The sequence below is a fragment of the Durio zibethinus genome, chromosome 9, assembly GCF_047325235.1.
Source record: "Durio zibethinus cultivar Kanyao isolate XHJ-2024 chromosome 9, ASM4732523v1, whole genome shotgun sequence".
Lineage (NCBI taxonomy): Eukaryota > Viridiplantae > Streptophyta > Magnoliopsida > Malvales > Malvaceae > Durio > Durio zibethinus.
In genome coordinates this window covers 26341242-26485420 of record NC_143170.1, presented here as the reverse complement: position 1 = coordinate 26485420, position 144179 = coordinate 26341242, and the positions used below count along the sequence as shown (strand labels likewise).

Sequence of the window (144179 nt, the reverse complement as noted above, 5' to 3'; positions counted from 1 at the left end):
TGTTCTATTGGCTTATCTAACTAGAATCATGTTGAGACTAAAAATCAATAATATTTAATTAATTTTTTTCAAATTTTTTTCTTTTGAGTATAGTTTAAATTTTCACATATTAATTATGATTTAAATAAATAAACACCATATGGCACTCAAATATTTGAGTTAATAATTGGTGTATACATGATCCTCTCTTCAAAAAAAAATAAGATTTGAAACTCCCCTTAAATAAGAAAAACAAATCAAGATGAATGTTTTAATTAGGTTGAAGATGGCAAAATGTGCACAAAAATAACACCATTTAGTTTGTTTCCCACTTTAAATTATCAAAGATTAAATTATGATCATCAAAATTAAAAGTACATTTTTAATTAATAAATTGCATAATTGTTAGTAACGCCGTACATTTTTCTCCTCATTTACTTAACATATTATGGAATAGTAAATTGTAGCTTTGCTTTTGTTTTTATTTGTTTTCTTACTATTTAGTATCTGTGTTGAATTGATGAACTTGGAAATGTCCAGTGAACTTCAACCCTAATCTTCAAAGAGATGGGCCTATTGGTTTACACGTGTCAAGTTTTTAGTAGAGGAACACTGTTGTGTCCGATATGTACCTTCCTTTTATAGGTAATGTGTAATAACCGCTGTTTTTATCCCTTTCCATTTGTGTTTTTTGTTTAATAAATATATTTTTATAATAATTTATACCAATTATTCTTTGCCTCCATCTTTTTGTTTGACATGCTTTCTTAAAAAAAGCTTTCGTTTTTACGTAAGATGTAAAAGTTTTGAAATTAAAAAAATAAAAAAAAGATTATAGTTGCTTGGATTCGAAATATAGATGTGATTTTTAAAAAGTAATTATATAAATTAATTAAATTAAATTTTGGATTCAAGTAATAGCTATTATTGACATTGGTTAACTTTTAACTAGGGATGTAAATGATATATTAACATTCATAAGTTATTTAGATTTGATTTAAATAAAATTTAAATTTGATTCGGTTATTATCGAGTCTAGCTCAAGTTCAAGTACATTAATTTATCGATCGAGTCGAGTTTGAGTATTCTTAAACTCGACTCGAGTAATTCATGAGCCAAATCGAACTTTTATATTTTATTATAATTTTATTATTTTAATTAATAAAGTATCTTGAACTTGAGTATGAGTTCAAGCACAAATAATTCAATTTTTGTCGAATATAAAAAATAAATTTATTTTTATATATTAATTGAACATAATCGAACGAGTTTGAGTAGTTTGATTTTTATATTGAGTCAAACTTGAGTTAAATTCAATCGAACTCAAACCGAGTTTCAAGTATTAAATTTGAAATCAAATTTTAGCTCAAGTTTAATACTGTATCGGCTTGGACTCGATCAATTATGTTCCTACCTTAACAGATGAAAATGGATAAATTTTATGCCTCAAATTTGTTATTTGTACAATTTTGTGGGAAAAAAGTGAAGATTAGATGATAAAAGAGTATAGGGAAAAACAAAGAAAAAGAAACGATGATAAAAAGTTAGAGTTAATGCATACGTGCTATCTATTAATAGAATTATTTAACTTGAAAATCAAGGTTGACTTTTTATGTTTAACATATCCTCTAGTCTTGTCACACACAACATTAATTTAAAAATGTGGACTGTATTTTAATGGAATGCTTATGTTCTAATTTAATTATCACATTCTTAGAATAAGATAGCTATTTTTTGGGTAGCTTGGAATTCAAATTTTTTGGATTTTTGTATTATGCCAAATAGTCTATCTTAAAATGATTTTTTGGTCAAAAATTATATATAACATATATATGAAAAAGAATTTACAAGGTTTTCAAATATGGATTGGTGGTAAGGATGTTTACATGGATAATCTATTTTTATGATGCAAAAAAATCTAATTTTTTGCTATTCGTCAAAAATTATATTCAATAAATTATTCAATTACCAAATCCTCCAAAAAAAATTGAAAGAATTTTTGGTCAAATAACATAGTAGAACGTAAAAAAATTAAAATATATAATAGAACACCAAATCAATCTAATTGCTAATTCAAAAGTCATCAATGTTTTGGTGTAGAAAATCATGCATCAATTGCTATCTTTCAAATGTTAAATTTTCCTTCTTTCCAAATAATTTCCTTGAGTTTAGAAATCATAGATATTATTTCAAATTAAATTAAGGATGGTAAGCCAACTATGTAAGCTTAATTAAGTAAATGTAATCAAATTCAAACATATTAAATAAATTTACTAATATAAAATCAAAACTTAATAATTTATGTATTCATAATGTGTTTATTTTTTATTAAATATATATAAAATATAAAAATTATTATATTAAAATTTATATTATTAATACATTAAATACGGAACATAAAATTTTCAATAAAAAAAAAACCATATTGCATCCATAAAAGAGTGAATATAAAATTAGTTAGCAAAGTATTATTATTTGGAGCTAAAAAAAGAACATAGCCATTAATTAATAACAATTAATTATTTTTGTGAAAAACCCTAATGGAGTGGAAGGTTAGCCAGGGTTGTGTACAGTAGATGTCATATTGAATAATGACATGTCAGCTTCTGAGTGGATGGTGTTTCAGTGCTGCCAAATGATTTACAGTGAAAAACCTTTTCACAGTTTTTAACAGTGCCGTACTGAATTAACGGCTGTGAGATTCCCAACAATTTACCATGTAAAAGGACACGTGTCGAGATGGGTCAAGCCTATTATTCTTCGGTAAAATCTCCAGATCCGGTATCGGTTGGCACTCGGCACTGATCGGAAGACATGAGAAGTTTTTATGGGGGACAAAGATTTACGAAGATGTAACTACGATAAAATTTTTAATTAAAAGTTTTAATTTTATATTTAAAATATTAATACGAATTATAATATATTAATTTTTTAATTTTATATTAATTAAATATGAAATAGACAAAAGTAAATTTATAAATTATTATGTCTAATTTTATAATTGACTTTGGCTTGTCTATTTTATCAATTGACTTTTATGTATGACATTCAAATATGATAGTAAAATTTTGTATTAGTATAAAATTATTTTATTAATTTTTAATATTAAAAAATATGAAATATAAATATCATAAAATTTTTAAAAATTTGATATAAAATACATTGAAATTTAATTTTTTTGTTTAAACTCTTTGAAAATGAAATAGAGATAAAAAAAAATGGATGAAGGGAGTACATTTTGAATCCTCAAATTTAGGTAATTTTTTTACTCAATCAAAAGTAAGCAAAATTTTAAGGATATTTTGCGAGAGTGTATTTTATTTTTGTTCTTGTTAGGAGACTTGTTGATTGGCCTTGAACACTTTTCACTTGAAATTTTTTTAAAAATTACAATAAAGATTTATTGAATTAAAAGAACATTAGAATTAAAATCTATATATGATATGCAAGATAAACGTAACCAACAAAGATTGAAGGTTTATTTAAATTGATGGTAAAATTAATTTTAGTCAGATTTAAAATAATAATAAAAATTAATGTATAATTAAAAAATTATTAAAAAATTTATATTAAATAAATTTTATTAAAATTATTATTTGAATTAAACTAATGATATAATAAGCTCAATTATATCATATTGAAGATACGGTGAAATTCAAATCTTCACTAAAACTACGTAAAACAAATAAAATAAAAGTATTTGAGAAATGCTGTGGGGACCGATGTCCAATAATTTTCCAATATGGAATAAACAGACAAGAAGTTCAAATTTATTACAATTCCTGCCATATTGATTCTATTGCCTATTATTTAGACAGTAATTTTCAAGATCCATTCATAAAAAAAAAACAACTTTTGATGCGATAAGAGCATTCCTACTGGGCGAATTGGCTGTTTAAACATTTAGAAAAACAAAAATATTAATAGGTTAGTCCAACGTTTGACATTAAATATTCTTTAAAGTGGTTAAAAGAGTATTAAACTTTTAATTTAGTATTAGGTCAGTATTCGATACTTATTATCCTTAGTTATATTAAAAAATGATAATCAAAGTTTCCCAAGTTAATCAATTTACATTTTTTTAAAATAAAAGAAGTCGTAACTAGACTCATTCAAGAATTGAGTTATCCGTTTAAATTTAAAAGTTCACTTAAAATTTAAGAAGATTTGCACATAAATTTTTTAGGTTTGTCGAATAATCTAAGGCTTAAATTTTAGATCTATTTAAAAAACGAATCGTGTCTTGAGCATAACATTTAAGACTTATGCTTGATCTGAATAATTTTTATATTTATAATTATATTATATAAAAATAAATATATAATTAAATAATCTGTGTTCACATTGATACCATATATTTCTTTGTACCAATTTCATCCAAATTTTAAATTAAATTAACAAAGTCATTTTTTAAGCTTTATTCTCTTGATTATTTAATTTTTTTATAGTTAATATTTATTACAAAAATTATTTTTATTTTTTAAATTAAAATATGAGCAAGCTCTTTTTATAAACGAGAAAGGCTTGGCAGTAAAATTATATTTGCATTTTAGATCTAAATTAAATATTAAAATTTAAATTTCAAATCTCTTAAATGACATGTAAACTAAACTAAACTTTAAATTTAATTTACCATTTTTGTCGTACGTTACTCTATCTTCGATCATCTCCCAACTTTTGGATGAGTGTATATTATTATGGGATTGAAGATGGTTCCCAAAAAAAAAAAACCTCCCTTGTTCCCTTTTTTTTTTCAGAATTCATTTTCTTGATGGATAGTTTCTTGCTAAAACGACAAAAATATTGTTAAAATCATCCAGTTGTGAGAGATTCAAGTTATGCTTTTGCAATAATGTTTAAAAAATAGAATTTTATTTTATTTCTATTTAAAAAAAATATTTTAAATGATTTTTATTTTCTATTGGTTATTGATTGAAGCGTGTAACTCCAATAAAGCAAAAAACACTCACACACAAAAAAAAAAAAAAAAGCTAATGCAAATCTGAGTTTGAACAAGATTCACTCAGTCGAATGCAAAGAAAAAACAAAGCCAGAAAAATGACCCAAAAAAAAAAAAATCCAACAAAATGTCAGAAACCCAACCACCAGGTACGTAGCCCCCTTTTCTTTTTTCGATAAGTCGTTGCCCCCTTTTCACGAACTCGCAATTCTTCGATTTCCTACTTCTTTTGCGGCCATGCAGGTAAAGTGATAATAAAAACAAATACAAAATAATAATAAACACACAAAATTAACAGTGATCTATTTTCAATGTGAGAGTAATGTATAATTTGCAATCGTTGTTAGAAGTGTAAATGATACATTAATACTCGTAAATTATTCGGATTCAACTTGAATACAACTTAAATTTAATTAGATTATTATCAAGTCGAGTTCAAGCTTGAATAATTCGATTTATCGATCAAGCCAAATTTGAATATCTTAATATCTGATTCGAGCGACTTACAAGCCTAGTCGAATTTTTTTATTTAAATATATATTTTATTATTTTAATTAAAATTTGTAATTTTATAACCCTAAACATTTTAACTCTTTCTTAGTCTCATTTGCTTCTCCTTTTCTCACTCTCATTCACTGACGTCTTTCTTCTCTCTTTCCCTATCTCATCTTAGCAGCCACCATTTTCCTTTCTAGTACTCTTCCTTCATGCCTCATTTCAACATAGCTATTTGCAAAATTAACAGGTTGTATCCACATGCCTACCTTTACCTTCAATCAACATTAGTTTATGGCCGAATTCAAGTAAAATTTTTTTTTTCTTTTTTTCTTCAACAAATTTGATGTATGCCGCAACCTTCAAACATTCACTAAACTTAAATTATTTGTAGTGATAGAGTTAATTGTTAAAGATTATTTGCTCTACAAGTATGAAGATTGAGTTAAAAAGCTTAAAAATGGAGAAAGGGTGCTATAAACTATGAAGAACAGATTTTTATTAGGTAATGAGATTTATTGAGCGAGCTTGAGCTTTATCTTGAGTCGAGTTCAAGCTAGATAAATAGAACTCAATTGAGCTCGAGCTGAGATTTGAATTTCAATTTTCAAGTTGAACTCGAGTTCAAGTATTAAAGTGTATTGAACTAGTTTGTCTCCATTACACTCTTAGTTATTGTAAAATTTTCATTATTAAAAAGAGAGATTACAAAGCGTGATAACTAATGATAAACCATTAAACTGACGGCCTTTAAATATAAATATAAATATAAATATAAATATAAATAGAGTAATTAAATTATAAGTAAACTTCATGTAAAAACCAATTTCATCCAGTTTTAATTTAAATGTAATTATTATTTTTCTTTTTTCTCTTTTTTGGTCTGTTTGCCCAAAAGTCTTGTTTCATTAAATGCATTAACCTCCAACTCTAATATCCTGACACTGTTAACTGTCAATAGCCACCCAAACAATTAGCCTAATTTTAGGCAACCAACTTTCAACAAAAATTTTAGATTTTTTAGCATTTTGATCTTCATTTGGATTTATAAATAGAGCCACACAATAAACAAAAAAAAAAATTGATCCAAGAAGGAAAACCTTACAAAACGAAAAAACCTAAAAAGAAGGAAAGATTTAGAGAAAGAAAAAAAAAGATAAGGAGAAGAATTCATAAAAAAAGGGGTCAAAACAAAAAAGAAAAAGGCAAGCAAAAACAACACAAAAAAACCCACAATCCCTAGAACGAGAATCAATAACTCCAAAAAAAATAAAAAATAAAAGTTTTAGCCTAAACATTCAGCCCTAATTTAGAATATTTAAGGCTATTCTTGCAAAAAAAGAGGTCAGATCGATACTTAGGAGGTCGAGAGGAGTTTTTTGTGAAATTTTAAAGTTTTTCGATGATCGACGATGGTGGCTAATAGAGACAAGGTGATAACTGACATGACGACAAGTCATCAGCATTTGGGCAAATAGACGATCGATGATGTTTTTTTCTAAGATGTATAAATGTAGCTGAAGTAAAAAAAATTCTTGAAGAAGTATATGATGGGATTTGTGGGGTATATGTGAATGGTCACATGATGGCTAGACAAATTATGAGGGCTGACTATTATTGTTTGATAATGGAGAGTGATTGTATTGATTATGCTAGAAGATGTCATAAGTGTCAGATTTATACTGATAAAATTTATACTCTTTTGTTAACTTTGCATGTTTTAGTACCTCTATAATCATTCTCTATGTCAGGCATGTATGTCATTGGTTTTATCACCCCAAAAGCTTTAAATGGGTATAGATCTATCTTTGTAATAATTGATTATTTCACGAAATAGATAAAAGCTACTTCTTATTCTAGTGTGACCCGATTAGTGGTATGCAAGTTCATAAAGAAAGAGATAATATACAAATATAGGCTTCCAAAAAAAATTATTTTTGACAATGCCAAAAACTTGAATAACAAAATGATGAAAAAAGTGTACATTCGGTTCAAGATCCATCGTCATAATTTGGTACCATATTATACGAAGATAAATGAGGTAGTAGATGTTGCAAATAAAAATATTAAAAGGATTTTAAAAAATATGACCGATACTTACAAAGATTAGCATGAGAAGTTATTTTTTACCTTAAATGCTTACAAAATATCAGTCCAAATATCTACTAAAGTCACCCTATTTTCGTTGATTTATGAAATGAAAGCTATGCTACCAATTGAAATAGAGATTCCCTCATTGAGAGTTTTAATGAAAGTTAAATAGGAAGAAGCTAAATGGGTCTGAAATAGCTATGAACATTTAAACCTTATTAAAGAAAAAAAACTTATAGCATTTTGCCAGGGTCAACTGTATCAAAAAAGGATTATGAGAGCTCATGATAAGGAATCCATCCTCATCACTTTTGAGAAGGAGATTTAGTGTTGAAGAGGATCCTTCGAAATTAACATAACAATAAAAAAAATAGACACCAAATTGGAAAGATTCGTATATGATAAAGAAAGCTTTTTCTGATAGGGTATTGATTTTGGCATCAATGATTTACCTAATCCAATAAACTCAGATGTTGTGAAAACATATTTTACTTAAAAAAAAAAGATATATCTAAGTTGAAAACCTAAAAAAAAAGTTTGATATAAATGAGAGACAGCATCATGAGATGACCTCATAACACAAGGGCAAATGTGGTTTGATGAACTTTGAAGGATCAGGTCATTTGGTTGATTTAAAAAAAAAAATTCGAGAATAACTTGTTCATGATTATCTTATAATCATTCTTTTGGGTGCTTTTGTTCCTACCCAAACACTTTTATTAATATGTTATCTGTTTAATATGTTCTCTCTTCTTTGAGAAATAAAGATAATATATCCATTCATTTATCTTATTTATTATCCTTGTCCACCCTACGAAATAAATAGAAAAAATGTGTGATGCATTTTATTTGTCTTGAACTTAAAATGATAAAAAAAAATAACATGAAAGATTCGAGCATTACTTTTTAAAAGTTGATAAAGGTAGGTAGAAAATGGTAAGAAAAACATGACAAGATAATGGTATTGTAGACTTCTAGAAAGAGAAAAGAATATTGTTGAAAAATTGCAATGATCAGATGTCAAGGATAAGTTGGTCTTATGGCAATTATTGAGAATTTTGATGACCAAAGAAAAAAATATAAAAGATTCTAAAAACCTTTTACAACAATTAGAAGTGAATAATTTGATTGCATTACATGCATTGCATTTAGTGTATTTGGTATATACATCCATGAAAGATTAAGATCACAAGTTTTAGCAAAAATAAAGATTTTTTATTCGTTAATGAAAAATAGATTTTTTGACCTTTATTTAAGGATAATGATCAAAGATAAGATTTCAATCCTTAAAAGAGAAAAATTTGCTTTTTCAAAGATGAGATTTCAATTTCAAGAAAAAATGAGTTTTGTAAACTTGTTGAACTTCTACTTAGAAGAATATTCATTATCAAGATTTGTAAGTCATTCGGACATAATATTTTAAATGTTTAAAAGTTATTGAGCATTTGTTTAGAAGAGCTTTTTAAAGTTGATTGAGCCTTTACTTAAAGGAACTTTTTAAAATTTTTAAAAGTGGTTGAACTTCTACTTAGAAGTGCTTTTTTTTTTTAATTTTTAAAAATCATGAAACCTCTGCTTAAAGGAGCATTTTAAATTTTCAAAAGTTATGAAGCTTTCACTTAGATGAGCTTTTTAAAGTTGTTAAGCATTTGCTTAAAGGAACTTTCATTATCAAGATTTGTAAGTTTTTTCAGGTAGAATATCTTAAATCTTTTAAAGTTGTTAAGCTTCTACTTAGAAAAGTTTTTTTAAAATTTTTAAAAGTTGTTGAGCTTCAGGCAGAATATCTTAAATATTTCAAAGTTGTTGAGCATCTACTTTGAATAGCTTTTTTAAATTTTGTAAAAGTTGTTGAGCCTTACTTAGAAGATCCTTTTAAATCTTTCAAATATTATTGAGCCTCTACTTAGAGGAATCTTTGTAAATTTTTTAAAAGTTATTGAGTCTCTATTTAAATGAGCATTTTAAATATTTTTAAAAATATTGAACCTTTATTTAAAAGAATTTTTAGATTTTTAAAAATTGTTAAGCTTCTACTTAAAGGAGCCTTTCAAATTCTTAAAAAAAAAAAACTTTGTACTCAACGTTTTTTTTTTCAAACAAAATGGTTGTCTATTTATTTTTTTCTTATTACTAATTCTCAGAAATAGACAAAAAAAGACAGCTATAAACATGTATTCTGTCTGGTTTTAACTTAAATGTAATTTTGCTTATTATTATTATTATTATTATTATTATATGTTTATTTTTATTTTTATTTTTATTTCTTTTTTTTTTCTTCTCTTTTTTGGTTTGTTTGCCCAAAAATTTTGGTGTGTTAAATGCATCCACCTTTAGGTCCAATATCTCGGCCACTACCAATTGTACGACAAATCGCTAGTAGCTACCTTAACAACTGGCCTAATACAAGCAATCAAATTTCAATAAAAATCTTAGATTTTTTAGGGTTTTTATTTTTATTTAGCTCTATAAATAGAGCCACACAATGAACACATAAAAAAAAAACCCATCCAAGAAAGAAAACCCTGTAAAACAAAAAAATCCAAAAAAAATGAGGGATCCAAAGATTAAAAAAAAACAATGAAAAAAACTCACCAAAAAAAAAAGAGAGTTCTATTAAAACAAAAAAAAAAAAAAGACTTGCAAAAATAACACAAAAAAACCCATAATCCTTGTAATAGGAACCAATAGCTCTAAACAAAAAACCAAAAAACAAAAGTTTTGGTTGAAACTTTCAGCCCCTATCTAGACCATTTAAAGCTATTTCTCGTAAAAAAGAGATTAGATCAGGACTTAAGAGGCATAGATGAGTTTTTTTTTTTTTTTTGCAAATTTAAAGTTTTTAAGTGATCGACAATGGTGGCTGGCAACGAAGAGGTGATAGCCAACATGGTGGTGAGTCACCATCATTTAGGTAAATAGGCGACTGACAAGGTTTTTTTTCTTTTAAGAGAAAGAAGGTCTCTTTCTTAGAGAGAGAAATCATAAATAAATGAAATAAAAATTTTTTTTGGCCTTTTATAGTGCTGCTAAAAAAATCAAAATGATATCATTTTGAGCTAGAGAAAACATGTGCATGACCTATGACCTGGACCTGGGGTCTGCACACCTGACCGAGCTCCAACTCCATTATTCAATCGTTGACTGATCTAGCTAAACTGTTGGTGAACCACTAGCCTGAAAAGCCAAAAAACTAGACTTAACCACCTTGGATCGTCAGAAAATCATCTTAAACCTATTGGACCAATGATCTGCCATTTCTAGTTTTTTTTTTTTAATTTTTTAATTTTATTTATGTTATATATATTTTAAATAATATGTATGTTTAAAATTTAAATTTGTTGAAATATAAAATATTTATAAAATAAAAATATTTAAATTAAAATTTATGTACATAATTTTACACTAAAATTTAACAAACTTTAAGAAAATAAGAAAATAATAAAAGGAATAAATAAAATAAAAACAAATATATAAACAAATAATAACAATAAATTTTCAAACAATTGTGAATGTGCAACTTATAAAAGAAATTTTTTAATTTTTATCATAATGACGGTAAATTTAATTCTAAAAATATTTATTTTAAAATAGAAAAAAAATATAAAATAAAATAATGATGAAAAATAAATAAACAAAAAAGTAACAATAAAAAAGTCTAAAAAATTACGAACAAGTAATTTTCTACAAATGATTATTTCTAAATTCTACTAGAATGATGAAAAATTTAGAAAAAAAAACAACAAAGGTCACAAAAAATAATAAATAAACACAATCATAGGATCATAATAAAATTATGAACAAGTAATTTTTTAAAAAATATAATATAATAAAATTAAAATGGATCTAAATTATTCTAGAATGATGGATAATTTAGGATTTAAACCATTTTTAAATATAATAAAAAATCTTCATGAAACTATAAAAATTATGAATGAGTGATCCTTAGAAGAAATTTTTTAATGATAAGATATTTCTAAATTTTGCTACAATAATGAAAAATTTAGAATAGAAAAAATTTTAATAAAATTATAAAAAGTTTTTAAATAAAATTATAAAATTTTTATCAATTCGACGACGGAGTATTTTCAAGGAAACATTTGGGTAATATTTGGTTTATAAAATAATTGATAGAATATGATAATCATTATTTTATATCATGTTTGATTTGTATTTAAATAAAAGGATAGAATTATAAGGATGATTAATCATTCTCTTGGTATAAAATGATTCAATCCTCTTAAAGTGAAAAAAATTATTTTTAATCCATGAAATTGAACTTATATATCTTATTTAATTGTTAAAAATTATATCAGTAATTTAAATTATATAAACATTGGAAAATGATAATTTTAACCAATAAATAAATGATCCTACCCTAATCATTGTATACATCAAACACAAGATAATATAACATTATTTAATTTAATAGTAATCATAATATCATCTTATCTTATCTTATCATAATCTTATATATCAAACACACTCTTTATACTTATAATTAAGTATTTCACCACTTGTAAAACGTTATGTTGGAATATTTCCATCAATTTTGTGGAAAGTTGGGGTCCCCTTACACAATGTTGAAAAAATGATCTGTAATTACCTTTTTCTTTATTCATCAATTGCTGCTTCTGCTGATTGATTGTCAGCTCAAAATTTCAAACCAAGAGATAAATATACGAAGCAATGATTGTCTCCTTCAGCTGCCGAACCCACTTCAAAGCTTTCTAACGTTGCTTTGTTTTTACTCTTATTGGTTGGTGAAACCCTTTCTCTAGCAGCTTATACCTTCAATCTGTCACAACTACATACCCACTTGGGCTTCAATAATATGTCACTGATTGGGGTTCTGCTGAATGTTGACAAATAGCTATTCTTCTAGAATTGCATAATTAACTTTCTGATATACATATATATATATATATATATATATGTTTAGCCATTCCAAGATGTTAGAATTAAAGCTCTATTTTTTTTCTTTTAAAATCGATAATAAAACAAGTAGAAAGAAAATTTGAACATGCAATATTTATTTATAATGATTTATTTTCAACGTGAGAATGACGTCTACTTTGAAGTCGTCGTAGGATTTTTCACAACGAAGAGTAGAGATATTACAAGCGTAATAATAAATTATTAAATTGATGACTTTTTTCATGTATTTATTATTCGTAAAAACAATCAACGTCAGGAAAATTTAACAGAAAACAAAATTAATAAAGCAAGAGACAAGTTGAAGCCACGCTGCAAGTCTAAAAATTTGATCAAAAAGTCATCTGAACATAATGTTAAAAAAAAAAAAAAAAGAATAATATCGGCGTTTGATTAGTGGAACCTCAGAAAATTAAAGTACTTTGTCTCACAAAAATCCATATAAATCCTAAATTTAGATAAACCAAAATTAGAAGCACGAAAATGCTCCTTTGGGACTTTGCATTGCATTTTTCTTAACCACAAAAGTTATGCCTAAATAACCAAATAAACCGAGTCTGCTTTTTTTTTTTTTTTGTCTGCAAGACTGCAACAGTTGAATAGCCCTGAATTACAAATAACAGGTAAAAGATATACAAATCATCAACAACCATTATCCAAAACATTTGTAAAATTTTTCATTTTATGACACAATGTTTTATTTTACTCAATTTAGGATTCCGAATTTTTCATTTTGATTAATCAAGGAAAATTGATAATTAACGGAACGGAAAATGTTTCTCATTCTAAATGAAACCTAAAAAATAGCTAAATCTACCTGAATAAAGGAAAAATGATAAACTTTAATTTTTCATGACAAGTTTTATTTTCTGTGATTAATTTTCCTAAGAACCATACATGGCACATCCGCTTTAGGATGGCCATCCACCAGGCACACATAGAAGATTCCAAGTTCTCTTTTTCTTATTCAGAAATTCGATAAATTTGTTTTTTCTTTTTGGGTACAAGACATCAAGTTAATTGCTACTTACTACACTTTTTAGCATTAATACTAGTTAATTTTCGTTCACCATTACCTTACCTTTTTTTTTTTTTGTTACAAAAGAGGTGTAATAAAGAGATAAGAAAATAAATTTCAAATATTGATATTTGAATTTTAAATTTGTTAATTACTTTTAAAAATAATTGTATAAATTAATTAAGTTAATATATGAATTTACGATTACCTTATCTTTGCTACTTGAATAAGCTTATTTATACATATCAAGCAAAGGATAGCATGTGTTTACCATATTGGTTTGAATGGTGAAAGTTGAGGTAGATTTTCTAATTTCGAATTGTAGGACTCCTATTTTTATACCAAAAATTCAAATAGGCAATAGCATATGTTAAAATGGTTTTTTTTTTTTTTTTTTTGCTTGAAGAACAAATTATATATCGACAAGCATACATATGAACTCTTCGTAAAAGTCTATGACTGTACTTTCGGACTATTGACAATAGCTTTCTAATAATGACATGTGAACCAATAACTTGGACTGCCCCTTCAAATTAAAGACTATGCGATGGAAGCTCATGCAATTACACTTTGAAAAGACAATAAAACTTTAAACAAGGTTCACCACATGATCCATAAACGAAAATACAAACGGATTTAAGATAATGCTACGAATATCTCCAACGGCTAACCAGTGCTTTAAGGACTTTTTTAAAAGTTAGTATAATAAATAATACTTTATTTTAATGCATTAAAATTTGTTAAATTAATTATTAATTATTATATTTAATATAAAAATATTATTACAAATAATAATTTAACTAATTTTAGTGAGAGCTTTAAAAATGCTTATTAACAAAATAAAAAATTGAATGGCTACTATATCTTTACGATTTATACATTGAATCAAAGGCGAAATCAAACATAAGAAGAAGAGGAGCCAATTAGTAAATTCAATGGGAGAATGAAGGTTAAAATAGTAAACTTCATAGGAAAAAGTACTACATTTATAAAGGTGTTAAATTTTTTTGGGGACCATTGCCCATGCTTGTCCCCTAGCTATACCTCTACATTGAATTTCATATTATTTTTTTTATTTAAAGTTGTCAAGATTTCGATCTCTTATTACTAAAATTAAAAATTTAATACTCTAATAAATCACATGATCTTTCACAACTTAATACTGTTAACAATATCTTAAATAAAATCAGTGGATATATAGCATCCATATTCAATAAGGAGAAAGAAAAAAAAAAAAAAAAAACAATTACAAGAGCAGATTTTGTCTTTATATAGTGCAGAGTATGAAAACATGCACATGAGTAGTAAGTAAATACATTAATGTATTATAAATACAAGTAATTATAATTAATGCTTAATATATAAAAATAATTATGACATTCATTACAATATATCAATCAACAAATTCAATGAATTCACAAACCGGCATAAAGTGATGATAAAAATTGGAATAAATGGTGATTTTGCCATTCTATTGTGGATCATCAATGACGAATTTTGCCATTATAATTTAATTAGTTAGAGTTTATCACTGTATTTTCAATTTTGATGATTTTTGGATAAAAATAAAATAATTGAAATATTTCATGAAATATTTACAAAAGGCAAATTTAGATACTATACTTTCGTCAATTACAATGATATTTAACAAAGGGTAACGAAATTTAAATATTTAAAAATATTTTCTTCATGAAAATGATAAATTTACATCAACTTCATTACTTTAAGTCAAAAACTCAACAAAATTGAAAATATATTGATAAAATTCAATGAAATCGAAACTACAATGAAAATTTTCAACCAAATTGAAGTATAAAGAAGAAAAAAAAATCAATATTGATCCGTGTTACAATGACAAAATTACCTTTTATCTCGAAAGAATTCAACATTTTAAATTGTAAAAAAATCGTAAATGATAAGAACTGAAACTGAGACTTGAAGCTTTTAGGACCTTGATAGCACAATTCTATAATCGCACATGGTCATATAATTGTCTTTATTATGGCCATGTGAACCACTCCAGTCCATTGTCTGGAACCTAATTCTTTCCTTGCAGCAATGCACAAAAACGACTGGTATATATTCCAGCCTTACTGGTCCCCGACTATATTGCTAAAAAACTCTCATGTTCTTTTCAATAACTTTCAGATAAAGCACGTCGCTCGATCGATGACTATAATTAACCAATTTCTGATGCTAAAATTTCGATGTGAGGGGAACCACATAGAAACAGTTAGACAGGCCAGTGCTTGGCTTTGTCCCTGGAAAACTACTTATCATTTTATGCAATGGTAATATATATTAAGTTGGGTAAAGCCTAATTATTATTCCAACGTACAACAAGTGGGAGGTTCAATTGTCAAGAATCACCTGTCTTGATATAAATATTTTAAGTTTGAGTTTAATCGATGGTTTCTTTTGTTGAAGTCACTTTTTGAATATATAATTTTTAATCATCTATCTTAAGTTATCAGATACGATAGATTTTATTTGAAGAATTGAACAATCTATTTATCTCAAATTTTTTTTTGTTTTTCTTATAAAAAAATTATTATTTCAACATTGATTATTTTTATGCAAATAATTACGTGGATCTCTTCAATTATGTTTATATATAAATTGCCGTCAGTTTGAGAGTTTATTGTATACGACTTGTAATCATTTTCTTTTTATCATAATAAAAAATTCTATTGCAGTTATAAAGTAACGTAATTCTGAGTGAAATGGTATAAATCTTAAGTATTCAATTTTTTTGCACTTATTTTATTATCGATTTCTAAAAAATAGGGTTTTAATTAATCATAACAAATTGCCTCAATCAGTGCAAATGAATATTATTACTGAATTCTGTTAATGCTTAGACTGACATAAGCATGCAGATGGATTAGAGAGTGAGGTTTATTTGCTGTCATATATTATAATTAGCTCCAAGAACACTGGAAACTCATGATGATAACCATGGCTTTGCTTGTTTAATATTTGCCCCCATAATTATTGGAGAAATGCGGTGTTGGCTCTGATCATCACAAAATAGTTTCCTCTGTATAGGATCTTCAGTTGCAATAGATGAGTTCCAATATATCAGTAAACCAGCACTAACTCCAATGATACTTATCGGCAGCCGGGTCAGGGCTGAGCACCAAGTTGGAGAAAAATTAGGATCCTGTCAATCGATCTAGGAGCCGATATGCCTTGAATACTAAATTGACTTGGTTTAGTACTTTGAACCGAATTTTTGTTGGGTGGGGAAGTGGGAAACGACTGTGCACTGAGTTATGTTGGCCACAATATTGATCACTTTTTTGTTCTTCATTTTTTGAGTTCATAACTTGATATAGATGAACATTAGACTTGAGTTGCATTTAGGTTTTGTTTGGTAGGTGGATATGGAAAGATAGAAAGTAGAAAAGTGAAATAAAAAAAAAAAGGAAAATATTTTTTATTAGGGTATGCTTGGTAGGAAAGATAAAAAATAAAAAATAAAAAAATTTCATCCCATGCATGAATGAGGTGGATATACAAGGAGACGAGAAATGAGGACATATTTCATGTTGGATTACATGCATAGGGTCGTTGATGATCACAACCCATGTCAACAGCTTTAGCTATCATTCATGATTTAATTTGTCAATTTTATCATTTTTTGTAATTAGTTTGTATCAATGATATGCTTTTTGCACTTAGGGCTTAATAGAGAAAGGATTCTATAAGAGGTATATAATTTAAATGATATCATCGATCTAGTCATGTTTTCTAAAAAAGTCACTTTTTTTTTTCAAAAATATTATTGATTAGGACAATTAAAATAAAAAAAATATATTTATCATTTAGTAATCACAAGTAATATGCAATAAATTACAAAAAAAAAAAAAAAATCAAGTTGAAGTCGTTTTGTAGTTTTTTCAATTGTTTTTATTTCAAGAATTAAAATAATATTTTCAATTTTTTATTTTTTTTGGGGGAAAGGAGTCATAAAACCAGCTTTTTAAGCAGTGAGGATATATGCAGTACCTATCATTTAGCAACATGTTAAGGTGCATTTTCTTCCTAAATTTTATAAACAATTAATTTATGTACAAAATATAAATTTAGCTCACAAAAACTTATATTCAAAAGGCAAAACTATATTATCTGATGAAAGGTAAGTTTAAATTTATATTACAAGCATTTCTTAATAGTAAAATGAAATTTTCAATATGGTTAATTAAAAGATAAAATTATTTTTAAAAATCATGATTTTATGGAATAGTTTAAAATGATTGTTTTAGCAGCCCCAAATAAAATACATAAATGCAAAATTTCAAAAGAATTTTCAAGTTGAGAACAGGGTTTATATTGTATATATAAAATGATTCCAACGCCTTTCATGTCTATATGTATTTTGCCTTTTTTTTTCCTTCATCTTAAAAAAAAAAATTAAAAATTTATTCGTTTAATTAATAAATTTTAAAATTTTATTCTTGTTCATTTGTTAATTTTAATAAACAAATACAAATTAAATTTATTCATAAATTATTCATCAAACATTTTATTCATTTATAATTTTATACTTAATTACTGCTTCATATTAATCAAAATATACTTATAGTTGTCTTCAACTTTTTGGCCTAATCGTCAAATAAGCCTTAAGAAACACCAAGGTTGAATTCGACTCCAGCCTCCCTCTCTCCCTTTGTTGTAGAGTTCTGCCACTTATCAAACTAAAAAAAAAAAAAATTATAGATGAAAAAAATTGACAAAAAAAAAAGAGAAAGAATTTATAACCGCATACAAGCTTTAATACTTCTATATTTTCTACAAAAATAATAATAAAAAAAGGTCATTGATTAATGGTTGATTATATAGTCGAAATTTCCAATCATCTTTCGTAGTTATGGAAATATATATATATATATATATATGTTTGTGCGTTAAAAAAAATCATCTTATATAGTGTAATTTTCTTTTAATTTTACATAATTTTTTTAATTATTGATTTAAATAAATTTAAAAAATGATATATACGAGAGAGTGTATATGAATTTTCAGACACATTATTGGCTGATGAGACCATTTCTGAAACCTTATAGATTTGGTCTTAAGCTAACACTACTTTTTGGCCCAAACTTGACCCATGGAACTTGGGCCATGTAATAATACATGTATTTTATCGTCTCAGATTTGGCTTTTTTTTTTTTACTATTATTATTCTTTCACCTTTTCCATATTAATTTAAGATATAAGTTCTATTTTTTTAATGTAATTATGTAAACCAAATTTCGAATTATTTCTAAGTTTCAAATGCTCTATCTCCGAAATATGTAAGAGTAAATAGAAAAATAAAAAATTTAAATTAAATAAAAGATAATTTATAATTTGATAAATCACTGAAATACAAAATAATAATAATAATAATGTGAGCAAGCAAAAAAAATTATATATTTCATGGGTATATTAAGTTGCTTTATTATAATTGTAATGTTTACTTATAAATGTAATTTCACAAGATTAAGTTTTTTATTTTTTTTCTTTAACTATGGCATGCGATTTGGAGTAAATCTTTTAATTTGTAGACAGGTCCCTCGGGGTTTGCAATCTTGGGACCATGCAATTTGGCCTAACCCCGTAATGTTAGCAACACCACCATGGAGAATCTAGAGCTATAATGGCGGATCTAAGATTTTTGTAGAGGTGTTTACTTATGATATATAAAGTATTTTTGATCATTTTATCAATTTTATTAAAGAAACTTGTGTTTAGAAAAAAAATTTTGGGATATTTAAGAAATTTTTTTATTTTTTTATTTTTTTATTTTTTTATTTTTGGAGTGTATCGAAAAATTTTTTTGAGAGAGTCTTGCACAAAATTTTTCTTTAAATTTCATTATTTTATAATTTTTGGACCATGTAAATCCATCACTGATAGAGGTGCTTATGAGCAAAATCAAAAATAGTTTTTGAGCTTTTGTATTTAAAAGAGAAATTATAAAATACATTAACAATGGAGTTTTTAAACTCCACAAGCAAGGTTAAAAAGGTAACACTTTTATTTACACCTTACGTAGTGTTTACATAAGGTAATCACTTCAAAAACTACGATAATTTATATATGTGTTGATTATTATATTTGATAAATATTCAGTAATTTTACATAGCGATAATTTTAGATCATTGAAAATGATCAAATTATTATTTTAGAAAGTGATTTAATTCCATATAAAAAGATAAAAAAAATTTATCAATGAAGTGAAGTAATATATAAAATTAATAATAGTCAATTTTATCCATTTAATATATGAATTTAAAATTTATCGCATCTTAAAATTGTAATTTTTTTATATTATAAACTTTTACATTTTCAATCTAATATTCATTGTAATAAATTCAAAATAATTTGTGTATTTTTTACTTTTTTAAAATTTTATATATAATATATTTTTTGTTTTTCTTTTATTATGAATTTAATAAATTAGTTTTATTTTCTAATTCAAATTTTTTACATAATTTATATTATAAAAATTAATTTACCTATTGATAAATATATTTATTATTTAATAATTTAATAATATTTTATTATAAAATAAATAAATATTACCAATATTTTATAAATTATTATCTTTAAACAGTCTTAAAATTATTAATTTATGTAATTATTAAATATGCATGGTTTGATTTTTAGTAATACAAAATGTAGTGATCTTTAATTCTTATAAATTAATCATTGTTAATCAAATAAAATGATTTTAAATTATATCACATTGATAATAAAATCACATTGGTAATTATATAATCATGGTGATATCATAAAAGATATCAAACGCTATCTTAGAGTATATTTAAAAAAATTAATTAAAAATAAAAATAAGATATATATTAATCTCTTAATCTCATTTGTAGAATAAAAATTTTGCATTAAACATATATCAAATGCTAATTTTATTTAAACACTAGCTCGATTGAATAATTTATAATATTTTATTATAAAATAAAATAAAATATTATTATTTTAAAATTTATTTTAAAAATAGAACTAAATAAATAAAATTTCCATTAATAAATAATCTAATTATACTAGTTACTCGAACTTAAAAAATCTATACCCAAATTCTACTTAGTTCAAGCGAGAGTTTTATTGCGCCCACATGTGGTTGCATGCAAGTAGTAATTGCAATTAAACACTCTCATCGATGCAATTAAACACTCTTCCTCCTTCCTATATCTAAAAAAGTAAGCTATAAATAAAACAAATTTCAGCGGGACAAGATACGGCCAAAATGTTGAATAGATATCGTATTGGATTGGTCTTGAAGGGATAAATTGGAAAGTGATTGGACCATCCAGTGCTTATCCGTATTGTAGTTGTATGTGACGAGAGGGACTTCTGCAAGTATTGGGTAACGGGTACTTGGTTTTGTCAGGTTTTGATCTTTGATTGTGCTTTCTAATTTGGTTGGTGGCATCCACCTTGTTGTCTCCTTTTCACCCAGCAGGCCCACCATGTTATCATCATTATTTACTTCATAAAAGCAAAAGATTAGTATTTTTTTAACTAATGTACTATGCTCTGAATGTTGATCTTCTCAATAAGCTGTCAAATTTGAGCTAATCAATTTGAATGAGGCCCTTCACCCAAATCAGCTGTCAGGTAATATAATGAAGTTTTTACCATTTGGCATTTTCACCTGTAATTCCTTCACCCAAACCCAGCAAGCCCTGACACCTCTACTCCAAACGACAAGCAGGGAGGCTGCTACAAAGGCACAAAAATAGACAACAGATTAATTACATCCTATTATTTGGCTTGTTATATTTGTCTTTGCTTTCACTTTATTTCTTTGTCTCTTTCCTTTTTTTTTTTTTTACCTGCTTTTCATTCTCTTTCTACAACTCCCGTCCCTTAGAAAAAAAACCCTACCTTTTAGTGGCAGAGAATTGAAGTCCAAAGAGAAAGAAAACTGAATAAAAGAAAATTGTGAAGGGAATCTTGCTATGTTACTGCTAAATTCAAACACAAAATTGTTAGAAATTTAATTTTAATTACAGAAATAAAAAATTAAATATTTTATCAACAAATTAACGATGCAAAATTGATTTTGGTGACCATTCATTCATTTTTTTTTATTCACATAAATGTCCTATTAAATGTAAATGAGGTCAATTCAAATTTTTCAAGAATTTTCACTAGGGTAAATTGCAAGTTTCCACAAAAATACTTGGTTGATAATTATGACATACAACCAACCATAACTCATCAATAAATATTCCTAATTTCGGTGATTTGGGGAACAAACGCAACAAAAACAGTGTGCAGGAGTTTGGAGATTGAAGGGGAACAACTTGACAGCTGATATCTAGCAACAAGTGGGATTTGATGGTCCAATGCCGTACAATTGAACTCAACTTGGCCCCAAGCTTTTGCCATTGCATCATCATTTTGATATGCAAGTGCTCCGACGATATGTTTTAATCATATAATGCCCCCAAGGGTTCTATATTGAGTATTGCTTGACCAAACTAAATAGCTCGGATTATATATATATATATATATGTAATATTCAAGGTTGATTTTGTTTTTTTGGTGCAAATGACATGCCAGACTAAATGCAAAAAAAAAATTATAAGTTTTAAAGATTCTAATTTTTACTAAATATTATTTTTTAATAATAAATTTATGAATTAATCGATCTAAATTTTAAATTTTATACATAGTTGAATTTGATATTTATCAAAACAAAAATAAAAAACCATTAATTAAACTCCAAACTCCGAAGCTGGATGCAAATTAATTACAAGTAATTAAGTGTTTTTGGTGGTGGGTGAGGAGGTTGATTGGGGTTGATTTTTTGTTGGATGTTAAGGAAACCGGAAACCAGAATTCCAAGAGACATGGAATTTGTTGTTCATTAATCAGCCATTTTTCAGGGCATGCGAAACCTCTGAACTATGAACTGTAAACTATAACATTAAATGAAGAGAGCTTAGGATCTCATTCCCAAGAGTTTTGCATTTCTGTTTCTTCTTTTTTTTTTTTTTTTTTCAATTTTGCCATGTTTGCTATGTAAAGTTGTTTCATGTGGTTCAAATTTCATCTGCAGCACTCGCCAAAACCATTATAAACAGAACATTGATTGGTTTTGTCTGTATTTAGTTGGCAATGGTCCTTCCCCATCTACCTGAAGGGTGCGCCATTAATCTTTTGCTGCAGAGAGCCAAGCCAACCTTACCATCTACTAATGGCCTTAACTGCTATCAAATCAATGAAGAAGGAATTTAATTTTTCTATAAATTGATAGGATTAAAGCTCTATTTTCAAAAAGCAATAATAAAATAATTACAAAGAAAATTTGATCGCAAAATTTATAGTCATTCACTGACTTTTACACGAGAGTTACGTCTATAAAATATTTAAATTCGAACTCTCACAATTTTTCATTAATAGATGATTTGTAAATTAAAAAAATTTTATTAAAAAAAATTATTGTTAGCTTTATAGGTGAGATGGTGATTCAAAATGAGAGAAAAATTAGATATCTTCAAATTCTTTTTAAATAATGATTTCAATATAATTGAATGAAAACTAAAACAATAAGTAACTTTAATAAAAATATAATGTAAACAATAGCAGTTAATGAACCTAAAATCAAATATAAACAATAATAAATTGTAAAGAGATAGGGATAGAGAAATCAAACATAATGATTTATAGAGATTCGATCCTTCTCCACAATGCACTAGGTCCTCTCTCTTGGTTATCCACACAAAGGCTTCAATCTACTAATTAAAAAAAAATTCTTACAAGATACAAACATATCTTGTTCTAAATCTCTATCTTTTTCTTAAGGCTTAGATAGCAACCTCTACCCTTACAAAATAAGAAGATACCTCACCTCTTGCTTACAAGATAACCAAATAATTTTTGCAAACTAAAATACCTCTCAACATTCGAGTGTTTGCCTAATAAAGTACAAAGAAAATGATAAATGAAAACACAACAATATTTTGGATACAAGAAAAACAAAGGATATTGAATTTAAGCTCTAAAAACTCTTGATTCTAAGAGAAAATGAAAATATAACTTGTTAGCACTTGCTCTCTTGCTTCATCAATTTTTTTGGTGTGTTGGAATGCCAAATTTATAGAAAAATTGAGGAAATAGCCGTTGTGAATGCTTAGGAAATTAAAAGTAGCCATTGAATGGTTGATAAAATAGCTGTTGGAGATGTATTTTTCCAGACCCAATCGATCCCTTCCATGAGGGGATCGACTGGTTCATGTTTTGAACCAACTTGCCTTTGAAAATCATGACCCGATCGATCCCTTCCATGAGGGGATCAATCCTGTCAATGGCTCTACTTACTAATTTGATCATATCTTGAGTTATATAAATTCAAATTACAAACCATTTAAAGATTTAGAAACTAGAGTTAAAGGACTTTTTATCTATATAAAATTCATCACCTAATTCATTAAGTACAAATTATAGTGAATTTTTAAATTTACCCCTTATGCAGTTTTTTTGATAATTGCAGAGTGTCTAGTAAAAATTCAAAATCTTTTCTTAGAAAATTTAGATTTTAATAGTGTTTGATCCATTAGAAATAGACTCAAAGAGCTTTCCAACCATATAAAATTAAAATATTAAAACATTGTGAATTAATACAGAAAAATAAAATAAGTTCAATGTTGAAAAACTTTATTCTTGTAAAACAATTTTCTTAGATTAATCTATTTTTCAAAATCAATATTGTCAAAATTGTATTAAGTCCAAAATGAATAAGTTCACTTTAAAAACAACAATTGAACTTTCATTTAAGCTCAAATAAATAATCTTTAAAGGTAGATTTAGTTTGAGAAATATGAAAACGAAGAAAAGTTTGTTTAAACTTTGAAATCATATTATTTATTTAGTATCAAATTATAAAACTTAAGAATATGTACTAAATAAATTTTTTTCAAAATCTTGATCAAGCTTATTTAGCTTAATGTTTTATTATTTCAAAATAATGATCAATTCAAGGCTAACAATTATAAATTTTTTTATAAGTTAATGATTTGCTCTGATCTTGAAGATGGGGTAATTTTTTTTACTCTTAAATGTTTTTCTACCAAAAAAAAAATCAAATACTCTTATTTGCTTGGATATTAGTTACAAAAAAATAGATATTTTTTGAAAATTAAACAAATTACAAATGCTAAAAGAGGAATTAATTAAACTTGAACCATTGACTAAATTTGATAAGTGATGCAATTAATTTTGGTAAAGTCAACAATTACTTTTACATTTGTTCTATTGGTTTTGGGAGCCTAAATCATTGTAGGATGTTTCAGAGGCTAGTAGGAGCTATAATGCCCTAAACAATATATCTACACCTTAGAATATAGCAAATTTTATTGAATATCAAAAGTAGTGAAAGTCTTCATCGGTTTTTATTAATGAAAAGAAATGTTAAATAAGATAACATGTCAACAATCAAATTGTTATTTTAGAAGCAAAATGAAAGAAAAAAAATTAGCAAACTCATGATATCTTGTAGCACATATTACATTTCCTTCTTACCAATGCGTTAAATAAAAATATATTCGATTAAAACTAAATCTAATAATTTTAAACATAATGCGATGATAAGATACGAAAATGATATGATAATAGATATGAAAATAATACAATTTAAAATTTTGACAAAAATCATATTTGAGTTTGGCAAAAATAAAAAAAAATTCATATAATGTGTCAACACAAATTTTAATAAAGTAATTTTCATATTTTAAACTTATTTTACACAAAATAGACACAATACAATTATATAAATTATCAAATCTAATTAAAATATATGATATATGGCATGGCACCTTGCTTAATTTCCATTAATTAAAGACTAAATTAAAGCAATTTTTGGTCCCCAATCTAAAAGTTTAAGTTATCAGGTGAGGGTTCAAGAATGTGTTTTACTTTAATGTTAATTTAACAACTTTTGGTGATATTAAGATGCTCACTAATTCAACACAGTTCCTATAAGCTAACTAATTTAGCATAACTCTAACTTTAAGTTAACACCAGTGTTCATTTTGCATATGCATAGGCGTGGGTTAATTAAATCATTTTGTCATTTTATTTAATAAGTTTTTTTCTCCATTTGGATCACATTTAGAAATATTTTCTCATCTAATTTTTTTAAAATTAATCATTAATAATTTTTTAAATTTTATTTTTGATTTTATTATTACTTTTTTAAAAGATCAAAATTTTAATTCCATAATTTATTTTATTATTTTTATAAATTTCTCACTTATTTTATTATAACTTGAAAGAAAATATGAATTATCATTATTGAAATATCCAAAATTTTCCGTCATTTGAATCAAATTTAGAAAAAAATTTTTATATAAAAATTTCTTAGAAAATCAATCATTTGTGATTTTTATGAATTTCATATTTGAAATAATTTTTTTTTGCAAAATTTTATTACATTTTATTTTTTGGCTCAAAAATTAATATCATTTATCATTATTGATTTGTTTTTTCTAAAATTTTCCATAATTTATGTAAAATTTTTTTAAAAATAACTCATATAGAATTTTCTTAGAAAATCAATGATTCGTGATTATTAAAATTTCATCATTGAAATATTTTTATTTATTTTCAAAATTTTTTATATTTTTTCAAATTTAAAAAATTATTATTTGTTAACTAATCGAAATCTATCCCGAATTAAATTTTAAATAAATAACACATTAAAATAAATACAAAAATAATTAAATAAAAACAAACAAATAAAGTAAAATAATTAAAAACAAAATTAAAAAAGGTTGCAATAGTAATTTAATAATATAGGATAGGCATCAACCACCTTTTTTATGTCAGAAATGTTATTTTTGTAATGTGTTCAAAGACTATGTTTTGAAAGAAAAAAACATGATCTTTGAATAATTACCCACCACATTTTGTATGTGAGAAAAGTAGTCTTTGCAATGTGTTCAAAGATTACGTTTTGAAAAAAAAAAAGTGGTTTTTAAATGATTATCCACCACGTTTTGTAGGTTAAAAACATTATTTTTGTAATGTGATCAAAGACTATGTTTTTTTATGTAAAAAAGTAGTTTTTATAGTTCAAAGATTACGTTTATGATATAACATAGTTAAAATAATTTTTCAAATTTAACTTTTTAATTTATTATCAACTAAGTTTTGAAACAAAAAAAAATGGTCTTTGATAGATTATTAATCTCATTTTGGAACTAATTAACATAGTTTTTGTTAGCAAAGACTACGTTTGTAAGTATTATACATATTTTCGTAATATTATAGCAATTACTATGTTTCCCACATAAGAAACGTCATTGATATGAAAATATCTATTTATTTTGTGTAACACCCACAAACCCACTCTGAAAGAATGTATGAATATGATATGATATATATGTAGAGATCTAATCTTAAAACCTGTGAGACATTTTTCGTGAGATAAAATTATGAGATCTTCAAATTAAAATAGATAATACATCGCAGGTTTGGTGTAATTATCTACAAATGATATTAGAGCTTAAGTTGCGATCTTTGAAAAATTTTTAAGAGTTAAATTATGATGAGATTTTTAAAAGGCCTAGATTATTTTTCTTGAAGATTTTCTAAAAGTTTCAATTATGATCTTTAAACTATGTAAAATGTTTAAAAGCTTATATTATGATCTTGAGGATTTTTTAATAACTACAATTATGATTTTTGGAGATTTCCTAAGAGGTTAAATTATAATAATTATATTAATGTGTGATTTTCTAAAAATGAAGGTTATAATCTTTAAAGTAAAAAAGACTTTCTAAGAGTATGAGTTATGATCTATATTCTATGTAAAGACTTTTAAAGACTTACATGATGATTTTTGGATTATGTGATAATTTTTTAAAGGCTTATGTTTGATCTATAGACTATATTCATGAGTATGAGCAAATGACTCGATGAATTTTGAAGTAGTTAAAGTTTTAACAAATTTTGAGGAATCAAAGATTCAATGAATTATTGGTGTAATTATTTTGATTGATATTTACATATTGCTTTTAAATATTGTAGTTATGAGAAAGTGTAATTACATTGATATAGTGCGAATTTATAAGTTCAAGAGATTTTTAATGCGACTTATAATGAGACATATTTTATGAGTTAAAGAATTATTTAAGAAAACGATTTGATCATTGGAGATCCTATGGGTTTGAGAAAAGACCTTCGACTTAAAAAGATATTGAAGTATTTGATAAGTGTAAAGTGAATCCTTAATCATGGATTAAGAATGGTATATGAGTGTACATTATTGAAATTAAAAGTATAGAATATTGGAGTTCAAATGAAATGATGTTTTGAAATTATGAAGTAATTAATTCTCGATTACAATGTTAGAAAATGTCTTGATTGATTTAGTTATGAATATTATAATTGTGGTAAATAGTTTTATATACGTGAAGAAAGATATTCACTTGATTTGATTCTATATTTTTTATTGAGAAAATATTTAAGATTTGATTATAAGAGTTGGATATTTGTGTAGTTAATTTGAAGTTTCTATTTGGAGTATAAAGAATTTTCTCAATTGTGAAAGTGATTATTTGTGGTTATAGTTTATAATTGAAGTATAATATTGGATTCCTTCAAATTTTATATTTATGAAAAACATAGTCTATTGTGGTATAATGCTATGTACTTAACAAGGAATTAAATTTGTGGATAAAAATTAAAGTTATGATTATCTAGATGATTTAGTAAGGAAGTTACTTTTGAAGAAGTAATTGATTTACAAAAAATATATATATGTTTTAGTTAATGATTGTTTGAAATCTTACAAGTGAAAAAAATTATTTATTTTATGATCAGGTCTTAATAATTAGTGTTAATTTTGTGTACTTGGTGATGCTGAGCATGTACTCGATTTTAGATAAATTTGAAAAAAAATTTTAAATAATGTGATGCATTTAGTTATTGTTCATAACTATATTTTTTGCATGAATTCAATTATTTGAAGTTTTTAGTATTTAAATTCTATAAGAAAATTTTATTTATGAGTTATGATACATAGGTTTTAACATAAACTAAGGGTTGATAGCAATATATTTGGTAAAAAAAAAATTTGAGACATTATGATATTGGTAAAGATTGTGGAGAATGAATTGTTATATGATAATTTATTTATTAAATTAGAAAGAATAATATTTGAAATTAGAGACAACTTGAGTAACTAAAGATTTATGTTTGAATTTACATAGTATAAATTTATGGATATTGTAGACACCCAATTTGGTTCAGGCCCAGATCAATTGGGCCTGGTCCAACTGCGTTGGTCTGCTTTGTTTTTTTTTTCTATTTTTCTATTTTTGTATTTTTATATTTTATTTTATATTTTATACATATATCTTTTTTTTCTTTTCTTTATCTTTTAAGTATTTATTATTTACTTATTTATTATTACTATTTATTAATATATATCTTTATTATTATTTTTTTCTTTTATGTTAATATTTATATATATATTTATCTGATTATATGTTATAATTTATCTAGTATTTATTTTTAGTTATCTGTTAATATTATTATTTATTTGATTTTTTTTTTAAATTATCTATTAATATTTTTTATTTTGTTTTTTCTTTTTTGGTTGAAATTTGGAGAATTCTACCGTGATTGGGGTTCAATCAGAGTCTATATTGGATTCAATGATTAAATCCCAATCCAAAGAGGAGTTGAGATTGATCAGAAACTCTTCTGGTCAATCCCTATAAAAGGACCCTCGGATCAAAGAAAAAAAACATAGAGAAAGAGTTATTGGCTGAGAGAAAAAGGCAGACAGAATAAATTTGAAAGCTGAAAAGGAGTTTGGAGGCGTTAGAATAGCTTTAAGAATTGTGGGAAATTTTTGGAGATTTTTCTGTGAATTTTTTTCTGGAAATTTTTGAAAAATTTTCAGATTTCGGTTGAATTTTTCGACAAAGGTTGAATTTTTCGGTGACTATTCTGATGAAGTTTGAAGTTTTCGACCAGCTACCCAGTTTTCAATGAGAATTCCCAGAAACCAACCAACTTACCGATGAACTTCTGGCAAAAAACTCAGATTCTGATGTAATTTCTAGAATCTGATGAATATTCAATTGGAGTTCTTCAGATTTTAGAGAGAAGAGAGAGAAGAAAGAAGGGAAGAGAGAGAAGAGAATAAGGGTTCTGCTGAAAAAATGAAGGAATCAACCTTATATACACTTTCAAAACGACGTCATTTCTGCGTTAAGTAACACAGAGGATCCGCACGTTTTGTCGAGATCCAACCGGACCCGAGCATCGATCGCGTGTGACCCGCTTTTTCGAGCCGTTAGCCGAGTTGAGCCGCGTCTTCGAGCCGTTTTTCTTCCTTGAGTCGAGCCGTTCCCAGGTTTCTTTTTTTTTTCGTTTCTTTTTGTTATTTATTTATTATTATATTAGGATTGTTTATTTTTTATTTTTATTTTTTTTTATTTTTTTATTTTTTTATTTTTATTTTTTATTTTTCTTATTTATTTTATTTTCTTTAAATAAAATTAAAAAAAATATTTTGGAGGAAAAATTGAAAGTATCAATTTTCTTTGAAATTAAAAATTCTAAAAAATATATATTTTTAGGAAAAAGTTGAAAGTATCAATTTTCCTTAAGAATAAATTTTCAAAAAAGTTTTTTTTTGAGGAAAAATTGAAAATATCAATTTTTCTCGAAATTAAAGTTTCCAAAAAATATTTTGGAGAAAAGTTGAAAGTATCAATTTTTCCTGCACAAAAATAGTCATTTTTTTTCTTTTTATTTTTTTTTTTAAATAATCCGATGATAGAGTCTCTACAAGTGAAACAGTAGTTTTCTTGCATACTCTTGAGGTGAGAAAATTTTCTTAATTTTCTGCTAAAAGTATTAGGGTCAATTGAGAATAATTTTCAATAGTTAATTACTTAGTAAAATTTTAAGGCTTATTGGATAATATAAAATTATGTTGGTACCATCTTTTGATAGGCGTTGTGAGAGTGCTAAAACCTTCATCACACGTAACCAAACTCCTGAACTTTATTCTGATTAGTAGATCCAAACTTATTCTTTTAGAGACCTTTAAACTTAGGTGTTCCCTGAAAGGATAGATTCTTTAGGTGGCCAATCGCACCTAGATAAAAAAAGATTAGTGGCGACTCCTTTAAGTCAATGTCTAGCGATAGATCTTTGGATCTAGACGTTAAGACAGCTTGGTGACTCCGTTGGGGAACTCTGAGAGTCAAGCCAGCAAATAATTTGTGTTATCCAAAAGCCTAATAAAATTGAACCTTTTTGTATATATGTGTTATTATTCATTCATGTTTATTTACTTTGTTAATTATGTCATTCATATGCATGTGCATAACATGAGCTCTATACCCGAGGTCCGTCCCTCTATGAGGGAGTAAAGTATCTATTGCTTTTGTGAGGTCTAATGCCTCCGTAGTGGCTAGCGAAATACTTCCATTCAAATTGAACCTTTTCCGCTTGTAGCCTGTAATGGGTGAAGATTAAGGTGCCTTACTAGTTTGTGATAGATAATGATGTAAGAAGCAATTTGAAAACCTTTAGATTTTAACCTTGAACCACATATAGTGAACCTTAAAGGTGCCTAAACCTAGGATAGAGCCTTTTCTATCCAATGATAGATATACCCTGAAATTAAAACACAAAAAGGGTGTTTATCTAATCATTTTGATTGTTTAACTTTATGCATCATTTTCATTATCATATGTAACATTATGCATCAGCATCACTTTCATTTCATCCATGGAACTAACTATGTTGTTTGTCTGATTGTATACATCTGCATTACTTTCATGATCGTGTTTTAACACAATCATTTGCATCCATTTCATATTAGATTTCATTCAGGAAAATGTACATTTCATTCGTGCATCAAAGCATCATACATAGCATAACATTTCTAATCATAATTGTGATGCTAAAGGTTCAAGGATAGCTCCATCTAACGAGAACCCTATCCATCGATACAACACAAGATCCAGAACTAGACAAATGGAGTAGAAAAATTCTCACAAATTTAAAAAGATAGAAAAAGCATAGAAAAATATGGAAAATAAGTTGAGCAAGATTCTAGATGCTTTCAATAAGATGAATAAGAGAAAAAGAGTTGAAAAAAATACAAGCCAACAAGTTCTTCAATTGCAAGAAGTGGTGGCTGATCCTTTGTATCCTCTAAGTTTTGACCCACCTCGAGCCCAGTCTGCACAAGAGGTTCCACCACAACACTTCGCATATTAAACATATCTTGGAATGCCATCAGCTTCCAACCCAGGGCATTATCATAGCTATGTAAATCTTATCTTTACTAAAAAGGCAGTAGAACCAATTCCTGACCTAGATGATTTGAAAGAGAAGAAGAAATAAAAGATAAGGGTGAAAACTCAAGAAAGCTCCAAGATTAGTATGCTAGAACAAAAGTTACGGGCTGTGGAAGGATTTGGTTTCTATGGTTCAGTTGATGCTGCTGGGTTCTGCTTAGTCCCTAATGTGGTCATTCCTCATAAGTTCAAAGTACCAGAATTTAAAAAATATGATGGTACAAAGTGCCCCAAAACCCATATCACCATGTATTACCAGAAAATGGTAGCTCATGCTCATGATGAAAAACTTTTGATGCATGTCTTTCAGGATAGCCTTACAGACTCAACGGTCAGGTGGTATGTTCAGCTGGACAGAACCAGCATTCGCTCTTGGAGCGATATGACCTATGATTTTATCAGTCAATATCAACATATCATGGATTTAGTCCCTGATCGTTTGTTTTTACAAAACTTAGAAAAAAAGGCTAATGAAACTTTTAAAGAGTATGCCCAGAGGTGGAGAGATATTACTTTTCAAGTACAACCTCCTCTGATTGAGAAAGAAATTACAGTGTTGTTTGTCAGCACTTTGAAGTCTCTCTATTATGAAAAGATTATAGGGAATGCAACAAAGAATTTCACCGACATGGTGATCTCTGGAGAAAATATTGAAAGTGCCATAACAAATGACAAGTTGAAAGGAGGAAAAACCAAGAAGGCATAAAAAAAAAAAAGAAGCTGAAGCTCAAGCTGTGAGCTTTGATAGACAACAATTCAGGGGTTATCAACCCTATCTACCCTAAGGTTACTCTCCATACTATCCTGTTGTGAATAATGCCTCATCTTACCCATACCAGCTAGCTCCACAACCACCTTATTCATCTATTTTTAGCCCTCAAGATCTTACATATAGCCTTAACATTCAAGCTCTTACAAGAACCCAAATTCGCCCTACTAACCCAGCAAGTGGTTCACGAGAACAACAGACTACTCAAGAAAAACTTGTATTTGATCCAATCTCTATGACTTATACAGAGTTATATCGAGAACTCTATAATAGCCATTTGATTATCCCCAGCCATATGGAGTCACTTAAGCCACCCTATCTTAGGTGGTATGATCTTACAGCCCACTGCGACTACCACTATGGAATTACTGACCATTCTACTAAAAATTACACTGCTTTAAAGCATAAGGTGAAACGGTTGATCAATGATGGAATAGTAAGTTTTGATCAAGAAAAAGCAATAACACCTAATGTTAGCGCTTTGAGTGAAAATCAAGAACAGAAAGGGTCCAGAGAGTCATAATGAATTGAGGGGCAAGATGTCAATAGAGATTCTTCACCTGATCGCATAGGAAGACAATTTTGAAGAATGGAGATAAGGCTAGTTGAAGGTTTTTTTTATCATTTTAAGATTTCTTTTCGAGTAATGTTAGATTTTTTTTTGCAATATGGCTTCACTTGTTATCATTTTAATAAAGGTAAGTTAATACATTTCATTACATTTTCTCTTTCACTCGACCATTACTCCATGCTCTGTTGCCTTTCATAAATTTACAAATTTAGACAATGATAACAATAATTTTGAGATTTAATTTTGAGAACTCATCCACATTAATATGAGGAGATGATTTGAGCAAAAAGTAAGCTGTTACTGAAAGTAAAATAGATGTCTTGAAGATGTGCAATCTTTTATACATATTCATGAGCTTTGTTCAATAGATGATATTCAAGAAAAATATTCACAATTGAGATGAAAAATGGTTATCTTTCTTTTACCATTCGAAAAACCATTTATTGCTATCCTTTTGAGTCTATTATGATTTTTTTTTTAAGAACCCTAACTACGGATCACCTTCTACATTGAAGGGAAATTTTTGAAAAAAAAAATCACAAAAGCTCTCAAAGATGGAAAGAGAAAAAAAAAGCAAAAGAAAAAAATAAATGTCACACATGATTTGGGGTAAAATAATGAGAATCCTTTGTCTGAGAAAAGAAAAAATTAGTGAAATGATGTGGGGTAAAATACCAAGTTACATCAAATGATCCTTGGTTTTGAACTTTTTTAATACATGTTTTGAGCCTATTATGTCTATTTCTTTTATAACCCTTCACTTTGACCTACATTACAACCTTGAAAAGTCCATTTAGATCAAATGTGAATGCTCAAATTGAATGATCATATATTGGGCAAAGACATGCTCATGATGAAATAATGAAATCATGCTACATTGCTCTAAAGTTTGATGTATGAAATATATCAATAATGGATGAAAAATGAGAAAAAAAAAAGAAGATGAAAAAAATAAATAAAAAAAAAGAAAAAAGAAAAAAAATGAGAAAATGAAAAAAATATATTCAAATTGAAAACCTAAAAGGGTGATTTTGGTAGAAAAAGATCCAGGTCAAATGGTTCACATGGATGAAAGATCAAAGACATCTGAAGACCCCTCGAAGATTGGGGCAAAGTTCGCCAAGCTCAAAATGACTCAACAATAAATAGAATGAGTTTTTGAAAAAGAATCCTAGATTAATGTTGAGAATTGTCTGAATCTTCATCGTTTGGACATACCATTTATCCCTATGACATGTATCCAATTTATTTCCTTTCCTATTTGTTTTGTACCAAAATAGTTCTTCATTGATTATCTTTACCATAATTCACCTTGCGTTCTCTTATTGTTACAACCCTATAATGAATTGAGAAAATATTTGATTGCATTATATTTGTCAAGAATTGAAATGATAATGAATGAATGAATATGTGTTTAAAAGAATCTTACATTTATTTGAAAAGAAATCTAAAATGATGGTGGTAACAAAATAAAGAAATGGTAGAAACCCAAAAGAGATGATTTGGAAGGATATATAATGCCACCAAATGGAGAATATGATGAGGCAAATCTTGAAAAATGGTATAACCAAGTGATGAGTACAATGATGAATTGGTCGATATGACTTGCAAGTTATGATTGAATGATGAAAACAATCAGTGGACAAAGTTTGTTTTGGAATGGTTAATGCTAAGACACCTATGAGTAATGATCCAGTGATGATGGATGAAACTTGTTTTGAAATTTGTTAGTGCTGAAAAGTTCATTGAATGATGGTCAAGTGATAATCGATTGATGAAACTTATTCCAAAGTATTGAAAAACTGAACAAGGGAGAATGTGAGATGATAGGGTCTTAAGGACCATATTCCATAATTATTTAAGATTTCATGACATTATTGACATTCGCATTACATGCATCATGGTGGCATCATTGCTTGAATAGTATATACACATAATTTGATGAATTAAATTTTGTTTAGACATGCATGGCACTATGAGAATATAGGTTGCCACATTTGCATCAATAAGAAAGCATTTGCATCTCTAGTCATAACATTCATTCATGCAAAATTTTGAGTCACTTGAAAAAGAAATTGTGAATATTTTGATGAAAATTTTTGAGAACTCAAATGAAAATCTCTGAGTTTCAAAATGAGAATCTTTGAGGAGTGAAACCCTAAAGTTCATCAAATGTGAATCTTGGAACAAATGAAAAGTTTTAAACTTTTGGATGTGAATCTCCAAAATACAAAGCTTCAACTTTTTGGATATAAATCTTTAAATTTTTTTAAATGAGAACCTTTGAACTTAGATGTGAAACTCTAAGTTTTATTGCTGAGCCTTTGAACTCAAATGAGAAGCTTTAAATTTTTGGATGTGAATCTTAAGCTTGCCAAATACGAACCTTTAAAAAGCCTTGAACTTTTGGATGTAGGCCTCCAAAATTCAAATGAGGATCTTTGATGCGAGTCTTACAAGTTGCAAATGCAAATCTTAAGATCTTGCAAATTTGAACGAAACTGAAATCTTGGGAATCAAATTTTAGTAAATTTTTACAAAGTTGAAAGGTTCTTGCGAATCTAAACCTATGAATGTTGAACTCAATTTGTGAATCTTTGAGTTCTCATTACAAAATTTCTTCGATCACGATCTATAACTCCTTTGGACATGATTGTCAAGGAGCAATTTACTTTTCAAAGTTTCGTTGCCTTTGTTTAGAGGAGCAATTTATTTTTCAAAGTTGTGGTGCCTATGTTTAGAGGAGCAATTTATTTTCCAAAGTTTCGTTACCTCTGTTTAGAGGAGCAATTTACTTTTCAAAGTCGTGGTACCTCTGTTTAGAAGAACAATTTATTTTTCCAAAGTCGTGGTGCCTCTGTTTAAAGGAGCAATTTATTTTCCAAAGTTTCGTTGCCTCTGTTTAGAGGAGCAATTTACTTTTCAAAGTCGTGGTTGCCTCTATTTAGAGGAGCAATTTACTTTCAAAAGTTGAGGTACCTCTGTTTAGAGGAACAATTTATTTTTCAAAGTCGTGGTGTCTTTGTTTAGAGGAGCAATTTATTTTCCAAAGTTTTGTTGCCTCTGTTTAGATGAGCAATTTGCTTTCCAAAGTCGTGGTTGCCTTTATTTAGAGGAGCACTTTACTTTCAAAAGTTGAGGTGCCTCTGTTTAGAAGAGCAATTTATTTTCCAAAGTCGTGGTGCCTCTGTTTAGAGGAGCAATTTACTTTTCAAAGTCGTGGTGCCTCTGATTAGAGGAGCAATTTATTTTTTCAAGGTCGTTGAGCCTCTGATTAGGGGAGCATTGTTTATTCATTTTCAAAATCGTTGAGCCTCTGCTTAGAGGAGCCTTGATCAAATCTTAAACACAAAAAAAAAAATGAAAAAAAGGGTCGAGTTGAGTTTAGAATGGTTGTTTACGTCTTTGCGTAATTTTTGTTTCACAAAAAATGTGCAAAGAGAGGGAGCCGTAGACACCTAATTTGGTCCAGGCCCGGATCAATTAGGCCTGGTCCAAATGGGTTGGTCTGCTTTGTTTTTTTTTTTGTATTTTTATATTTTATATTTTATTTTATATTTTATACATATATATATATTTTTCTTTTCTTTATCTTTTAAGTATTTATTATTTACTTATTTATTACTACTATTTATTAATATATATATCTTTAATATTTTTTTCTTTTCTGTTAATATTTATATATATATTTATCTGATTATATGTTATAATTTATCTAGTATTTATTTTTAGTTACCTGTTAATATTATTATTTATCTGATTGTTTTCTTTTTAAATTATCTATTAATATTTTTTATTTTGTTTTTTCTTTTTTGGTTGAAATTTGGAGAATTCTATCGTGATTGAGGTTCAATCAGAGTCCATATTGGATTCAATGATTGAATCCCAATCCAAAGAGGAGTTGGGATTGATCAGAAACTCTTCTGATCAATCCCTATAAAAAGACCTTCGGATCAAAGAAAAAAAACATAGAGAAAGAGTTACTGGCTGAGAGAAAAAGGCAGACATAATAAATTTAAAATCTGAAAAGGGGTTTGGAGGCGTTAGAATAGCTTTAGGAATCGTGGGAAATTTTTGGAGATTTTTCTGTGAATTTTTTTTCTGGAAATTTTTGGATAATTTTCATATTCCGGTTGAATTTTTCGATGAAGGTTGAATTTTCTGGTGACTATTCCGATGAAATTTGAAGTTTTCGGCCAGCCGCCCAGTTTCTGGTGAGAATTCCCAGAAACCAATCAACTTACCGATGAACTTCCAACGAAAAACTCAGATTTTGGCGCAATTTCTAAAATCTGATGAATATTCAACCAGAGTTCTTCAGATTCTAGAGAGAAAAAAAAGAAGAAAGAATGGAAGAGAGAGAAAAGAAGAAGGGTTCTGCTGAAAAAATGAAAGAATCAGCATTATATACCCTTCCAAAATGACGTCGTTTCTGTATTAAATAACCTAGAGGATCCACGCGTTTTACCGAGATCCAACCTGACCCAAGCGTCGACCCGCGTGTGACCCACCTTTTCGAGTCGTTAGCTGAGCCGACACCTCGAGTCGCGTCTCCGAATCATTTTTCTTCCTTGAGTCGAGCCGAGCCGAGCCGAACCGTTCCCAAGTTTCTTTTTTTTCATTTTTTTATTATTTTTTTATTTATTTTTTTATTTATTATTATATTAGGATTGTTTATTTTTTTTCTATTTTTATTTATTCTTTTATTTTTATTTTTTATTTTTCTTATTTATTTTATTTTCTTTAAATAAAATTCAAAAAAAAAATAAATATTTTGGAGGAAAAGTTGAAAGTATCAATTTTTCTCGAAATTAAAAATTTTAAAAAATATATATATTTTAGGAAAAAGTTGAAAGTATCAATTTTCCTTAAGAATAAATTTTCAAAAAAGGTTTTTTTTGAGGAAAAGTTGAAAATATCAATTTTTCTCGAAATTAAAGTTTCCAAAAAATATTTTTGAGGAAAAGTTGAAAGTATCAATTTTTCTCGAAATTAAAGTTTCTAAAAAATATTTTGGAGAAAAGTTGAAAGTATCAATTTTTCCTGCACAAAAACAGTCATTTTGTTTTTCTTTTTATTTTTTTTTAAATAATCCGACGATGGAGCCTCTGCAAATGAAACGATAGTTTTCTTGCATACTATTGAGGTGAGAGAATTTTTTCAATTTTCTACTAAAAGTATTAGAGTCAATTGAGAATAATTTCTAATAGTTAATTACTTGGTAAAATTTTAAGGCTTATTGGATAACAGAAAATTATGCTGGTACCATCTTTTGATGGGCATTGTGAGGGTGCTAAAACCTTCCTCACACGTAACCGAACTCCCGAACTCTATTCTGGTTAGTAGACCCGAACCTATTCTTTTAGGGACCCTTAAACTTAGGTGTTCACTAAAAGGATAGATTCCTTAGGTAGCCAATCGCACCTAGATAAAAAAAGATTGATGACGACTCTTTTAAGTCAATGTCTAGCGATAGATCTTTAGATCTAAACGTTATGACAGATATGATCTATTGCATTAATTTTATATGTTTTATAACGGCTAATTGATAGAAAATTTCATATTGTTGGTGGTGAAGAAAGGAAAATTAAAGTGCTATATGATTTGTTTTTATGACTAAAGGATTTGTTGATATTATTATTCAAATTTAAAGTTGTATATAATTATGAATACCTGGCATAAAGCAAATTATATGAAATTTTGTGAACATATATTTTTCTTGTCATGAAACAAAGCTATGAAAGTTAATTTGTTATTTTAGAGTTTTACTAGAAGGAAATATTAGAGTATGCAACGGAAGCTTGATTTGGTTTAAGTTATAAATTCTTGGGCTATTATTAGATGAGAAAGTGATGAATCTTTAATAAATAAAGAGTAATAGATTTTGGGGTATCAATATTTTAGATAAGAATATTTTGTGTTCCTTTTAGTTTTGGAGGTTTTATCGATGGTAGACATTCTTTTAAGCAATGTTTGAGTCACGACTTGAAGAAAAACTTTTTATAACAATAGTCATAAGATAAATATTCAATGATTCATTTTGAGGTTTTATATGGAAGTAAATCTAAATCTCAAACTTATTGAGATAATAACAAGTAAGAAAAAAGTTTTATTTTTTGAATTTATGGATCAAATGGTTGATAAATTTTAGTTCATTGACGAATGGTTTGCGGCTAAAGTTTAAGTTTCACAAGAATAGCACATTACGCTTTGGGAACAAGTTGTGTGTACTAAATGATTTTGAGCTGAAACAAGAGATTTTAGAAGAAGTATATAGGTCTCAATTCATTATAAATCCTGGAGGCACTAAGATGTATAAAGATTTGAAAAAAAGTTTTTGGTGGAATAACATAAAACCTGAAATAACTCAATTTATGTCCCAATGTCTAATGTGTCAACAAGTTAAGGCTAAACACGAAAGACCATTAGGGTTGTTGCAACCTTTAGAGATATCGGAATAGAAGTAAGGGCACATCTTTATGGATTTCATGATAGATTGCCTAGATCATTGAAAAAAAAATAATGCAGTGTAGGTAGTTATTGATAAACTCACTAAATTAGCTCATTTTCTACCTATCAAGTCGACCACTCCACTTGATAAACTAGCACAATTGTACATGGATGAAATTGTTCGATTGCATGGAGTTCCAGTAAGTATTGTTTCAAATAAAGATTCTAGATTTATCTCTAAATTTTGGGTAAGCTTGCAATAAGCTATGGGATAAATTTGAAATTGAGTGCAACCTTTCATCCTTAGACACATAGGCAAACTAAAAGAACAAATTAGATTCTAAAATATATGCTTTAAGCATGTGTGATTGATCTAAATGGTAGTTAGGATAATTACTTACTTTTAGTAGAGTTTGCTTATAATAACAATTACCAATCTAACATTATAGAGGCTCCTTTTAAAGCTTTGTATGGTAAGAAATGTAGATCCCCTTTTATGTTGGGATGATATTGGAAAGAGAAAACTTCTTGGGGGAAAATGGTGCAATTGACTGTAAAAAAGATCAATGGGATTAAGGAGAGACTTAAAGCAACACAAAATTGTCAAAAGAATTGGACAGACAAAAAAAAAAAGGAGTTAGAATTTCAATAAAATGATTATGTCTTTTTAAAGGTGTCACCTACAAAAAGTGTTATGTGGTTTGAGAAGCGAAGAAAGTTAAGCCTACTTTATATAAGACCGTTCGAAATTTTTGATAAAGTAGGAGAAGTTACATATAGGATAGCCTTGCCATCTCAATTATCTATTGTGCACAATGTGTTTCATGTGTCCATGTTAAGAAAATATGTCTCTGACCTAACCATTTGGTAAAGTAAGAACCTTTAGAAGTTTAAGAGGATTTAACATACTTGGAATATCCTATTCCAATAGTTGATAAAAAAAAAGTAAATTTTAAGGCACATAACTATTTCCTTTATAAAAGTTCAAATAAGCAATCATACCCAAGAGAAGCAACTTAGGAAATGGAAGATTATATAAAAAAATGACATCTTCAGTTATTTAAAAATAAAGGTAAATCAAGTTTTGAGGACAAAACTTTTTATAAGTTGGGGAGAATGTGATACCCATGAAACAAAAAGGAATATTTTAAGTATTTTATAAGTGAATGGAGTTTTTAATAAAAAGTTAGAAAGGCAAATGACTTATCAGTAAATAACCTAACTTTTAATAGGGTTAACTTATATTACTATTTTTGGTCAATAATTGATAGAAAGAAAATAAAGGGTTATTTCTCTCTTCTTTCTTATACAAAATAGATAAGTCCAAGGATTTCAAGTGAATGGTAAGAACAAAATCTACATGGACAGTGTTTTTTATAGATGAGTAGATAATTTCTTTCAATTTTAAAGAAATAATGTTGATTGTTACATCTTGAGGTTTAACTTATAATCGAAAAACCTTAAAATTTTAGGAAATCCATTTTTCCTCTTTAAGATTGGTTTGGGAAAATCATTTAAACTTTAATTAGGTTATAACAAAGGGTTTAGAAAATTTAGTAATGTAATTTTATTACTGTAAAAATAGAAAATATAAATTTGATGGGGTTAAAAAGGAAAATTTTTGTTTCATATAAACCCTGATGTTTGCAATGGTAAATGAAGATAATATTCTATATTAAAGGATAAAATATTGTTATGATTATTATATACCATTGGAAATCTTGCTGAATTTGCTGTCCAATGAAATAAATGGAAGTCAATTCCAAGTTTTTTATAAATAGTAGTTTAATTTTTACTTAAGGATATGTAGGCTATAAGGCAACATCATTAAGGTTGAATTACGAAAATTATCTTAAATTTTATACAAGGAATAAATAATTGAGTCATACATGTTTGAAAACTTATTGAGTTTACTTTCCAACGAAATAAACATAATTGAATTTGGAGTCTCCTATGAATAAATATGTAATTTTTATTAAAAGGTATACATGTTTTCTATCAGCAGCATATGATATGGATTGCAAAAATTATTATACTTAATCTACAAGAAATTACAAGATGGATCATATATGGTTAGAAAGCTTATTAAGTCTAGTTTCTAACACATTAAAAAGATTTTAATTTCAAGTTAGATATATTGAGATATAGCTATTTTAGTGAAAGGAGTTCAAGCTATTAATATTAATTAGTTGAGTTAACTATTGTTTAACTTTATTGTTTTTGGTATCATTGGTCTCGAAATGGGTTGATAATTTTTGTTATGTTGAAATTATCTTGAATAGGCCGTTAATTATTTTGGTAGAAAAACTAAATGGTGAAATTGAAAGAAGGTAAATAGAATCTCACACACTTTACTTGTTTTCGAACCTATGTATATATGTATATTTCTAAATGAGTAAATGTTTTATTTCTTTATTTTTGATATATGAAAATAGAATCAAGCATATGATTATTTCATGTTTTTGTTATGTAAATAATGGATCATGCTTATGAATGAAATGAGAAAATAATTTATGTTTAAGGAACGATTTTATAATAGCTACAATTTTACATCCCTGAGAAGTGAAATCATTGAAATCAAAACTAGTTCTATAGTCATGGCTTACAAGTTATAATAGTTAGCATGTATATGATCATACAGCCTCAACTAATAGGTTATAGTAGTTGGCATTTGGTTCTGGCTAACGAGTTATAATAGAGAGCAATAATTATAAGGATGAATTTATCGATACGACCAATATCATGGGTTATAGCAATGACCGTAGCTAATGATGAACTAATGGTTTATGATGAATTATAATAATTTTTATAAATTGATTCACGATTTGGTTTGATTACGATTTTGAATAACAACATATTTGAAATGATTTATGAATTAATATATTTGATATTGATTTATAATTTTAAGAAATTTTTGACAAAATGATGATCATATTGAATTGTTTTTGACATTATAATTTGATGAATGTTTTTTGCAATAATCTATATAGTATGTATAAAAACGATGTTTGATTAAGTAAGCTGTATGAGCTTGTACTTGCTAAGTTGTGGTTTGTTCATTCCTTATTTTTTCTTTTTTTTACATATGATATAAATGATAAGTATGATTAGTCTTGTGAAGAGCTAGAAGAATCTAAGTATTGGAAAACTATTTAGGGGATAAGATTTTATGAAGTATAATTTTTTTTTTTAGTTATAATGTTTGACATTGATGATTTAGAGACTTGTTATTTAGTTATTTAGTTATTTTATAGATATTAAAACTTCTTGAGTACCTTATTTTATTTGAGGATTTTTTTATGGTTATATAATATGCTTCGTATTGTTTTGGGTTTTTACTTCAAAGTAATATGACCGTATTATATTTCGATATCGAAGCATGATATTTTGTTATTATTTTAATTGATGTACTATATTTCAAATATAAAAACGTAATACTTTCTAAAATAAAAATAAAATTTAAAAACATAAAATTACATCATTCTACTACGTTTGTTCTTTTAAAAATATTTTTATTTTATGTAATATACGACATGCCTAATTGTATGCTAGGTGTCCAATGTGTAGTTAAGATTGCACCTTTGCCCAATTATATAGTTATGAATGCCCATTTTCATGTTAGAATGGATCTCCATTGATCATAAAATTATGTTGATTTTCAAGAGTAAAAGAGACAAAAAAAAAATTATTATTGAAGTTAAATGTGGGATAAAATTTAGTTTCCTCCCGAAATCTTAAAAAATTACAGGAATATGAGAATTTCTAATTATGACATATTTGAACACTGTTAGAAATCTTAAAATATCTTCAAAAATCAGACATTGTGAACCAAAACATAAGAGTTACTTTACGAAAAGTAAAATTTTGAGAATAATCTAACTTTCTTTCTAACCAAACGTACCCTTAGGGGATTGGATTTTTTTTTTTTTATCTTAGTGTAATATAGATTTAGTAGATGGGAATTAAAAAGCAAAACAATTGTGGCAAAGTCTGATACAATTTGGATGAAATCACACCATGGTGAGGTACGATTACACCCCTTAAAATCTTCTAAAGATGCCACACATTCATTTGGATGTTGAAGCTGCGTATCAGTTGGGGACTTTAACTTCCAATTTTCCATTGGTTAATTTTGGTCTAGTGAGGTAATGGCGCTCATTTTTTTTCTTTACCATTTTTTTTTTATTTTTTTCCTTTTTTACCCAAAAATGTCCTTACCATTTAACTTCTCTTTTTTATTTAAAAATTATGAAATAAATTTATTAATTTAATATAATAAATAGTTTTTATTATATAATAAATTAAATTTATTATTATATTATGATTTCATTATATATAATTTTTATTTAATATACTTAATGGTTATTTTTCTTTTCACTATAACTTATCTAATCTTATCATTGTATTTGCATCCAAATATATGTTTTCATCATTAATTTTAATTTTATCACTATAATAAATAATCAAATCTCCACCGTAATTTTTAATATCATAGAAACCGATCTTATCGTCCATCCAAATTGACCTTTACTCATATTAAACCCATGTATATATTATAAGGGAATTTGTGGTTGTGAAAACCTTTTATTATTATTATTATTATATATGATAGGGATTTTTTTTAGTACATGATAGGGAAAGAGATTATAAGGGTAATTATTTAAATTTTAAATTTATTAGATATTATCTAATAAAATTGATTACATGAACTGAGTTAAACTTTAAATTTTACTTTGTGATATTTCATTGTAATGGGAAAATTTGTTGACAGACATGGATTATGGAAGGGAAAAGAAAAGGGTAGAAATAAAAACATAAAACATGCACGAAATTTGAAATTAAAAGAGTTGGGGACATGTGAGCCCATGAGTTGTTGGCTGCTAAGACAAGTTTCTAAATTGGGGGACGGCTGGCTTTTGGTTGTTGCCCATTAATTTGTTATAATGGTGCTTTCATTACCCTCTTGATCATCAAAGATGGCTCATCTAATTGATGTAGGTTTGGCAATTCTCCCAACTCTAAAGCTATCTTAATAGTCTATTACAGCTCTCCCATTAGAAAAAAAAAAAAAAAAAGAAGAAGAAGAATTTACTATTTTACAGGGTAAAATGTGGAATTGAAATCCTAAATTCCTTTAAAAAAAAAAAGCATTTACTAGTTTTTTTTTGGATAAAAGGGAATTAAAATCTTAAATTTCTATTCCTTCTATCCTAATTAAATTGTCACAAATAATTTTTTAACTTTGACCGCAATTATTATAAACACTTTAATTAATTAAATTTTATAAAACATATATTTAGAAACTACTTTATTCCAAAAAAAGAAATACTTCATTTAAAGTTTTTTTAAATATATTTTTTATTTTTTTATCAAAAATAAATATAAAATAATAACAAGTCAAATATTGACAAAAAATCAAAATATGATAATTTAATTGGAGCAGAAAAACTGAAAAAGCATTAAAAGTTAAAAATTCTCTTTCTCTTTATCATCTGAGTTGTTATAACCCACAATTGACCACTAATTTTACCAATGGTCCAAAAAATGGCAACATTTGTTCACAGTTTGATGCTAATTAGGAGTCAAATTTCCAATATCAATTGAGCATTTCATCAACTTTTTTTAGGTCCCAATCAAACCAATTAAACAATACACACTGAAAAAAAAAAAAAAAAAGAAGATGTTTTAAATCTTATAAGTTATTCAAGGACCATCCTTTTTTTGAACTTGAGATGACTGAAGATCCATGTATGTGTGGAGCTGAACATGGCAATTTTCTAATGAAAAAGAGATGGAAAATGAAGATAAATATGCAATATTCATGGACAACAAATTTATTCCTTCAATTAACTTTTGTCAATATCTTTTTCATAAGATTTTTATTCTTGTAGCATGTGGCTACAAGAGTGTGGAGCTTGGCTTTCACCAAAATGCATCACATTTTCACTATCATAAAAGAGTGTATATCGAGAAAATTTTATCATCAATAATTATTGACGGAATACCGATACAATCCCGATAAACTAACACACATGACAACAAGATTTTTCTTATTAAAAAAAAAAAAAAAAGCTTGAATCAAGGTTAAAAGAAACACATACATCATTTGACTAAAAGAAATATCACCTTGTTATCTATACATTGAGAAAGGGAATTAAATGAAACATCTTTTGGTGTGTGTTTGATTAATTAAAATTTTTGGAGGAACAAAGGTGACCAAGTTGTAGTTAGAATGTTTGATCATCAAGATACATCTTATTCTTAAAAAAAAAATGTACTTAACCCTTCACTACAAACATTAAAAAAAAAAAAACTTGCACACACACAAAGAAAGAGAAATCAAAGAAAATTGACCCAAAAAAAAGGGCAAAAAGAAGAACAAAACAATGTTGGAAAAGTTGGATTGCAAATAAAGTTATTTTACATGATGATTTTTCCTAGTCATGCACATGCTATAATAAATAAAGCTACTTGGCTTGGAGATAAGGGCAACGAATATTCCTTTATTCTGTATTAAGAGAAGATAACTCATTGGGAGGCAACCTTTGGTTGGCGACAAAAGCAAATAAGTGCAACATGATAAAGATCAATCAATTTGATTTGGTCAAAATATGCAATTTTGTTGAATTGTTTTCAAAATAAATTTAAATTTAAATTATTTATATAATTATTTTAAAAATAATATTCAACAAATGATTTCATTTGTATCTTATTTTAATTAATATTTTAATTATCTTTAATTAATCTTTATAAATATTAGTTAATCAAACTTCGAGAAAAGTTAAAAAAAATCCATGTAAATACTTCTCTAATTTCATAGTTCAGTTTAGTCTCTGTGTCCTTCACTCTAATTAAAGGGATCCTTGTAAGGTTGATAATTTTGTTTCGGTATTAGTTATATCAGTCAATACATTTTAATAATATTAAAATATGGTATATTTAATAATAATTTTTTATTTTAAATTTGATATTAAATAATATTAATTATTTTTATAGATTTTAATTGATTTCGATGAATACTAATGAATTAATCATTTTCGATTATGAAATATGATTTGTAATTTTATAATTTATTTTTTATTTTTTTATTATTTTTAACCTAATAAAAATTAATAAACAAAATAAAACCCTTAAAAATTGACACTAGAACCCTTACAAATTGAAACTAGAGCCGCATCTCTTTATTTTTTATAACAACTTTCTTTTTACATTTTATTTTTTCAAATCAAAGGATTATACATATTTCAATTTCTTTTTTTTTTTAAAAAGAAAACAAATCTCTAAAATTTAAGATTATTTTCTTTTCCATCTCTTTATTTTTATGTTAATATATTTTTACATGAAAAATATTTATTTAAATATCATATAATCAGATTAAATATTTAAAAATATATTAATAAATTAATGATATTAGTTTTTATATTTTTAAAAATTTTTATTTAATATTTAAAAATATTATATATTTATTTACATATTGTTGACGTTATTATATAAAAGTTTAGCTATATTTATTAAATAAATAATTTAAAAATTATATTAAAATAATTGAAACCAATTATATTATTTTTTTAAAAATAAAAAATTATTCGCTCTGATATTATTAGCCTTTTTTTTTTTTAATTTATTAAAAGAGAATGAGTCTTACAACAAAAGGAAGGAGAAAAAGATTAAAGTCGACTCCAATCTTAACGCCTTCTTAAAGTTTTGTTTTTACCATTAGGTTAAGAAATTGAAGACAGATATTATTAACCTTGATCCCTTGTCAAAAGTGGATTAGTGTGGGGAACATTGACCCACACGCACTAAACGCGTGTAGGAACGCGCCTTGGGGAGTGGGGTTGACAAAGACAGAAAGGGTTGTTAGGTGTAGGAAGAAGTGTTAAATGCAAGGGTGGGACCTGTCTTCTAGATTCCAGCATGATTGAGCGTCTGGACACTACATTGAGACATTTTGCACATCACTCTCACTGAATTATTGCCTCTCATTGCTTTTCTTTCTTGCGTGGCTTGCCTATAGCTTTTCGATTTTGCTATCCCACGTGCTTTTAATTAGATTTAATAATTTTAAATATAATAATACGATATAATAAAATAAAAAATTATAATTTAAAATTTTAATAAAATTATATATAATTTTAATCGCTCGAGAGAACCCTTGTTTCAATGTTCATTTTTATTTTACATTTCACTCTCTTAGCAAAGTTATCGAGCAAAAAAAGCTAAAAGAAAAACAAATTACTTTAATGATGAAAGAAGATGGTAGTATGAAGTTCAATTTTTGGGAATAATGAAAGGAAAGAGTGGACATAGCAAATTTCAATGCTTACTAAACAAGTATTGGAATTTGGAAAACTGGAAAGTAGTTTAAGGAAAAAAAATAAAGCTTTTTTGTGCTCTCTTAAAATGGCAACCACAAAAGCTCCCTGCTTCCATGGAGTTTGGGACATAAACACATCATTTTCGCTGAGCTTCTTGTGTTGTATCTGCCTGACTGTCTCTCTCTCACCATTTCTTTGTACCATTACTTCACTCTAGACCGCTAAAGTACACCTCTTTCTCTCTTTTTTTCTTTCTTTCTTCATTTCTCATAATCCTTGAGCAACTTTTATTTAACTTTTTATATAGTATATTTTTTTTGTGAACTCAAGTAAAGAGCTTTTTCTTCTTCAAGTGTCTGGGCTATTTACTGTTGTTTTGCAGTTGTTTTCGTTCTGTGTTACTTGTTTGTACTCTTGCTCTTGCATTTAGCATTAGTTCTTTTGTTCCTGAGCTTTTACTTGATTGAATACAAGTGGGGTCGTCATATAATTCTTAGAGCTGTTTATTGTTTTGGGTTTTCTCTTTTGTTTTTGTGGTTAATGCATTTGGCTATCAAGACTTGAAATTTCCATAAATTTGGTGCTACAAAGGAGAATTTGATGGGTTTCTTTGCTTGTCTTGATCTTGATTCTTCAAGTGGACTTTCCTAGCTAATGTTGCAGCGTCCATGAAGAGTTGCTTTTGAGACTTACCTGAGGTTTTGGAGATCAACATGTTATAGTGAGAAGTTAAGAAAGATAGCTTTTTTGTGTTTTTTCTTGAATTCAACTAGGTTTAATCTGTACTTGGGTGCTTCTGTTACATGTAATGGAGTCCTGGAGTTATGTTTCAGGGGAGAAGGGGTCTGTAACTGATGCAGAAATTTCACCTTCTGATTCTTATGCAAGAAATAGAAGTGCCTTTATGAACTGGGAGTTAAAAGGTCCATATAGTTTTAGTAACAACATGCTAGTCTCCGGACAACAAGCCACTGAGAATCATGCTTTTGGGGAATTGGGGTATGGAGAATTCATGGGAAAACAGTTACCTAATGATTCAATTGGGGATGTTTTATGTAGCAAAGTTAGTGGGGGAGGAACTGTAAATCCAATAATGGCTACCCTCAATGCCTTTTCTGGGGATGATGAGTCTACTTCGAAGCTTTCAAGCTCTGTTGTGGACTCTAATAGTCGGGATTCTTCACTGATAGATTTAACGCTGGGAAGATTTCCTGATCATAGAGATGGCCAAAGTTCTAGTTTTTCTATAGGAGCCCCCATTTTATCTTCATCTGAGTCATCTACACCCCCCAAAGGAGTTCGAGCAGCAGGAGTAAATTCTCATCCCGCCTATTGCCAAGTTTATGGTTGTAACAAAGATCTGACTTCCTCAAAAGACTACCACAAGAGGCACAAAGTTTGTGAGGTTCATTCAAAAACTGGAAAAGTTATTGTTAATGGAATTGAACAACGGTTTTGTCAACAATGCAGCAGGTCAGTTTTGCTTATAGAAGTCCTTTTGTGCTCCTTCAATTAATACGAAATAACATAGAAAATAAAACCAAAAAGAAAAAACAAAACTCTTCTTGTCTATTTAAAAAATATAGTAATATTCACAGTTTTTTTATCCCTATTACCATATCATCTCATCAGTAAAACAGGGTGTCTGTGACCTTGGAATTGTTCCAGTTGGATATGTTGTTCTATCTTGAATACAGTTAATTTATATTGGATTTTTTCCTGGTCTTGCTTCTCATGTTGCCATTCATCTTTTTAGGGTGCGGGTGGGAAGGGGGGAAGGGAGTGTCTAATGTTCCGTCAATCTTTCTATGTCCTAATTTCTTGGGATGGATTGCCTGTATAAACGTTTTTGCATTGTTGCTTCATTTTAATTGTCAGGCTGGTGTATAGACATATTGTTTCTACTCTTTTTTTAAAACAAAATCTATATTTTATTGGGAATCCCAATAAATATTGTTGAAGGTCAACTTTGTTATCATAGAACTTGGCTTAGTTACCATGCTTGGGCCTCATTCCTGCTATAATATGTTCTACCTTTTGACCATCCAGGTTTCATTTGCTGGCTGAATTTGATCATGGTAAGCGCAGCTGTCGTAAACGCCTTGCTGGCCACAACGAGCGGCGGAGAAAACCTCAAGTTGGTATTCACTCAGGGAGAACTGGAAGGTTACTTGAGCAATATAATGGTATTAAACCCACATCATACATGATTTCATTCATTCATATTATCTGTGTGTGTAGAGTTGGGGGAAGATACACCTTGCTCATGCTTGATTGGGTATAACAAATAATGCGTATATACGTGTTTGACCTGCAATTTCATACTTCCTTGACACCTTGGCAGCATATTAACATAAAAACGTAGGTTTTGTTGCTAGGCTAAAACTGAGGAGATTATCTGGAACTACTAGGAAGATTGCTAAAGATATAATGGTTTGCTTATCTTGTTTTGTGAACATAAAAAATTGAATTGTTTTTAATTCTTTGATTGATATTTCGGTTGAAAAAACTTTCAAATTTTAGGTGTAGTCTAATAATTTGCCACTCTTATGGGTTTCCATGATGCTAAGCATATGAAATTATTTGTAAAGGATGACTTCTTTGTCCCTATTTTTGCATTTCTGTTGGTCTCATGAAATATCTGTGAATTTTATATATTATAAATGCTCCCAATATTATGCAGGCTTTGCAGGTGGCAGATTTCATGGGACTATGTTGTCAACTACGTCCTTTATTTGTAAAGGTTTACTACCTAGTGGCCGTTTGCATGCTGAGAAGTTTGTAACAAATGAATGGGCCAAGCAGGTAAAAGTCGAAGATGGGCCTGATTATATCCCTCTTTCTGCCATTCCCATCGTGAATGGCCATTTTCCTTCAAAATCCTCCTACTCTGCTAGTGGTATTGAGAAACTGTTTACCTCTTTTTATGATAATGGAGCTAATATAGCCACTGGAGGCATTTCGGGTGAGAACAATGCACGATATCCTCATGATTTTGGTGGTCCAAATTCTGGATCACACCCTTTATTCGAAGGCACCCCGTTAAGAAATGAAGACATGAGTGATTTTGATGCAACATCAACCATTCGAGGATTATCTGGGATTTCAGATTCTTCTTGTGCTCTCTCTCTTCTGTCATCTCAATCGCAGAACTCTTCAATCCACTCATCAGGAATTCCCATGGCTCGTTCCCTGGTCATTCCAGGCAGCCAGGCCCATTACAACATGAATCAAGTCTCAGAAAAGCTCATTGGAGTTAACTCACAGGCTTCGACTACTGGGGTGTCAAATAAGTTCTCTTCATCAGGGATGAATTCAACTGAAGGGAGTCACTTGGGTTCCCTACTAATATCTGATGGTAGTGAAGCTGCCAACTTTGGTATCTCTGATGGGATTTACCAAGGTTCAGAATTTATAAATACCAGGGATCGCCTATCATGTGAAGAGGGACCAACAATTGATTTGCTTCAGCTTTCATCACAGCTTCAGTGAGTGGAGCATCAAATACAATATATGCAGGTAAAGCAGGAAGATGAGGCTTTCTGCTGCCGCCGAATCACTTGAGTACAGATCAAATAAGGTACGTAAAGATGTTTAAATGTTCATTATCATGTATCTTTGTTGACATGATGCCTACATGAATATCTACTTGAAAATGAAAGTTGGAAAATATAAACAAGATGAAATGTGGATGCTCTAGGGTCTATTCTTTTTTTTTTTCCTAATTAAGATCATTGTCATATGATACTTCTAATAAATCATATACCTCATTGAAACTGGAGCAGAATCATTTGTCATAGGATACTTCTAATAAATCATATCCCTCATTGAAACTGGAACAGAATAGCTATAAAACAAATTTGGCTGAAAGTATGAGTGAGTTTATCAGTAGGACTTTGAACCACTATTCGGTATATAAATTGAAAATGACTTAAGCTGATGTGGTCTTCCCTGAAGCTAAAAGTGTCAATAATTGCTTAGAAGTGCCATTATTTTACTTGGTTGATGGTGGCTATAGGCAGTGAATTACTTAGCTAAAGCAAAAATTATATTGGCCATATAGAAAACAGCGTGAAAAGCAAAAAAGTTGTGGTGCCAAAGGTGATCTGAAATTGGTTGAGACCGTAATGATGGGCAACAAATTCTTGTCTGAAATAATGGAATTGGGATCATAAGGCATTGAAGCTGCAATATTGTGCAGCCAGATGGAATTTATTATGTGAACAAGGGATGTGGGGAAAAATAAGCGATGGAAAAAACAGAAACAGTGAAAGGCAAATCATAGAAACTTAATTAGGTAGCATGAAAAAAGGGAAAACAATGAAATAAATACTTTAAGTTTGTCCAAAACAATGAAATCGTAGGCATTCTTTTTCATGCCTTTTCCAGTGAACCAAACAGGCTGTTAATCTCCACCACACTCCTTTTTCCTTCTATGAAAAGAATGAGATAATTAGGAGCATGTATGGTAAGCAGTGATTTCAAACCCAGAGGTTAATCGTACTCTGGCAACTTTACGTAAGGCAGAGTTTGGTTTTTTGGGGGTGATAGTGGAAAAGTTGACAGATAAGTCACCCTTACTGCCACTCTACAGAACCGTACATGAGATTTTCACCTCATACGGCTCCTCGTTCAATTCTTTCGAAGTCATTGGGTCCTTTTCCTCGTTCGAGAATCTCCTCCCTTCTTCCACTCTGTCCCGAAGAGTAACTAGGACAAATTCAGTCACGTTTTCATGTTCCAATTGAACACTTTCCATTTTTGATTATTCTCAAAAGAGAAGATTTTTTTTACCAAACATCTGCGGATCCAATCACACGATCTTATAATAAGAACAAGAGATCTTTCTCGATCAATCCCTTTGCCCCTCATTCTTCGAGAATCAGAAAGATCCTTTTCAAGTTTGAATTTGTTCATTTGGAATCTGGGTTCTTCTACTTCATTTTTATTTACTTATTTTTTTTTTATTCTTTTTTTACATCAACTTCATCTCTACTTGAATATATCATTCATTTTTGTCATGCTAAATCCAGATATGACTCGCATACCCCATATCAAGTTAATGATTATTATGTATCTCAAAATGAGTTTTTTTTTTTAATCATTTTTGCTGGTCTCAGTGTTAATAATGCGAGCACATATTTATGCACCACTTCACGGATTTAAACTAACTGCTGCTTTATTTATCATTCTTCTACCTTCGAATTTGTTGGACGGTTGGACTTTCAATGACAGAGGAGCGCATTGTGCTAAAAGATGCGCTGTTCCGAAGCTCAAGAGTAATATAAATGGAAGCATTAGTGAGAGCAAACATGAGAAAGTTCAGATGCTAATCAAACTTTCTCAGCTGCTGCTAACAGTTTTCTATTTTTTTTTTTTTTTTTTTAAGATTCAGCTGGACTCTGTTTATATAACCATGAAGTCATTCCCTCCTCAGAAGTGAATAATAAATGACCCAAGGTCATATCCACATTCACTTATATGTCTCCTAAAATGCTTTTCCGTTCAATGTTATTTGGACAATATCATCAAGTCTGGCCTTTACATGTAATTTTCACTAATTAATAAGACACCTAACACTTGGATTCCAGTAATGTTTGTGGTTCTTCTTTACATGCTCTAGCAGTTGGATTCCTATTATTTTTTTATAATGCAGTCAGCCAGTTAGGCGTATTCACAGGCTATTCCTAAGCCTAATCCCCTCCTTGGGCAATCTTAACGGCGCACTCCCTCGTATCGGCTTGATGTATTTGGGATTTTACTCTCGAAGTAGTTCCCGTAATGACTGAACCCGAGTTAATGAGGGTACTTTCTTCTTACCAACTAGACTAACCCATGTGGGTGTTCTCATTAACTTGTTCCTCTTCAAATGCTCATAGCACTTGGAATTCTTACAATCCAAGTCATAAGTTTCATAGGAATTTGCTTGAGATTATAATTTTGTATTGCTTATGGATATTAAGATAAAAAAAAACTACAATGCAGGAAGCAATTCTAAATGCCAACTGAGTTACTCATATTAGTCAATTGTGTCCATTGTTGACTACCAGTAATTATGAGACCCTGCTGAAAGTGATGATGTCAGCAAGATTTCTAACATCAATATAACAAAAGTAAGGTTTTAATACTTATATCCTTCTATGGTGCCTAATTCCTACCAATTGATTTCACAAATATATCAGACAATTCAAAAAGATAAATATCTTAACAATTGTCATCTATGACATGAACTTAAGACATTCTACTCTCGATCTTACAGTTCCATATGAATTTTATCATGTTACTCGAACGTGGGTTCATTGTTGGATTTATATATATATATATATATATATATATTTAAAGGATTAATGGTCTGTTCATCAAATATGTAAATAATTCAAGAAAAATAAATAGTAAAAGCAACAGATTTTTTTATGCACGGAAATAATCTTTTAACCATTTGTTTTGGAGAAATATGGGCACGGCCTACTTCTAGTAAATTTGTCGGTGAGTGAAGAGATGCAAAGGCCAAAAGGCACAGAATTGATATAATGTCGGTGCTCCATGTTACTTTTGCCTTAAAAATTAAGATGAAACATTTTGGTTGTCATCCCCAGAAAGAGAAAATTAAAAAGAAAATGACAAGAAAATTTTTTCCTTTCTCTATCAGGAGACAACGGGACCAAAATCCAAATTAGCCGGATGATCACGATGGTTTCAATAAGTCAAGAACAAGGAGATCACAATTTTTTTTTTTTTTGTTTTTGTGTTTGTGGAAATCAAATGCTTTGCTGGAACATCATTGTCCATGCATTTCTCAAGGAAACAAGATGGGGTTGGTGGAAGCACATGGAACAAGCACATGAAAACACATGAAAAATCGAAATTTATGGGGGCAATGCATACGAGAACAAACAGCTTGTGACACTTCCAAGATGACTTTATGAGATTATGAAAAGATTCTGTGTAGCCTTCGCTCACATTTTATCTGCCGGCATAATTTACCGTCTCATTCTCACTGTCTGCAGGAAATTTGGCGGAAATATCGACATGAATTGGTGATTACGCTACTAATGCTGATCCCAAAAATGGTTGACAAATAATTTGTCTGTGCTATAGAAGATAAGACTTCGATGTGGCTGAGGTCGAGAAGGAAGCCCGAAAATAACAGCCGCTAAGCCTAAATTGTTGTTTATGCGTTCTTTTTTGCAGTTTAGTATCTCCATTGTAGCCTTCTGCTACATCTCATAACTTGCTATTTTATTGGGTTTACTATTGTCATCTCATCATAGCCGATAGCTGATAAAGATTGATTCCATAAAATTAAAATGATGACGATGATATTTGTTAAGATTGAATATTATAATGTTGATATTTAAATAAATAATTAAAATGTGCTTGAATACAAACATACCAGTAATGGTGAAATTATGGCAGTTGATTGTTTCATCGAAGACAATCAACTGTCATAATTAAAAAACGTACTCTAAAACAGTCGACTGCTCTAACATCCGGTAAACCAATTGTCCTAAGATCCAGTTGTTTACTGAACCCTTCTCCTCGTACCTGTAACTAGAGAGGAAGTCAAGCCAACTCCATCGCGAGATGTTACACCAATATGTGAGATTCCCAATTATATCTCACCATGCAATGCTGTACAAATGTACCTAATGATGGAGTTATCCTCCAAAAGAAGTTGCAGTGCGATGGACTCTTAATTGTTTCCTTCATTTGCTTTGGCAGGGAGTGAAGACAAATAAATACTTCAGGATTGCTGCACTATAATTAGGTATGGGTGGAATCACCATTTGTCTTGCTGACAAGTACAACCTGCGGTCCAAGTTAGATGAACCGAACAGGAATAATCAGTCAGAAACTTGTTAGACAAATCGGTTTCTGGTGTCAAGTTCCAACCACAATTTCCCCCGAAATTGAACAAAATTAACTTGATCCTTTCGGCTATCAAATGCCCATCTACCATGACTTCATCATTCAACAATGACTCTCACCTTACATTGACTCGTTGTAGAAGCCTAAAAAGGATAACAACGCCTTTACCCTTTCAACTTATCATTCAGAAGAAAGAAAACTTCATCAGAAACCAACAGAAGACAAGAAAGGAAAAACACTTTATCAAATAAATCTGTAACTAAAACTTTTCGAAAGGCAACAATCTCAATCATCACAAATCTAATACAATACATAAGCCACTAATTTCTTATTCTTCTAAACTCAGTGGTATTATAAATAAAATTATATCCCCCAACCTGCAAAATAAATATTCCAAGCTTTAATGCAAGAGCTCGGACAAAATCGATGATCACGGTACAAGCCTAGGGCTGCTAAACGAAAATGCTGGCAGTTTACTGAAGAAGTTTACTTCCCAGCAACATTGAACAACTCGGCAGATTTAGCAGCTGTTGGATTCAGCTCATCCCATGCTTCAATCCATGTCACCATAGCATCAGCGAGCTTGTTGAAGTACTCATCAACCTTGCCAAGTTTTTCCTTGACCTGCTTGGAGAGTTCAATGTAGCATTTCTGAACGGTGGAGCAATCCTTAGGAAGGGTAACAGACTGGAAGAATGGAATCAATTCTTCTTGCCAGTAAATTCCTTTGTATTCCTTCTTAAGATTCACAAAAGGGTTGCTGGCTTTGCTGTGCCAAATGTAAGGCAATCCAGACTTCACTCCCAACCCTAGGTGATCACATATAACCTGTGTGTGGACAGACGGGCTATTAACAGCTGCAGCTAAATACATTGCTTATCTATAGCCATAGACACTATAATAGCAGCAGATGGATAGCACAGAAGATGAGGGTAGAAGGTAGAAAGAAAGATAAGATACCTTGGTACACCAGCCTGCCCACATATCATCGTATCGTCCAATTGGTTGACCATCACCCATGAGTCCAAAGTACATTGCAGGGCCAATTAATTCACGGTTGAATGCCAGATTCATACCACACATGGGAAAGAGGGTTCCCTTTGTTATTGTCATAATAGCATCAACGTACCTGATAGAAATTAGAAATAGGACTTAGGCTTCATTTAAATGAGTACATATGTAGCGCACAATTTGAAGGTTTATATATACCTGGTGTTCCTCTCAAGAGGCTTGACAAGCTGAGTTGGTGCATCATAATCTGGGATGTTGAGCCAGAGGCCATGAGACACAGCAGTAGGTACACCCTCACGGAGACTGAATGGGTACCCACGAACAAAATCTGCACCAGCTCGGTATGGGTCATAGAGAGTGTTAAAGAAAAATGGAGTCGAAGGACTCAGAAGGTTCTTTATGTGCTGCTCCAATGCATTGATGTCCTTTCCAGATGGATCTTTAGCAACCTGTAAAACAAGCATCTTCAAACTTCAGATTTACATATATGTCAAGGAATAGAATAGACTACCAGAAAAGATAAGAACATTTCATTGTCAGATCTCATGAAACTGAATCCAAGAAGAATTGATAAAACAATTGCACAAGACGGATCCAATCACTTGTAAAACAACGAATGCAAAGAGAAAACTGCTGAATCTCAAGCACATTCTAAAATATCAGCTCCAGATAGTCAAAACTGATATCCCAAGCACCTAGAATGCATTTTGGTTACCTGTGAAATCAATCAAGCAAAAAAATTTCATCACTTCAAACCAGATGGATAATACGTAACACCAAATTTTGATCCGAAAACCGTCCCATATTTCAAATTTTACAATCAAACTTAAGAAAACAACAAAAGACCATTTTTCAATAAATTATTAGGAAAGGCTGCTAACAGTCTAACATAACATCAGGATCACCAAGCAAATGAGCAATGGCTGTGAAAAGCCAAAGAGGCACATGTGTCTCTCATTACATAAGGCTTAACATTAGTAAATGAGTAAATGTACGATCACTATCTCAACAACTTAAATCAAAGCAGAAATCTATTGAAAACGTATCAGGAAAAGCAGATCAATACATGTTATTTGCTACACTGTGGAAGCAGATGTGTAACTAACGGAATTATGATTTAGTAGGAATAAAACAAAAACAACAATTGCAGATCCAAATAGCAAATCAAGATGGGGAAGTACCACCAAATTACATTTTAAAAAAAAAGTGTTTTCAAAAAATTTTAAGTCACCAAAATACCAAACAAAATTCACAATTCCGAAATCACGTCAAGATCCAAAACTTAAAACCCACGTGCAAAACAGTTTAAATAAATAAACTCAGTTTCCAATTCAAAAAATTGACTCAAATCCAGATCTCCAAAACCAAAAACACCCACATAAATTAAAGAAAAAAAAAAGATAATATCAAGACTTTTCTTCAACAAAACCCAAAATTCAAAAAGAGGAAAGAGATGAGTGTTGAGCTTACAAAGCAGTCATCATCAATGGTATAGATGTACTTCTTCTTCGAAACCATGTAACCAAAGCACCTACAAGCAGAGTCCTTGAAAGAGATACAAGAAGCCTTAGGACCCAAAATCTTGTTGATATCGTTCCTGTTGTAAAGCTCATAGTCAAAGCCTGCAGGAACCTTGATGGTCTTTGAAGGATCACCATCTTGAACTATGATGAGATGGTAAGGCTGGAAAAAGGGTCTCCACATCTCCAAAAAGTCCAAGTTCCGAATGGTTGGAATCACGATGTCAAGCTCATCCTTCAACAGCGGGGTTGGTGAGATAGTCGCTGGCTGGGCCATTGGAGAAAGCTTGGACTTGCAGGCAGAGCAGAGCAAAGCAAGGCAACCAAGAGAGAGAACGGTGAGGATTTTGAGAGGTAAAACGAGAGGCGCTGGCGTTTATAATGGAGAGGGATTAGCATGTGTGGCACGTGCGAAGAAAAGAAGGTGACTTTGTTAAGCGCACAACTGGATTCAGGCTGCATGTTTCCCGTCTTCGTGGGACAATTACTAGTGTAGGAGATTGGGAGTATTTTTTTTTTCTACATATAAAAAAATTTATTATTTATTGCAAATTTCAGCTTTATTATTTTTTGACAATTACAATAATTTAAGAAAAACCAATTAAAATAGTAGTAATTAATTCTTGAGTTATTATAATAAGGTTTTTTTTTTAGTTAAAATTACCAAAAATTCAATACTAATCATAAGAATTAAAAATTTAATATTTTAATTGACTGATCTTTGTATCAATTTTTATGACATTTAAAAATTACGAATTATGTGTAATATCAATTTCAATTAAATAAATATTATCATAAAAGTTCAAAGATAAATTAAAATTTTCAAAAAAAAAAATCCTAACATTCTATATATATATATATATATATATATATATGTTTACTTGTTTATTATCAATCTTATTTTATTCGGAGTTTTATATGTTTGTTGTATTAATTAATAAGAATATTACTGTTTTTATACATTCATCATTTCATCAAAAAAATTTTAAAAATATATATGTATTAAAAATGTTAATTTTTTTAAAATTAATTATGAATATTGGTTTTTATGAAGTGTAAATTAGTGATATTAGTGAAAATGTATATAATTTTTTTTTACAATATCAATATAAAAATTTATTATTTTTAAAATAAAATATAAATCCACTAAATATTTTTTTAAATGGCAAATCTGTGATGGAGTGTTTTATTTTAATCTAGGGGTTCGATCAATGGAGCTTAACCTCCAAATAAAAATGAATTGTTTTATTTATATTTTTATAATTAAAATTATCCAAATTTAAATTTTAAAATTAAAATTTTAATATTTTATCGAATGATATATTCTAGTAACAAGTATAAATCACCATAAAAATTTCAAATTTTAATTCATTTAATTTATACAAACATTTTTTAATGACTATTTAATAAATTTAAAATTTAAATTATATTATTTTCCTATTTCACTTGCGATCTACTAAAATTATATTAAAAAAATTTATAAATGCATAGTACTAACTTTTATATTTGAACTGACGATCATTTAATCTAAGATTAATTAAGAAAGAATTAAAGTTATGAATTTTAAATTAGTAAAAATTTTAATATGATATTTAAATTATAAATATATAATTAATATGATATTTATTTTTAATATAAGCTAATTTTAAATGATAATTCATAGTAAATAATTTTTAAATATTATATTAATTAAATAGTAATAATTTAAATATTATATTAAAAACTTTTAAAATTAAAATATCATATTAAACGTTAATCAATCATTTAAGGAAAAAGTTAAAGTTAGGCCGATGAAGCACACGTGGCACAGCGGGAGAGGAAGGTCAACTTTGGCCTGGCCTGGCCTGGGTCTGATCTTCCAAAGCTGTGGAAACTGGGAAAAGTGTTGACTGGGGCAGGCTAGGGGCGGCCTTCCTTGCTGTCGGTTGTTTTCATTCGTTAATAAAAAAACGTTTGTTTTGTCTAAGTGAGTAGAGGAAAGAGACCAAACAAAGCTTGTAATTAGATTCGTTAGCTCATAAGTGAACGAAAGAGGGCGCATATTTTCGTTGGCAAACGTGGCCAGTTGTAGTACGGTGCCTACTCTTAGCTGTCCTTGACTTGCCGCCCTGCAGCATGGCAGCTCAGCTGCTTGAGGTCGTCAAGCCACCGTAACCCTTGATTGTCCTAAAATTAGGAGAGTTTATAATTCTGATTTTAATCGAATTAATTAATTATATTAATTTAATTTAATTAATCAATTAATTATTAAATTAATTTTGATTGATTAATAAAAATAATTATAAAAAATTTTAATTTTCAATTATTTTGATTCAAAAATTAAATTAATCGAAATATAATATAATTTAAATATAAATAAAAAAATACATGAATTAAATTATTTAATTTCATAAGTTGTTAAAATTTTAAACATAATATTTTAGTATTAGAATATTTTATTAGATAATTTTAGTTAATTTATTTAAAATATAAAAAATTTAAAATTTAAAATATAATTTAATTTAAATATATTTATTATTTAATTAATTAAAAAAATTAATCGAATCGATCAAATTAAATTTAATCAATTAATTTTTAAAATTCATAAAATTGATTTGTTTAATTAAAATAAAATAATATAATCTGATTAATTTAATGTTAAATAAAATTGATTTAAAATTAATTGAATCAATCAAATGAATATTCTTACTTAAAACTGAACAAAAATACAGTTCACAGAAACAAAACAAAAGCATTTATTTAACAAAAATGCATTAATTCTTGGACGGTCCTATTTATATTCCACAGACTAGAAACTTGAATATACTATGAACCAAATGCATTTGAATGTAGGCAACAGCTTTAAATTATAGAAAGCTTCCTTTATCAATCTCCCTGCAGATCCAAATTCCTCTGAATCATAAATTCCTGTTCCTTGTAAATTTAATGCATGTGATAATGATGTCTCGTGGAGCAACCGATTAGCTTCACCGACAAAGAATATATTATTACTCTTATATAGTTTTCGTTTCAAGTTTCCTATTAGCCAAACACCTCCTAGAATCTTTTCTTCTCTTGTGGACCTGAGAGATCACATTACAAACCTGAATACATAAAATAATACACCAAAATGCTATAGGAACAGGAGATTGTGAACCTGAACCCACTTGTAGCATGTAATGTTGCCGCACCGACATTGCTCCAATGCTATCAAGTGGATCATTGTAAGCTTCAGTTCTGCGAAAATATTACATCAGAATGGTTTATACAATAAATATAACATAACAATCATTTCCTTATAAATAATCAATGTTTTTACCTTTTATAAATAAATTACAATTCAAGTTGTAATTAAAATTTAATTTTCATTATTATTTATTTTAAATTGATCAAAATTAAATTTTATCATTAGCTTTTAACATTTAACATTGATACTACATAAGAATAGAAGTTTGCTTTGATGTATTACCATTTAATAATTAATATTTTAAAAAATTTAATTTAAATTATTATCAAAAGATCAAATTTCAATTTTATACATTATCTTTCTAATATTACAATACTACATTAAATAAAAGGTTTTCTTTCTATCTCATGAGAAAAGAATTTGTGTTACTTTCAATTAATTAATTCATATAAAAAAACATATTTTAAAAAATTATTATTTATCAATATCAAAATTTTTTATATATGATCGATTTCTTTTTGAGGTAGCAAACTCTCTATGGTTACATAATTTGATTTTCGTAGTAGCAAAAATTGATCAACATGTGAAACTTTCAACACCTTATGAAGTCTGAGATGTGTATTTAGAGTTTAAATATCAACAAATTCATGAATGGGTTAATGGATTAAAAGCTCATTGGAATGACTTGGGTGCTACTTTAATGTGTGATGGTTGGACCAATAGTTTCAATCAAATGCATATCATTAATTTCCTTATTTATTGTGTAAATGGACCATTTTTTGAAAATCTATAAATGTCTCGAGTGTTCATAGTAAAAACGCAAACTTTTACTACAGATTATTGGATGAAGCTATGAAAAAAATTGAAAAAAAATACATTGTTCAAATAGTTATTGATAATGAGGCAGTACTTAAGGCTGCAAGAAAAAGACTAATAGAGAAGAGACAACATTTGTAGTGAACAACATGTTCAAATCATTGTTTGACTTGTGCTATGAGGATATTGGTAAGAAAAAAATATGGCAAAGGTTTTGGATGATGCAAAAAAAAGTTATTTGTTTTATATACAATCACATTTGGACTATTAATTTGATAAAGAAATATGCACAATGGAAGCAAATACTTCATCTTGCTCTTATCTGATTTGTAACTCATTTTATACAATTAAAAGAAATAATAAGGCAAAAACAAGGTTTAAGAGAGATGTTTAATTGAAAGGTTAGTACTTAGTAATTGTACAACTATTTAAATTTAGCATCTTTTTATGATATCATTGTTTAAATTATTAATTTAAAATATATTACTCTAAAAATTTATTGATGAATATATATATGAATTAAAGAATCAAAATGAAAACAACAAAAATCAAGGCCTACTTATGAAGCCAACAAAATCATTTTGGGAAAAGATTTTTTAAAAAAAGTAAATGATACAACAAAAGCTTATGAGCCTTTAGTAAAAGTGTTGCGCTTTGATGAAGAAATACACATAAGGGAAGCAAATACTTCGTCTTGCTCTTATCCGATTTATAACTCATTTTATACAATTAAAAGAAATAATAAGGCAAAAGCAAGGTTTAAGAGAGATGTTCAATTTAAATGTTAGTACTTAGTAATTAGTACAACTATTTAAATTTAGTATCTTTTTATGATATCATTGTTTAAAATATTAATTTAAATTATATTACTCTAAAAATTTATTGATGAATATATATGAATTTAAAGAATCAAAATAGGAACAACAAAAATCAGGGCCTACTTATGAAGCCAAAAAAAACATTTTGGGAAAAGATTTTTCAAAAAAAGTAAGTGATACAACAAAAGCTTATGAGCCTTTAGTAAAAGTATTGTGCCTTGTGGATGGTGATGAAAAACCAACAATGAGATTTATTTACGAGGCTATGGATAGAGCTAAACAAACAATTCAGTAAAAATATCATTATTATGTTGAATATGAAAAGATTATTGATAATAGATGAAGTTTCATGCATTATGAGTTACATTTGGTAAGTAAATCGAGAATATAGATTGTATTTAAAAATATATGTTTATTTTTTATGTTTAAATTGCTTATATATTTATTTTTTATTACTTTAATATAATATTATTATGAATTATGTTTAGGTTACTATCTAAATCCACAATTTCAATTTGAAGTGGAGCATTTTATAAATGTATTTAAAGAAACATTAAACGGTGCAAGAGCAGTTATTGAAATATTAGAACCTTATATAGATACTCAAATCAGAATGATTAATTAGTTTAGTAGTTAATGTTATTTTAACTTTGACATTTATTTTATGTATTAAAAATAGAATTATTTTTTATTTATTCATTTATTATTGTAGTTTCAATTGATATAGTTGCTATTATTTCGAGACAAGCATGAAACATTTGGTACTCCACAGGCACAAAGAGCTTGAAACTAAATGAATCCAGTTAATTAGTAAATTAAATAATTATAATTTATTTATATTATTTAATTGAATAGCACATTCAAATTTAATTTAAATAATTTTATACAGTTGAGTGGTAGATGATATATGATACTTATGTTCCTAAATTACAAAAGCTAGCAATCAAAGTGCTTAATCAAACAATATCTGCAAACAAATTGTAAATGTAATTAAAGTACATTTAGCTATATTCACACCAAAGTAAGAAACAAATTGAAGTTTGAAAAACTTAAAAAACTTGTATATATCTGTTATAACATGAGGCTGAGGATGAGACATAAAAAAAGAATGAGCATTGATGAGATAAATAATTGTTTAATCCTATTATTTTAATTTTCAATTATTTTGATTCAAAAATTAAATTAATTGAAATATAATATAATTTAAATATAAATAAAAATGCATGAATTAAATTATTTAATTTCATAAGTTGTTAAAAATTTTAACATAATATTTTAGTATTTAAATATTTTGTTAGATAATTTTATTTAATTTGTTTAAAATATAAGAAATTAAAAGTTTAAAATATAATATAATTTAAATATATTTATTATTTAATTAATCGAAAAAATTAATCAAATCAATCAAATTAAATTCAATCAATTAATTTTTAAATTTCATAAAATTGGTTTGTTTAATTAAAATAAAATAAAATAATTTGATTAATTTAATTTTAAATAATTTAATTTAAAATTAACTGAATCGATCGAATGAATATTTTTACTTAAAATTGAACAAAATTGCAGTTTACAAAAACAAAACAAAAGCATTTATTTAACAAAAATGCATTAATTTTTGGAGGGTCCTATATATATATATATATATATATTCCACACGCAAGAAACTTGAACAAGAGTTGATATTATAAACCAAATGCATTTGAATGTAGACAACAGCTTTAAATTATAGAAAGCTTCCTTTATCAATCTCCCTGCAGATCCAGATTAATCAGAATCATAAATTCCTGTCCCTTGTAAATCTAATGCATGTGATAATGATGTCTCGTGGAGCGACCGATTAGCTTCACCGACAACGAATATATTTTTACTCTTTTATAGTTTTCGTTTCAAGTTTCCTATTAGCCAAACACCTCCTAGAATCTTTTCTTCTCTTGTGGACCTGAGAGATCACATTACAAACCTGAATACATAAAATAATACACCAAAATGCTATAGGAACAGGAGATTGTGAACCTGAACCCACTTGTAGCATGTAATGTTGCCGCACCGACGTTGCTCCAATGCCATCAAGTGGATCATTGTAAGCTTCAGTTCTGCGAAAATATTACATCAGAATGGTTTATACAATAAATATAACATAACAATCATTTCCTTATAAATAACCAATGTTTTTACCTTTTATAAATAAATTACAATTCAAGTTGTAATTAAAATTTAATTTTCATTATTATTTACTTTAAATTGATCAAAATTAAATTTTATCATTAATTTTTAACATTTAACATTGATACTACATAAGAATAGAATAGAAGTTTGCTTTGTTGTATTACCATTTAATAATTAATATTGAAAAAATTTTAATTTAAATTATTATCGAAAGATCAAATTTCAATTTTATACATTATTTTTCTAATATTACAATCCTACATTAAATAAAAGATTTTCTTTCTATCTCATGAGAAAAGAATTTATGTTACTTTCAATTAATTAATTCATATAAAAAAACATATTTTAAAAAATTATTATTTATCAACTATTTTACATTTTAACAAAAACTTATAAAATTTGAAAATTACATAGTTATTAAATTAATAATTATATACTTTTTATAAAAAAAAATTTATTAATTTCATTATCTTATTTAGATAAACTTTATCCTACATTATATTATTACTACATACTCTTGATTTGATTTTTATATTATCTAATATTTTATATTTATAATCTAGCTTTAAATATAATATTAAAATATATGTTAAAATATATGTACATATCAACGGAAAAATATGACATGTCATAAATGTGCTTGCTAATAAAATCTTTAATTTTATTATTTAATGGTTAATTGACAAATTGATTTGTTTAATTTTATTATCAACGGAGCCTCACCAACTCTTTGCTTCATCCCTCTAACAGCACCAATGGCTTCAACAAAAGAAATCAATCTGCTACTGGTTTTGGCAGACTTGAGATTAGCCAAATCACCTATCAGGAGAGAAGAAGAAATCTTTCACCCTATCTGCTAATGCTTCAGAACATCAGGGACAACCTTCATTCCGAATACCAACCAGGCTTTCGTGAGCCTGTTCTCACTAAAAAGAAGCCAACCCTGGACCGCCTTTTGACTCCAATTCCCCAACCAAATGGTAGCAGCAGCCTCAATCGGATACAGATTCAACCCACGAACCTAATTCCTAGAACAACAATGTCAACCAGTTTAACCAAGCAAGTGGTCTAGCCCAGGATTTAAATAGCGATCATAGTCACGTTTTTTATCGTATTACGTTTATCGTGTTTTTGATTATCACGGAGATCATTATGATCATCGTGGTCATTGCGGTCATGAATTTTTTTAATTTTACATAATTTATTATAAAATATAATAATTATAATTATAATTATAAAAATTCTTGTTTAATGCTTTTTTTAAAACAGTTTATGACATCTATATTTTTTATTTTCTAAAAAAATTATTCATAATTTTATTTAGATTATAATAAAATATTTATATTTGATTTAGCAACAAAATTTTTTCTTGAGCCAAGTTTATATTCAAAATTAGTTCTAGACAAATCAAATTATTAATTAAACATAATATGTTAAACATCAAACATCTATATTTAATAAAATTATAAATTTAAAAATATAATAATTTCAAATTTCATCAACTATAGTTATAAATTAATAAGAATTAATCTAATAACAGAAGAATTTACAACAATATAAATACCAAAATAACAAAAAAATTATTAAATTTCAAATACAAAATCATAAATTAATAAATAATAAAATTAAATTATAATATTTAATTTTAATTATTTTTATCTAACTTATACAAAAAAATTTATTAAAAATTTTCATCTAAAATCTATATATATATATATTTTCAAAAATTACAAAATTTTAAACTTATGTTTTAATAAAATTAATTATAAAATTAAATAAATAAAAACCCACCCACCCACCCCACCCCACCCCACTCAACCCGTGCGTCCCCCTCAGTGCAGCATCCCTCTCCCCCAAAATTTTCCCCAAACTTTGATAATAGACAGGCAAGTTAGAAACCCACGTCCAACCCACGTCTAAAATTTTCCCCAACTCTTTCTCTAAAAATCGACAAGCATATCACATTTTTCATCTATCTTCTAACCTCTTCTAAGTTCCATCTACGCTATCTTTATCTTTTAAATTGGGTTGTGAACAAAACGCAGCCGTTGTGATTGTGAATTCCGTTCACAACCCAATTTCGGGTATATAACAATGGCGGAAGTTATCGAAACTGCAAAAGAGCGGCCGCAATGCCGCTACACATACGCTATTTAAAACCCTCACTGTAGCCTTCCCTCAACCTGACGTGCCTTATAGCGTTCGTGTCCCAAACTTCTCAGGAAACCAATCAATACTGCTGCCTACCTCTCCAAGCCCTAATAATAGTATTGATGGCGCCACTAGAGTTGAACTTTTTATCAGTCCATTACCCGTACACTATCCGTTTGAAATAAAGAATCAAAACTCAAGTTCTGATCATTATCAAGTAGATGGTGTTGCAAAAACATCTAACTCGGATGATCAGTCCAACAAAATCAAAGTTAGAGATGTTACATGTTAGCCCTACCAATTCAAGCGCTGATCTTATTCCTGGCCCAGATGAAGCTCCTCAAAACCAAAAAATGATAGGTTCAAGGTCTATAGGCTGGAGCTCAACATATTTCAGATGCTGAAAATGAAAGTCAGAAGGATCAAGAATGATGGCAAGATTCATAGCTTGTCTCACAAGAAATATGGTTCATATTATTGCCATTTTCCCTAAATACAAAGGCCTCAGACTTCTCTGCATCACAACTATTCGGAGTTAATTTGTATGTTGGCTTATCACTATAGTGGTGAAACTTTAGAGGAGAAAAGAGAAGAGAAGCACAAAAGTACGGTGCTGAGAAAAAGAATCTTAGCCTTGATCGGATAATCTTATTACAGTTATGCCAAACCCATTGAATTACAAATCGGTGAGGGCGGGCCGTATAGAAAAGAATGGTGTGAAAAGGCAAAGAGTCCTGTTTAGAATCAGGATCGCCCAAAGTGGTTTGCTACTATCAAATAAAGGATTATTAATGTTGTACCAGCCAATCAATTGATCTTTTTCCAACTATAGTTCATTTGAATATTCGCTAAGATTGATTATAACGAGATAAAAAATAGTGTGACAATGAGATTAATTACTATAACAATAATATTAAAATTAATGGCGTAATATATATTTGATTTCAAAAGTTACAATGATATGAAGTGAATTGTAGTGAAAATAGAAAATTATAATTAATAATATTACATTAAAATTTATATATAATGAAATTTTTATTATATATTTGATATTTATAAAATTATAAATAATTAAAATTACAAAATTTTTTAATTTAAAAAAAAATAATTTTGTTATTAAATATTCAAAATTATTTTTATGTATACTTTAATGTTATTTTAAAATGAGTGATTGTCCAATTATGAATTAATGATATATTTTTATGTTCTTTATCACATATTTTACACTAAAATCCAAATCTATTTTTTTAATTTTATGTCACCAAACCTAATAAATAGGTTGTTGGAAAAATAAAGACAAAAAATGCTTTCCAATTTTAAATGAAATTTTGTATGAAAAAATTTTTATATTTTGATTTCTTATTGAAATAAATACAATAATTGTATATAAATTTAGTTAAAAGAAATATAATATTATTATACTAAATTTAATTAATTAAAATAAATTTATTAAAAAAATTCATATGCACTACACGGGTCACAAATTAATAAATATATTTTTTTGTCAAAAACTTTTGTCAAAAAAGGAAAAATATCCAATGTAGATAACCTATAATATTGATATGTGGGCAATTTTTTTCAATTGCTACATGTCCTGTATTAATTATATTTATTCATATTTATTTTTTTTAAAGTTGATAGGAATTGATTTGATTTCATAAAAATTTTAAAATATTTTAATGCATTAAATATATTTATTTTCTTTTAAATTTTTAATTGACTTACCTTTTACTTTCAATAAAATATCCTAAGTTATAAATCAAAGCTAAATCAATGATACATTATAATCAAAGAATTTCTTTATAATTCAAAGAATTAATAAATATAATAATTACAGTCATTAAATTTTTTTTAATGATTCAAAGAATTTTTATCGAAATTTAATCATTAATATTATAAAAAATTTTAATAACTACTATAATTTTGATCAATAGTTGATTCCTTAATTGTTTGATACATTTATATTTAATTAAATATGATGTCAAACTGAATAATGGATGTTATTCATGTATAAATATATATATAAATAATACAATGATTTTATATATTTATATAATGCTAAAAATACATTATAATGTTAGATTTTTGTTTTTATTATAAAATCATTTGTGCATTATAATGTTAGATTTTATGTATACGGCTTGTGATCAATAAACTGTGGGTCCATTTTATAAAAAAAGAAAAAAAATTCAATGTGGATAATCTATTTTTTTGACTTATGGATTGTTTTGAACAATCATCATGTATCTTGCATTTAATTATTCTGATTCATATATATTTTATTAATTTAAAATATTTATTTGCCTGAATTAGGTTATTTATTTTCTTATAAATATCCAATATTCTTGCCTTTTATAAATGTCTTATAATTAAATTATCTTAAATCATTTTCAATCAAATTCAATTCTTCTTAAACATCAAACATGTATACTATAAATAAGAAATATGCTTCGAAAGCATTGACTATTTAATGACCACGATTTTAGTATTTAATTAAGAAATAATTTATGCATTTATTAACCTAAATGAATATATAAGGCATATAATGCTAAAAACTCAAACCTAAAATAAAAATCTAATTAGATGGAAACATATTTTCATATATATTTTTTTATATAAGTATTAATTACAATTGGAATAATTTATTGTCTTATAAGAAATTTTCAAAATATTACCAATAGACTTTTCAAAATAAAAGATATACTACATAAATAATTAATAACCCATTATAATTTTTTGCATAAATTATTCTCAATTTATAAAAAAAATTCTCAAATTTTTATTATAAATAGAAAATCCTATATGCTAAGAGTACTAAAAGGTTACTTTTCAAAACCCCTCAAAGATATTGATTTCATTATGATCAAGAAGATTTTGATCACCAAATTACATGTTTTCTTATGTTCATAAACTTTTTTCTTTATCATGTGTGTAGGTTGATTTTATTTCGTTTTTATTCACTTTTTTTATGCTTGTTCATACTCTATTTATCTATTCATTTTCAATATTAGCTCTCTTTTTTTTTTACTTGTTTATACTCTATTTATCTATTCATTTTCAATATTAGCTTTCTTTTCTTTTCTTTTTTTTTTTTTTTTTTTGCTTTTGAATGGAATAATTTCATATATGTTTTATCTTTTTTTTTAATCGTTGGAGATTTTGTCAAATTTTTTTCTATGACTAATAATGAATGTGAACCAGAGATGATGAGAGAGTGGTGCATGAAGGGACAAGGGAATAATTGACCATGCCATGCATTACTTTATGGACTTACTCAAATAAAAAAGGTCTAATAACTAGGGAAAAATCATGGAGGCCATTTCACCAACCATAACCCTGATCAGGGATTCAAATAACGGTACTATAACAGAATAGCGGTCATGAAATTACGGTCACACCTTCACCCACCACCACTATCAAGGAAAATATGATTGAAAAATTTAATCATACTCAAAACAGTGTGTAGCGACCTTTAAAAAATAGCATAACGGGAAATAGCCACAATAATGGTTTGTTATTGAGGCAATAATGGTCTGTTATTGTCGCTATCTCATTTTTTCATCATCAATACAAATTTAAAAAAAAAAAAAACAAACTTTCAATATAATCTGTTAAGATTTTCAAAAATTAGAATAAAATAACTAAGACTACAAAAGCAAAAATAAAAATAAAAGCCAAAAGAAAAGATAACTCAGTCGTATAATCATATTCTCAATTACAACTTTCAAAATCAATCTAAAAAAACTTAGAAAACAAACAACCACTCAATTAGCATGCAACTACCCAAATTTAAATCAACCTCAAATCCTCAATCAACAATCAAAATAAAAAAAGATAAGAAAAAATTAATTTTTTTTTTTGTAAAAATTTTATAGAATAATGTTGATTTGTGTGTTTATGAGAATATAAGTGAGAGAGATGAGGGTCTACGAGAAAGAAAGATGCAAAAAAAGAAAAAAAAAAGAGAAGAAGAAAACTTGAATAAGGTTGGTTGAGTTGATTTGAAGGAGGGCTGAGGTGACGCATGAAAAATTTTGAACTTTGAAAAAGAGCCAACCAATTAGAGGAAATTTTGGGGGAAAATTTGAGGGGTTGTCTATGAGTGAATTGTGAAGTGGGTGAAGGGTGCTGCCGAGTCTTGTCTTGGGGTCGGGTAAGGTGCATTACGGGGTAGGGTAGGTAGTTTTTATTTAATTTTATAATTAATTTTATTAAAATATAAATTTAAAAATTTATAATGGGGGTTATTGAAGGCATTTCTAGTCAAAAACGTCTTTAATAATCCAATTATAAATTTTTATGGCATGATTACTCAAGGCGTTTTTGCCAAAAGCACCTTGAATAATCCCAAAAAAAATTTTTAATGAGGTTATTGAAAGCATTTTTGGCCAAAAATGTCTTTAATAATCCCTCATAAATTTTTATGACATGATTATTCAAGGTATTTTTAGCCAAAAATACCTTGAATAATCTCAAAAAAATTTTTAATAGGATTATTGAAGAAGTTTCTGATAAAAAATGTTTTTAATAATCCCCTTATAAATTTTTATCACGTGATTACTCAAGACATTTTTTTCAAAAAATGCTTTGAATAATTCTAAAAAAAATTTTAATTGGGTTATTGAAAGCGTTCATGACAAAAAACGCATTCAATAATTTTCTCATAAATTTAAAAAAATTTTAATCAGGTCATTAAAGGTGTTTCTGGCAAAAAATATTTTCAATAATCCCCTTATAAATTTTTATGACGTGATTAAAAATTAAAAATTAAAAAATTTAACATAGATTCCATTTTTAATGATAGTATAAATGACATTAATATTTTTAAATATAAGTTTATTTTATTTTTATACAAAATAGCAAGCTTGCCACTACATGATTTAATTTTGTAATTAATTTTATTAAAATATAAATTTAAAAATTTGTAATTTTTAAAATTTTTTTAGATAAAATTTAATTAAAGGGATTGAGATTTTATAATTGAAAAGAATTAAGAGATTAATAATTTAATATGATATATATATGAATTTTAGATGAAGAATTTTAATAATTTTTTTTGTATAAATTAGATGAAAAATAATTAAAATTAAATGTTATAATTTGATTTTTTTATTTATTAATTTATAATTTTATATTTGAAATTTAATAATTTTTTTGTTATTTTGGTATTTATATTGTTGTCAATTCTTTTGCTATTAAATTAATTCTTATTAATTTATTTTTATTTTTGGGTAATTATTGAAGATTCTATTTATTATATAATATATGAAAAGTAATTTGTGATAAACTTTTTTTTACATCAATTAGTGTATCAAAAAGATTAAGTTACTTAATGAATTTAGTGTTTTACGATCTATTATTTTTAAGATTAAAAACTAAAAAATAAAAAATTTAACGTAGATTCAATTTTTAATGATGAAATAAGTAACATTAATATTTTAAATATAAGTTTATTTTGTTTTTATGTAAAATAGCAAGCATGCCACCATGTGAAAAGTTCCCGAGCAAAGGACTAAAGAGCGTGTCAAGTGATGATATAAGTTAGCATTTTGAAACACCTATGCCAAATATAAAAGAAAGTGTTTTATACAAACTTTGTGATAAAGTTGTAAATGAAGGAATAACACATTTTAAGGAACATATTGCAAATAAAACTGGTAATATTGCATCATGCCTCAACGTTACTGATATATTATGTTTTTATAATTCATTTGAAAATATTATTGTTAATTTCTCAATAAGAATTATAAAATTACATAAGCATTTGCAACTAATTTTTTCCTTTTTTCTTAACTATATTATTATAGGTATAATAAGAGAAAGTATGATGAAACTTATTCAATAAAGCAAATCAAAAGAAGTTGAGAATAAAAAAAGAAATGATGAATTCTTATCACAATTAAGAGGGGAATACTATCACTATGAATGTTTTATTTATGAAGATATCATTATTAGACAAGCCATGCAAGATTATATCCAATCACAACATAAGTGGCACAGAAGACAAGAATTTAGATAAAGAATTACTGGTTGGAATAACATACATGAAGAAGGACGAAGCTCTTATGGCTCAGTTGTTGAATATTTTGAGGAAAGAACAATAAAATCAACTCCCAATAAGTTTGAATTTTCATTAAGAGAAGTTATACCTGAATTAGTTAGAAGTAAGAGTTCAAAGCAACCAAAAATAAGTAATTCATTTTTAAAGACATTAAGAAGGAAGATAAGTGAATTAGTATCAAAATTTTTTATATATGATCGACCTTTTTTTTAGTTAGCAAACTTTTCATGGTTGTATAATTTGATTTCTATGGCAACAAAAATTGGCTAACATGTGAAACTTCTAATACCTTATGAGGTCTTAGATGTGTATTTAGAGTCTAAGTATCAATAAATTCATGAATGGGTTAATGGATTAAAAGCTCATTGGAAAGAATTGGGTACCACTTTGATGTGTGATGGTTGGACCAACAGTTTGAATAAAATGCATATCATTAATTTACTTATTTACTGTAGTAAAAAGACCATTTTTTAAAAATTTATAGATGTTTCAAGTGTTCTAGTAAAGACGTAAACTTTTACTACAGATAATTGGATGAAACTATGAAAGAAATTGAGAAAAAATATATTATTTAAATAGTCATTAATAATGAAGTAACACTTAATGTTGCAGGAAAAAGACTAATGGAAAAGAGATAACATTTGTATTAGACAGCATGTTCATCTCATTGTTTGGACTTGTGCCTTGAGAATATTGGCAAGAAAAAAATATGGCAAAGGTTTTGGATGATGCAAAAAAGGTGACTTATTTTATATACAATCACATTTGAACTGTTAATTTGATGAAAAAATATACACAAGGGAAGCAAATACTTCATCCTACTCTTATCTAATTTGTCACTCATTTCATACAGTTAGAAAAATAATGAGGCAAAAGCAATGTTTAGGAGAAATATTCAATTCAAAGGTTAGTACTTCGTAATTAGTATAACTATTTAAATCTAGCATATTTTTATGATATCATTGTTTAAAATATCAATTAAAATATATTACTTTAAAAATTTATTTATGAATATCTAGGAATTTAAAGAATCAAAATGAGGATAACAAAAATCAAGGCCTGCTTATGAAGCCAAAAAAATTATTTTGGAAAAATTTTTTTAAAAAAGCAAGCGATATAATAAAAGTTTATGAGCCTTTGGTAAAAGTATTGTGCCTTATGGATGGTGATGAAAAATCAACAATGGAATTTATTTACGAGGCTATGCACAGAGCTAAACAAGCAATTCAGTAAAATTATCGTTATTCTACTAAATATGAAAAGATTATTGATAATAGATAGAGTTTCATGCATTCTGACTTATATTCAGCTAGTAAGTAAACCAAAAATATAGATTGTATTTAAAAAAATATATTTATTTTTTATGCTTAAATTGCTTATATATTTTTATTTTTTATTACTTTAATATAACATTATTATGAATTATGTTTAGGTTATTATCTAAATCCACAATTTCAATTTGGAGTGTAGCATTCTGCAAATGTACTTAAAGAAATATTAGACGATACAAGAGTAGTTATTGAAAGATTAGAACTTTATATAGATACTCAAATTAGAATAATTAATTAGGTTAGTATTTAATACTATTTTAACTTTGACATTTATTTTATGTATTAAAAATAGAATTATTTTTTATTTATTCATTTATTATTATATTTTCTATCGATGTAGTTGTTATTATTTCGAGACAAGCATGAAACATTTGGTACTCCATAGGCAAAAAGAGCTTGAAAGCAAATAAATTCAGGTAATTAGTAAATTAAATAATTATAATTTATTTATATTATTTAATTGAATAGCACATTCAAATTTAATTTAAATAATTTTATACAACTGAGTGGTGGCTGATATATGGCACTTGTGTTTTTTAATTACAAAAACTAGCAATTAAAGTGCTTAGTCAAACAACATCTGTAACAAATTGTGAATGTAACTGGAGCACATTTAGCTATATTTACAACAAAGCAAGAAATATATTGAAGTTTGAAAAACTTTAAAAACTTGTATAGACTTATTACAACATAAGGCTTTGGATGAGACATAAAAAAAAAAAAAGAATTGACAAGATAACTAATATTTTTAATCATATTAGCCTTGACTATATTTTTTAAGATGATGATCCACTAACATAATGGTTGTAAGAAAAAAAAATTCTCTGTTAAATGGTCAAAAATCTAATTGGTGACCTGTAGATAATTTCGATAATGAAATGAATGTTGAATAATCACGCCAATATCAAGAAAGGAATGTATCTAATTCAAGTTCAAAAGCAACACCAAGTCAGAATGATGAGGGTAGAGGTTTAAGTCCAGATGATGGTGATGGTGTAGATTTTAGTGGTAATATGGATGCAAATCGACCTTACAGCCCACTTGAAAGAGAACTTGGGCTTATTACTGCTACTGTATTTTTTATTAACATGGTAAAATATAAGGTAAATCTATCTGCTGAATCTAGTAGGGGTTAAAGTGCACATACAACTCGATCAAAAGGAAAAGCCAAGAAGCACCACTATGATATTTCTAGAGGTTCTTCATCTTTAGGTAGGAGACCAAATTTCAATAACTTTGAGTATAGTAAATCATCTGCTAGTACTCAAGGATGTTACTATCCATCGAAACAACCTAATTTTCAACCTTCTCATGGTTATCCACCTTTATATGGTTATTATCCACTACAAATATATCATCCACCTCAAATGTATTATTTATCACAAATGTATCATCTCCAAATATATCTTTCACCTCAAACGCAACAAGAACAAAGGCCACAATGATAGAAATGGAGTCAACTCGACTCTCAAAGTGAAAATAAAAAATTTGATCCTCCTTATCATTTTATCATGTGGTAAATTTTGAAATATATATCAATAGTTATAGTTGATAGAATTTGAAATTATTATATTTTTAAGTTTGTAATTTTATTAAATATAGATGCTTGTTATTTAACATATTATATTTTGTTAATATCTTAATTTGTCTAGAATTAATATTGAATATGAACTCGACTTAAGCAAAAATTTTGTTGCTAAACCAAATATGAATGTTTTATTATAATCTAACTAAAATTGTGAATAATTTTTTTAAAAAAATAAAAAATATAGTATCATAAACTATTTTAAAAACCATTCAATAAGAGTTTTTATAATTATAATTATAATTATAATTATTATATTTTATAATAAATTTAGTAAAATTAAATAAAAATTTACAACTATAATGATTTTGATGACCACAATGATTTTTTTTATATCCAAAAACACGATAAATGCGATATGATTGAAAACATGATCACGACCGCTATTTAAATCCCTGACTCCGATGATGAATGAACAACTTACAAGCCAATTTACCATGGAGGAAATATCTGTAGCTATCCTTCAAATCCAACCCCATAAAGCTCCAGGTCCGGACGGTAAGCCTGTCAGTTTCTTTCACTCTTTGTTATAGGTCCAGAAATTACTAGGTATTGTCTTGGTGTATTAAACGATGGACACAGTATTAAGGAAATAAATGAAACCCATCTTGTATTAGTGCCTAAGACAAAAACCCCCACCAAATTAACTCACTTTCGCCCAATAAGCTTGTATAATGTCCTTTACAAGATCATTTTCAAAACCTTAGCCAATAGGTTGAAAAAAGTTCTACCTATAAGCGAAAATCAAAGCGCCTTTATCCCCGATAGACAGATCATTGATAATGTACTCATTGCATATGAATTGTTGCATACATTGAGGCTGAAAGATAGAGGTCAGACTGGTTGGCGTGCTATTAAATTAGATATGAGGAAGGCATATGATAGGGTAGAATGGGGTTTCATTAAGTCTGTTATGAGAAGAATGGGGTTTTGTGAGAAATGGATTTATGTTGTCATGCATTGTGTTGAATCTGTCTCCTACACAATTGCTTTAAACAGGCTAGTCTCGATAGTCTTCTCTCCCGAAGGGGGCTAAGACAAGGCAGTCCCCTGTCTCCCTATCTCTTCCCGCTATGCTCGGAGGGTTTGTCTGCCTTATTATGGAAGTACGAGAGAGAAAATTTACTGAAGGGCGTCCGAGCTAGTGTAAACGGCCCGCGCTTTACTCACCTGTTTTTTGCAAATGATAGTCTGCTTCTTATTAAAGCAAATCCCACAGAATGTGAAAGGGTGAGAGGACTTTGAAAGATTTATGAGCAGGGATCGGGCCAGAAGATAAATTATGAGAAATCCAGATTATTTCTTCAGTACAAACACCAGCAAGGAAAGACAAGAAAAAATCAAACGCCTGTTGCCATCCAAGTTACCAAGAGCCTAGAAAGGTATTTGGGATTGCCAATGTTTTGTTGAAAAAGTAAGAGGAAAGAGTTCAGATGGGTGTTATACAGCTTGTGGGAAAGAATTGAGATGTGGAGCCACAACTAGATTTCGACGGGTGGAAAAGAGATGTTTATAAAGGCAATATTGCAAGCGAAGTCGTCATATGCAATGTCTTGTTTCCTCTTCCCCAGAACTCTCTGCCAGGAAATGAAGATCGTCATAAGCTCGTATTGGTGGAAAAATAAAAAAGAAAAAAGAGGTATTCGCTAGTTGTCTTGGAACAGGCTATGCAAAACAAAAAATGAGGAGGGCCTCGGCTTTAAGGACATGGAATGCTTTACCTTCGCCTTACTTGCTAAACAGGGTTCGTGAATCATGCAAGAAACTTCCTCTCTGGTCCACAAAGTTTTAAAAGCCAAGTATTTTCCCAGTTTAGTTTTATGGAAGAAGACGAAGGGATATAGATCATCATGTACATGGAAAAGTTTGTGTAAGGGAAAGGTGGTCTTATAGAAGGGACTTAGATGGCGTGTGGGGATCGGGGAGAAGATTAGAGTTTTTGCAGACACGTGGTTACCATATGTAAGTTCTTTTGTCCCCAAACCTTTCGAGGATCGTACTCCAACAGTGGGAATGGTCTGTGAGCTGATGAACAGGGAATATCAGGGATGGGACAAAGATAAATTGGAGGAATTATTCCAAGGAGACACGGCAGGGAAAATCATGGGATTAAAGTTGGGGAGCAGGGAGACGAAAGATGTGATGATTTGGCACTTTGGGAATGACGGCACCTATAGTGTATGAAGTGGCTACCATTGCGTCCTAACAACGAGAGAGAAGTAGACACCAGTGAGGCGGGAGGGAACATACCGAAATTTAAAGATTGGGGTAAAATATGTTCCCAAGCCTTTAGCCTAGTGCCTAATGGTTAAAGGCGCTTAAGAGACATCAATGACTTAGTTTCGAATCAAGTCTCCCCATTTTTTTTACTTGTACTAGAGTTTTGTCCTCTTAATGTAACCAAAAAAAAAAAAGATTGGGGTAAAATATGGAGAACATTGCTCCTTAACAAGGTAAAGATTTTTGCATGGAGAATGTGCCATGATTTATTGGCCACGTTTAAAAACTTGCACAGGAGAAATATCATACCATAAACTTTTTACCAAGGTTGCAATGGAGCTTAGGAGACCGTGAAGCATGCATTAATGGAGTGCCCTAAAGCAAAGGACATATGGAGGGCAGCGGATTTTGATGAGAATGGAATGGCTCATCAGGGGGCTAAAGTGTGGGAAAGACTGGAGAGTCTAACAAATGGTTTCGAAAAGGTGTGCTGGAGATAGTGGTAATACTGGTCTGGTCTATATGGACTAACGGGAATGATCTAGTGAAAAACCAAGTCAAGCATGACCTTCTACAAACAGTGAGGTTTGCACTCCAATACAAGGAAGCATACCAAAGAGCCCAGAAGGAAGATGGAAGCCAAATACCAAAGGACCCCAACGTGTGGAACGCACCTGCAGAAGGAGTGGTCAAACTAAATTTCGATGGAGTCCTTGATGTTAAGAATCAGATAGGAGGCCTAAGTCTAGCGATCAGAGACTCACGGGGTCAAGTCATTGCAGCAATGAGTATGATATATAGAACCGTATGTCATTGATCCAAAAACAGCAGAAGCACTAGCTGTGCTTGAGGCGGTAAATTTTGCAGCTGGTAAGGGATATTCAAATATAATACTGGAAGGGGACTCGGTGGGAATCATAAACCAGATAAAATAAAAAAAAAAAAAAAAAAGAGGTTTTGACACGTCCCCTATTGAAAACCTGATTGAGAAAATCAAAGTTTTCCTACGGGGCTTCCAAACTTGGACATGCATGCATGTGAAAAGGGCATAGGATGGCCCACTGTTTAGCAAGGTCGGCTCCGGAGAATAAAACTAAGAGAGTATGGGTAAGGGAAATACCAGATATATTGAATGTAATACAAGAGCAGGACACTGTGATAGCTTTTTAATGGAGTTTATTTCACTTCAAAATAATAATAATAATAAATGTGAATAAGGTGAGATTTTTTAGTTAAGTTTGGAATTTGTTAGAATTTGATATAAGTATTTATTCTTTTATTTATTTTTCATTTACAATTTTATTCATATTTAATGTGTAATATATGGTTTCAATCCCATTCACTAAAAATATAAATTCAATTTATATTATTTAGAGTTTTGTAAATACAATGCAACGATGGACACTACCTAACCAAAAGTTTGCTATCGTTATTATGAGTTCTAGACGTCTTGCACCAAAATAATGGACAACATCAAACAAAAGTTTCTAAAAAAAATTAATTTTAAGTGGAATAAATTTATATGGTTTGGAATGGAACATTTTTAATTTTGTACAAATATCACTATTAGATAAGATATGATACAAAATATTTTTCTTTATTTATATAAGTACTTATTGATCTATAATATATTTTTTTCATTATTTTACATTAAAATTTTTTATTTTTATATAAAATTAATTAATTATATTATATTATACATATATATATAATTGCACATCCATGTATTGTATGACTTACAACTATTTTTAATAAAAATCATATAAAATTTGATAAAATAGAAAAAATGTGTTTTATTTTTCATGTCTATATAAATTGTAATATAATAATTTTTATATTTTAAATATGAAATAAATAAAATACGGATATCTTAATTTTAAAAACCTAATCATTTTTTTTTCTAAAATTTTACCTATGGAACCTTATTCGAATTAGTAAGACAAAGATTATAAACCATAAGAATTTTGTTCAAGTTGTTTTTATATGAATTAATTTTCTTGTAATTAATATTGAGGTTTACATTGTGATTTTTGTTTGGTATTTGAGATAAATTTTGGATTTTTGAATATGTTATGTTTTCTTAATTGATTGTTTTGGTGGAAATGTTATTGAAGTTTAACTCTTAGGGTTTTTATTGGGTTTATTGTGTTACAATTTTTTCTTTTTTTTTTAGGGTTGTTGGTGTAGCATTAAGTCTTTGATATGTGCTTTGTTTAATATTTGTTGTTGGTATTAGTGTTGTATGCATCTGCTACTCAAAATGTTGTTACGTAGTTTTTTGCTTATGCATATTTGTTGGTATTTCTGGATCAGCATAAAATTTTCTTGCTTCCATTTCTGTTTGGTTTTTAGAAAATTTTTATGAGTTATTGTTGTTCTCAAGTTTGTGGAACCATTTGCCCCTAACATGACATTTTTTGATTTTCCATACTAGTTAATTGCTTGTATCTACCTTTTTGTGCTCAGGTTGTCTTTAATAGCATTTATGATCTTAGGAGTTCATTTGTAGATTCTTCAATTACTCTCTTATATTTCCCGTATCGCAAATTTGCAGCTAAGCAGACATGGAGCCAACCGGGAATGAAAGGCACATCCTCTCAAGGATCTACATATATTAGACACTGGTGACTTATTCCCTGCCTTTTATTTTCTTTGATTCACCTATCATGAACCATTATCTGTATTTGCATTGATCTTTTTTCAATTCTGTGACAGATATCATTTTGCTAAAGTGTACTGGTTAGACAGTTCTAATTTGAAAATCAGTGATAGAATTCAACATATTTTTCCTTTTAATTTTGTTATAGGAATTAATGTTTCTTTGGAGATTGTTATGAAACTTGGTGTAATGGCGTTCAATATTCATGTAATTTGTAGACACTGATAACTGTGAGGAATTGCACTCTCAATCTTGCACTCTGAAGCTCTTTTTTTCTATCCATACAAGCATAATGCCACCCACCTACATTAGTGAAAAAAGAATCAGTTGTGTGAAATACTTATTATTTTATTATTATATAATTAAAAATGATTTTTTTTTAAAAAAAATTTTGGAGAGTGGAGAGAAGCGGGGAGAGATTTAAAGGCAATTACTACATGGCTGTTGAAGCAACTGCAGTAAGTTAGAATTTCTTTTTCTTGTTTGTTACTTCAAGTACTAAATTGCCATTATCCTTTCACTAACTAGTTTTTCATGAAAATGAAATTAAGTGGCTTGTGTTTTATTTTGGAATGTTTCTACAAAAAGTCATATCTGAAAACCATCAGAGGGCTCCTTTAATTATTAGGGGAGAATGCATAAATTCATTGCTTGTTCATGTTGCCGCCACACACACATGGATTTGTCCAAGTGTAAGAGGTGAAGGCCCGGAGGCACGTGAGGGTCACAGTGCAGCTCTTGTTGGTAAACGACTCTTCATATTTGGTGGCCGCGGAAAGGATTCTGATAACAATGATGAAATATATTACAACGATCTGTATATTTTAAATACTGGTAAACATCTTCACAATGATTCATTACTTATTGCTTTGGCTAAGTTTGGTTTGATTAATTTGATCTCTATTCCTTATTTGACCATAGAGGGGTAAAAAAGGAGAGGAAAATCTCCTGTAAAATGTATGCAATTTATTATGACTTCTTGTGTACATTTAAGAAGCTGAACAGAGTTGTGTTTGATATCTCTTTTGCTTTGAAAATGTCTTGAAGAGCTTAGGCTGGGCGACATGTCATTCTTGACATTTTTTTTTTTTGAAATTTTTTAGGTTTTTATACTTCTTGACTTTTTCCTTAACTTTTTATTAGTAGATTTAAGAAAAACAAAAATAATAAGAAAGAAAAAAATATGGTTTTGAGGCGTGAATAACACTGTCTTAAAAACAATTATGCCTATAAGAAACAACAAAGCCGTAAAACTCTCTAAATCAGAAGTAGTGAAATTGGTCAGACAAAAAGATCTATTTATAATAAATGAACAGTCATTAATCAAACCAATTAAAAAAATCATAACATTTTGTATAATCATACTTTATTGTTTAAATAAATTTTATTTAAACAATAATATCTTTTACTGTTCAAGCATATTTATTTGGAATCAATAATATTTCAAAATAAATAAAAATAATAATAATAATAAAGATTTAAAAATTAAATCTATTTGCTAAACAAGCCCAAATGGCAATATTTAACTTTTAAAATTATCCAACCCACTAGGAAAACTCCTAGTAAGCCCAAATGACTCGGTACACTCTAACACTTAGCTCAATTACTTAAATAATATAAGTAATTTATTTTAAACCATTTATAAGTAATCTTTCTACTCAATGTGGGATACACCACATTCTGAACTACTAACAATCCCCCACTAGTTTGGAATGTTGGTGCTTAATCTTTAACCTTTCACACAAATAAATATTATAAATACAAGAAGGTATCTTTCGATTTAAACCTTCAATTAGAATATATAACTTAGAATTCTAACAAAGTTGATGGTGTCCGCAGATTAAATCTCAACTCCTAATGTTAAAATTGAAGATATAACACACATAATATTTATTTAATATTCTGTCAAAGGTTTATAATCGCTTTAGCTCTGTTATGACCATGTGCCTATCCTTATTCATAAACATTTAGAAGAAAGTTTCCAATTTTTCTTGTTGAACCGGCACCATTTCTACGTTTATATAGGTGGAGTTTCTTATTTATGTCTCCATTGCTATAGACATTTAATTATTAACTCCATTAAGAGTTCAATATCATCCTCCATTTACGCACTGGCTTACACTGGTATTTCAAATATATAGAATGGGTTGACTAGTGTTTACAGACACATAACAATAATTTGTTATTACCTATAAACTTTGCAATTAGAGGTTACTAATTCAAAGTTAGGTTCTCATTATTGGTGTCTAAAAGGAATTTTAACCCATTTCACTTGTGGTGCTTCTTACCAAATTTCTAGGTAGCGCCCTAGTAAGAGGATTGCTAAGTTTTAGCAGATTTAACATATATGATGGTAATTACCCCATTTTTTTATCAATTTTCTGATATAATCATGTCTTAGACTAATATGTCTAGATTATTATAAATTTCACAATAAGCTCTAAACATAGTCGTTTCACTATCATAGTACAAGAAAATGGCTGTCATTGGTTGTGGCCATAACTCTATAACCATTAATAAATTTCTTAGCCATTCAGCTTCTTTGCCTGCTGCAGCTAAAGTTATAAATTCATATCCATAGTTGAATGTGACATGCAAGTTTGTTTCTTGGATGCCCAACTAATTGCACCACCTCTAAGTGTAAACATCCATCCTGAAGTGGACTTATTGTCACTTATACTAGTGATCCAACTTGCATTTGAATATCCTTCCAAAACAGCCGAATCTCTGGAATAAAATAAACCAAAATCTTTAGTTCTTTTAAGATAACCTAGAACTCTTCCTATGATTTTCCAATGACTTATACTAGGCTTACTTGTATATCTCGATAACTTGCAAATAGCAAAAGCTATATCTGGCTTAGTACAATGCATATCATACATAATACTTCCAATAGCACTAGTATATTCAAGTTGTGCAATTACATTATCTTGATTTTCTGTTAATTTTATACTTGTATCATATAGAGTATTGGTTTCTTTTATATTGAGATACTTAAACTTATTAAGCAATTTCTCAATATAATAACTTTGATTAAGAATGAAACCCTTATTATATCTCTTAACTTTAATTCTCAAAATGGTATAAACTTCATTTAAATCTTTCATTTTGAAATTAGAAATCAGATACCTTTTGGTTTCATTCATGCCAATCATATTAGTACCAAAAATTAGCATATCATCCACATAGAGACATATTATAACTTCATATTCTTTAGTAAATTTTGAGTAAATGCACTTATCTGCTCCATTATGTTTAAAACCATTGGCTACTATGATTGAATCAAACTTTTCATGCCATTGTTTAGGAGCTTGCTTTAGCCAATAAAGTGACTTAATTAATTTACAAACTTTATTCTCATTACCTGGAAGAATAAAACCTTCTGGTTGTTCCATGTATATTTCTTCCTTTAAGTCACCATTTAAAAAGGATGTTTTAACATCCATTTGATGCACATGCAGTTTATGAATGGAAGCCAAAGCTATAAGAACTCTAATGGATGTTATTCTAGCTACTAGAGCATATGTATCAAAATAATCTATGCCTTTCTTTTGTTTAAAACCTTTTGCAACTAATCTTGCTTTAAAGGTTTGTATAGAACCATCTATATTATATTTCTTTCTAAACACCCATTTACATCCTATAGGTTTAGAACCTGGAGGTAAATCTACCAAGACTCATGTATTATTGGACATGATTGAGTCCATTTCATCATTAATAGCTTCTTTCCAAAAAGTAACATCTCTTAAAGTCATAGCTTCATTAGATGTTTTAGGGTCTTCATCTACATTTAGTAGAATTTGTGTTTTCTTAAGCACTTTGGTTTTATTCCCTTCTACTAGGAATACTATAGAATCTAAAGAAACAAAATCAGAAAGCAAAAAATTATCTTTTCTAACTCTTTTGCTTCTTTTAATTTCAACAGAATTATTACTTTTTTTTCTTTTATTTCCATTTGTAGGAATCATTTCAATTTGTTTCTCCATATCAATTTTGGTATCACATATAAACTTATTTTCAAAAAATTCTACATGAATAGATTCAACAATAACATTAGTATTTAAATCAAGAAGTCTATATGCCTTTGAATTCTGTGCATAACCAACAAAAATACTTTTAATACCTCTAGATCCTAATTTTGATTTATGAGGATGAGGTATTTTATAAAAGACAATGCACCCCCACAATTTAAAATAATCCAAATTTGGTTTTTTGTCATGATTCCAAAGTTCATATGGTGTCTTTAAGAATTTCTTTGAAAGAATTCTATTATGTATGTGGCATGCTGTTAAAAATGTCTATCTTCAAAAATTCAGAGGTAATTTAGCATTTAACAACATACTATTTACCATATCAACCAAGGTTCTATTTTTCCTTTCAGCTAAACCATTTTGTTGGGGTGCACAAGGGGCTGTCTTTTGATGAATAATTTCATTATCTTCACAAAAAAGAGAAAATAAATCTGGAAAATATTCGTCACCCCTATCTGTTCGAAGAATTTTGATTTTCTTCTCCTTTTGATTTTCAACAACTGATTTATATTCTTTGAATTTATCAAAGGCTTCATCTTTTGTTTTCATTAGATATACAAAAATATAACGAGAACTATCATCTATAAATGTTATAAAATACCTTTTTCCTCCCCTTGTTATAAACTATTTAGTTCACAAATATCAGAATGTATAAGTTAGAATAATTCTATATTTCTTTTAGCTTTAGGAAAAGGTTTCTTAGTCATTTTTGCTTTGACACAGATTTCACATTTAATGTCATGATTTTTTTGGTATGTTATATAACCATGCTTAGTCATATGATTCATATAATGATAATTTAAATGTCCTAATCTAGCATGCCATAAAAAAGAAGAATGCTTAACAATATAAGCAGAAACATTATTTATTGCATCAATGCTTAGTTTAAACATACCATCATTAGAATATCCTTTTCCAATGAATACACCATTTTTGGAGATTATAACTTTATCATACTCTATTACAATCTTAAAGCCTTTTTTACATAATAGATTTACAGATACAAGGTTCTTTCTAATCTCGGGAACATGAAAAACATTAATTAGAGTTAGTTTCTGCCTTGAGGTGATTTCAATTCAACTGTTCCTTTTCCAATCACTTTGGCAGGAATATGATTTCCCATAAGGATGTTTTCTGGTTTCTTGCATTCTTCATAAGTCTTGAACTACTTTTTGTTGTTGCAAACATGAATTGTTGCACCAGAATCTAGCCACCAATCAGATGACTTATTTGTAGTAGCCATATGAACTTCGATGATCATTCCAATTTGTATGTCAGTCACCATTGCAACAAGTTCATTAATTTTTTGCTCAACCAGATTTGCCTTGCTTTCAGTACTATAACCAATCTTAATTCCAGCGTTTTTAAATTTGCAATCTTTAATCAAATGTCCTTTCTTTCCACAATGAAAACACATTTTGTTCTTGTTAAATTTGGACTTCTTAAATCCATTCTTCTTGACTTTAAAATTGATTTGAAATTTACCAAAAGACTTGTGAATTTTTTCAAAATTTTGTCCACTCACGTAATTCACATTGGAACCTCCAAGGAAGAGTGCATCTCTTGCACGATTTTCTACTTCAATCTGTATATGAGTTCGAAATTCTTCAATAGTGAAAGTATCTGTTGAATGCATAACTTTCTTCTTATATCCATTCCATGAATAAGGAAGTTTTGACAAAATAGGTCCAACTTGAAGTGAATCAAGAACCTTAATTTTCAGCTCACTTAACTTAGAGACCAAAATTTGCAACTCGTGCACTTGGTCCATGATTGGTTTATCATCAGTTATTGAAAATTCAAAGTATTTCAAAGCCAAAAACTTATCCGTACCTTTTTTTTCGTTCATGTATTTGTGCTCAAGAGCAATCCATATCTCTTTTGATGCTTTCATATTCATGTATAGGTCATATAGACGGTTAGATAATGAATTCAGAATATAACCTCGACGACTAGTTCATCTTCTTCATGTTTGCTTCTTATTGCCTTAATAGTATCAGAATCTTCAGGAGTTGGTTTTGGAATTGGTTTCAAATTTGGATCAAGTACATAAAACATCTTCAATGCTGTCAATAGAAAAACCATTTTGTCCTTCCATCTAGTGTAGTTTAATCCATTAAAACGATCAAGTCTGATTACATCTTGATTTTGAAAATGAACTTTCATGCTTGATTCCAAATCCATAGCAGTAGTAGGGATAATAGTAGATGTAGTATCCATAATTGCCTTTAAATTGTTAGTAGATTTAAGAAAAATAAAAATAGTAAGAAAGAAAAAAATATGGCTTTGAGATGTGAATAACACTATCTTAAAGGCAATTATGCTTATAGGATACAACAAAGCCTTAAAACTCTTTAAATCAGAAGTAGTGAAATTGGTCAGACAGAAAGATCTATTTATAATAAATGAATAGTCATTAATCAAACCAATTCAAAAAATCATGATATTTTGTATAATCATATTTTATTGTTTAAATAAACTTTATTTAAACAATCATGTATTTTACTGTTCAAGCATATTTATTCGGAATCAATAATATTTCAGAATAAATAAAAATAATAATAATAATAATAAAGATTTAAAAATTAAATCTATTTGTCAAACAAGTCCAAGTGCCCATCTTTGACTTTTAAAATTATCCAACCCATTAGAAAAACTCCTAGCAAGCCCAAATGACTTGGCCTACTCCAATACTTAGCTCAATTTCTTAAATAATATAAGTAATTTCTTTTAAACCATTTATAAATGATCTTTCTACTCAATGTGGGATACATCACATTCTAAACTACCAACACTTTTTGCTTCCTTTGTCTGGAAATGTGCTGCAACATCAGGAAACCCACCATCTGCCCGAGATAGCCATACTTGCTCATCTTGGAAGAATAAAATTATTGTGATTGGTGGTGAAGATGGGCATGATTACTGTTTGTCTGATGTCCATATCCTTGATGCAGGTTTCGAATTTCTTCTCTCCCTTTTTTTGAGTTATACATTTATGTGTTCTTCTATGTATGCATGCATGTCTTTGGTTGTTTTAGTTTGCATGGGATGTCCAACTTAAACTGTTCATAGCTTGACAATATATGAATCCAAGTTTTTGTGCTGGTTTAATATTAATGTCATTTTCTTATTTTTACTGGATACTCTTGCATGGAAAGAGTTCAATACCTCTGGCCAGATGTTGCCACCTCGTGCTGGCCACTCCACTGTTGTTTTCAGCAAGAACTTATTTGTTTTTGGGGGATTTACAGATGCTCAAAATCTTTCTGATGATCTATACATGCTTGATGTTGGTATGCGTTACATAATTGTTGATCATGTTGTCGTCTTCAATCGAACTTTTTATTTCTTAATATCATCATGGGGTAGTATCTGTTTTTGAAATCTAAGGTTCAAAGAGGTGGGAAATGGCATTAACAGGCTCATTGCACCTCCAGGCCGAAGCTTCTTTGAATTACTGTTTTCCAAATTTTATCTAAATCCCAATTTAGAACTTGTCACTATGTTCTGGACTACCTTAATATGGTCAACATTGGGTTACAGAAAGTTGTTTCTTTACATACCAAAGAGTCTAAAAAAATAAGAGTCAAGTAATTAGTGTAAATTCATTTTCCATTCTTTCGTGTGAGAATCAAGAGATTTCTTATATGTTTTCTTAGAAAACCGTGTGTCTCATTTAGTTCTGCTGCTCACAATGCACAATGCTTGGAAGTGAATCTCGGTTTGCCAGTTATTTTAATTCTTCTTATTATTTTTCTAATTTCTTTCCTTGTGGGCTGAAAGGGTTGCTAGCTGATGAAATAATGTTACTTACAATGCTACTTACCATTGGTGCAGATATCACGGACGTAACGAGGAATCTTGAATCTCATATTGAACATAAAAGGAATGTCACTTGGATATAAAAGGATTCATATTGTCTTCCTTTTGTGAGGTGTTTTATGTAGAACAAAACCGTGAGATAAGAAGAGTCAAAGTGGATAATACCTCACAAGAATGTGAACCGTGGCAGGTAGGCTGATCCGGGATGCCGGAAGAGTAGATACCCAGGTCTTGGAGCCGCGCAGGTCTGGAGCTTGAGTCTCGGCCCGTGACAAGTGGTATAAGAGCCAGTCCTAAACTGTTCGACTCACGCCCAAGCGCCTCGAGGGAGGTAGGCTGGGCGGCTAGCCTCCGTAACGAGAGCGTCACCTCGTTACGAGGTTGAGGTGGGGAGAATGTCACGGATCTAAAGAAGAGTCTCGAATTTCACACCGAACATAAAATGGAGTCCCGAATTTCATGTCAAACATAAAATGAGGGTCACTAGGGTATAAAAGGGTTCACACCGCTTTTTCCTTGTGAGGCATCTTTTGTAAGACAAAATCGTGAGGCCAGGGGGTCAGAGCGGATAATATCTCAAAAGTGTGTGAACCGTGATAGATAAGCTGATTTAAGACACCGAATGAATGCATGCTCAGATCCTGAAACCGCACGAACCTGAAGCTTAAGTCTCGTCACGTAACATAGATACTAGCGTATACCATGGGTGACGGCCCTTCTGCTAGATTTTCTGTTGCTGGGGATTGTTTGGATCCCCTGAAGAGTCGTGTTCTTGTGTTCATTGGTGGCTGCAATAAGAATCTGGATTAAAAACTTACCTGCTTGGCTGCTTTTTATATGTGATTTGGTCCCTGGAACTCCGTAAATCTTTTAGTCAACATTCTGCTGAGTTTCTACTTTCTAATAGTGATTAATATGACTCCCAGGACTTGTTGTACGAGATGAAAGGAAGCTAGAGAAGTTCATCCCTGAGAAAGCAGTTGAAGCAAAAGTGTCAAGAACAAAATCTTAGTAATCTTGTACATGATAAAGCTCTGGTTAGACTTGAAGTCAGCAATGATGTGCACCAACCCATTCCTTTGTCTGGCTATAGCCAACCGAGTAAGATGTGTTTTGCTTATGTTCTGATTGATTCTCTTATTTTATACCCGTCAATGTCACTCTTCTTCAAGTTATGTTCTTTAAGGTTTTTTTAACCTGGTCTTCTTCAAGTTCTTAATCTTATATGTATGTCACTAAGCCCTCAACTTCCCCCCCCCCCCCCCCACCCCCCCAAAAGCACATAGACACGCACAAAGAAACTAATGTTGCATACTATGAATGTGCTTTGGTGTGATTGGTTATTGCATCTTGCTTGATTGTCTTCTGTAATAATAGAAAAAGAAAAAAGGACTTTTGGGTTGCTTGTTACTTACTTTTTGTGGTATAACATGCATGGTGGTAAAATGTTCTTGGAGACCTAACCTAAACTACAGTCTCAATGAACAATTTATTAGTTTTTAAGTAAACATCCAAAAGAATGTTGCCTCATTAGTATGATTTAACTTTTGAAACGTGATATCATCTGTGCACTTATATTACCATATAATTCTGCAGGAAGAGAGAATTTTCAATTAAACCAAGTCCTGCTTCAAGGGAAGAAGACATTTCAAGCTAAGGTTACTGAGAGCTTCCCACATGGATATACCATTGAGACTGTTATAGATGGGAAGCCTCTTAGAGGAATACTGTTTGTAAACAAGTGCAGCTCTGTCCATGTAGCCAATCAGAATTCCAGCAGTTAGGAAATTCTTGTTGCATTCTTTCTCCTTTAACCAGCATTGGTCATGGTAGCAGCATTTGACATAATTCTGGTTTGTCTACCAGCATCAGTGGCTGTATAAATTACTTCTTAGATACTTTTGGTTTGTCTTAATACTGTGTTTTCATTTCAAAAAAAGAACTTCTGTGGAACTTGGGTGTACTGTAGTAAATGGTGATTGCAATAGATACTAAATCAAAATCTTTGAGAAGCATGAGGCAGGATTGTGGAGATCACAAACAAGGTGATGTTCAGGAAAAGGATTCTCATTGCATAAGACAGAAGCTCCTGCTTCAAGTTCGAGGAATCTGACACCTTCTGTTCTACAAACCCACAATGTTCATACTTTCTTCCTGTCTGTTTGGTATTAAAGCTTGCACTAGAATTGTAATTTGGCTTCCTTTTAACCAGCTAACATCTTGTGGGAAAATCCTAGAATTTCTGTCAAAATTTGGATGACTATATGCAATTTACAACCATCAAATTGTTACTTGTCAACCGGTTTGGCTGCTGGAAGTCTGGAACTATTGAATCAATGGTTCATGCTTTTGCTTATCACTTTTTCTCCTTTTGTTTCCATTGTCTCTTCTTTCTTTTATACACTCTAGACTGGCATTGCTTAAGCAGTTAGGCGTTTCAATAGTCATTGTGCTATATGCTCTTTCTGTCAAGGAATAATTGGTGAATGTGAAATTCTCCATCTTTAGTTTCTTTAAAGGCTTTAAAATGTTACACAGTTATACCATTTATAGCCAATCATCATGTGATTTGTTGGTCAGTCTGTTGGTCTCCCAGGAAACATCAAAATTGGTTGTTGATTGCATCTGTTAAGTATGATATGACAACTTTGTACTGTTTGGGTTTTTGGCAGGACACTGCGAAGCAAGAACCATCAGTAGCTCATCTGGACTTAAACAATGATAAAGCAGGTGATGCACCAAAGTCTGGCACTGAAGTTCTGAAAGGGATTGGATCCAAGAGGGCGGGTTACTCTGTCATCTTATCTCCAAAAAAAGGTATGAATGACTGGAATGGAAGAATCGTTTAATTTACAGCCAATTCGAATGACTTCTGGACGTGCAAAAGGCAAAAATAACTTTCTTTTTTTATTTTCATTGCACTCCATCATTCTTTGCAGCTCAGAGCTGCTGGCTTTTAACTTCTCGTATTTTAATTCATAGCTTTAAGATTGGATCATTTAAGACTGCTAGTTTATGGTGTTGAGTGACTTCTCTCTTGAGCTGTCCAAATTATGCAAGAGTTTGAAGAAGCAAAATGTTTTTCTCTTAAGCGAGAAATTTAAGCTTCATGTAATAATAGTTTATTGCAACTCATCTGAATTTGTTGTTACATACTTTAAGGTAGTTCATCTTCTGATGAACACAGATTCTTCTAATATTCTGGCAGTTGAGAGGAGGCCAAATACCTTGGAGCTCAACAATCCCGAAAAATTGTTATGACTGGTGAACAATCTTTAACTCAATTAGTAATGACTACTCAACATAATGAAATGCGAAAGCCATGTGTACATTTATTGCTTCAAGGTGGTTATAGATGTATATGATTTATTTATACTGAATCTGCTTACTTACTAACAGGTGCTCAGCCACCCACTATTACTCTTCTTTTTGCTTTTCTAACAATTAATACCCATTTATCTGAGCGCCCCCCTTGAAATCTATGATTCACTTAAGCTGCATGCATGCAGTAGTTTGGTTTAGAACCGGTGATATCATGATTATTATCTGCTTCGGATTTGAGCCGATAAGAAACCTGATGCGAGAAATGGTCAGTTGAGTTTCAGCAGAATGCATCACACTGTAGATTCTGCTTCCATTAGTTGTGAAGAAACCTTGCTCTTTTTTTCCAGCATACCATACCGGAGAATGTGGATTCTATCAGAGAACTACATACTTTTGGGCCAAATTGTTTTGATGTATGTAACCTTTCGGAAATTTAAGAGACTAGTCTCTCCACTTAGCTTTATATAAGATCTGTGCATAAACATTTTAATTTTATCCTTTTCTGTGGAACGATGTCGGAAACTAACTGATTCTGATCCCATTTTTTTGGTAATCCAATGGTTTTTCATTTGTTTTTTAGTGTAACAATGTTTAAGCAAATGGAAATAAAAGGTTTTTAGGGCATTTGGCCATTTGTCCTAGGTCCACTGACCTGCTACTGCTAAACAGAACTCAACTTCCTGAAGTTGGGGATGATTGAAGAACCAGATGTTGATACTGATGTTTTCTCATTATTTCCTGTTTAATATCTTACTCTTTTACAGCATAACGCATAGCATGAATGAAGTGAACAGGATGGCAAAGAGAAGTGGTAGAAAGTCTTTGCTTGTTACCCCTATTGTCAAGTCTTTGATCTCCAACTTTGTTAATGTCATGTCATCTCGTTACATAAATCAATTAAGTCACCATCATCCCTTTATTGCAAGTCACGACTAACTTGATTTGTTTAATAGTTCACGTCTAACTTGATTTGTGTTCTCCTACTTTGAATGTTCCTCGTCACTGTCACCATCACCATCCCTTTATTGCAATTCATTGAGCAAATTTGTGAACCCCAACCACCATGTTTTATAAGAGCCTTAAACTTTTGAGGAATATCTCAAAATTAGCTCTTCCTTCTCATTATTTTGTTTGCATTCAGCAAATATCTGAGGTTCCATGTGCCTTAAACCTGTTTCAGAGGGAAAATTTATGATCTCATCCCAATGATTTTTAATATTCACAAATCTCATGGGCCCACACCAAAGCTCTAATTTGGGCCCCACCCTATTAACTCACAAATCTCAAATGTGGTCTCTCTTTCTTCCCCCTCTTACTGTTGGGTCCAATAAACAGCTAGGAAAAAGCCCATTAAATCCAATTAATTATTGTTGGTAATTATGATTATTATTAATTCAAGGGTTTTTTTTATATATTCATTATTAAAATTAACAATTCAATACTTTATCGATAAATCACAGGTCAGTTGGCTAATCCATGGCTGTTGTGTACTAACCAACTCAATTTATGCTTGAAACGGTTGTTGGTGACACCCTAAATTGTTATTATTATTGCCAAGGCATGTGCCATTGATGTTTTTGGATCTTGAATGATCTGTAAATTCCATTCTACAACTATTAAAATCGTTGGAAGATGTTGATTTTGTGCTTTGGTTAAGAATTTAAACAGGAAAAAGAACCTTCTATGCATATGATCCTTTCCTTTGCCTTTTATTTTTTTATATGTTATGATCACAATTTTCTGTTTAAATAGGCTGTTTTTTTGAGGTAGACATCTCATTTACTTGCCTAGTTACTGGATAATAATCTCCTTGTTTATTAAGTAACTAGCTAACTATAATTACGGGTAGCAAAGGAAATCCAATTTAAAACATAACACTTAATTTAGTTAATTTATACAGTCATTTTTAAGAGATAGTATCTAACTGATCTGAAATTTTAATTTTAATATCTGCAATCATTTCTCTATTTTTTATTACGATCACTTTTGTAAAAAAAAATTCAATTAGGTTTCACTTGTTTCTAATGTCTCATTAGGATTCTATATTTAATCAAGATGAACATGCTGTGATATTTTGTAAGGTATGAAAGTTAAATCGCATATTTATCTCCCTTGCAAATTTCTTTCATATCTCAAAGAGATTGATTTCTACATCCTTATAATTGAAGCTATATGACTATGTCTTCCCCTTGAAGAGAAAAAAAAAAAAAGATAAAAAAAGGAATCAGTTTCTACTTATAATCAATTCACACACTACATGATTATCTAAGCTGGGTGAACTATAAAATCAAAATATCAACACTTGATGGGGTTGAAAAGCTGGAAGAAAAGTTTGTTTGATTCAAATCCATTAACTAGTTGGTGTCTCCCATATGTAATTGGTTACCATGAAAGTTAGAGGTATTTATTTAAAAAAAAAAAAAAATTCATAATTTGCCTTCTTTGATCAAAAAATGAAATCTGATTCTTCAATCAAAACCTACTTTACTTAAAACCTAAGATCAGATCCGCAACCTCTTGTCATTCTCAAACTTTATTAAAATTAGAAATAACAAGGGACCTCTCCTTGTTTCATGTTCATTCAAATCCTTTTATGGAAACTATAAGCTCATAATTCTCTTCTCTCTCTCATATCATGACATTCATATAATTATTGATTGGATAAACTTTTAGGGTTTTGATTCCACCCTTGTTTGGTTATAATTCTCCCATGGATTGATGTGATGATGTGGCTATGCATGCACAAATAATGATGATTTTGGTGGGGATAATAGATGTTGAAAAAGTCTTAAGGCATAATGTGGCAATCAAGCAGATAGGAGGGAGGGTGTGTAATGTTCCCTTGGAACATGGGTTGAGATGATTGGGAAGGGTTAGTTGGTCTTTGCCTAATAGAGCTCAAGCATGCCACATGTTGTCTCTTCACTTTAAGCATGTGGGGGATTCATCTCACTTTCTCAACCCTTTCTCCATGTCCCAATATATAGATATATACATACATACATATATATATATATGTATATCACTATCATCCAATTATCAAACTGTATATATGCTTGAAATTGAATGGATGTATGTATTTGGAATGCATGAATGCATGCAAGGACATGCATGTTTCTTACAATGTTTTAGTAAAAAATGAAAGTAATCTTGCTTTAAAAAAAGAAAAATGAAAGATAGAAATTATAGCAAGCATTAATCACTAAAAAAATATAAAGAAAATCAAGGTAATTTGTTTCACTAAAAATATTCAAGACAAACAAAATGGTATGTATTGGACAAAATAAGTCAAATAGTAGAAATCTTTACTTCTCAACCCTCAAATTAGACAAGTACATAACAAAAATGAAAGAAGTGAAACACTTTAGGGTCATGCTATTTAAAGACCCCATTGGATTGATTTAATTTGATTATAATATGTATGATAATATTTTTTTATCAAAATATCAAAAACATGCCGACGAACATCAACGCATATACACACACACATATATATATATACACGTTCTTACATTCTCTTAAATTTTTGTTTTATTGTTGACTATTTATCCATTTGGGTGGGTGTAGGTGAAGCACTATTTTTTATTTGTCATTTTTATTATATAATATTAATTGTTTCTTTACAATAATCTTTATTGGCCCAAAAAAATTGTAAATAACATTACAAGGTCACAAAACTTCAATTTTTTTGTTCATGATTAATGAATTAATAAGCCAAATTAACGAACTGCTTCTAGAAGCAGTTGAAAAGTTGGTTTTTAATCAATTATTATTACATCAACATAATTATATAACACACATAAATAAAAATATTATTAATTATGAAAGTTTATTGACTTTGCCAATAGATAGGGTTTCTCTTTATATATTTAATAATAATTATTATTGTAAGGAGATGAGATTTTTTTTATAAATCAAGATTCAAATTTTACAAAAGCTATTCTAAAAATAAAATATTGAATGCATCATATCAACATGAGAATTATGTCTTTAAAATTATTTGAATCCAAACAAAATTTTGAAAATAATTTCGACCATAATATATATATAACTAAAAACCCATGTTGAAAAAATCAATTCTTATACTTGTTTGTTGCTAGGGCTGCAATGTTTTTGAAGAGACATTGCTTTTACACATGATAGAGAGAGGAGAGGAGGAAATAATGGGTGAATAATAAAATTACAAGCAGAAGCTTGACAAAGGAGGAGAGTGGTGGGCAGCCATGTGCATAAGGAATCTGACAATGCATTTGACATAGCATTTTCTCAGCTTTTGCTCATCATGAATTAAACACACAGCTTTTAATTTCCATTATTAAATTTTGGTGAACGTTAGCAATTCAATGGAACCATCATGGAGTAAATTTTATCATGTGTTATACACTTCCTTTCATGGAATTTCTCAATTGAAAACAATACCCTTCGGCAAAAAAAAAAAAAAAAAAATGTTAATCATCCTTTTTTTTTCTTCTTAAACATACAATTAATTTTCTCCAATTAGTCTTTGATTAGTTTGAAATATAATTCAATATTGAATAAATATTATATTCTTTGAAAAAAATTTAGGTCTTAATGGCTTCAATGTATGATGATGTGATCACATTATTTTATTGGCAGTTTTAATTTTTTATCCAACTACTTTATTTAAAATTTTTAAAGAAATATTTACAAAAGCAGTCATAGTTTGAAAAAAAAATTATAAATGTTGATATTTGAATCTCGGATTTATATTAATTCGTAAAAATGATTGTATGAACTAATTGAATTAAATTTCGGATGTATAATATTGAAGGAAAAGAATCAGTCTTTTATTATGGCCAGCCCTTGTGATCATTCTAAGAATAGAAAATTGCAAATTTTCAGCGCCTACTGGTTTCATGCTTTGGAAGCTCAACCTCTCACCTCCGCTATTGTCATTATCATCTTTCCTTAATCCATTAATGATTCTTTTTCTTAAAATTGATGATTTAGAGGGTAAAATTTTCTTAATTGGTGGTAATTACAAAGTTCTAAATTTATAAATTTTAAGTTTAAGATTCAATTTTTCTTTTCATGTGGTTAATATCCTTACTACCAAGAAACAAATCATTTTTACTAGAATTGTTTGTTATAATGTTCTTAATAACGTAAAACTTGTGGTGATTGATTCATGATGAAGATCAATCCAAAGAACAGTAAGACTACCCTAACGTCCAGTAATTTCCATGCATAACAGTATCTTGAAAAAATTGTAATATGATTAAGAAAAAAAATTATATTCTTGTTTGTAAAACACATTATATATACATATAAAAAAATCGATATGATAATTTTAGATATGATATAAAAAATAATATAAAAATATATATAAAAATGATACAATTTAAAATTTTAACAAAAATTATATACGAATTTGATAAAAATAAATATATATTTTATTAATATATTGATAATATATATTTTTTTTATTTTTATACAATATTTAATATAAAATAAATATAAATACATAAATTATCATATTTTTAATTCGATAATAATTGCTTATTTATTCCATCTTCCCACCTAACACATTTCTCATTTAGAGTAAATCAATTTTTTTTTGAATTTTCCTGCTGTTATAATTGTTTTTAGTTGGCAAGGATACGAGTACAATACAAGAATGTCCAAAGGCAATGTTGTTCTTTTGCATTTTCTAAATCTTTAATGTGAAGTTAAGCCAACTGTACTTGTGCAACTTGGATTTCTTACATGAAAAGCATAACTACTTCAAACTAAACCGATATTAAAATTTTCAAGATACTGACCCAATTAGGCAACACCTTTTGCTCAGCTTAGAACAGGATTTGTTAATTTTTGAGATGAATATGCTGATGAAAGCCTGATTAGATGGAGGGTCAAGGTGAGAACCAAAGGAGGGTACTTTGAAAAATGATTAGGTGACAATTGTTTGAAGAAAGCCACTTGTAGGAAGAGGAGGAATGCTTCTTTTCTCGTTTGTTCTCTCTCCTGACAGAATCACATGCCATGCAAACAGCTGTAGACCCACTCACATTCTCATCCCACATGGATGTTTGAGAAAAGACCCTACAATTACCCACAAACACTCACCTCTTCCCCTCGCTCTCACACACAAAAAAAGGAAAAAAAATGCATTTTTATTTGCCTAGTCTTTAGCTATGACTACAATGGTGTTTTATATGATGGAAAAGTAACAAACCTTCCTACCTCTTCTGAGTTTGTCTCAGAGGAACATCCATTTCTTTTTTTTTTTTGTTCTTTTTTCCTTCTTGGATCTGAAGAGATTCCTCTTACAGTTTTGGTTTCATTAGTTTGTTTTAGTTTCTTATAGTTATCGACTTATAGTTACAGGCAAACTGTTGATTTTGCGTACATATTGTGAAATGAGGTACTGGGTCCCTTCCTTTCTTTTTTTTTTTTTTTATTTTTTCCTTTTTGGTTGTATTATGAGGTTAACACAAGGCATTGTCTGGTTTGCCTGTGAAATCTATATTCATTAAAGACAGTTTTATGGTATCTTGGTAATTTTTCTTTCTTTTTTTTTTTTTTCCTCTCGCAGTTTTGCTTGGTTGTTGAAAAAAGTTTGAGCTTTGGACGATTTCATGGCAAAGCCAATAAAGGGATCTTAATGTTAATAAAAGAAAATTTGTAGGGTTTGAGTATATATTGCAAAAAGTCAATTTTGATATTGTGGGAGGCCAAACTTTATGGTTTTGAGTTGTAATTAGTTGTGTAAAACTGGGTTTCAAAAGTGATTTATGGGGACTTTTAGACATGCAGAAGGAAGCAATCTGAAATTTTGATGAATTCTGGTTTAAATGTACAGTTGTTTGTAGTTCATGTGGGAAGTGCTTTAGTCTGTTTAAGGGTTTTGGATAAAAGATAATATGTGTTTGAAATTTGGATATCTTTAAAGGGGAATGGTAGAAGAGGTAAAGAGAAAAAGAAGAGACAAGGGATTTCAAACTTTTTATTGGTTCTTGAATTGTATTTTGGTTTCTGAGGTATCTAATAGAATTGATTCTCAATTGGGTCCTTGAAGAGTTGCTTAGGCATCTGATAGCTCATACAGCACAGAAACTGATGTTATGGTGATAGAGAGGGAATGATGATTGCATTTCTATTGTTTGGAGAAAGGATGTTGAGGCTATAGGAATTAGGAGGTAGGAGGAATATTAGGTTCTATTGGTTGAGGAGAAGATGGCTGCAAAGCTTCTACATTCATTGGCAGATGACAACCCAGATTTGCAGAAGCAAATAGGATGCATGACTGGCATTTTTCAAATCTTTGATCGTCACCATATGCTTACAACTAAGCGCCTGAGCCATAGGAAGCTTCCTGCAGGTAGTTCTTTTAGGAATGTTGCTTAATCTATAATTTTCCTCTGAAAGTAATTCTTTTTGCTCAAGTCTAATACTAATCACTGATTCATGCAATATTCATATAAGGCTAAAATTGTTGCTTGTTAATTTCAATTGTATAATTCATCCACAGCATTGACCATTTCCAACAGCATTAATATCTATTAGCATCTGTATTTTTTATGTTTCTGTCTAATTTTAATGTTAGGTTTTGTGTTTTAATGGAACAATTATGAATGTGTATTCAAGTATTTCTGTGTTTTAATGGAACAATTATGCATGTGTATTCAAGTATTACTATTATAGAGCGGCCTATGCTCCAACTGATTGATTTGATTTCAACTGCTTTCTATCTGTACATTGATGATTAATGGAGGTGGAGTTCTTCCAACTGTTGAACTTGTGTTGTTGTCTGAAATTATTATTGAAGAGTCATTTGTAGATGTAGATTACTTATAGTACATTCTTAGGAGGCCCAAGTATAAGTATAGTTCTCTGATAATAAATGTTGATTACCCCTTATTTTTGTAGTTGCTGATTTCTCCATAGTTTTCTCAGAGCCGAGTTTCTATTTAAAGCACAATCTCATTTATTTGTTTTCCTTATTTGGTATTTTGTGAACTCAAAGTAAAAAAACAATGGGAGTGCAGTCTAAAGGACAATCTAACCCTTTCACATCTTTACAGGTAGCTCCCACTTGAGAAATGGAATCCTGGAAGGGGATTCAAATAATGCATACTATCGAACCACAGCAATGGTACATTCCTAGCAATTTGCTCTGTGTTTTCTCTTCTCCTCCCCTCCCCCTTCACATCTCGTTTTCTATGTCATGCAACACTGGATGGTTTGTAGTTCATTTCTTCGCTAAGTAGTTGCCTTTCTGACATATAAATATTCTCAATATTATATCATAATTCTATCCTGATGTCTTGGTTGTGACTACGTACACGAGAAAACTTTCCAAAATCTGATTGTGCATAGTTTCTGACCCTAGATAGATACTGAGTACTCAGATTGCATCTATAATTACAAAAAGTTACTAAGGCTATCCTCGTTTTTATGGAAATCTGTCCTTACAGTCTTTTGATTTCCAGGAAATGAATATAAACAGAAGTGTGAATGAGAAACAAAGAATCTCCACAGAATCTTCAAGAGCCTCTTTTTCATCCTCGTGCTCATCTTCCTTGTCATCACTGGATTGTAACAAGACAGCTCAGCAAGATGCCTCTTCTTTTGACAGAATCCTTTTTCCTGAAACTCCCTCTAGGGACACAGTGATGAACCAACCAAGTGCTTCTTCACATTTGGGGTCACAAAGCCTTGACCTTCGAGATGTGGTCAAGGACTCAATGTATAGAGAAGCCAGAGGACTATTGGTTAAAACAACAACCAGAGAGGAAGTATCGGGCAGTACCGTGAAGCATAGAGATTCACCAAGGCCATTTCAGCTGCCTAAATCAGTGGATAGGTCTTATGGTGTTGGGATCATTGGAAAGCAAAATGTGCCCGCTGATCGGCAAGATCCTCTTAGAGTTCTTGCAAAACGTCGGGAAGCACCTTGGTACTACAACAATGAAGCTAGAGAACTTCAAAGATCATCACATGAAGCACATGGCTCGTGGAATTCAATGTCAAGGGATGCTCCTCGATTTTCTTATGATGGAATGGAGACTAATCGTTTATCTTTTGAATCACGAGACACCTCCAAATCAACACCAAAGCTTAAAGAGCTGCCAAGACTTTCTTTGGATAGTAGAGAAAGGTCAATGAGGGGTTCAAATTACATTACTAAAAGTTTTCATAATGGTGGCAACTTGAACAACAGAGTTACAAATCCACCACAATCGCCAGGAGCCCAGAAGCGCCCTCCTAATGTTGTAGCCAAGCTGATGGGTTTGGAACCATTGCCAGATTCTTCCTCAACTGGTGATGGGCAGTTGGGAGTGATGAAAACCTGCTCTCTTGAAGATAACAATCCTTTCTCGCAGCCACTAAGAGCAAATGATCTGTACAGGCCAACCAGAACTTCTAACTCTACAAGAAGTTCATTAAAAGACCCAACATCACCACAGTGGAAAAATCCTGATTTGTTCATGAAACCTGTTTCCGATTCAAGGTTCCCAATTGAGCCAGCACCATGGAGACATATGGATGGAAGTAGAAGTTCTCAGAAACAACCTCCCAAACATGTAAAAGTTCCAGCCAAGATTCCAAATTCTTTCCCTTCAGTTTATAGTGAGATTGAGAAAAGATTGAAAGATCTAGAGTTTCAACAATGTGGAAAGGATCTCAGAGCTCTTAAACAGATACTAGAAGCAATGCAAACAAAGGGACTCCTTGAGACCAGGAAAGAAGAACAAGCTGCAAACTTCGTGTCTCAAAGAGACTATGAACCAAAATGTAAAAGCCCTAGTCAGAATCTGAGAGGCCAGCGAAGCCCACAGAACACTCGCATCAATGCTTCCACTACAACTAGGGGTTCAGATTCTAGTAGAACATATGAATCTCCAATTGTGATCATGAAACCAGCAAAACTTGTTGAGAAAGTTGGTATTCGTGCTTCAACAATAATTCCAATAGATGACTTTTCTAGTCTCCCCAAGATTCCTAGTGTGGGATCTGTAGATAATAACAAAGGTTCAATAAATAGTCAAGCAGCTAGATATCATACTGCCAGAAACAATCACAGCGATTCTGCTGCCAGCTCTACTGATAAGAGAGCTAGTAGTAAGAATATAAGGTCCATGCAGTCTTTAACGAAACCTCCAAAAGAAAGCACCACAACTTCAGTAAAGAATTCAGGATCTGTGAGCCCAAGACTGCAGCAGAAAAAGCTTGAGTTGGACAGGCGATCTCGTCCACCTACTCCACCATTTGATCCAAGCAAACCCGGAAGGCAATCCCACCGGCATTCCTCAGAGTCAGGTTCCCCTTGTGTTAAACATAGATCAAAATCTCACAACATGCAGCAATATGATGAACAACTCAGTCAGGCAAGTACTGAATCACAGTCTTCTAGTCACCAAGGAGATGACTTTTCTATCCAATCAGACAGCAATATTATCTTTGAGTCCAAGTTAGATGAGGAAGTTACCAGTCATGACCAGTCTCTTGAGATCAGTAGTAGTCAAAGCCCATCCATGAAGGCTGCCAAGTACTCAATTTCTGGCATAAAGCAGAAAGTAGGTTATATTAATCTTGAGTTTTCACCTTTCATCCAATTGTTCTTTTTGGTTATCTTACCTGTCATGTTTTGTTTTTGTCAGAAATCAACATCAACACTGGTTGAGGATGAATCAATGACAGAATTTGCTATGGTTGCTCCAGAACATCCAAGTCCGGTTTCTGTTCTTGACACCTCAATCTATAGAGATGATGCACCATCTCCAGTAAAGCAGATATTGAACACCCCAGAAGGTAATAATTCTGTTTTCTAAGATTCTTGATTTGGATATAAACTGTTGTTAATTAAATGCTGTTGGGTTGACCCATTCAAAGCATTTTTATTTTCTTTGTCAGACATTTGATTGCAAGACTAGATAAAATTTTAAAGCATCATCTTACTCAGTATTTTTAACATGACTCTTTTTTTTTTTTTTGTAAAGGGGGGGGGGGGGGGAGGGGGAAGAATGTTTCATTTTTAAATGCTAAGGATTATACAGGATTATACACGTTAGTTCAATTTTAAATCTTCCTCCCTGGATCCTGCATCTTTTTAGAGTAAATTTTAAACCGTGTTTGCTTATCCCAGTAACCTTTCTAGAAAATTTACAATTCCATCTTAGTTACCACAATTTGTTGTTTTCCGGGATGTAATGCATTTCTGCTGTGCATATGCACATGTTAATTGAACATCCAAATAATAACTAAAAAGTAGAATAACAAAACGCAAAAGGCAAAATGAAGAAGGAAATTGTATCATCATCTTTCATTGTGGTTGCCACCATTGCTATGTTTCTATAGGCTATATTAGAGAAATTGTAGTTGTATTAGGATGCATAAAGTGCAGTCCATCAATTTTAATTCAGTTAGCTGTGAGTCTTAGACTGGTTATAAACCAAAACTTCCTTCTACCCGCCTTTAACAATAGCTCTATTAGCAGCATATGGAGTTTAGATTAAGAATGAACAAATACTACTTGTCTCCTTGTCATTTTCTTATGCCATGCAAAGGGATCTATGAACTAAATCTCACTTGAATATTCATTGTGTCAGGTAATGATGCTGAAGGTTTCAATGACAGTCACAATGAAGAGCAATGGAACCCTGCGGATAGGTGCTTGTCAAACAACATGGGGTCTGGTCTTACCTCAGAGATTAATCGCCAGAAACTACAGAACATTGAGCATTTGGTCCAAAAACTTAGAAGACTGAGCTCCAATCATGATGAAACCAGCACAGATTACATTGCATCACTTTGTGAGAATACAAATCCTGATCACAGATACATTTCTGAGATATTATTAGCCTCTGGCTTTCTACTGAGAGATCTTGGTTCTGGCTTGACAACATTTCAGCTCCATCCATCAGGCCACCCCATCAACCCAGAGCTGTTCTTTGTTTTGGAGCAAACGAAAGCAAGTTCTTTGCTATCGAAAGGAGGGAGTACCACTGGAAAGGTTTCCCGTTCAAAGCCAGACCATGAGAAGTTCCATCGAAAGCTTATATTTGATTCTGTTAATGAGATTCTTGTTGGAAAGTTAGCTCTAGTTGGAGCCTCTCCAGAGCTTTGGATAAATTCTGGCAAGCTGGCAAGGAAGACCCTCAATGCACAAAAGCTTCTAAAAGAACTGTGTTTGGAGACAGAGCAGCTTCAAGCCAATAAATCAAAATGCAACCTGGAGGAAGAGGAGGATGGTCTGAAAAGCATCTTGTGGGAAGATGTAATGTGTCGATCAGAGAGTTGGACAGATTTCAACGGTGAGATTTCAGGGATGGTTCTAGATGTTGAACGGTTGGTCTTTAAGGATTTAGTTGATGAGATTGTGATTGGTGAAGGGGATGGTTTACGAGCCAAGCAAAGTCGGCGAAGACGACGGCTGTTTTCCAAGTAAACTATTTGCAGATTGTCTTTCTAATTCTTCTTCATTCACCTTTGTTCTTCCTCTGTTTGTTCTGATTTAAATTTTTTGTTTTTGCATGAAAGCATAATGATTCACGGATAAGAAGTAAGAACTGCAGTCCTATGTTATATGATAAAACATGTTCCATTCTCAGATCATGACACCATACATATTTGTAAGAACAAGTATAGGATCAGACCCTTTGTATATGAGCTCATGTTTTACATTAATCTTATTCCTGGTGATCAGCCTATAATCTATGTTTTGTGCTTTGTCTTGTAAGCTGAAGTACAGTTTAAGTATCATTATAAAGTGACCAAGTGAGAAAACATACAGCACTGAAAGAAAAGAGAAAAAATGGAGTTGCCATTTGTATGTCTTTCATTAAACTTTCTTTTTGTATAGGCTTAATGTATAATTCGATTCTTCAACTATGCTATTCTTAACAATTTGATATCTACAGAAAAAAAAAAATTTACAATTGAATATCCAAATTTTGTTTCATCAAGTATTTTATATCATTAATTAACATTATTAGTTAAATTGCTGACGTACGTGATAATTATTAATCTATAAAAATCAGCCACGTACAATAATATTATTGTGGTTGTTATTTGATCACATAAGCTTACTATTGTGTTTAGTCGAAAATAAAATTTGAATACCTAACGACTTGAGCAATGAGATCGTGTTCTAAAGAAGAAAGGGGAGATCGAATCTACGGCGAATCAATGCTCTCATTTTCTTTGCTTCTTTGCTTTCAACCCCGACCCTCAACGGAAGATGATGAAGTGCTGGCATCCCTGGGTGAATTCGCCTATCCATAACAATCCAGATGGTCCAATCTCTGATCTACGGAAGTCGAAAGTGAGTAGCTTGCTCGTGACATACTTCACCTGCTTGCCCCTCACGATGCTATGGCTGAGCTTTTCAAAATCCCTTTAGTTGGAGAAGAGCTCGGATCCTCTGTTTTGTACGTTGGGCCCTTGGGCTTGGTTACTCTGCTCCCTACAAAAGAAAGAGCGTCAGTGCTGTGTTCGTTCCTGATTCCTGATCCCCTTACTTTGCTGACACTGAAGCCAATACCAATAGTCAAATAATAGAGTTCAGAGTTAAACATTATATTAACCCTTTCGTAAAAAAAAAGTTTCAAGAACATAAGAGTGTACATCTACTACTTTAGAAATATTCACTGGAAAGCGAACAAAGGTACAAAGGGAAAACTTGCCTCCGTAGCATAGTGGTAGTGCGTTCGCTTCGTAAGCGAAAGGTCGCGAGTTCGATCCTCGCTGGGGGCTCACTATAGTGGTGGACTAGTGAAGGTTTTAGTTTTTGAGCTTTGGGATACGATGACTTACACTTGTAGAACAAGCCCTGACTAACTTTTTGGGCCACAGCACAAAAGAAATATCCTCTCACCGTCACACTAAAATCTTTATAGGGTGATATCGGTTAAATTCGGATTGATGTCGGTTTAATTTGATTTTTTTTAATATTATATGATATTATAAAATTTTAAATTTTGATTTAAATTTAAATTTAATTTTTATTCGATTTGATTTGAATTGAACAAAATTTTATTAGTTCGATTCAATTCAATTTATTAATTTTTATTTTTTATATATTATTTTAATATAAAATTTTAATATATTTAAATAAATTATGATATAAAATTATTTTTTTATTTTATAAAAATTTAAAATATATATAAAAATTTTAAAAAATATATAATTCAATTCGGTTCAATTTTTTTATTTTTTATCTCTCAATTTAAAATTTGATCCAAACTTAATATTTACATTTAATATCCAAACTTGATTTAAATTGAATAAAAAAATTAATCCAAATCAAATTGAACACTAAATTTTGAATTAATTTTCGGATTTATCAATTTTTTCTCCACCCTTTTCTTAGTTTTTACTTTTTCAGTAGCAATAAATAATTGTTTGTAGATATTTTTATACTAAGAAAATATCTAAATTGTTATCGGAGGAGAATTACACATAACTCTTAAGTATATTAAAAAATAAAATATATGTTTATTTTTTAATCTTGCATGCATACATAAGTAACCAAGAAATGGAGTTTCAGCCCTACTTAATTAAGTGAGGGAAAAGCATGATCTCAACTTTTGCTTAAAAAATCTATTATTAAATTGGGTGGTTGATTAAATTAAAAATTATAATCCTTTAATGCATATGAATTTTGGTTATGATTAGGGTTTAAGAAATGGAGGTGGGGGCAATAATAATATATAGATACTGAGGTGTGAGACTGTGATGGCAGGCACGTTGCTGTTGGGATGTGGCGCTTTCAGGCAGTCGGTGGGCGTGCATTGCTGTATCCGCGTAAAATAGCACTTGGTGTTAGAGTTGGCATCGATCGATTGGGGTGAGTTTTGTTTGTCATGAATTCGATTCGATTTTATATGTTATTAAATTTAAATTTGATTTTATTTAAATTTTTTTTTATTTTTTTACATTCGAATTTGATTTCGATTTAATATTATATAAATTATACTTGATTTGATTCGATTTAAAATTAATAAAATATATTTTTTTAAATATAAAATATTATTTTTTAAATATAAATATTTAAAAATATCATTATATAAATATATATAAATAAAAAATTAAATAATTAATTAAAAATAATTTTTATATAATATCGAATTGGATCGGATTTCTTAAAACCCGAACCCGACCCAACCCGATCCTGATTGTTCATAATCTTATCCGATCTGATCCGACCCGAAACTCGAATTTCAAAAAAAAAAATCGACCCCGTAAGATCTGATCAGATCGAAATCCATCAGTAATGGATTAAATTGTCAACCTTACTTGGTGCAAGTGACAATGAGATTTAAAAGATATAAAACTATAAATTTAGAATTTAATTCAAGAAAAACTCAAAATTTTATATTTATAAAAAAAAGTTAATATTACAAATAATTTTTTAATTATAATAAATTATTTAATTTGATACATAAATTTAAAATATTATTTGTGTTTTATTTTTATTATTTAAAATTAGTTATGTTAAAATAAATATTATATTAATTAATAATTCAAATATCATATTAAAAATTTTTAAAAATTTTCATTATAACTCTGACGACATTCATAATATTAACCCTTCTTAAAAAAAATTAATCAAAATATCATCATAAAAAAAAACCTCGAAAATTGAGATAAAAAAATATTAATTTAAAGGTAAAATATAATATATATTAGTGTGCGTGCATGTATATGTGTTAATCTTGTTCATGGATAAAATTATCTATTCGACCCACATGTTCTGTACGGCTAGATAAGGTTTTTCTTTTTTCTTTTATTTTTTTAGGTTATAGTAAAAATAAATCTATTTAAGTAATATTTTGTGTGAGGTAATTTGTCTAAAAATTATGTTGATCTACATTTAATAACTACATCATCTTATTTGATAGTAATTTAAAATTTTATATGATATTAATATTAAATTATTAAAATGATAAAATCACTGTCTTAAAATGTGATATGATTCTCAATTTAAAAAATAAAAAATTTAATAACCATGAAAAAGTAATTTTTAATATTATTTTTTAATTAATTTACTTTGACGAAAGATGTATTTAACGTTGTCCTAGAAAGCTGGCTAAGAAAAATTTTGAAAAATATATTTTTTTGATAATTTATTTTAAAAAATATTTTTTATTATAGTTAAATAAATATTTATTGATTATAAAAATAATGAATTTATTTAATAACTTTTTTAGAAATTATTTTTCATCCAAATTGATTTATACTTTATAGTTTTCTATAAAATAATATTTAACTAATTTATAAATTATTGATTCAATATGTATTAAATTTTTTTGTTTTATAATTTATAATCACAGGTGATCAAATTACTTTGATAATCTTATCACTATAATAATTAAATTATTATGATAATTTTAAAAATGGTACCAAACATTATCTTAAAATAAAAAAAAATAAAAAAAAAAGTTGCATGCACTTTGCATGCAAAAATAATTCAATCAAGTTCAGCATTATTAGTTCAAAGAAGAATAAGGAATGGGAATTAGGAACAAATCACTCCTTCTTCTTACAGTTTAGGCAAAAGATTCTGCCATGTCCAAATCTCCATACTTCATCCCATTTGGGAGCTTCCAATCAAAATGGTACAAGAAATATGCAAGTGGTAACTCAATGCTGAGAAATCGCAAATGATATTCCAGGGCAAATTCTTCTTCCTGCGCCAAATGGGATATACTCAAAGTTTGTTCTTTTGATATCAACTGAGCTGCTCGAAAATCTTTCTGGATGAAATTCCTCAGTTTCTGTCCAGTAACTAGGATCTCTTTTTAAACCCTTGCATTGATAATGACTTTGGTTTTGGTTGGAATGTGCTATCCATTAATCACACAATTTTCACTGCATTCTCTTGGAATTAAAAAAGGAGCTGGAGGGTGCAACCTCAGAGTTTCTTTCACAGTTGATCTTAAGAATTTCAATTCATGAATCCTTTCTTCATTTACTCCACCATTTTCATCAAAGACTCCTCTTACCTCATTTTGTGCCTTTTTCATCAGTCTTGGATCTTTCGATAGTTCTGACATTGTCCATTCTATTATAATTGTCCATACAGATCAATTGATCAAACCCACATTCATAAATCTCAATTTTTTGAAATATTTGCAGAGTTTTTTTTTTTTTTCTGTCCATTTGAGTTTCTATCTTTCTAGGGCAGTGGAAAGTGGGAATAGCAAGAGACAAAGAGGAAAAGGACAATAGTTGTTAATTTTGAAGGTTGCAATATGGTACGCAGGATAAAAAATAGAGCCAAGGGTTGCAATTCTGTCCTAGAAAAAGATATTAAAATCGAAGTTAGTTTTGAGATCCCACATGAGTGTTTAATTCAATGATAGATGCATATATTCGTTACACAAAAATTCGAACTGATTATGCATATAACTTATTTTCAAAACGCGAGCTCTTTTGTTAAAAAAAAATAATAATAATATTAAATTTTGGAAACATTAAATTAGGGTAGGAAGTTTATATGCATTTTAAAGTAGAAGTTAATATAAAAACCTGGATGACTGCTTTTATGTTGTCATTTCTCAAAGGAAATTCAAGATCACCTTGCTGTTGAAGCTTCAGTAGAACATCAACCAGATCTCCTTCTACTTGTTCTTTGGCTGCAGCTTCAGTGAAGCATTGACAATGTTTTCAAGTATCCTATCAGAAGCCTGATGTAGCTTCTAGTTGATTCCTCATTCCGCTAGCTTTTTTAAGCACTTGACTTGAAGGATACATATCAGGGAAACTGAAACCACCTGCCAGATTGACAGCTTCTGGCATAATCTTTATAAATTCCTCTAGGCCTTTGCTTTTCTTGCCAAATGCAGCCCTTGCTGTTATCCCATATGACAGTGAAAAAATTTTCACTAAGATTGATTGGAGACCCTTCATTCAAAGATATGGATTTAATGAGATCTGTCACTTGTTCTTCTCTGATTGATTGGAATGATTGGACTCTGTTTCGACTCAAAAGTTCCTTGCTGCAAATCTTCCTCATCTGTCTCCAGTAGTTCCGATATGGTGTAAAAATAATTGCTTTACAATTATCGGCCATGACCTCGGAGGCAACGACATGTGGCCTTTGGGAAAAGATGAGATCATTGGTTTTCATAACCTCTTTGGCAACTTCTGCAGATGACACTACAATGGTGGGAACTTCTCCAAGCTGCAGATGCATGAAAGGCCCATGTTTCTTGGCAAAATCTCTCAGGTTGTGATGGGGCAAAGAACAACTCAGTTGCTGCATCTTACCTACGATAAGTTTCCATGGTCCCGGAGGAAGCTTCATGGTGGACTTAAGATTTTCTTTGTAGCTAGAGACTAGAGAGTGAATTCCAATTACACAGCCAAACTATATCTTAAATGTTCTAAATAGAAATTAAAAATCATTAAGATTAGGATATCTAACTAGCATACATACAGATAGGATTCGTTTGAACAAGTGATAAAGAGAATTTGTTTTTTCTTTTTGTATTGTTTGGGTTCGAATTCATTTAAAATTTATAAAATAAATATTTTTTATTAAATTTGTTTGACTCACGTGACTGTTCAATTAAAAAATTAAAAAATTAAAATAATTATATCACATAATGATACTTGTTTTTTTTTTTTTTATTTACTCAATCCTTAAATTACAACATTTTCTTTCATTTTTTCTTTTTGGATTCTACTTATCAAATGTGTAATTGATCAAATTCAAATCGATAAAGTATTAAATTTGAATTCAACTCAAAATTTGAAATTCAAAATTCGACTCGAACTCCATTGAATTTTATTTTTTTAATTTAAATTCGACTCGAAATAAAAATCGAATTACTCAATTTCGTTCGATTAACCTTAATTAACATGTAAAAATAAATTTGATTATTATATTCGATAAAAAATCGATTATTTATACTCAACCTTGAACTTGAATTTAAGATATTTTACTAATTAAAATAATACAAATATATTAAAATATAAAAATTCAATTAGGCTGTGAACTAAACTAATCAAATATAAGAATACTTAAATTTGACTCAATCGATAAATTGAATTACTTAATTCGAGCTCGATTCGATAACAATCAAATTGAATTCAAAGTTTATTCAAATCGAATCTAAATAATTTATAAATATTAATGTATCATTTAGATTTCTATATCAAATCAAATTAAAAATGCAGTCAGACTGGGATAGGTAGCTGGGCCATTTTCCCTTTTTACCATGGGGAAGGCATCGGTTTTGATTAGATGTGTTCCATTTTCATTATTCCAGTGTTTAAAAGTTATAATGTTTGAAAAAAATATACATAACGGGAAATAAACATAAAATAAAATGGAAATAATAAGATATAACAAAGCGTGAAACACAATGGGATAAATTTTATAGTATTAATAAAAGGACTAGGCATTTGCCATTGAACACAATGGTTGCTGCTCAAGCTGTTACTGCTTTGGGGCAGGATCTTGTTGTCTAAATAACCAAATTAATCCCCTCAATAGATTTCTTTACATGGCGTAAATGAATTCAATATAAACTAATTTTATTATATTTGCAACATGCTTATTTAATTAACGAATTTTAAAATATTATTCATAATAATTTATTAAAATTATTTATTAAATTTAATAAATAATTATAAACAAATAAAAATTAAATTTATTTACAATTTATTTGTCAAATATTATATTCATTTACATTCCAAATGTAAACAAATATAAGTATATTTTTAATCTATTCAATTAATTAATAAATATTATAATAATATTTTTTATGATTTACTGAAAACATAAACAAAAATGTTTATCAAACATTCTATGCTTACATCCTTGTTTGTTTATGTTTACCTACGGATAGGGTTTATGGCATTGCGGTTCTGCCATAGATGTTTTCTTTAGTTCCGGGGCTTACAAAACAACAGTTTAATACTTTATCCATATCTATCCCAAACATTCCAAAGCTTTAAAATATCTGACAGAATCACACACAAACATGCACCCAGCGCCACAGCTGTCACTATCTTGAAGGGAACATTAGCCCAAGGAGAGAATACAGAATGATTCTCACTTTTTGAGTAAAAGATGGAGCAAGAAGGAAAACAGAAACAATGGAGTTGGCTCTATATTTCTTTTCTTATTGCAGGACAGCTAATAAAAACCAGATGCTCATCAAACCTACTGTTTGTGATGTTGTGAAAACTTAGGCCAGATTATCATGTTCAGAAAATCATACAAACTTGAAGGAATCAATAACATCAGCCATCAGCCGACTGCACTCGCATCTGGGTTTATACAAACATGTCGGTTACAGAATAAACCAAACAAATAAAAAAATACAGGTGACTATCCTTATTAATGTCGGACACCGCATCCTCTTTAACTTCAAGAGTCTCATGAAATTGCTATCATAACATGGCCTGCATTTGTTCCAGGACAGGCCAGCAAGGGAGTGAAACTGAAGGAGCTGGTGCACATTAAATATTGCCACAGGTTCCAGAGCCTGCTCACATGCCAGAAACGTTTTTAAAGCCAGTAATATTAGCTTGGTAATACAAGAAACAAAAGACACAATCTCAATGAGATTACTAGCGCAAGGAATTACATATGGATTAGTATAACAACTAGGCCTTTTCCGACAACATGAAGTCAGCTATATGGACCATATTGCATCATTCTGCTCTATCTAATTCTTTAGGACCATATCCTCGGTAAGCTTAGAAAAAGTGAGGTCCTTTCCATAGGTTCAAATATGAATCTAAGTTGATACTACAAACAAGTTAAGAAAATCAGGCAACAAAATGTAGCCCACTTAAATATCTTGAATGGCCCCATACTTCTATTTTATAAACAGTAGTTGAAGAATAAAACAAATTTCTAGAATGTGGCCACCAAGTATTGGGAACATCACCAGACTTGTAGTATATGGTTGGTATACAATTCCAAGATATACACATGCATCCTCCACGAAAGATAACAACTTACTTTGCATTGCAAATCAAGAGAGAGAGAGAGTGAGAGAGAGAGAGAGAGAGAGGGAGCAAGTTTACTTTATAGATCCAGTTTCTATAGAATGCAAACAAGAAGAACATGCAGAAGGATCTACAACCCTTTCTGCTAGCATCAGAAGCTCAGAAATGAAAGTTTGCCACAGGATCTGACAATGCTATCTCAGCAAAGATTCACCATTGCCAAGATCAATAACTAATACCAAAAAAGCATTGCCAGCAAATTCAGGTACAAGAATCTTCTTGTCTTACCCTAAAAATTGCAGGCAGGAAAGCTTCCTTTGGAACAATTGCAGCAGAAGGCTTTTTGAGGAATGCTATGAGAATTTAAAGTTTGCAGCACTTGGTGCACAAGTTAGGGCCTTTGCCCAAAGTTTGATAGGATACGACATTAGGTCCACCTATACTCCTGTCCCATGCTGCTCTATTCAACTTGAGTGAATGCTCAGTGCAAAACTTGACTCATGCCTTTTTTTTTTTTTTAAATAAAGGAAGACACTCCACTAAAATAAGCCAAGGGGGTGCCAAACAATGTATAAGGCTAGTAGTTAGTAAACAACAACAAAGGTGTTTTACAACTTATGTGAATTAAAAGCTAAACATAAAAGAATTGTCTGAAACGCAATATGCATATAAAATAGGATCAGTGTTTCTTTTTTCACTTCCTCTGACATCACATAATGCCAGACTTTAGCATGATAAAAGTAACAAATAGTGCATAATAAGTTAAACAGCTTTTCTTCTTAGTTTTTCCCAAAGATCTTGAGAGATGATATTTTGTCACACATTACCACATTATTTCCTACCCTCCTTCCACCCAATCCCACCACAATGAATTTACATTACTAAGCCATAATCCCAACTTGCCAAACATTGGGATAGCTACAAAACAACTACCAGGAAAGACCTATGCTAAGAATGAAGAAATAAACTGTCAAAAACCTCTAGTGCATCAAAGCAACATACAAGATCTCATAGAAATATAGCTTCAAATATACCAATATTTAAAATCTCATGATAACCCTAATCCCATCCAAAACAAAACGTTCTTGAACCTAATAAAATAGGAAAACCTTGAATACCACATTCATCCTCAATTTTAAGCACCAAATCACTCCCACTCAAAATCATATCAACTGGAACCATCCATCCTCATCAAAAACCAAATATCATAAACATTATACAAAGCAGTATATCTCATCTTGCGAATAAACATTGCACAAAACTCAGAGAGAGAAATTTCAACCTGACCCTAATTAACTCCTTCAAACTCAAATCAAAAGAAAATCACTCCATGTCTCTTCATTTAAACTCTAACGCCTTAAATAAGTATTCTAGAAGACATATATCAATCAGAAATCAAAAATGCAGTGAATGATCTTAGAAGTCATCTAGTTACAATACCTTCACTTCTGCACAATCATAGAGTAACTCATAATCAAGCCTCAATAAAATTCCACCCAACCCCCAGCCGCTTAAAAGCCCAAACCATAAAACAGTAACAAAACAATCACCACATCTCAAAACAAAAACTTGACAAATACCCAAATCTTTAAAACATCAAAATTCATTAAAAAAAGGAACAAATAAAAAGACAATCACTCCATGTCTCCACATTTAAACTCTAACACCCTAAATAAGTATTTGAGAAGACATTATATCCAGAAATCAAAAAAGCTGTGAATGATCTTAGAAGTCATCTAGTTACATACCTTCACTTCTGCACAATCATATAGTAACTCATAATCAAGCCTCAATAAAATTCCACCCAACCCCCAGCTGCTTAAAAGCCCAAACGATACAACAGTAACAAACCAATCACCACATCTCAAAACAAAAACTTGACCAATGCCCAAATCTTTAAAACATCAAAATTCATTAAAAAAAGAACAAATCAAAAGAAAATCACTCCATGTCTCCACATTTAAACTCTAACGACTTAAATAAGTATTCGAGAAGACATTATATCAATCAAAAATCAAAAAAGCAGTGAATGATCTTAGAAGTCAACTAGTTACAATACCTTCACTTCCGCACAATCATATAGTGACAATAACAAACTAATCATACGCCAGTAACAAACCAATCACCACATCTCAAAACAAAAACTTGACCAATACCCAGTTCTTTAAAACATCAAAATTCATTAAAAAAAGGAACAAATACCTATATCTTAAAAATATCACAAGTAGCTAAATGAAGCATCAAAGTAAAAATAACAATAAAAATTTTAAGAATTTCGAAAATCGGACCTATTTCTGGTAACCTCCACCAATGGCATTCTCATCTTCTTCAACTTTAGCAGTCAAGTAAACCCTAGGAAAATCATTGACATCAAAGGTCTTCTCTTTCATCATCTTCTCCACGTCAGCTTTCTTCAAGATGATAAGGCGGATCGGGGGACGGTTGCGGCGTTGATCGCGGGTGTAATATTTGATGTCGAAGACGGTTTCGGGGTCGGAGGTTGGGACGATGGGCTTTTGCAAAGGGGTGGCGGGGCAGCGAATACGGTACTCCGTAGCTTTGGGCAAAGCGTTTTTGTACTCTGGATCGGCGCAGGGTCCGGTTATCTCCCATGGCTTCTTGATGTAGCGTTTCAGGCTTTGGAAGATGGAGCCGCTTGCTTTGGAGGCCATTGCTAATTTGCTCTCACACACACAGAAATTGAGAGAGTGACTCGATTTGGTAAATTGTCGACACTCCAGAGTTTTTAGGTAATAAATATTTTTAGTTTATTTTATTAAATGAACTTTTTTTATTTTGTTTTAGTTTGGTAAAAAAAAATTGTGAAATTTAAAAAATTTAAAATATTTAATTATAATTATAATTTTAAAATTTTAAATTTATAAATAAATTTATCTTCAAATCAGTTCTAAATAATCAAATTTTAATCTATACATTTAAATAAATAAATTCATCAACTTTGATTAAATTTAATATTATTATTTTATAACAATCATTTTGTTTTCAAATTTTATAAAAAAAATATGTGTCAATTTTTAATCTCAAATTTAAACTTAGTTTCTTTTAAATTTAAATTCACATAATAAACAAGTATTTAACTCAATAATTAAGGTACTAAACAGCATTTAACTCAAAAGTATGTGTAATTAATTATCTAATTGCTACTTATTTTACTTAATTTATGATCAACCATTTTCAATTTTAGTTGATGTTCAGTAGTGATATTTATATTAAAAAATATAATTAATATATAATTTTTTTGAATTTATAAAAAATATATTAAGTAAATATATTTTAAAATATATCATTAACTAGACACTTGAACAAATGGCGTAATGAAAATCTATTTTACATTAAAAAAATGTTTGATTCACAAGTTTTTAAATTTTAAGAGAAAAAATAATATTGAAAGAGAATATATAATTTTTGAATTTTGTTAAAATTATAAATAATAAAATTCATATTTCCTTATGAGATTAAAAATAATAATATAATTTAAAATGTGATCAATTGAAAGTTGAGGAGAAAAAATTTTCTTTTTTGTTTTGAAATTTTAAAAAAATTTTAAAAAAAGTAAAGTTTTTTATTTTAATTTTAAAACTATTGAAAATTTTTGAAAAACTAATAAAATTACATTCCATGAATCATGCTAAAAAATTAAATTATAAAAAGTAAGATTTTGATCAATAATATTACTATTTTTCGAACGTCATTTAAGAGAAATTATTAAATACTTCAATAATAAAAAATTTTTAATTTTATAAATGAAATTAATCGGATGACACATACTTTTTATTATATATTTGAAAAATAAAAAAAAATAATTTTAAAAAAAGTAAGAATGCATTATTATATTAATTTCGTTTGTGAAATTAAAATTTTATTATCAATATATCAAATAATTTTTCAAATAACAAAAAAAAGGTGTAAATTTTGAAAAATTTTATATTTAATTTTTAGTTAATAATACTTATAATCTTTAAACTTTAAATCAAATTTTATTTTGATTCTTAATCTTTAAAATTTTTAATTAAATTTTAATTACGTAAAATTATCTTATTTTGATTTTTTTATATATATAATCGTCTAAATTGACAAATAAATGTCAACTGACTTCACATCTGGTACGGATAGCATCAACCATTAATTTGTATCTCACGTGACAAAGGATGAATGAAAATAAAATTCGCTCAAAATTTAAGAGTAAATATGATTCTATCTCAAACTTTTATATGTTTAAAATATATTTTATAAAATATCAAAATTTCTATTCTTTATAATTTCAGTATCTTTCGTTTGGCCGTGTTTGTGTCCTTCATATTTCCTCCTTTGCACGCATACTGTCTTTGCCTTTGGGCTTCGCTCTCTCTCTCCGCTTTCTTTTAAAGCTGACAAATCTCTCTTTTAAGCTTAAATCACTCACGAATCGGGTACGTCTGATCTTACTTTTCCCATGTCTCTTATTCCAATTGATCTCTGTTTCATCGTTATAGCCACAGTATTTGATTGATCTGCTAATCACTCGCAAGATCGTGCCCTTCAGTTGAATTTGGTTGTTAAATCTGCTTCATAGTCTTCATTTCTATGAAGGGCTTTTTGGGTTTTCCTTTTTTTTTATTAAAGGGTTTATTTTGTTTCCGAATCACTGTCTTAATTGTTTTTGGATATAAAGAACTATGTCTATGCCTTTTATTACTGTGAGAATTTTTTTTTAGTGATGGGATTTCTCGGTTACTTGTTTTAGCTTTGTGGTTTTATTGTTGCTTGAAAATTGTTGGTATACTATTTAATGGTTGAGAACTACCTTTATGGTGGAAAGAGTTTGTTTCTAACATCTCTAAGTCTAGGATTCCTTATCAGTAGGGCAAATATTTTAACTTAATTTATTAAAATTTTCATTAAATACAAATTAATATAAAAACTTCCAAACAAAATTAATATGTATAACAAATTTTTATGTTATAAATATAATATTTGTATAACTAAAATTAACTATATGGTTATTAGCGAATATAGTTTAAACACCGCAAACACATACAAACATATATAAATATGTATATATTAATTTAATAAAATTTTAAGTACTTATAGAATTCTTAAAGATAGATGTAATATGTGAAAAAATAAAAATTAATATGTCCAGTTTTATCATCTATTTTCATTTCTTAATCATTATAACGTGGAGAATAAAGAAAATCTATTTCCTTATATATAATGAAAACAATATTTTCTTAATATTCAATGAAAACAAGGAAGGCATGTTAGTTAAAGGTTTTTTTTTTTTTTTCATTCTTATTAATTCACACTTTATATGTTATCTATATGAACTCTAAAAGTTCTTTATTTGTTTTCATACAAAATTACTATATATTGTAATGAAATTGCTTACCATCCAAAGTATAAATGTTCAATTACCTTTTTTTTAGAATAAAATGTTCAATTATTAGATAAACAGTAAAAAGTTTTCCTTTATAAGCCTCAATTTAATGGGGGCAGAGCTTAAGTTTTCTAAAATTTATAAGATTTTTTTATATTTAACTTAAAAAAATTTAAGATGTTAGTGGGGCAGCTGCCCCTACAACCCCATATGTAGATCCGTCCCTAGTGGAAAGTCTGTTTCTCACATCTCTAATTATTCATGATCTGCATTATGTCAGTCAACTTTTTCTAGGCAGTTGAACATCTTGCATTTTGTTTGTTGAGTTTTCGATTTTTTGTTTTGTGCAAACATTTTGTTGATCTTTGCCCTTACTTTTAGTGTCACTTCTAAATACTGCTTGTAAAAAGTACTTTTCGTTCGTGCGTCTTTTTGTTCTCATGAAAGATGGGGGATTGATCCTTTTTGTTCATTGTAATTGTGTAGTTAGTTGTCTGTATTTGAAGTTTTATTTGTTGATTCCTTGAAACTATGTACAGATGGCCATGCAGGAAGGAAGCCCTGTCCGTGCTCCCAGTGCTCAAGTTGTTGGAAATGCTTTTGTGGAGCAATATTACCATATTCTTCACCAATCACCGCATCTGGTGCATAGATTTTATCAAGATTCAAGTCATTTAAGTCGGCCGGATATGTATGGCAACATGACAACAGTAACAACGATGCAAGTATGTCTATTAGAAGTTAAGATAACTTCCAATATAAACAGGCATGAGCATATTGTTATGAAGAATTCAAAATATGTGGCCTCTTTCCTTTTTTTACATCAGTCATTCCTGTCTGCTTGAATCCTGCTTCATGCAGGAGATCAAACAGCTAGACTAAGTTGATAATAAGTTATTGAGAATAATGGAAGAGAATATTTGTTATAATTTTTGTTCACTTTAAAACGTACAGGAAACAAGCAAAACTTTAGGTGAATCTTTGTCTGTTTATTAGATGCATATGTTTAACTGTAGTAATGGATTTTTTTCAATTGTTTGTTTCTGCTGACTCTTATATTTGATATAAAAATTGTTAAATTTGACAAACTTGAATGGGCATTGTCTTTTGCCGTCACTTAGCTTGAACATGGTTTGAGTGACAAGTGCACTGATATATGCTTTGGAGCAGGCAATTAATGAGAAGGTACTATCGCTGAATTGTGAGGATTATATAGCAGAGATAAAAACTGCAGATGCTCAGGACTCTTTTGAGAAAGGGGTCATTGTACTGGTAACTGGATGCTTAACTGGGAAGGACAATGTGAGAAAGAAATTCACACAAACCTTCTTTCTGGCTCCACAAGACAATGGCTACTTTGTCTTAAATGATGTTTTCAGATACATTGAAGAGAAAGAGATGCAGAACCCTGTTGCGGCTAATTGCGACAGTGAACAGGCTTCAATATCTGCCTTGACACCAGAACCAGGTTTGACCTGATTCTTCTCTTTGTGTGCATTATTGTATTTTCTTTACACTCAAATCATGAAATTCTTTGACATTTGCTTCCAGAGCCCACTCATGACCATTTTGAGGAGGACCCATTAAATTACGCAGAAGAGGAAGATATTAATAATGGTGCTGAAGTTTGTGACCCCTCAGATAAAGAGGAAGGATCAGTAATTGAAGAAGAGGTTGTTGAACCCCAAGGCATTGCAAGTAAGAATGAGAGTGTTGCAGCTGTTGATTCAGCTCCTGTGGTTCTAAAGGATGCTCCAAAGAAGTCATATGCTTCAATTGTGAGTTAAAGTTAATGGTTGTTTTTTTCCCATTCATATTGTGTTTCTTTTGATGTTTTATTGAACTTACTGAATTACATATTAGGTCAAAGTAATGAAAAGTAAAACAGCATCTACTCCAGTCTATGTTCCTGTCAATAATGTGAGGGTGGCACCTGCAGACCAACAGTCAACTGTTTCCGCAAAACCTGATCCAACACCAGAGGCAGCAGTACCTAACAGTGATAATGCACCTGAAAGGAGCAATGATATTGAGGAAGGTAATTGCCAACTTCATTTAGTGCATGCTCGCATGATAATAGAAGCAACGTTGTTCTTTTTGTCAATGAAGTTAGATCCATAGCTTTTCTATTTTAATCAATAAAGATATCAATTAAGTGTGTAAATAAGGCATACTTGATTTGGCACGGTTAATGTTAGGTCATATTTATTTTTCTCTTTGATATGTCTTCATGCATATTCTTTCTTGTTTTAAAACATAAACCTTATTACTTTGTTCTTACTAAAGCTGAAGGGCATTCCATATATGTACGGAATTTGCCTTACAATGCAATGCCTGCACAACTTGAGGAGGCATTCAAGAAATTTGGACCCATTATGCGTAATGGCATCCAAGTCAGAAGTAATAAGGTATAAGATTTTAACTTAGATATCAATTTGGGCTTCTCCTTCCCAGTTGACATTCCTAGTTCAAATTCTCAGTTCTTACTGTTTTGTGATTTCTTGCCTCCTGCAGCAGGGATTCACTTTTGGTTTTGTTGAATTTGAGACTGCAAGTTCAGTGCAGAGTGCCCTTGAGGTATGTTCATACCTTTTATCTCTCCTATTTTAGATCTGGTGCAGTATGATCACTGTCATAAGTCACTCTTCAATTTAATCACTTACATGACAACATTTCATAATTATAGTCTGCCGAAGACATGCCATATGTCAGGCAAGTTCTACTAAGTTATTCCTCTAAAGTTATTGCTAGATTACTGTAATGGAAACAGCAATGTACTCGTTAGTGGGGTTAAGCTCTCTTCAAGTTTTCAATCATGTCAAACCTCCCACATCTCCTAACCAATATCAAAGTACTTCGAAAATACAAAGATAAGAACAAGAAATAAAACCCAGAACTAGATCATTGTCTTCTAAGTGACAGTGTGATTGCATGGGATTACCTGAATGTGGGTTTTTGGTCACTTGAAAAGTATCTGATTAGATGACTTTATCTAGAACTTTCTTCAAGAAAAATCTACTTTTTGTATAGGTAATTGAATCAGCTGGTCTAAAAAATAAATCATCCTTGATCTGTTGTCTTTTTCTATTCTCCTGCTACTTTTGGACAGTATATCGACATGACACAGGAACCTTGTATCGTTTTTTTGTTCATTTAGGCCTGATATTCTTCTTACCCTTTTATTAGTTCACTTTTCTGTTTGTAACCAATTTGCAGCCTTGTTGTATTAAGTTAGAAAGTTGAAAGATTAAAATGATTAAATGTTAAGTGGTGTTGTATGGATGTCAAAAAGAATGGATTTACCTCATCTACTCTAAGGTCCTAAATGGAAGGTTTAATTACAATGTCATCCCAGTTTTTGCTGCAAAACTTAACGATGATACTAATCAGAGACCTTGCCATTTTGGAGATGTAATTGAAAATCAGGTAACACTTCCTAAATGAACCTTGTAATCAATCCCAAGCATATCACAGTTTAGTAGGGATCAGATTCACTGTGTAGGGTTTCTTTTTTTCCTTTTTCTTTGAGGGGAAAGTGGGTGTTGTACTGAAAAATCAAAGAAATGACAATTTCTTCAACGGCTTCTTTGTTTAAACTGATTGTAGGTATTTTAGTTGAATATCAACTGCAGCTCTTGTTTATTTTTCTCCAAATTTTATGTCATTGTTTTTTACCAGCTTTTTGCATAGTTTTAACCTTGAATTATAATGGTAGAGGTGCAAGCATATTTCTTTGTCACCAACAGCATGATGGTTGTGAAAATATTCTTCTTGGCTATACAATAAGCTAAGAATGTTTTGTAGAGTTGCTTGTTAATCTCAATCTGCCTATCCACAGTGCTTCTGTAAGCATATTTTTGAATTTGTGGTTTTGCTGAATGCATTTCAGGCTTCACCAATCACAATTGGGGATCATCAAGCTGTTGTGGAAGAAAAGAGGACAAATACTCGGGGTAATTCAAAATTTATTTGGGAAATATGCATTTTAGATGCCGAAATTTTATCAAATTTTCCATTTTTTTCCTAACTATATGATTTGGCACAAATTGAACTTTTAGTTCCTCTAACGATAGTACCGAGCTTCGGAAAGATATGGTCCCAAATATTTCACTACGGTGCAATACCCATACAGCTGGCGATACATTGTGAAAAAAAGCCTAGTTTGCTTCTAGTAATTTGTACCTTTGGTCATATTTGTTCAGTGGGGTGGGTTGTTGTTCCTCACGTTGGTCATATCAAATTCTCTTGCCAATTCTTGTTATAATCAGGGATTTCTGTCTGATAGTTTTAGCTAATTTGGATTGAAGTTTGAAGTTTATAGTAATACTATCTGAAAAATATCAAGCTGGCATAAACAAAAAACAAAAAAAATTATGGAAGTTTGATTTTTTAAAATGCGTTTTCTTCCAATAATTTGTTTTTATTCTTATTCAAGTTGCAAGTACTTGAAGGTTGGCACTAGGATAAATAATTTGAAAAAGTTCTGCTTTTTGCAGTTGGTAGCAGTGGGAGACCAAGGTATTCTTCAGGTAAAGGTACTTATCGGAGCGACAGTTTCAGGGCTCGAGGGAACTTCGGCAGTGGTCGAGGAGGAGGCTATGGCAGGAATGAATTCAGAAACCAGGGTGAGTTTTCAGGACGACCTAGGGGTTCAGGTGGACGGAATGGAGATAATTATCAGCGGGCCAATCAGAATGAAAGGGGTGGCCATCAAGGTGGGGCAAAAGCATGATTCTAATTCTTCTTGGACATTAGCAGAGAAAGTAACCAGATGATTTTTTGACAGTATAAACAAAGGGAATGAACGAAAGAACTAGAATTCAAGTTTTTAATTATCACAAATAAGCTGTTTATGAGGAGACTATTGGGCTTTTCTTTTTTTCTGACCTCCCCTTGAGGCATTTCACAAAGCTTACGTGACATAGGGAAAAGGTGGTTTATTCAAGTAATGTATTCAGGATTCTTTTGATCAATTTTTTGTTATTATCATAATATGCTCGTTTGCCTCAAATCTTTCCTTTTTACGCACATTTACATGAAAACTTCAAATGATAGCTTCAGGGAATTAACCATCATCGCCATTAGTCTCTGTCTCTCTGAAGTGGAAGTCTGAGAATTTGATTTTTTGATCAGGCTGCATTCCAAGGCATTATTGATGTTATATCATTGCATCCCACAATTTAATACACAATACAACGATATAAAAATGTATTTGTGACATGATATGGCGTGAAACATGCTGTTTAGTTTCAATTTTATTGCCGGTTACTTGAACGTATTCTGTTAGTCCGAAATCGCAGAACTTTCAATGATATCACAGAAAATGGAAGTACCTACTGAAAAACAATGTAAAAGCCATTTCTTTTACTATGGAGTTTGGCTGATATCTGCAAATTGGATACCAAATCTAGTTTCATTTCTGCAAGTTAGATACAAGATTTGATGCGGCAAAAGCTGCTGATCCACCAGCTACACAGACTAGAGCCACCACAACCTGCAACACCACTTCCCAGAGGTTATCCTCAGGCACAAGGTAAACACAAGAAGGACCCAAAAGCAGTAAACCCAAGCTCAAGGTCAAGAGTGCCCCTGGAGTCCCAGGGTCTGTTGCTGCAGACAGGACTCCAAATTCTTCAGCCTTGGAGAGGAGACCTAGTTTCTCTATTGACGACAGGGATAGCCCAAACTTCTCGGCTGCTGATAGCAGGCCGGCTTTCTCAGCTTTGGTTAGCAGTTTCAGTTTCTCCACATTTGTCAGCAGCTTCACTGGTTGTGTGACCACAGGGCTATTCCGTGGCCCTGGCTCGCCAAGCGGGAAGACAGTTGAGTTCGAGTTCTGCATTCTTATTATGCCATCAAGTTAGAAGCTTTGTAATTGTTAATGTCACAATCTGACCATTTAAACACAAGAAGCAAAAACCATATGAAGGAAGCATTTTACAATTTAAAAAAAAAAAAAAACGATTGCTTTGTGTCGTATGGACTATGGACACGAATTTATAACCATAATTTTTCATGTTCTAACATTGCAGGACGACCATACATATATACCAATTGCCAGGTTGCTAGATCTAGTTGATCGTACATCACATTACTCTAACATTAAATCACACTAGATGGATGAGAACATGGAATTCAGGTAAAAACAGTAACAAAGTCCCTCCATTTATATCTTCTGCATTCTTATCAGCCAAACAGTAAACTTCTTGTAATCAAATTAAGCCATTGAAACATCAAGAGAAAGGCCAGTAACCAACAATACCAAAAATCACATGGGGTTGAATTGGAAAATGAACTGACCTTTCTAGAGCCAACAGTCTTGGCAACTGAAGGCAATGGTTTCTGAGTTGCCATGGATTGGATGAGAAAAGGTGACAAAGTAGCAGAATTTTGGGGTTTAGGCTTTGTTGTTATTCTAGAGGAACAGAGAAATGGATTCCCTTTGCTGCTATAAACAGCTGTGGCTTCCATGTTTGGTTTTTCTTTTCAAATGTCTTCTCTCCCTGGGTTTCCAACCCAACTTCCAAGCTAGGTGAAGTTGGGATTTTTGCTTGAAAAAAAGAGGCCTTGATTCTTGAAACCAATTGCCTGAAATGAATGGACAGAATTGGGTTTCAGTGGTTGAGATTCCCATGTGGCAGTCAATGATTGGCTAGTCTATTTGCCATTCCGAAAATGATGCGAGTCATTTTCCTTTTTCTTATCATCTTATGCGCTTATGGCCATGGTTTGATGGAAATCCGAGTATTCAATCAAGGATAGTGTATTCCTATGCGGATTAAGAAACTCCCCACGTTTTATTTAAATTAATTAGTAAGTACTTTTTGTTTTATCCAAATAATCTAACATGCTTCCTTTGTTATTACAGTTGTAAGTCGGAAAATATTTACCCTAAAAAAAAATATCTTAATTATATCAATGATGAACATCACTTGGCATTCTTATTACTTTTAAATTCATTTTTTTGTGAGAATATTTTTTTTTATATGGCTACAAAATTAATTTTAAAATTATAAACATCCTTAAAAAAAATTTTTGCCATTGAGTATTGATATTTGAAAATATTAAAAAAATTCGTCGTGTACCACATGTAGCTTAGGTTATGATAAAAAAATTTTTAAAATAATTAAAAAGAGTATTGATATTTGAAAATATTAAACGTCACATGTAATTTAGATTATAATAAAAAAATTAAAACAAACATATAAAATCTTATAAATTTATATTATTGATGTATAAAAATGAATTCATATATTCATAATTTTATCAAATTTCTAAATAAAAAGATTTACATTTAAAAAAATTTTGGTATGAGATGATTCGTTTAAAAATTACAGTTATATGCACTTAATAATAATATTACATAGCAATTTAAAAATTTTAAGTAACAATAATAATGTAATAATATCATTATTTTGAAGAGTAATCTGATTTTTATTTTAAAATAATGAAAAATTTTATCACTATGAAATAAGAAAGTAATTTTTAATATTATTTTTAATTAATTTGCCTTGAAAAAAAATTTAGTAACATTGTCCCAAGAAATTGAATAATAAAAAATATCAAAAAATGATTTTTCTAATAATTTTTTTTTAAAGTTGTTTGTTTCAATTGAATAAATGTTTATTAATTAAAATAATATAATCAATTTATAAAATAATTTTTTTAGAAATTATTTTAATCAAAATTATTTATATTTTATATTTTTTAATAATAACATTTAATTATTTTATAAATTATTGATTCAATAAATATTTATTTTTTATTTTTTTATAAGGTTATTTTAGATCTTTTATATTTTATATTTTATGATTTATTTTTTTATATAACATCAAATAAAATGATTTAAAATTAATAATAATTTATAATATTACTTTAAAATAATTTAAAATCACTAATAATCAAATCATATTAATTATCTTATTATAGTAATAAAGTGATTAAATCCCCCACAATAATCTTAAAAATGGACTCAAGCTATATTATTGTTATTTCCCATCTGTTAATTAGGGTTGAAACAGAATCACTCTGTTCTCAGTCTCGACAATAAAACCCTAATCCTCGAGTCCGAAGACACACTCTCTCTCTCTCCCCGGTCTCCAAATAAAACGTCTGATTTCAAAGGCAACTAAATATTCTCTTAAGAGAAGCAATGGCGGACACAGTGATCTCTCTTGATAAGCTGAAAGCCTTCTGGTACTCTCAAGTCCACAATGAAGAAAAGTGGGCTCAAAACATGGTATTACATTTTTTTTTATTTATCTTTTATTCTTTTCCTTTCTTAGTTTGTCGTTTGATTTAGTTGCATTTTGATGTGATTTTGATCATGATTTTGTTTTTCTTATATTGTGTTTATGGGAATTTGTTTAGAAAATAGATTTTTACTCCGATCTAGGAAATGAAAAAAAAAAAAGAAGGAAATGAATATTTTGGTTTTGAAGAATTCAACACTGGGGTGGGTGAGCGTTCGATTTCAATTTAGTTGGCTATCAGTATCTTATCTGTTTAGGCATGATCTCCATCCGAATGAATTGCTTTGACTTAATCCAGTTAGGATTAGTTGATTATATGAATGTATTTGTCACTGTCGTACCCTGGTTCTTAATTGAAGTCGTGAACTCGTGAAGTAGAGAGGAATGAAGAGTTTTCTCAAGGTACTAATTGTGGGGAGAATATAATACATAACAACAGGACAAGCTAAGACAACCTTATAGAGTCGGGCGAACTGTTTGGGCATGACCAACAACAAGAGAGAAGTTTTGTGGAGTATAACTAATGCCTTCATTAGTCGGATTTGTTGTTTACATAATTTACTTTATTTTCTTTTCTTGGGACGAGCAATGGTTTTTGTGGCCAACTTAAATATCCATTTATTATGATCTCGGGTTTTTGATGGACACTTTCCTGGAAAGTGTTCAAAAGAAGATGATCTATAAGGCTTAAGAGTTGAACATTGACTTAAGAAAAAATGGAAGTCATTTGATTTTTCATCTTCTCTGAAATATGCTACAAGGTTTAAAGAATACTATTAAACAGGAGAAAAGCCCCATGAGAGTCCGGAGGAATATATGTGAAAGAATGAAGGGTGCAGAATGGTAGGCCAATTTGCATGATGTTTTGGTGAATGAGCACAGCCTATTGGCTGTAGTACTTCAATATCTGCCTTTTTTCCATCTGAAGCTTTTACAACTAGCCTTTCATAGTGCGTTTCCTCTTCTGATGGCCAATGTCATGGCATCCATCCTCGAGGCTTTTGACTTCTATTGGCTTGGAATGAGGGTGACCAAATATCTATGGCAAGCTTATGGGCTGTGCTATTAGCCCATAGCTTACTTCCAACACCATGATCAGACTTAAATGACTTCTCATTTAAGATGGGCATTACTGTGTGTGGTATATTTTATCTGCGGAAAGAAATCTAGCATAAATTGCTCTAAAAGTGTTTAGAATTTTGTATAGAATTGGTTATTCATTTCTTTCTTAATAATCCAATCACTTTTAGGTTTTCAAGACAAGAATTTGATTGCTCGGAGATCAATGAGCAACATCAAAGGGAATAGATTCCTATAGATTCAAAATGTTCATTTTAATCTATATAGCCTCTTGTAATGTGCTTACATTTTTGCCTTATGTTCGATATATTCTTTAGAGAAAACAGTGCTCTTCGAGCAGTAGTAGAATTTGAACATGCCTTAAAAGTTTTCTATCACCAACTCATTTTAATTGTTGCTTTTACTTGAAATGAAAGTTCTCTTCTCGGTATGATCTTGTTTCTGATATGTTGTTTCATCCTTCTGCTACTTAACAAGTTTCATTTGCATCCTGAGAAATGAAGTATGTTTTTCACCCTCTTTTGCAGAAACTACTGAGAGCTGTTGGGTTATTTGCTGGATCAATTCTTCTAATGCGCAATTATGGTGATCTTATGGCTATATAAGGAATTAAGGATGGATTAAGAGCTTCTGAGTAATCCCATATTCTGTTACTCTGATAGCACGGTGTGGTTTTCTCCGTCCCGGCAGTTTGGAAATGCATGCATTTGTTACTTTTGTGGTTGAAATTTAGGAACTCGTTTGACAATCTCCTCTCTGATAAACTCAGTTAATAATGATTACCATAAATGAAATGTACTCATTCCAATGATGCTGAAATTGTTTTGGATGATTTGTTTTAGAGCTCTGAATCTGATGCATGTATGGCTGTTAATTTGTTATAGAAGATAGCTTCCCTGAGATGTCCGTTCATGTTTTCTAGACCTAATCTAACACTGTTGGAGTGTATTTTAATCGACTTTTACTTGTCTTCTTACATTTACAAATCAAGTACCAAAGAGAATATATCTTAATTATGTTGAATTGAGATGTAGCTTCTTGTAAATCAGAAAAAAAAAAAAAAAAGATTATGTTTTTGAACATGGGAAATTTTAAGTGGAGGTTTGATTTCCACTGTACTAAATCTTTTTGTAAGCCAGAAAAAAGAAAAGATTATGTTTTTGAAAATGGGTACTTTTAGTGGGGGTTTGGATTTCACCTGGTTGAAAGTGTAGTATAAATATATTTATTACATCATTAGTTAAATTTAAATATTAATTTTAATAGGATTTATTTAGTGTAAATATTTTAATTATAATTATAATAATTTTTTTTATCATAATAATAATAATAATAATAATTAATTTTATAAAAATAAATCTCATTACCTATTTAAATGAATCTTAAATTTAGCTTGACTTGAAGCTTTAATGGGGTTTGACAAAAAAATATTTTCAGCACCTTTCACTGCATGTCCTCGTATTTGTTGCCTCGTTTCTATAAAGAAAATGGTCATATGTAATAAAGTGATATTGATTAAGATAAAATTTATAGAAAAGAGTTTATAATAAAGGGTTTTTTTAATTGGATAAAAATAATAAATTAAATGTGTAAAAGTAACATAAAAAGATACTTCCAAGTCTTTCCACCAGTTCAGCATTCAACCCTCTTTATCCACCAATAAAAAAGAATAAAAAGAGAAAAAAAACCATTAAAATTACGTGCCGTAATCAATCTTCCATCGTCACCTTTGGATTATTATAATCAGATAATCAACCCCCTTTGACAATTGGGCTTTAAGATAAAAAATTGTTATAATGAGATAATTAAGTCCTTTGACAATTGGACTTTAAGATTAAAAAAAAAAAACTAGAAGGAATATTATGTAGATCCATGGTATCTGATGCAATGATTCAATATGATAGAGTGCACCCAGAAACATGTTGCACCGATATCTCATGCCCATTGCAAACAAAACAAACTACTTTAAAATTTAAAAAGAAACAAGCAATCATTCCATTGAGTTGAGAAGTGGATTGTGCAAGGGCAAAGGCAATGACTTTGACATGTAAGCTTTGAGCTTTTAGTGTTTTATGACGTTGGATTGACTTTAACTTTTCTGGTTTTTTTTTTGAGTGTTTTTTTTTCTTTTCTGTTCATTAGTTTGATTATTTAGTTTCTGGGTTTTGTTTTTTGAGGTTTCTGTGCTGCTACTGTGCTGCTAAGATTGCACCTTTTTAGTTATTCTTGTCTGGGTTTTTCAGTTCATTGTTTAATACGCTCTGAGATTAATTCTAGCCTTTATATTTATTCATTCATTGGATTGTAAACAGAATTTTGATTCAGTGATCTTTTTCCTTTCCTTTTCTTTTTTGTTTTCGTTCATTTTTTCCTCTTCTTCCTGTCCCAAAGTGGAATTTGTCTTATAAAAGCATAAGGGCATGAGATTATAGCATTTTGATGTTGCGTTACTGTGACCTATAAATACCCATAAATGGGGGTAATTTGCATAATTCATTGATGCCTGCATGTGTGGTCTCTTCATCTTCTACTCGTTTGATGTGGTCTTTTGTAATGCCATTTGATACGCAAAAACACTGACCGACATCCAGATGGATAACTGATTAGGAAAATAGATATGTAACCATCAGCTAAAGATAATAATCGTCCACAATTACTGTTGTATGATATATTCAAAACTAGCTAGCAGATTTTGCTTCTTTAGATTATGGCAGTCGTTCTCCTAAATCTTATGAATTATCAGCAAACTTCACCTGTTAAATCTTGGCTACTGCAAAGGTGTTGCCAGATAAACATTTATTTAGTTTTATTTGAATCTCTTGCTGTTACTTTTTTTTTCTTTAAATTTTAGTATCATTACTTAATGTTATTTGAGTCTCTTATGATGACTTATTTGCTGCATAGATTTCTTTCATATGTGCACAAATCTGTAGCTATTATATTAAGATATGATATTCCGCTCTCAAGAAAATACATCGATTAGTTATTAACTCTATGTGTTTTAGCAATGTCTCTACGTGTGATTTGTTGAGATATAAACTTTTCTTTTCCCTATTCCTTTCATTCTAGAAAATAAGCTGAATGGATTGAATAAATATCTTCGTTTTTTATTATCCTCTAGGTTGATAAACTAAATTAGATGGTTATAAATAGTGAAAGAAAGCAGCTTATAAATTCGTATTAAATTAAACAAAAAAAATAAATTTTGAATCTCATTTCCTATGTACAAGAGTTAAGTGGAACCTCCTTAGAAGGTAATTTTAATGTGGCCGATTTCCCCTCTTTTGTAATCAGTTTCGCAACAGCACCCACTGCTCTAGCTAATTGTCCACCCTTTCCAAGTGTGATTTCTATGTTATGAATGGCCGTGTCTAAGGGCATATCGGTTTAAGTAAATTTTTCTTTTTGATCAAATATGAAAGACTTATTTGATATTATGACACACTGCAGGCTTTGTCCCTCTTTTTTTTCTGTCACTCATTGCTGGATGTGCTGCTGCAAGGCCTTTGTATCCACTTCCTAGTAAACTACCGAACAAAAATAGACAGCCTATACAAACCTTACGTCCATATAATATTGCACATCGAGGTTCAAATGGAGAGATCCCTGAAGAAACTGCTGCTGCATACATGGTATGTTTGAGTAGGCACAGTCTGCTAATCTGTATTCTTTCCCCTTTCTGTTTGTATATTTGACATGTAAATCATCAACATAGAGCAATGGAATGAACCACTTTGGTACCATCTTCATTGATACTAGTTGCTCAAGCAAAATTTCTTGGAGCATAAGGGGAATTTTAATTTGTAGAAGAAAGTGAGAGATTTTATTGGCAGTGGAGTTTTGAAATTTCTATAGTTTGACCATCATGACAGCTTTTCTACTTTTGTCTTTTACCCCATCAAACATGCAAGTTTATATGCTTAGATTCCATAATCACTTATAGACACCGAAATATTTGTCTTGTTACATCATTAAAAGATTTAAAATCATCAAGTTTATATTTACATTGACCATATACTGCTTCTTGCAGAGAGCTATTGAAGAGGGTACAGACTTCATAGAAACGGATATCTTATCATCCAAAGATGGTGTCCTTATATGTTTTCATGATGTCACCCTTGATGAGACAACTGATGTCACAAAGCACAAAGAGTTTGCAAATCGTAAAAGGACCTATGAGGTTCAAGGGGTCAATACCACTGGCTTCTTTACTGGTATGGGAGCATACAACTTTCAGCCCCTTTTGCCTCTTACAATGGTGCTATAAAGCTGACGCAAATCCTGTAGATGGGCACCATGATTAGTCTTGCACCATAAGTGCTCTGCAAATTTTGAATTTGTACTCTTTTATGTTTATGTATGCTTTACCCTTGTAATCTTGCATGTCTTCTTGGAACTTCCAACTGGTATATTTCTACACCAGATATCTAGCTGAAATAGCAAATTATTCTCAATATACGCAGTTGACTTCACTCTAGAAGAATTAAAGAAGTTACGGGTGAAACAGAGGTACATTTTTCGGGATCAGCAGTATAATGGTTAGCTCCTCTTTGATTTCTATCTGCTTGGATTTATTCAAATTCCATGCTCTAATATAAAAATAAAAAGTTAGGGAACCATTTGCTAATGCAATATGGAACTAGCTGACCATTTCTATTAGCTGAATGCTATTGCATGGTTTCACAATTATACTAGGTTGAATCACCACAAATTTGTATCATCGAGTTCCATTGTTAAGAATTTTGCTGATTTCACTGATTCACCTTGTCCATTACCAACTTTATGGCACTCAAACTCTATAATTATGAAAGATACCTGTTAATTTTCAGGGCCAATCTGACTGGTTGTTGTGTATTCCTTAGGAAAGTTTCCCATTATTACTTTTGAAGAGTTTATTACAATTGCGCTGGATGCACCAAGAGTTGTTGGAATCTATCCAGAGATTAAAAATCCAGTGTTTATCAACCAGCGTGTAAGTATTGCATAAGCATACCTGAAAATTTGCCATCCAGAGAAGAATACGATTGCCCCATAATTAATTGAGTTCTAACAGAGTGGAGCTTTTTTGTTTTTTATCTTAAAAAGTATATGTTTCAAAAACCACTTCAGAGGATTCCTATAATTCCTCTGACATTGCTGTGGCATAAGCAATATTAGTGAAAAAGCTAAAGAACTCCCCCTCTGATTATAATGCTAATTCTGTCTTGGGAGGGCTGTGACTGGTGATAAGAGTTTGAACTGTTGGAAAGAGAAATTTACGTCAGAACTTGTACTTCTATGTTCTCTCATTTTCCATTAGAAAACCTTGTGAAAGTACTATGCAGGTCTGAGAAAAGCACTATTTTAGATTAATAGGTGGCCTATTTACAATGCAGTGAGTTGTGTCAATTGAATGATATTTCCTATAAAGTTTGATTCGCTTGATTTTGAAACAAAGCCTTTAACAGGTAAAATGGCCGGATGGAAAGAGATTTGAGGACAAGTTTGTGGAGACACTTAAGAAGTATGGATATAGAGGATCATACATGTCAAAAGATTGGTTGAAACAACCTGTATTCATCCAGTCCTTTGCCCCAACTTCTCTTGTGTACGTATCTAATCTGACAGACTCGCCAAAAATCTTCTTGATTGATGATGTTACAATTCCGACTCAGGACACTAATCAGGTTTGTTCAAAATACACCTCTTCCTGTCTTTTTCCTTTTAGTCATTGTAGAATGCTCGCAAGACAGCTCTCTGAACTAGAGTTCATGAGTTATACAATAGTTTCAATTCTACCGCCAAACAAGAGGAAGAAAAAAAAAGTTTAAATTGTGATAAAGCCTCTCGGCAGATCAAAAGATGTCTGCCAGCGTTCTATTTTCTGAATCAGATTGTTTTGATACATATTGTGCATTTCTTTCTTAAAACATACCTGCCTTATGAGTTGGTAAATTGGAAGAAATTTTCCACCTGATCGGTGAGTTTCATAATGGAAACCTAACAGATTTTGGAGAATTACATGTCATCATGAACTATGGCCTTATAGATCAAAACATAAACTAAATGCAGTGCTGCCTCAATGTCTTGTTTCACTATGCAACTCGATTTCTAAATTTAATTTCTTTTGAATTTTGGAATTCTGATGGACGAAAATGCAATTGACGTCGTGCAGTCATATTGGGAAATTACATCAGATGATTATCTTGACTTCATTAAGGAATATGTGGTCGGTATAGGACCTTGGAAAGATACAGTGGTTCCCGTGAAAGACAATTACCTGCAAACACCAACAGATCTTGTTGCCAGAGCACATGCCCACAATCTACAGGTACTCCTTATCTAGAGCTTTTGATCAATGACACTGGCGGTGATGTCTAATATGGCAGTAACGTGCGATGTTGGCTTCGATACAGGTGCATCCATACACTTATCGCGATGAAAACTTGTTCTTACACTTCAACTTCCATCAAGACCCATACCAGGAATATGATTTTTGGTTAAACAAGATTGGAGTTGATGGACTTTTTACAGACTTCACAGGGAGCCTCCACAATTTTCAGCAGTGGACCTCTCCTCTCTCTCAAAATAATAGCAGTGATGAGGGTCGTGCATCTAAATTATTGGATAAAATTGCCCTATTGATCTCTTCATATAAAAATGGGTGAGACCATAGATTGTATCGTATCTGTCATCCTAAAAGCAACTTCTATGGAAAACGTATTGAAATTTGTTCACTGTGAAGGTAGTTTTGGGAATTCTACATCCCTTCTGGGAACAATTAGCATCTTGATTCAGATCATAATCTTCTATGTATAGCCAAATTGCACCCCTCAAATGTGTTTTTTGGGTAATCTTTCATTCAAGTTGTTCTATTTTTAGCATTTGACAGATTACGCAAGAGTGCAGGATGAAAAATTGTTGGTTGTACTCATACTGTAATTTTCTGAAGAGCCAAAACCACAAGGACTCTGGAACATAACAGTACAAAAAGAAATTTGTAATGGTTTCCTAAAAATCATGTTACAAAAATGGGTTAGAATGAAGTCACAATCTAAATTAGTTATAACCCTTCAATCTGACATTTTCTAACAAAAACTGAAATCTTAAATCCAATGGAAATTCACATATGTTGCCTAGATAGTTCTTGAGAAAAGAAGAAACTACTGAGAATTTTTCATTTTCTTGATGTCTTCGAGCAGAAATCTGGATTCCTCAGAAAAATCAATTGGAGCAACAGCCTTGACAGTTATCCTTTGCCGCTTCTGATTGTTATACTCATTCTGAGTAACACTGACTCGAAAAAGATGAGGAACCCAAGTAGCTTCCTTCAACTTTTGTTGGTATGCATTAATTTCTCCTTCCTGAAAATGGCAAAACCATGAGGGCCTGTGAGACAATATTCTCCAACTTATACGAGGCATGTACATATACATCAAACTCATCAGGAGAGCAATACATTTACCTCTAATTTTAGCTTATCAAGTTCATCAGCAGAGCATCCAACAATTTTCTCTGCTTCTTCATTGAAGGCAGAAACCCAGGCTTCACCACTTGCATCAGAGATCTTCGACACCATTATGTATCTAAGAAATGCCCAAATAAACATTAAATATATGTCAGCTAACTTGAGAACTGTATGGAACATTTAATTTATAATTACTTAAAATTTCCAAGACCTCTCACCTTAAACTGCAGTCTTCATTTTTCTGGCATCCTTCACACCAATAACCAGATCCTAGGGCTTCAGTTACTTTCTTGTTGCAAGTTTTACAAGCACGGTACCACATTGCCTGTTCAGGCCTGATCAAGCTGATAAATGCTTTAATGCTGAAAAATGCAGGCTGCAGAAGAAAGAGATTCAATTATCAGGACTGGATTTATTTTCAATTTGAAGGATGTGGTAGTCATCCATGAAATCAAATTCAGCATCATAAATGATACCATATTGCTTGCATCTTTTACAAATTAAAACACACTATATTGCTTTTTCTCAAATAGTTCTAAATAAAGCGCAATAGCATACTATGATCCGTGATCCAAACAACCAACTCCAAGGAGAAAAAAAAAAACTTTGTAGTTATTCACAAAACTTAATTCAAAGATGTTTCTATTCCATGAATGACTAAGAGCGATACCTTGTCATCACCCAAAGATGGGTTACCAGTAATATGAGAAAGAGAAACCCTATCAGAGTAAATAGATCTTGCCCCAGTCTTGGATGAAGGACTCAAACCCGAGCCAATAGAGGCCATGGAACTCCCTTTCCCTTCAGAATCATACCTGCACAAAAAAAACTTGCACCTGAAAATGATACTTGAAAGGGTAACCATTAGTTTCTCAGCAACAATAACTTACCAAGATCTCAACTGCATTGCTTCAGGTATGTCTGGATTAATCAGCACTGTGCTTTTGCCTAATGTTGACAAAGATACACCTGAAATATCAACACCAAGATTCAGGATACATTTTTTATTGTAACATTTCTAGCTTATTACTTCTCAGAACACATGCTCCAACTTTAGATTACCTTGAAAATCATTAACTTTTAGTGATTTAATTGCAACTATAGGAGATTTATCAGTAATGTCAAACAATTCCTGCCCTTCATTATTTGCAAGCTCATTCCACAAAGAGATCACCACTGTCCTTTTCCTGGCATCCAGAAATGTATAGCTTCAATAAAGCATAAATAAAAAATAAAAAAAACATATAGCAGTGAACGAGTGGACACTTACGTTTCATCTGCAACAATCATATCTCGCTTCGGAATATTCTCATTGTCAATCTTCCTTTTAATATTTGATACAGAAGTAACACTTTTAACAACTCCAATAATATCTGGAATTCAATGCAATAAAAAAAACAGTAAAGGAGCATGTAAAACATAAAAATTAAAGACTTAAATACACATGCCCATAAACTCCTAGGAAAGAGATTCTTACCAACTAGTTCCCTTCCATTAACATAAGGGCCTAACTGATCGATAGGGACAAAGTTGAATTTAGTTTCTGGAATAAATGTTTCTTCATTAACAGCCTCTTCCACCACAGAATTCTCATTCAATGTCATTTCATAATCGTTTCTTACAGTCTTAAACTGCTTGTTTGCAACTCTGAGAGTTCCTTTTGATATGTAATAGACCTTCCCCAATTGAAACTTTTCATAGAACTTCCTAGCAGCTTCATTAAACATTGTGGCTTGTATTTGCGTACCCTACAATACATTAATCATTCAATCAATTAGAACCCATTTTTCTACAAGTTAAACGGTTTCTTCACACACAAGTATAAGAAAAACATAGGTTATAGCAGGAGCTTACATCTCCGTCTGTCAACTCCACATTGAAAACACAACCTTCTCCTCTAGCATTCTTATAGGTACGCATATTTCCCTTGCTTGTGAGACGAACTTTAATCGTCCAATTTCCTTGGTAAGGATTCAATGAAACAAGTGGATGCACTCTTCTTGTCATCGCCATCCTTGCCGATGGAGCCATACTGAAAATTTCAAAAAAAAAAAAAAAATTACAAAGCATTAGAACAGAAAACAACACAACTCTTAAGCTTTATAACAAAGTAGATTGAACCTAAGCCAAAAGAATAAAAGGGAAACTCACTTTTCTCGCTGTTCATATACTATTTGAGCAGCAGATTTGGAAACCATTTCTTGCTTTGGCTTTAAAATGATACCAGCCCCTTCCGCTTTGACCTCATTTTTTATCCCATTTTCAAGCTTTGGCTTCTTTAAAACAATGTTAGATTCCTCAGTTTTGACTTCATCTTTGATTTCCATCTCAAGTGCAGGGGATACTGCCTCACATTTTGTTACAATTAAATACCTGAAACCCGCAACCAGTCTTGAGATAAATTTTAAGAAACCATTCAAGAGACCATATCATATTCCTTAAAATTAAAAAAAAAAAAAAAGAAAAAAAGAAAGAGGGGTAATTAGTAGTTACTTTTCTGATTTGTTGGGGATGTCATTGAGGGTATAATCGAAAATTCTGACAAGACCCTTGTTTTGGATACTGCCCGAAATTATCTCAGATGACATGTTTGATGGAAAGATCGCTCTCACTTTCATCTTCCCATCACTTGCATTAAACCTTCAATCAAAGACCAACCAAAATAATACTTAGTCTCTACATTTTCAATGGAAATATTTATCTTCACTACCATTCTATTTGCTGCTGAAAACAAACCCAAGGCAAACAACGGAAGAGAAAACACGAAATTGAATTTTAAATAAATAATTTATTTATGAGCTGAAAACACATTTTCTATCACAAATTTGACAAACTTATGAAGTAGTTACTTACAGCATGCTAACAAGTTGAACTGAAAAACCCAAAACCCAGAATGCATTTGGCTGTTAATTAACTAAAAACAATAGAATTAAGAATATAAAGAGGCATACGTGTAACGGTTGCCAGTGAGCTTGAGATCCAAGACCTGGACAATGGTCTCAGGGAGATCTGAGGAAGAATCCGGAGATGGGTTCGCCAGTATCGTCGATATCGCATCTTGGCTTACCGTTTTCGCCATTTCTCCCTCTCTCTTCTCTCTCTTTTTTTTTTTTTTTGGAGTTTGGTTTCTGGGAAATGTTGGCGCTGAGAATTAACAATGGGAGGGATTTAAGAATCAAAAGAGAAGAGTTTTTGGATTGAAGAAATTTTGGAGGGAGTTTTGGTGTGTTTTTAAGTGATTTTCCCGCTGCCAAATCCTCCTCATTTCTTCTATAATATTTTCACCGTTTGGCGGGAGCTAACTATTTCTCCTTTGGGGATGGTTTTTCTTTTTTTTTTGGGTTTTTGAAACTTGGTGGGTTGGGCTTGTGCCAAACATATTCAAGTCGTTGTACGGAGATTAAAAAATTTATTGATATTGGCTATACCTCTTAAAAATAATAATAGAAATTAATTACTAAAGAGTAGTTAATTCAATCAGTTAAAATTTATTTTCCTTGATTAAAAGATTTTGAGTTCGAATCTTGTTATTTGTTTGAATCATTTTGAATATACGATTTGCAATCATTTACCTTAAACTATTAAATACGATACATTTTATATTAACTTAAAAGATTAAACAATCTATTTATCTTTAAATTTCTTATAGTGGATTGAAGCTTGTGCTCTGGAATTAGGGAGAGGTCCTAATCAGTTTAAAACTTGTGTTCTTGTTAGCATACAAGCCATTTCTGTTGCAATACAGATTAGAAGAGCTGCAGATTTGTTATTCTAGGCGTTTGTCTATGTGTCACAAGTTTTCGTGTAGTTTTGTTTGTTGGGTATTTTCCTGAACAATACCGCAAATTAGGTAGTAGGGAGTAGGACACTTCAACTTTCAGTAAAGCCATACCAGTCAGGCTTTAGTCTCTTTCCATTGGCCTGCATTGAAATTGAAGTATAGGGTAGAATCAAGATTGGGTTCAGGATTCCTCAAAGATGGTTTAGGAGACTTCACAAAATTTGGCGTCCAATAAGCACCAAATAAGTTTGCAAAATATGTTAATTATGATATTGGTGATTGTAGCAAAGTGTGCTCGTGGCTTGTTTCACTGTGTGTGAATGATTTGATTAATGCATGAAGCACTCGCATCAGTTGATAACAACACAAAAGGGGGATAAGGACTTGTTCTACAGGGGACTATTTGCTTTGGAAGAGGAGAGTTGGATGTCGAAGGCAGAGATGAATGCAACTTACAGCAATGTAGCTGTGGCTCTCCGTTTTAGAATTTGATTCATAAAATCCATTTTACTGAACCTACACATCTCAAATGCAGAAGTAACTGCAACTCTTCTAGGTCTAATGAAAATTTAAGTGCTTTCCACAAGTTTGCCTACATTGTCTCTTAAGCACATAGTAGATTTCAGACCAGTAATATCCTGATACTGACAGCAACTCAACAAGAGATCTAGTCTATTTACTACAGGAAGTCATGGCTGGGATGAAACTCTATTCTGATGCACCTAACAACTGAAAATGACTTACATTTCGCACATGCACATTAATTCCTTCAATGTAACTGTCCTTTCTCATTGATGGAAACTACACATCTCCTTGTCAACTGCTTTAATCTGGATCAAATGCTCATCAGCATCATCAGCTGCTTTTACTCTTAATTAAACCTGGAGCAGCTAAGTGGGGCATCAATGCATCCCAGCCAAAATTAAAGCAGTCATGAAATGTAGAACAGTCTCAGAATCAGAGGCTTGCGTTCCTTTTCTCATCATCACAGGTTACTATCATCTGCATACATGTATGTACTGTATAGAAAGCATACTCACATTCTAGAGCAGAAAAATACGACCAATCCACAAAAAAAAAAGCAATCCTAACAGAACAATGAACCTAGAGAATGACCTGGATCATACGCCTAGAATTGAATTTATCAGAAAAGTATTGGTTAACACTTGCAGGACAGCTAAGCATGTTATTTCAAGCCAAGAGAAACACGGGCACAGGCATTTGTATCCAACAAAGACCCAATTACAGGTATTACAACAGGAGGAACAGAAATTTTGGAAGTAGACATGTTAATTACAACCAAATTTACATCTACAGCAATCAAGACTTTTATCAGGAAAAGAAAATGTTGTAAAAGGAGGAGAGTGAGAAACAAAGAATGGCTGAAACCTTAAGACCTTAAGTCTTCACCATCTGTGCGAATTGTTCAATGATCTAGGCGACCCTTCAAAAAGATCCAAAAGCAAATTTTCCACATCTTCTGCAGTATGCTTAACACATTTGTCATCAATATGAGCAGGGTTTCTCCCAAGAAAAGTTCGATATGCATGGACTACTTTAAGTGAAGTTGAAATTCGCAAATCTTCACGAAGCTGAGGATCTGGGATACACCAACTTGTCTGGGTTTTGTATAACTCCTCAAAAGCAATGCTAAAGCCCTTGCACCTTTCTTTGAAAGTGGATTTTGACATTGAACTTGAGCCTGGGTTATCATCCTTGAGCAAAGAAACGACTGAACTCCAAGTGGCTCTCTCATAGTTCATTGCATGCTGCTGAAACTTTGCGTTATGCTTACGAATCCATTCATCTCCAAAGAAGCGTCTGAGTTCAGAGCCCTTAACCTTTTGAACCAAGTAATGGATGTTGTTCATCAAAAAAATATGTCGTAATGCCTCAACCTTGTATAGTTTTGATTTCTTATGAAGATTGGACTCCAAAGAACTTGTGATTGATCGAAGGTGACAAGCCATTGGACAAGAAGTGGAAAGAGACAGGTTCTGCCCATACTCTGGCTCAGTAACTGGATTTGCAACGGCTGCATGTTGGTCCTTGAGAAGCAAATTGAGGGTGGTACAATATTCAGGGAACATCCTGATGTAATTCATGACATATTTATTGAGAGGGTGAACTGCACCTCCAGGGAAGGGGAACAAGCATCCATTTGAAGAAATAGCAACTCCAAACGCCTTGAATGCTGCTGTTGCAGAATCACCCAATCTCTCCAGAAGCTCATGGAACTGAAGCCGAATAAAAGAACCAGCCTCTTCTGAGAACAATGTATCTATGTCTAGGAGAAGATCTGCCAAAGTCTCATACATGTCAAGCAAACGAAGCAGCTTTTCAGGTTGATGAGGCCCCATTGCTATGGCTTCTCCAAAATTTAAGAGGCAAAGGATTGTTGCCTGTGATATCTCAAGAAAGCAAAATGAATTAACAGATCCAAAGTCCCCTAAGACCTGGTCACATAACCGTTTTTCACTAGCAAGATAGACGCGAAAGATGATCTTCATGGACCAGGTCCATTTATTCATCTCGCTACTCATGCTATTCCACTCCATTTTCAGCACATCCTCGATGCTGACATTGCTCGTTTCTAGAATGGCAAAATACTGCTCCAATGCTTCTTTCCTCACACCAATGAAAGCTTCACAAAATTCCTGACCATAATCTGAAGTAAACATAACCTTTGCAATGGACTTGATATGAGGAATTACATGTGCATGGACCAAATCTACAATATATTCACCACTTTCATCACTACTGCTATTTCTGCTGGATGTTTTCTCTGCTGGTTCATCCTCGACTGAAACAAATGACTCATCATAAACAACATCCCTTTGAGTAGAACGAGATTTCATGAGTTTGGGCTCGAACCGTTGCCTATGCTGAACAAGTATATGAATAAGCTCTTCCTCGAGCCTTGACATTGCCATCTGCAAAACACTCACTGCACGGTTAAGAAGTTCCTTCTGCTTCCTATTTTCATTCACAGATAAGCCTCGTAAACCATCAACTAGTGTCTGAATTTCATCTACAGCTTCCAGATACTCAGAAGCTTCCCTAGGTTCAGAATCCCATATCATCATTCGATCTGATTCCCAAATCACAATCTTTCTCTCTGCTTGTTTGATTCTCTCCTCAACATCAACAAATCCCCTTCCTCCCTTGCTATCTATATTCGAAGTTATCATCGACAAGTGGGAATCAAGATCGATAAGGATCTTCCTTAAATCATCACTAAGATTCTTAGTTGCTCCTAATGCCTTGACAATATGATGAGCAGCAGCAACCACATGAAGATCTCCTTCAGATGTTGGGATGGCAGATTGACATTCCTCCATATCAAAAGAAAAATAAACAAGAAACGGAACAAAATCAATCAAGCACCAAGTAACTTCCCAGGCAATAAAAGCCAAGCCCTTCACTCGTGTGATAGATAGAACCTAAACCATCTACTTGCCAAAACCATGATTTGGATTCAATAAACCCCAGACACGATCAAGAGCAGATCAAGACAATCCAATGCTTTCGAATTCGAAGATATCAATCAAACAGGCTATAGCTCGACAACTCCTCACCCCAGCTAAATCAAAAGGGATTCAGATGGTCCTCTTAAAACATAAGTTTAACAAGATGCAACGCCAGGAATACAAAAGATTGAAAGACAGAAAAGCTCATGATAAAAAAGATGAAGCATCAAGTTAAAATGATTTGATCATCAAATTAAACCAAATTCAAAAACCTTTTACTTTAAACAAAATTGGCAAAAGAAGCAAATTTGCATGTTGATAAACTTTAAAAGAACTCAATCTTCAAAAACCCATATCTAAAAAAACTTTAATCGTGAAGATCATATAACAAATAGTTCAAAAAATTCACAAAAAGAAAAACACCCATCAAACCTTAAAACTTGTTTTCCTTGATATCATCGAACTCGAGCATCAACCCAGAAAAAGAAAGTCAAACGAACATCAAATTCTCAAAAGAGAAAGAGAAATAAATGTTTTCTGAAAAGGAAAAAAAAAAGACTAAAACTTGGATGAGAAAGTGAATAAAAGTGGTAGATTTAGAAGAAAATTGTAAAAACAAATAGAGAAAATAAAAAGTTGGGAGGGTTTTGATAGAGACTAGAGATGAGATGAATTTCGTGGAAGAACACCTAGGGATTTTGTTTTTTTTTTTATTATTATGTGCTTTAGAATTTAATTATTTCACTTTTTTTTTGTTTTGTTTTCGGATGAGTTGAATGCTGGGTATATGAAGTCGTGAGCTTGACTTTTGTTACGAGAGTTGAAGAACTTTTGTATTGATTGTCGCCTTGGTTTTGAAATTTTTACCGTACGGAAGTTACACATATATCACGTCAGTTAATGATTTTTTTACCTTTTTGTAAAAAGCATGTTAATTACCAACATATTTCACCTTTTTGTGAAATGCATGTTAGTTACCTACATGTTAATTATGATTATGGTTAAACTAGGAAAAAGCACTAATGCAACTTAAGTATCGGAAAAAGCACTTATTATTATTATTATTATTATTATTATATCTAAATAAATTTTTTATTTTTTATTTTATTATAAGTCCTACTACTATTATTGCATTTAAATAAGTTCCTAAAATCTTATTTTTTATTATCTTAACCTTTATATAATTAAGTATAATAAATTATAAGGTTAAAATACTAAAAAAGCCTTTGAATTATTTTACTTTTTATTAAATAAACTTCTATACTTTTATTGTACCCAAATAAATTATTATTTTTTAATTTACATTCAAATAAACCCTTATTATAAATAAAATGTTGATTATATTAAAGGCTTATTTA

General features: G+C 30.1%; 9 protein-coding genes, 1 non-coding gene and 3 pseudogenes across 18 annotated transcripts; 7 read left to right on the top strand and 6 right to left on the bottom strand.

Annotated features, from left to right (window-relative positions):
* Positions 1-47818: 47818 nt before the first annotated feature.
* Positions 47819-54146, top strand: LOC111312947 (uncharacterized). 4 transcript variants are annotated; one of them, XR_016345252.1, is made up of 5 exons: positions 48016-48156; positions 48569-49403; positions 49980-50116; positions 50614-51510; positions 53166-53541. XR_016345252.1 is itself a non-coding variant. In XM_089766014.1 (4 exons), the coding sequence occupies exons 2-4, from the start codon at positions 48739-48741 to the stop codon at positions 51420-51422; spliced, it is 1611 nt and encodes a 536-aa protein (XP_089622140.1). In that variant the 5' UTR covers positions 47967-48156; positions 48569-48738; the 3' UTR covers positions 51423-51713. The 4 variants fall into 4 exon arrangements, 2 of the variants coding, with proteins under 2 accessions (XP_022769468.2, XP_089622140.1); XR_002692989.2 differs by having other exon boundaries at positions 47819-49403; XM_089766014.1 differs by lacking the exon at positions 53166-53541 and having other exon boundaries at positions 47967-48156; positions 50614-51713.
* Positions 54147-56018: 1872 nt separating this feature from the next.
* On the bottom strand, positions 56019-58693 carry LOC111312941 (putative UDP-arabinopyranose mutase 2). Its single transcript, XM_022913721.2, has 4 exons — positions 58281-58693; positions 57009-57259; positions 56760-56928; positions 56019-56627 (listed from the first exon to the last, which is right to left on the bottom strand). The coding sequence occupies exons 1-4, from the start codon at positions 58605-58607 to the stop codon at positions 56286-56288; spliced, it is 1089 nt and encodes a 362-aa protein (XP_022769456.2). The 5' UTR covers positions 58608-58693; the 3' UTR covers positions 56019-56285.
* An 18168-nt stretch (positions 58694-76861) lies between these two features.
* On the top strand, positions 76862-92417 carry LOC149516910 (uncharacterized; annotated as a pseudogene).
* Positions 92418-98578: 6161 nt separating this feature from the next.
* On the top strand, positions 98579-105162 carry LOC111312934 (protein LONGIFOLIA 2-like). Of its 2 annotated transcripts, XM_022913697.2 has the most exons (7): positions 98579-98865; positions 99037-99822; positions 100526-100596; positions 100934-103021; positions 103106-103256; positions 104054-104888; positions 104985-105162. In XM_022913697.2, exons 2-7 carry the CDS (start codon positions 99678-99680, stop codon positions 105001-105003), a joined length of 3309 nt encoding a protein of 1102 aa, XP_022769432.2. In that variant the 5' UTR covers positions 98579-98865; positions 99037-99677; the 3' UTR covers positions 105004-105162. The 2 variants fall into 2 exon arrangements, with proteins under 2 accessions (XP_022769432.2, XP_089622139.1); XM_089766013.1 differs by having other exon boundaries at positions 104054-105132.
* A 965-nt stretch (positions 105163-106127) lies between these two features.
* On the top strand, positions 106128-106199 carry TRNAT-CGU (transfer RNA threonine (anticodon CGU)). Its single transcript has one exon. It is a non-coding gene; the product is annotated as a tRNA-Thr (tRNA).
* A 2735-nt stretch (positions 106200-108934) lies between these two features.
* Positions 108935-114596, bottom strand: LOC111303540 (cytochrome P450 71D10 pseudogene; annotated as a pseudogene).
* Positions 112540-116158, bottom strand: LOC111312926 (uncharacterized). Its single transcript, XM_022913684.2, has 2 exons — positions 115703-116158; positions 112540-112945 (listed from the first exon to the last, which is right to left on the bottom strand). The coding sequence occupies exon 1, from the start codon at positions 116084-116086 to the stop codon at positions 115703-115705; it is 384 nt and encodes a 127-aa protein (XP_022769419.2). The 5' UTR covers positions 116087-116158; the 3' UTR covers positions 112540-112945.
* Positions 116159-117718: 1560 nt separating this feature from the next.
* On the top strand, positions 117719-123802 carry LOC111312895 (nuclear transport factor 2-like). Of its 4 annotated transcripts, none has more exons than XM_022913656.2 (9): positions 117719-117844; positions 119331-119516; positions 119962-120259; positions 120343-120569; positions 120655-120829; positions 121078-121199; positions 121309-121368; positions 122681-122744; positions 123288-123802. In XM_022913656.2, exons 2-9 carry the CDS (start codon positions 119331-119333, stop codon positions 123521-123523), a joined length of 1368 nt encoding a protein of 455 aa, XP_022769391.2. In that variant the 5' UTR covers positions 117719-117844; the 3' UTR covers positions 123524-123802. The 4 variants fall into 4 exon arrangements, with proteins under 4 accessions (XP_022769391.2, XP_022769362.2, XP_089622138.1 ...); XM_022913627.2 differs by having other exon boundaries at positions 121306-121368; XM_089766012.1 differs by lacking the exon at positions 122681-122744.
* Positions 123803-124128: 326 nt separating this feature from the next.
* Positions 124129-125363, bottom strand: LOC111312920 (wiskott-aldrich syndrome family protein, putative (DUF1118)). Its single transcript, XM_022913670.2, has 2 exons — positions 125092-125363; positions 124129-124627 (listed from the first exon to the last, which is right to left on the bottom strand). The coding sequence occupies exons 1-2, from the start codon at positions 125260-125262 to the stop codon at positions 124205-124207; spliced, it is 594 nt and encodes a 197-aa protein (XP_022769405.2). The 5' UTR covers positions 125263-125363; the 3' UTR covers positions 124129-124204.
* Positions 125364-126773: 1410 nt separating this feature from the next.
* TOM5 (mitochondrial import receptor subunit TOM5-like protein) lies at positions 126774-128934 on the top strand. The gene is made up of 2 exons (XM_022920104.2): positions 126774-127030; positions 128651-128934. The coding sequence occupies exons 1-2, from the start codon at positions 126944-126946 to the stop codon at positions 128726-128728; spliced, it is 165 nt and encodes a 54-aa protein (XP_022775839.1). The 5' UTR covers positions 126774-126943; the 3' UTR covers positions 128729-128934.
* Positions 128935-129893: 959 nt separating this feature from the next.
* On the top strand, positions 129894-134963 carry LOC111312886 (glycerophosphodiester phosphodiesterase GDPD6). Its single transcript, XM_022913593.2, has 8 exons — positions 129894-130170; positions 131574-131755; positions 132154-132337; positions 132587-132661; positions 132986-133095; positions 133571-133789; positions 134278-134433; positions 134519-134963. The coding sequence occupies exons 1-8, from the start codon at positions 130158-130160 to the stop codon at positions 134768-134770; spliced, it is 1191 nt and encodes a 396-aa protein (XP_022769328.2). The 5' UTR covers positions 129894-130157; the 3' UTR covers positions 134771-134963.
* Positions 134964-135014: 51 nt separating this feature from the next.
* LOC111312878 (replication protein A 70 kDa DNA-binding subunit B-like) lies at positions 135015-138819 on the bottom strand. Its single transcript, XM_022913581.2, has 12 exons — positions 138522-138819; positions 138064-138210; positions 137722-137943; positions 137425-137602; positions 137048-137318; positions 136841-136943; positions 136633-136757; positions 136461-136539; positions 136241-136385; positions 135789-135946; positions 135568-135688; positions 135015-135466 (listed from the first exon to the last, which is right to left on the bottom strand). Exons 1-12 carry the CDS (start codon positions 138647-138649, stop codon positions 135266-135268), a joined length of 1878 nt encoding a protein of 625 aa, XP_022769316.2. The 5' UTR covers positions 138650-138819; the 3' UTR covers positions 135015-135265.
* Positions 138820-140506: 1687 nt separating this feature from the next.
* Positions 140507-143665, bottom strand: LOC111312873 (exocyst complex component EXO70E2 pseudogene; annotated as a pseudogene). Its single transcript, XR_016345248.1, has one exon. The product of XR_016345248.1 is annotated as an exocyst complex component EXO70E2 pseudogene (transcript).
* Between the last annotated feature and the right edge of the window lie 514 nt (positions 143666-144179).

Excerpts from the sequence above, each read along its gene's own strand:
- LOC111312947 (XM_022913733.2), top strand. The coding sequence starts at position 48,739 with ATGGAGTCCTGGAGTTATGTTTCAGGGGAGAAGGGGTCTGTAACTGAT. Across the intron at positions 49,404-49,979 it reads TTTTGTCAACAATGCAGCAG|GTTTCATTTGCTGGCTGAAT; the intron begins GTCAGTTTTGCT and ends TTGACCATCCAG. Across the intron at positions 50,117-50,613 it reads GTTACTTGAGCAATATAATG|GCTTTGCAGGTGGCAGATTT; the intron begins GTATTAAACCCA and ends AATATTATGCAG.
- LOC111312941 (XM_022913721.2), bottom strand. The coding sequence starts at position 58,607 with ATGGCCCAGCCAGCGACTATCTCACCAACCCCGCTGTTGAAGGATGAG. Across the intron at positions 57,260-58,280 it reads CCATTGATGATGACTGCTTT|GTTGCTAAAGATCCATCTGG; the intron begins GTAAGCTCAACA and ends CTTGTTTTACAG. Across the intron at positions 56,628-56,759 it reads GGGCAGGCTGGTGTACCAAG|GTTATATGTGATCACCTAGG; the intron begins GTATCTTATCTT and ends GTCCACACACAG.
- LOC111312934 (XM_022913697.2), top strand. The coding sequence starts at position 99,678 with ATGGCTGCAAAGCTTCTACATTCATTGGCAGATGACAACCCAGATTTG. Across the intron at positions 103,022-103,105 it reads TTTCTGGCATAAAGCAGAAA|AAATCAACATCAACACTGGT; the intron begins GTAGGTTATATT and ends TGTTTTTGTCAG. Across the intron at positions 103,257-104,053 it reads GATATTGAACACCCCAGAAG|GTAATGATGCTGAAGGTTTC; the intron begins GTAATAATTCTG and ends TCATTGTGTCAG.
- LOC111312926 (XM_022913684.2), bottom strand. The coding sequence starts at position 116,086 with ATGGCCTCCAAAGCAAGCGGCTCCATCTTCCAAAGCCTGAAACGCTAC.
- LOC111312895 (XM_022913627.2), top strand. The coding sequence starts at position 119,331 with ATGGCCATGCAGGAAGGAAGCCCTGTCCGTGCTCCCAGTGCTCAAGTT. Across the intron at positions 120,570-120,654 it reads AGAAGTCATATGCTTCAATT|GTCAAAGTAATGAAAAGTAA; the intron begins GTGAGTTAAAGT and ends ATTACATATTAG. Across the intron at positions 121,369-122,680 it reads CAGTGCAGAGTGCCCTTGAG|GCTTCACCAATCACAATTGG; the intron begins GTATGTTCATAC and ends AATGCATTTCAG.
- LOC111312920 (XM_022913670.2), bottom strand. The coding sequence starts at position 125,262 with ATGGAAGCCACAGCTGTTTATAGCAGCAAAGGGAATCCATTTCTCTGT. Across the intron at positions 124,628-125,091 it reads AGACTGTTGGCTCTAGAAAG|AACTCGAACTCAACTGTCTT; the intron begins GTCAGTTCATTT and ends ATAAGAATGCAG.
- TOM5 (XM_022920104.2), top strand. The coding sequence starts at position 126,944 with ATGGCGGACACAGTGATCTCTCTTGATAAGCTGAAAGCCTTCTGGTAC. Across the intron at positions 127,031-128,650 it reads AAAAGTGGGCTCAAAACATG|AAACTACTGAGAGCTGTTGG; the intron begins GTATTACATTTT and ends CCTCTTTTGCAG.
- LOC111312886 (XM_022913593.2), top strand. Across the intron at positions 133,096-133,570 it reads CAGTGTTTATCAACCAGCGT|GTAAAATGGCCGGATGGAAA; the intron begins GTAAGTATTGCA and ends AGCCTTTAACAG. Across the intron at positions 134,434-134,518 it reads CACATGCCCACAATCTACAG|GTGCATCCATACACTTATCG; the intron begins GTACTCCTTATC and ends GCTTCGATACAG.
- LOC111312878 (XM_022913581.2), bottom strand. The coding sequence starts at position 138,649 with ATGGCGAAAACGGTAAGCCAAGATGCGATATCGACGATACTGGCGAAC. Across the intron at positions 138,211-138,521 it reads CTCACTGGCAACCGTTACAC|GTTTAATGCAAGTGATGGGA; the intron begins GTATGCCTCTTT and ends CTTTGATTGAAG. Across the intron at positions 135,467-135,567 it reads TTGATAAGCTAAAATTAGAG|GAAGGAGAAATTAATGCATA; the intron begins GTAAATGTATTG and ends TGCCATTTTCAG.